The following is a 111,581-nucleotide window of genomic DNA, read 5'->3' as shown; positions in this document are numbered from 1 at the left end:
AAAAAGCCACCACCATTTTGTAAGGGATTCCCTCCAAACATGACAAGAAAAGGGAAGTATTTTAAATCCATATTCCGGAACTAACAGAGTTCCCTTAGTTCAGGTGGGAGGCGGGGTAAGAGGAACTGTTGAGTCAACATGAGGGCTTTCCTGCTCAGCTCCCTGACTCCAAAGAGGGCTACTTTCTCTTTAAATGCAAATCAACTCCAGCCAGCTTAGCTCCCACCAGCTCTGGTTCCCGGGAGGAGAGAGAAAACAGGGTGGAGGGAGATTACAAAGAAGCACCATTCCACACCCCAGACCCCAAACACCCAGGTCAGTGGCTCCCCGGAGGGACGTGGGAAGGTAGTGACAAAGGAGGGGCCGGGGTAACGCACCTGATGCTCGTTTTCTGAAGCCGGAATTCAAAACTGAGTAATTGCCGACACGGCTTCCCAGGCTGCGCACGGACAGCTGCTCAGGCCGCTGCATCCATCAGGTCACATTACTGGGTCACACTGCTGCATGGAGGGACTGGTCTCCCACCCCACCCCACCCCAGCCCCATTTACGCCACCAAGCTGACACACGGGGCCTTAAACGCTCATGTCCCTCTTTCCCCATCGTCATCCCAGAAACGAAGTACCCAGTCTGGTTAACGGTTTGGACTGAGAGGCCCTGGAGAGGACATGCCTGGGAGTCAGGCTGAGCTGTGTGGGCCACAGGTACACACATCGGTGGAGGTCTAGCCCTAGAGACTTTCTAACTGGAAACAAAAGACTAGAAGCGGTTCCGGGGAGTTTCTAGGCATCCCTGGCATGTGTAGTTGAAGTGAGGTGGAAGAGAAAAGCCAGTATGTGAGCGATGAGCCAGCCTTCCTGGTCCATGTGGCTTGCAGGGTGACACTAGGGCATTTCCAGGTGTCCCTACCATACCTTGGCTGCAGCTCACGCAGTGTTGATCAGTATCCGCCACACACGAAGTGGGGCCTAGTTAAGGCACTGCTGATCCTCAGCTGGCTCTCCCAGTCATATCCACCTGAGTGTCTTCCTTTCCTGGGCTCGTGGGCTGCAGTGACAGGAAAACAGCAACATGACCCTGGTCCACTCCAGCCCTCTCAGGCAGGCCCGTGGGGCTTTCAGGAAGAAAGGGGCTCTGAGCAGCCTTGGAGGGCCCTTCAGATGCATAGCAACAGCCCGGCATCAGGCTGGCATCTGGCCCTGCACAGACGAGGGGCAGAGCTCCTGACTGCTGGACGAGGACAAATTGGACGACAAGAAGTCAGTTCTCAGGGGTTGCTGAGTGAATGGGGTGATGTTGCCCGCTCTGTATCTTCCTTCCCAGGCCTGAGGTCCAACAAGCACCCAATGGACGACAAAAAGAAGAAGCGGAGTCCTAAGCCCTGCCTGACCCAACCAGCACAGGCCTCGGGCACACTGCGCAGAGTTCCTGTGCCCACCAGCCACAGCGGTTCCTTGGCTCTGGGACTCCCTCATCTGCCATCGCCCAAGCAACGAGCCAAGTTCAAAAGGTGAGCAGGGAAGGGGTGCCTGGCAAGAACAGAGACCCCTGGCCGAGGGCTGAGCACTGTGGAGAGGAGAGCCTTTAGGCACTAGCAGCTAAGCCGTGGCTGATGCTTCCTTCTCTGCACCGGCTCAGCATTCACCTGTGATGGAGACACAGCGCTTGCCCTCAGATGCACAGAACCCGGGGGGGGGGGGGTCACTGCTACCACACAGAGTGGGGCTGCACCTCTGAGGAGGAGGTGAATGAATGTGAGAGAGGCGGGTGCTAGACACTGGAGAGGGAAGCCTATTCGAGGCCAAAAAGCTTGCAAGCCATGAAAACAAAGATACTGACCGGAAGGCTCCAGGAGCCTAGGGAATAAACACCTGCTGGGGGAATGAGTTCTTCCTCTTTATTTCCGTTCACTTTAGCGGTGCTGGGGCTGAACCTAAGACAGTGGGCACTCTCAGCGAGTGCTCAACCGCTGGGCCACCTCCCTAGCCCATTTCAGTGCTTCCTCTGGGAATCTGTCTGGAAGTGGCAGCATGGGAATATAATCCCAGTACTTGGATGGCCGAGGCAGGATCAGAAGTTCAAAGATCATTAGCTGTGAAGAGAGTTTGAGCTAGTCTGGGCTACAAGAGACACTGCCTCAAAAAAAAAAAAAAAAAAAAAAATTTTTTTTTTCAATGTTGTTAAGAATTTTGGTGGCCAGGTATGGTGGTAAGTCCCCTTAATCCTGGCATCGGGTGGCAGAGACAGTGGATCCCTGTGAGGCCAGCTTGGTCTACACATTGAGTTCCAGGCCAGCCAAAGCTGCATAGTTAGACCCTGTCTCAAAATGACAAAACAAAAAATAATTTGGATCCTACCCTATATATCTACATTTGTTCTCATAAATACAATGTGTTCTTTTCCCTAGTGCCCTAAGTAACGCCAGTGTCCCCTATGGAACATCATAACATCTGCCTGGCAAGCATGTACCAGTATGGCCATAGTAGGCTACATCTGAAGCCTGGGGCTGCTTGAGAGTAGCAGAAGGGCACTTGGAGAGAAAGGAAGGCCGGGCTGGCCAGAGTGTTCAGATGGAATGTGTTACCCTGCTGTAGCCAGAGCCACACCTGCAAGGAGATGGAAAATTCAGAACAGTTCCTGGAACAAGGGCAGGAAGATTTGGGGAGTGGGAGGTGCTTCATTGGCAGTAAAGGAAGACATTTGCTAAAAGCCAAGGCCAAGTGACCTGGCCAGATCCACAGGGGTACATGGGCTGTCCTTGCAGGCATGGCTCTGGCTGCAACATTCCTGGAAACAGACTTCTTTCCGTCCCCTTCCTTCCTTCCTTCCTTCCTTCCTTCCTTCCTTCCTTCCTTCCTTCCTTCCTTCCTTCCTTCCTTCCTTCCTTCCTTCCTTTCACTAGCTCTTTTCCCTCTACCCATCCCACTGCTCAGGCCAGGACCTGAAAACAAACATCCAGTCCCTGTTGCTGAGTGGGTAGGGCAGATAAGTAGCACAGAAGGAGATGGCACAGCTGATCCCCCGTGTGCCTGGCTGTTCCCCACACCCAAATGGCTCTGTCCACTTCAACCAGAATAGGCAAGGAGAAATGCCGACCAGTTCTGGCTGGAGGTGGGGTCAGCTCCGCAGGCACGCCCCTGCAACATTCCTTCCTGACGGAGGTGACAGACGTCTACGAGATGGAGGGTGGACTGCTGAACCTGCTCAATGATTTTCATTCAGGCCGACTGCAAGCCTTCGGTAAGGCCAGGGACAGGGTAGTTCTGTGGGTGGGGAGAGGGGCGGGGTGGGGGTGGAGGGAGGCTGGGGCTTCCGGCATGCCGGGGCTAGGGTCCCAGGCTGGCTCCTAAACTCAGGAGTTGTCCAGGGAAGGAATGCTCCTTTGAGCAGCTGGAGCACGTGCGGGAGATGCAGGAGAAGCTGGCCAGACTGCACTTCAGCCTGGACGTGTGTGGGGAGGAGGAGGACGAGGACGAGGAAGACGATGGGGTAGCCGAGGGCTTGCCTGAGGAGCAGAAGAAGACGATGGCTGACCGCAACCTGGACCAGCTGCTTAGCAATGTGAGTTCTGGATCCTGGGGACGTCAGGGGTGGAGAGGGCACAGGCTCCCAAATCTCTCAGTGAAAAGTTGGGGGTGCATGAACCCAAGGGCCGCAGGCCCCTCAAGCTCCACTAGACTTTTGGGCATCCCCAGAGCACCCAGGTTTCTTCTGGAACCCCTGAGGTAAACCTCCTTTTCCCTCTGTTGACAGCTAGAAGATCTTAGCAATTCCATGTATCCTTCCCAAGGGGCTTGATGGGAATTCACGTGTCTCTCAGGTGAGGAAGAAACGAGGAATGGGAAATCTTCCCGCCCCACTCCGGGTGTGTTCACACGTAACAAACATTCCATCTCCTGCAGTCCTGCTGACTCAGAATTAGCCACAGACCGCCCCCACCTCAGAAGAGGAATGTGGAATTTCCCGAGTCCTAAGAGAAAAGTGCGTCAGGTGTGGTGGCCCAAAACTTTAACCCCAGTACCCAAAAGGCAGAGGCAAACAAACGGATCCGTTGCGTTTGAGGCCATCCAGATCTGCACAGTGAGTTCTAGGATAGGCAGGATTTAACCCGACGGAAACAGGGCCACAAACGGCTGGGTGGAGGAGAGAAAAGTGCTTGCGGGGAGTATGGTTTACACACTGATACAGTATCTTTTGGGGAGGGTTGTTTTGAGACAGAGTCACACAGTGTAAGCTGACACCAGCACAAGGCTTGTCTGATGTTCTCCTACCCTTTACACACACACACACTCTCTGGGGTCTGAAGAGTCACAGTCCTTGACTGGCACAGACAGAAGTTGCACTTGGCAGAGAACGCTGAGCCTGAGGAGCAGCCAGCGGCGTAGGTGTCGCCCAGACTGCTGCTCTTCTTCCCTTCAAACTGTGACTTTTTACGGATTCGGGAGGGCATCCCGCAGCCTCCCAGGTGCTATGGGGTCGGGGCGCTTGTTGAAATTAAACAAACGGAAAAGCGTCTCCTCAGTGTTCTCCTTGTTCTCACTGCGCCGTACTCAAGTTTGGGGGGAAAAAAGCTGGGTCTGGACCGGGGTGCCTGGGCAGGTCGGAAGGAAGGAGCCTGGCACGTGACACTGCAAGCGGCGGGCGGGGCCGTGCGTTTGCGCTTGCGCGGGAGCGGCGCCGCCGGAAGACTCGGAAGACTCGCCGCGCAAGCGCACGCTGTCGGGCGCCGCCCAGAACGGGGCGGTTGGTGACGAGATGGAGCCTGAGGTCTTCCTTGGACGAGTGTCTGCATTGCAGGTCAGGACGGCGGCGCTGCGAGTGCACCTGGGCTCAGGGGCCCTGACCTCCCAGCGAGGTGCAGCTGCCACGTAATGACCCTTACCCGCGCGTCCTCTGCACTGCACTGAAGAAAGCCGAGCTGGGGAGTGCTTAGAAGGACCTTAAATCTCGAATCAGGGTCCAGCCCAGCGTCTTCTCCTCACCTCCCAGAGCTCCGAAACATAGTCGCCCAACCCTTCCCCACCCCAGAACCGTGTTCCCTCCGGGATGGCCTGTCCAGGAACATCAAAGCTCGCTCTCCCTTTTGAGCTACTGCTGTGTGTTGCCCTGGGCTTGACTCTCCAGCTGCTAATAGCCACAGAATCGAACGTGCTTGCCAAGATAACCCTTTCCTAAAAATGTTCAGAGGCACCTTCCCCGTTTGTTCTCCACTTTAGGCCGGCATCCGGGGCTTTCTGGTCCGACGTCAGTTCCAGAGCCTTCGAGCTGAGTATGAGGCAATTGTACGGGAGATTGAGGGTGACCTCGGCTCGCTTCACTGGACTGGGGGCTGGATTCCCAAGCCGATATTTCTCCCAGAGGTAGTACACATCCGGGGGGGGGGGTAGCAAAACTGGTACAGGGTTCTAGGGAATGGTGGAGTCCCCCCTCTTTGAAGATTTATTTTATGTGTGTGGGTGTTTTGCCTGCTGTTTGTACACCATGTGTGTGCCTGGTGCCCCGGACTTTGGAAGGGGATGTTAGACCCTCTGCAACTAGAGTTACAGACAGCTGTGAGCCACCGTATGGGTGCTGGGAACTAAACCTCGGCCCTCTGAAAGAGCATATTTTCTTCAGTACTGAGACATGTCTCCAGCGAGCTCCAAAAGTCTTTAGAGACACACACAGCCTCACTAGATAGCCCTGGCTTGCTTGGAACTTGATACATAGCCCAAGCTGGCCTTGAACTCAACAGATTTTCCTGCCTCATCCTTCCCACATGCTGGGATTAAGGATGTGTGTGCTACCAGCCAGGCTGGAGCCTGTTCTTCCTGCCAAAAGCCTCAGTAGGCATTGAATTCACCTCCTCACAGGCTAATACTTAATCCGACCCACGTGCCCATGCCCACTAGACTATGGTTTCCAGACATGGGTGGGGGAGCTGCCATTTTCATACCTCTCTGATTTTTCACAAGGCAAAATCTCATTGCTCCTGGAAAGCAGAGAAAATACCAAACCCAGAGCAGAAAGTATGGAGCCATTTCCCATGTAAGGACTCTGAAAAAGAGGTCATCCGGGAAAAGATGGTGCTGAAGAAGTCAGAAGAGAGCCCAGCAGAACCAGAATGTCTTTGCAGAGATGACAGCCCCTGGCTTCAGGCTGAGCAGGGCAGGAAAGCCAGCCAGGGGGATACCTCCATCTCCAAGGTGGAAAACGAAGGTACTTCTCTGCCTAGATCAGGGCAAGCCTGGACCTTCTCTGGTCTGGGTCTCAGCCTCCCATCTGAAACATGAAAGAATGTGCAAGATAAGTTGCAGCCCTCCCCCACCTCCTTCCCTTAGCCTGATGAGAATACAGTGAAGGGTTGCCAGAATCTAAGGCTAGACTAGTTCCCAGTGTCTGCCCTTCAAGGCACTCTCCTTCCTTTCCTCCTCTCTTGACGTCACAGATCTAGGATTATCCCAGAGCCAACAGGAGCTCCAAGACCAGCGCAACCACTTGGCAATGGAACTGCTATGGCTACAACAGGCCATCAACAGCAGAAAGGAGGTAGGCACTGAGAGCCCTTTCTGTGTGTCAGGGGTATGGGGTGGAGGGGCCTTCTGCCATGCCTGTGCAAGCCTGCTTCTGTTTTTTCCTAACAGTACCTAATTCTCAAGCAAACACTGAGATCCTCAGAAGCAAGCCAGACTACAGACAAGCCTAGTAACATGTGCCTGAAGCCCAGGGGACAGGCCTGTGAGAAGACCTGGTTGCAATCAAGCAGCCTTCTGGAGGACCATTCCTATAGAGACAGAGCCATAGGAGAGCCACCTCGTGCAGATGACTCCTGCCACACGGGCAGATCGAAGCCCCAGAAATCCCCAGACAGTATAGCCAGGGCAGGCAAAGCCACTGCTGGGGCTAAGGGCAGGGAACTCTGCTATAGGAAGACTGGACCACAGCTGCCTGCAGCATTAGAGAACCAGGCTAGCTCTCTAGGACCTCATAGGACAGCCCTTTAATGACACCTGCCTACAGCAGTTGAAACTCCTAGAGGATCAGACCTATGGGGACCCCAAACCTAGGAGTCCTGGAAAGTCTTCGATACAACTGCCCACACTCTGTGACAAAGCCAAGCTACAAAGAGGCTGACTGCCAAAGAGCCAGGCCATACAGTTTGAGTATCTCAGAAGATTACATGATTGGGGATGGGATGCTGGCAGGGCAGGAGCGTGGTAGCCTGGGTCTCAGAAGGACTAAACCACCCAGGGCCCAAACCCCGTGCTAGCAGTTCCAGTCAGGGGACTACCAGCGAGCTTAGTCAGGAAGGACGGGAAAACCAGAGGACTCTGCTGTGGACATGAAGACCGCTGGAGAGCTGGGCTTCTGTGAGAGAGGACCAGTGGAGGGGCTGATCACACGGAACCAAGAATCTCAGGCAAGCCCGGGACATCCAGGACAGGAAGGGTTCTCAAAGGGGATGCTATGAAAAGATGATAAGGGAAGCAGGCCCTTGTCCTGCCTCTCTGGTACCTCCTATATCTCCTGCCCTTGGCCCTGGCCACTGGTGGCTGTGAGGCTAAGAGAAGCTGCAGGATTAGGCTGATACAGTAGGAGAAAAATGAAGGATGTGCCCTTTTATCCTCTGTTGGTGACTTAAGCCAGATTTCACCTTTCCTTGGGCTAAGCAGGGTAGGAGGATTGTGGAGAATAAAAGTTTCTTGGGTTCTGAACCTGTCTGCTTTTATCTCCTGCCTCTGAGCAAGGCAGGTTCTGGGCTATCTGGTTCACCCCCTCCCCCCCCCCCCCCCAACTGACATAGAGCATCATCCCCAGAGTCGGCTAGCAGCCAAGGCCAAGGAAGTTAGCCATCCCCCTTGGGGAAGAGCCCCCGGGCTGATCGCCCTCAGCCTCGGTTCTTCAGAGGAGCCAGGCCCTGGCAAAGACTGGACATCCGTGTGGGGATCTGTTTTCCTTCTCATTGAGCCCCAGGTCTTCCTTTTGTAACGTGACTAGCCAGAGCTGGAAAGCCACGCTCTATGCTAGCATTTGCCTCACACATCGGTGCCAGGGTTTGATCCCAACTCTGCAAAACAAAAGGACAAAGCCATCATAGCTATCCTGCTCTTGGGAGGCCCATCAAAGGAAGATCTGAGGCTCTGAGGCTGGCAAATGTTCCTGTCCAAGGTGCTTGAAGCATTCCTGGGCGAGAGGGCAGTACTCCACCTTTGGCACAGCTCCCAGCCTTGGCTTAGTTGCTTAGCAACAGCTCTGAGTCTGTGTGTGAGGACATACTATGGCAGCCAAGAGGGTGCTGGTATATCGAAATGGGGACCCCTTCTTCCCAGGCCACCAGCTGGTGGTGACCTCACGGCGCTACCCCACCATGGACGCTTTCCTATATGAGGTGACGTCAGCCGTGCAGGCCCCACTGGCTGTACGTACCCTCTACACACTGAGCGATGGCCACCCTGTCACTGACCTGGCTGACCTACAGAACGGAGGGCAGTACGTGGCTGCTGGCTTCGAACGCTTCCACAAGCTCCAGTGAGTGGGCTGGGGCAGGCCAAAGTGCCTGTGGAGGGTGGTGGGTCGACAGGGCCTCCAGTACTCGCCTCCAAGCCAGCAGGCTTATTTTCCCAAAGCCTGGGAGAGGGCAGGGCCACACTGACACACTACCCTAAGGTACATGAACATGCATTCTGTTACAAAGATATGTCCACCACGACCAGGACCAGCCTGTGGGGACAGTCCTGCAAGTTGAATGTTTTTCTGATGTCTGTTTTCTGTTTAGAGTTACTTTTTTTTTTTTTTTTTTTTTATTTTGAAATCGGGCATAGTGGTTCGCGCCTTTAATGGTATCATTTTTTAGGTAGAGGAAGGTGGATATATGTGAGTTGAAGGCCAGCCTGGTCTACAGAGTGAGTTCCAGGACAGACAGGGCTACACAGAGAAACCCTGTCTCGTTTAAAAGTAAATTGTTTTGAGACAGTTTTTCTGGTTGTCCTGGATCTCACTCTGTAGACTAGGCTGGCCTCCAACTCCCTGCCTCTACCTCCCAGAGTGCTGAATCAACTCACCCTCTGGAAGAGCAAGTGTTCTGAGTAGCTCTCTCTCCAGCCCTTTTAATTGTGTGTGTGTGTGTGTGTGTGTGTGTGTGTGTGCTTACATGTGTCATGGTTTGTGTGCATAGGTCAGGGGACAAATTGCCAGAGTCAGTTTTTTCCTTCCTCCATGTAGGCTCAAAAGTGGGTTGGTCGGGCTTGTCAGCAAAATGCCTCTTTGTCTCTCAAGCCCTGAGAGCTACTGGTTAAATCCCTATTGCCTCCATCCATGGCCAAACACTAAATCTGCCCACCACTCCCCCTCCTGTGCTTAAGCATCTGAAACTCCTGTCAGGCTAGGGCCGTCTCTTTCTGCAAGACGAGACTGTCTTCCAAAGTGGAAGACAAATGAGATCAGAGCTTCCAACTCAGACCTAGCTTCCAAGCCCTGCTCTGAGCAGTCAGTGGGGTAGTTTACCATGGGGGCAGGAAAGAGGTATCTGGACTTAAGTCACTTCCTGTGTGATTTTAAACAAGCCACTTCTTTGACTATCCCACAAAATGGAAAATCACCTCTGGCCAGGTGATGGCCTCCAGCAGTGTGGTTTGCCTAAAAGCTCCGGGACTGATAGCGTGACTTGGTGCTCAGGGATCTGAAGGCAGGTTCAGATACGTCCCTGGCTCAAAAAGACAGGAGAGATGAGGAGAGATGCGTGGGGTGCTGGGCAGCCATTGCTTGGTGACCTCCTCCCACAGAGGACAATGCCAGCCTAAGGGAGAGTTTGAGATGCTTAGCTACAGCAGAGGGAAAGTATGAACAGATGGGGGGTGGGCGTGGGCGTGGGCGTGGGCGTGGGAGATCAAATGAAAGCTTTTGGAGCCAGGCTGGTAACTGCTGTAGACCCATAATCCTAGCACATGGAATATGGAGTTGGAGGGTCAGAAGCTGAAAGTCGTTTTCCATTACGCCCTGAGTGGAGGCTAGCCTGGACTGTTTGAGAAATTCCGTCTTCCCATCTCCATCTCACTTTGTTCCCCTGCCTGGCCTGGATCTCACTAGGTAGATTAGGTTGACCTCTGAGTTTGGGGCCAGCCTGGTCTACAGGAGAGCCAAGGCTACAAAGAGAAACCCTGTCTCAAAAATAAATAACTAAATATAAAAGTGTACAGCACCAACACTCAGCCGGAGGAGTGCTCGAGTAGAGGCCGCCACATTCACCTCATCTCGGAGTTACCAGGGGAAAGGCCAACCTGAAGAAAGGGCTCCTCAGACCAGCCCTGGTGATGATGGAGTCTTGGCTGTGTTGGGCACAAACCTGGCTGGCTGAGGTCCAGACCTCCCAAGGTGACCTGGGACCTCCATGTCCTTTCAGCTATCTGCCTCCTGGAAGGAAACATCCAGGTGGGGAGAACAGGCAGCAACAAGTAAGTCCTGGAGGAGACAGCCTCTCAGCCCCCCCACCCCCCTTGCTGTTCCAATTTTGTGAAAAAGGGTCCTGGAAGCAGCAAGGGTTGTCAGTCTCAGGGAGCAAGTCACACGCATTCCCGAACTTGCTGCCATCCTGGGTCATGGGACTTGAGGACACTATCCCTTGCCCAGTCCCAACCTTTTATACTTAATCCCCAGGCCAGGGTCCCCAAAGGAGTGAGTAAGTTGTGAAACACCAGGGCAGAGGATGGGAGTTAAGTGACTCGGGGGATACAGATGCTCCTTTCAGAAAGCCATAACCAGGCTTGTCCCTACTCACCACTCTCCTGCTCAAGTCTGGCTCCTGCCTGCTCACGCCATGTTCTTAGAACCAACCAGGCCCAACCAAAGTCCTTAACTTCTCACTTGAGGCCCTAACTTGGTTTCAGGCGCCTCCCATGTCTCACCGCCCATGTGATGGGGCCTTTGGACAGTGGATGCCAGCACACAGCCCCTGCTACATCCAGTGAGTGCCAGCATCAGGGAGTGGGGGAACAGATCTGTGCCTCAGGGAGACCAAGACACGGGAGTGGGCCTTTTCCAGGAGCCCCTATTACAGCGAGGGAAGATTAAAAACCCAACATCTAAGTGGTTCTTGGACTACTTGGTTCTTGGGCCCCTTTTCACACGTAGGGAGTCTTGGGGATCCTTCCCCTTACCTGGCTGGTCTTTGTCTCAGTGTGTTCAGGAACGGGGACCTGCTAAGCCCCCCCTTTAGTCTGAAGCTGTCCCAAACTGCCATCCAGGACTGGGAAACAGTCCTGAAGCTGCTGACTGAGAAGGCCGAGTTACAGAGCGGGCCTGTTCACCAGTAAGTATGAGAACCAGGGAGAACGGGCACCCCTGAGGGACCCCACTGCTTCTGCCTGCTCCTGGGGCCAAGGGAAGGCAGGTTCTCTTCAGCAGGACTTCTGTGTCCCAGTGGAGGGGCTCCCTAACCTAGGCCTCCTAGTCAGGGCAGAGCCTAGGTGAACTGTTGCCCAGAGGACCAGTCAGAAGGCCCTGTGATGGAACTCAGGACAGGAAGCAGCTCTTACCCACCAGCCCTTATTACCTCTCCCCCAGACTCTGCACCCTCGAGGGGCTCCCACTGTCCACAGGGACTGCTCTGGTGAGTGGCCGTTACTATGTGGCTGTTGGAGAAGAAGAGTTCAAGGCCCTCCCCTATATGGAGCTGCTGGTGCCCAGCCCTTCTCTGTGTGGGGGCTGCTGGTATGTTTGAGGTGGAGGGTCAGAGGTCACAGCGGAGGAAGTGTCCCCTGGTCTGGGAGCTATGACGGTTCTCCTCTACCCACTACAAACCTTCCTTTTGCTGCAGGTGTCCTCCAGGCTTGAAGTATAAATCCCACAGGCAGGGGGTAGGTGACAGTGGGAATACCTGCATGGGAGGAGAGGAGTGGCAGAGGACTCCAGCCTTACCCCATCATCTGCTGAATCTGGTAAAGCTGTGATTCCTTCCCCCTTTCTTGGGGTGGGAGCTGAAGTTCACAAGGATACATTCATTCAGGGTGACAGAGAGTAGCACGGGCCATGCCAAATGCCTCACTAGGTTGGATGTTGGAACTGGCTACTTGGCATAGCAAGGTCCCTTCACTCACCATCCCATTCCAGGTGAGCCGGTGACCATGCGGCACCAGAGGAGAAAGCAGCCTGGATTCACTGGGCAGCTTTGAATGCCAGTGTCGGCTGCACTATTCCTGGAGAGATGGCCGATAGGAACAAAGGCAGGAAGGGAAGATGCAGATTAAGATGGGCACACAGCCTCTCCCAAGGCAGCAGGGCGCACTCAAGCATGATTGGGGAGCAGGAGAGGTGAGAACAGTCAACATATGGGGTTCTAACACAGTCCTTTCTGTAGGCCCAGGGCCACAGGGGCCAGGCAGCCCAGCCCTCTTCAAAGGAACCCAGGGAAACTGAGCCATCCACTTTCTATGCCAGATCACAGCAGCCCATTCAGCCAGGAAGCAAGCTCTCTACTCTCTCGTTTGCATCAGGTGAGGAGGCCCCAGGCCTGGCCCTTCTCATCCCTACCCCCTGCTTGCTTACACATGCTATGAGAGCAGGAACTCAGATCAGTTATCCTCTGATATGACAGGGTGGTCCTTGCTGCTGTTGGGGGATGTATGTCCCCTCCTCTACCTGCATCGCCCTTGCTGCTGCTTCTTTTTTAAAAGATGTATTTATTATTTATACAGTATTCTGCCTGCATATATGCCTACATGCCAGAAGAGGGCACCAGATCTCATTATATCATGGTTGGGAGCCACCATGTGTGTGCTGGGAATTGAACTCAGGACGTCTGGAAGAACAGCCAGTGCTTTTAACCTCTGAGCCATTTCCCCAGCCCTGCTCTTGCTTCTTTTACTTCCTTCCGTATTCGTTATTGTGTGTGCATGATGTATGTGCATGAGCATGTGAATGCCATGGCCCATCATGTAGCGGCCAGAGGACAGCTCTGTAGACTCAGTTGTTTCCGCCCGCCTTTGCGTGGTTTCAGAGCATTGAGCACGGGTCAGGCTCACACAGCACACATGAGCTACCCTTCTGCCCAAGTCCCTTGCTTCTTTCATAGGGACTTATCTGAAAAGTAAGCAGAAAAGGCAATGCTTAAAGCCATGAAGCCTCAGAGGTGCGAGTTTCATTTGGGAGCCACAGGCTGGCCTCTAGCTTCCCGCCACCCTCTGAGGCATTGGAGAATGTGGGACAAGGCTCAGGGGAAGGAACTGGTGTAGCCGGTGAAGGCACAGAGGCAGAAGACCCTTCAGCCTGGGCAGCCAGTGTTGCCTCCTTACTAGGAGTTAAGGGGGTGTATGGGGCGCCACACCCAAGGAAGGAGACCGCAGGCGCCCAGGAAGTGGATGAGGATGAAAACACCCGCATGGAGGAGCCTGTGGATCAGGTAAGCCCATCACGCCGGCAAGTGTTACGCTTAGATGGGCAGGTCTGACCTAAAGTCTGAGCTCCACGGCGCATCTTCCCAGTGACTTCCCAGGACACCTAAGTCTGAAAGCCTGGCTTCCTGTTTTCCTTGTGAGGTGTTCTAATTTCCAGTAGGCTCCTTTCCTGGGTGGGGGACCTCTGGCAGTCCACGCCAACAGGGCATTACACATAGCGCTGTACATCTCTACACGTCCACCAGAGGGCAGCAGAGTCGGTGGAAGAGGCCTTGTCCTTGCAACACCAGCCTGAGCCTGGAGCAGTAACCTCAGCCTCCGCCCAAGCGCCACCATCTTAAGAGCCAGGAGCTCCAGACAGAAACTGGAGACAACCACTCCAAGCCACCTCTAGCCCCAGCTCTCAGCAGCCTGGTCCTGGGAAGCCATGCCTGGTTGGGCTCACAGTTAACGTGATCCTGCCTGAGAAAGCACTGTCTACTATGTTCAGGAACAGGCCGTGGCACAATAAAACGGCTTCACTAAGCTTTGTTTGCAGCAGGTTTATTGAGAGCTGCTGCTGGCCAGGTGCTTGCTGCAGCCAGGTGCTGATCAGCATGCAGCTGTGTATTTGCTTGCATTTTTGCCCAGAGCTGGTTAGTTCACTTTTCTTCCACCTGTCGGATGTAACCCCTCTCCCTGAATTCCACCATCAGCCAGCCAAGGCACTGTAACGGAGCTTTGGAGTCTGCCAGACATTCCTGGTTCAGAGACTGCAGCCAGCCCTTTCCATGTGGCTGAGGCTCTGCAGATTCCGTAGTCTAGAGCAGGCCAGCAGGTCAGGTGATAGAGGCCAGGTAACAGCTGCCTGAGTTGGCAGCAGGAAGACAAGATGGCTGCTGGGGCAGAGGCTGTTAAGGGTGTGTGTAGTCTCCAGTGCTAGCCCCCTTTTTTCCTTTGGTTTTCCTTTGGCTACACAGGGTTTCTGTGTAGCCTTGGCTGTCCTGGAACTCACTCTATAGCCCAGGCTGGCCTTGAACTCAGAGATCCACCTGCCTCTGCCTCCCAAGTGCTGGGATTAAGGGCATGGGCCACTATGGCCAGCTAAATCTCAACAGCTGAACCCACCCAAGATTACACAACCTTCCCAGAGTTATTGCTTTGTTTGCTTGCTTGCTTGCTTTTTTGAGGCAGGGCTCTTCTGTGTAGCCTTGGTTGTCCTGAACTCTGGACAGTGCTGTTCACCCCTGAGGTAGATGTGGTCCAGGAGAGGAGACAGTTAAGCCAATGTCTCACTCTACCTGTACCTCAGTGCGCAGAGTCAGCCGAGCACGGCAGAGATGCAGGACAGGTTGGCCTGCTCAAGAGGCCGACAGTTGGCCCTGGGTCTTGGTCACCGAGCTTGTGATGCAAAGCGTGATCCCTGTGATGGTGAGCACCATGCCGGCCACTGCTTCTGAGATAAAGAAAAACGGCAAGGGGCTGGGGTCAGCAGGGCTAAGGAAAGAGTGACGGTGCCTGATCCCCACCCCAGCCTCTGTCCCCAGATTACCCAGAATCAGGTGGTGGAGGAGGGAGATAGGGGAGATTTGTCACAGAGCAAAGGGCAACCTCTCCTCTCCCACCCATGGGAGACAAGCTCACACATGCAGCCATCCCCACGTGCAGCTTACGTTTTCCACCAATATCTTCTCCGAGGATCCTCCCAACAATCATTGTGAAGACGATGGCCAGAGAGTTACAGATGGGCACAGCTAAAGTCAGATCTGGGCAGTCAGAACAAGAAAAATCCCTAGATGCAGGGACTGCTTTCTAGGGACAGAATATTTGCAACACCCCCTCCTCCCTCTTCTCTCCTCATCACCATCGGTACTTTTTTTATGTTTTTAATGTGCACTGGTATTTTGCCTGCAAGTATGTCTGTGTGGGGGTGTCAGATCTTGGAGTTACAGACAGTTGGGGGCTGCCATGTGGGTGCCAGGTCCTCTGGAGGAGTAGTCAGTGCTCTTAACCACTGAGCCATCTCCCCAGCCCCACCAACACCACATTTACAAAAGGAGCACAAGACAGTCAAGGTGACACAAGTTTTTAATTCAATCACCTTGGAAGCAGAGGCAGGCAGATCTCTGTGAGTTCAAGGCCAGCCTGGGGCTAAATAGTAAGATCCTATCTCATGAATGAATGAATGAATAAATAAATAAACAAACAAACAAACAAACAAACACCTATCACGAGGCAGACGTTGGGGAACAAACCTGTAATCCTAGTCATCAGGAGATTGAGACAGGAAGATCCCAAGTTTGAGGTCAGCCTGGGCCATATAGCAAGACTATTAAAAAGGGGAGATGGGCAGCCAGTTGGTGGTGCATGCCTTTAATTCCAGCACTCAAGAGGCAGAGGCAGGCAGATCTCTGTGAGTTTGAGGCCAGCCTGGTCTACAGAGAGAGAGTTCTAGGACAGCTAGGGCTACAGAGAAACCCTGTCTTGGAGGGGGGAGGAAGGGAGGAGGTGGGGAAATGGACACTGTGGGGAGATGCTCACTAAAACGCCTGCATGAGAGCATGGAGATCTGAGTTCAGGCTGCTCCAGCACCCATGTAAAGGCTGGGCAAGGTAGCATGTATCTGTAAGCTAAGTGTTGGGACATGGGGGTGGCAGAGGTGGGGGGAGCCCTAGGGCAGCTGGCCAGCCAGGATAGACACCAGTGGGCTCTGGGATCACTCCCAGACCCTGTCTCCAACACTAACTCGGAGTGTAATTCAGAAAGACACCCAACATCGACCTCTAGCTCCCACATGTACGTGCACAAATGAACATGCACTCAGGCACACGGCACACACACACACACACACACACACACACACACACACACACACACGATTACACAACAACAGGCCAAGTAAGCAGCATGTGCACAGTCGTACTTCCAGCACACAGGAGGCAGAGGCAGGAAGACTGCTTCAAGTTCAAGGACACCCTGGTCTACATACTGAATGCTATCCAGGCCAGCAAGGGTTACAAGGAAGGCTGCTTCCGAGAAACAACATAGAGAATGAGCTCATTTCCACAGAAGTGATTCAAGGCTCAGGGCTGAGGTCCAGATCTCCTGCCTCCAAGTTCAGTGCTTCCTCAGGCCTCTGGAATGGATATCTGACCTCTGAGAGCGACCAGCTTAGTTGCTTCTTCCTTCCTTTCAAGATTTATGTGTGTGTGAGTGTTTTTGCTTTTATGCCTGTGTTGTACATTGGGAAGTCAGAAGAGAATGTCAGAACCTTCTGGAACAGTGTGAGTCATCATGTGGTACTAGGAGTTGAACTGGGGTCCTCTGTAAGGACAAGTTCTCTTAACCACTGAGCCATCTCTCCAGCCTGGTTAGATAACATAAATGAGATCTTACTAAATGTGGTAGCTCACATTTGTATTCCCAGCTCTTAGGAGGCTAAGACAGGAAGACAAGCAGGAGTTCAAGGCCAACCTGGGTTACATCTGAATTCCAGCCTTGGCTATAGAGTGAGATCATTTAAAAAACTAAGAGCAGGCATGATGGCTCACACCTTTTTTTTTCTTTAATATTTATTTATTATGTATACAATGTTCTGCCTGCAAGCAAGAAGAGGGCACCAGATCATAGATGGTAATGAGCCACCATGTGGTTGCTGGGAACGAAACTCAGGACCTTTGGAAGAACAGACAGTGCTCTTAACCCCTGAGCCATCTCTCCAGCCCCCTATGGCTCACACCTTTAATCCCAGAAGGCAGAGCATGTGGATCTCATGAATGTGAGTCCAGCCTGGTCCACACAGCAAATTCCTGGACAGCCAAGACTGCATGGAGAAACCTCACCTTAAACAAACAAACTCAAGAATGAGGTCTTTACACTCAGAGGCAACGGAGATTTCATGGGGACAGGCAGGCACCAAAGCGTACAGCAACACAAGTCTGAGCACAGGGCTCATCTGCGGTTCGGCACTCCCTGGGTGCTCTGTGCCCTGCACGGCATTTTCACAGCCCTGCAGAAGCATTGTGATCTTTGCTGTACAGGAAACACACTAAAGCCATATACTTAAGGTTTTTCCTTTTTGAGAAAGGCTAGAGAGATGGGTGAGATGGCTCAGTGGGTAAGGATGCCTGCTACCGAGCCTAACAACCTGACTTTGACCTATAGGACCCACATGGAGAGAGCCATTTGCCAAAAGCTGTTCTATGACCTATGACCTCAACATGTGCACAGGAACACAAACGCCTACACACACATAATGAGTAAATTTTTAACAATCATAAGGGTCCAGAGAGATGGAGGGGAGGTTAAGAGCTCACCCAGCACCCACATGTCAGGTCACAGCTCTCTCTAACTCCAGTTCTACAAGACCTGAAGACCTCTTTCACCTCTGTGAGCACAAACAGGACATGGTACACACATATCTATGCATGCAAAAATACTCACATATATAAAATAGTCAAAATTTTTTTACAAATGCAATTTGCTCAGATCTTCTTTTTTCTTGAGGCAAGTTTCTCATGTAGACCAAGCTAACCTCAAACTTCCTATGTAGCTGCCACTGACTTTGAACTCCTGACCCTCATTTTTATATTTCCTAACTACTGGGATTACTTGTATGTACCACAATGCCTGGCTTTTCTAATTTTAACAAACACTCTGTATTTGAGCCCTAAAACTGAAAGCTAAAAGCTTCATAAACAAGCATGGCGACAGTGGTGCGCACCTTTAATCCCAGAGGCAGATCTCTGAGTTCCAGGACAGCCAGGGCTTCACAGAGGAACTGTGTCAGAATACCAAAAAATAAATAAAAAGTAAAAACTTCATAAATAGCCAGATGCAGCTAAGGGACAGTAAGTTCCAAAATCCTCCCCGCAGAAGCTACATTAGGCCAGAGATGTTGAGAAACACCAACCACACATGTGGAGCGCAGAGGACAGCTTGCAGGAATGGGTTCACTCCTCTGACCTTTTATGTTCCAGACATCAAAGTCTGGTCATCAGGCTTAGTGGTGGGCGCCTCTCCTGTGGAGCCCTCTCCCTCTGTTTTTGTAAGACAGGCTCTCAAGTATTCCTGGCTGCTCCTACTGAACTTGCTAGTAGCCAGGAGGACCCTAAACTTGGGATCCTCCTGGGCCCACTTCCTAAGCACTAGAACTACAGCTAATAACCACCCCGAGGGTTTATTGGGAGCTGGGGCAGAGCCCAGGGCCTCATGCATGCTGGGTTAGGACTCTACCAAATGAGCTGCACCCCAGCCCAGTAATTAAAGCCTTACGAATACTGACTCTCTCTACTTGAATCTCAAGTATGAGATCTGGAGGCCATCTTACCAGGTCCTTTCCTCCTCTTGCGGCAATTGACTCAGGGTAGACAAAACCACAGCTAGGAGACTTTTGCAGAAGTTCAAAGGCAAAAACGTGGGGGTGGGGCAGAGTTTCTTGTTGGTTTTTCGAGACAGGTTGGCTTAGAACTCACTAAACCTCTGTGAGCTTGTGGCTCTCTTCCTGCCTCAGCCTCGGGCTGCTGGGGTTACAGACATGAGCTACCATGTCCAGCATATAACCATTAATATGAAGCTTTAAATCCCTTTGCACTAACATGCTGTTGGGCTTAAGGCAAGCATGGTAAATTGTCCAGTGTTATAACTTCTCCTCAATGAAGATAAACATGCTTGTTTCAGAAGGTCATGATATAAATAAAAACGTAATCTAATGTAGTAGGAACAGTCAACAAACATTTGAAGAAAGGATATTTATATTTATTGAGCCTCTACTATATGTCACGTACTTGGCAAGATTCTTCTCATACGTTGAATTAACCTTCACAATGCTATGAAGCCCGCTATATAAAACCAAGATTCAAATAAGGCACTCACTCCAGACTGAGCAGGTAGTGTAGCATCACCCACATGGGTGTCTGGTGAACATCCATCATCCTAGCACTTGGAAGACAGAGGCACGAGAATCATGATTTGGAAGCCATCCTGAGTTAGGGCGATTGTCTCAAAAATGACAAACAAGGGGCCAGTGAGACTTCAGTGGGTAAAGGCACTTGTCATCAAGATGATCTGAGTTCAGCATCTACATGGTGACAGGAGAGAACCTACCCTGAAAACTTGTTCTCTAACCACACACACACACACACACACACACACACACACACACACACACACACAAAATAAATAAATATAATAAAAAATTAAAACTGCTGGGTAGTGGTAGTGCATACCTTTAATGCCAGCACTTAGGAGGCAGAGGCAGGTGGATCGCTATGAGTTTGAGGCCAGCCTGGTCTACAAAGGAAGTACAGGACAGCCAGGGCTACACATAGAAACCCTGCCTCAAAAAACCAACCTATCTCCCCCCAAATTTTTGCACTATCAAAGAAAAATTACCACCAAAAAAAAAAAAAAAAACCCTCCTCCCAAAATAAATAAGACAAGTCTTGACTTAACGACAGCAACATGAGCCTCCCTTGGCTGCTACAGGCCAGCCGCAGTGCCTACCACACACGCATACCTCTGTGGCTCAGAGAAGGACCAGAAACAAGCGCTCTCCCTCACTGACAGGTCCAAGTATTTCAGGTTCTCTTTGGGAAAAAATGGCCCCCCATCCCAGAGGGGGTCCAAGCCAGAGACCTACCTGCTGAGGCCAAGGTCAAGTAGTAGACAAGGGAGCCACTCTGATTGAGGAGAAAGGGCATCAGGTACTGGAAAAGGAGAGCGCTGTCAGTGACTGCCTACATATGCACTGTGCTGTGTTCTTCGAGCACAGCGGTTCTCAACCTTCCTAACGCTGCGACCCTTTTGTACAGTTCCTCATGTTGTGGTGACTCCCAACCTTAAACTTATTTTCATTGCTACTTCATAACTAATTTTGCTACTATTATGAATTGTAATGTAAAAATCTGATGTGCAGGATATCTGATATTGACCCCTTTTGGGCTCACAACTCAGTTTTGTAGTTTTGTAGTGTAGGCTTTCCCCCAGTGGGGAAGGATGGTTATAAATGCCCAGGGAACGCTAATGTATTTGAAGACCCTTTAGAGCAAAGAGTAAAACACATTCAATGTACGCTATGGGCCAAAATGTCCTATCCCTTATCGTCATGGCCAGTTTCTATCTTCCCCACAGGTAAAAGGCCTTCAGTGCCAGTGGCACCCCTTCCAAGAAGCCCACTCCAAGTCCTCCAGCTCCATCTCTCTCCTCTGAGTTCACACTGCTCTTCATCCGTATGTCCCTCCTTCCCCTTGTCTCTGAGAGGGCTGCATATCTAGCTAGCTTACATCGGCAGCCACGGGTTGCAGGCAGTTTTCGATAGCCTTAATGCTCTACCCTAGGGCAAGCTGGGCCCAAAGGAAGCTTCTGAAAAGGTTCACAACAGTTATATAATTGATAGGGTGACATTAATAACAGTCAGAGAGCCGGGCGGTGGAGGCGCACGCCCTTAGTCCTAGCATTAGGGTGGCGGATGCAAGCGGATCTCTTGAGTTCGAGGCTAGCCTGGTCTACAGAGCGAGTTCCAGGATAGCCAGGGCTACACAGAGAAACCCTACCTACAAAAAGAATTTAAATAGCAGTCATAGACTGAACATATATGCTGTACTAGGCCGAATGCTAGTGTTTTACGTATCTTACCTCAATTCTTATATCAGCACTAAACATAAGTTATCATTAAAATTTCCATTTTACCGATGATGAGCCTGAGGCTCACGGAGGATAAATGACTCTTCCGGGAGCTTCTAGTGAGTAGGAGGTGGGCTGGGAATCTGGCCAACCAGTGACCAAACGCTCAGCGGCTCCTCCAAGGGAGCGGCGGTCCAAGACGCACCTCGGTATTCAGGAAGAGAGTCTTCATCTCCTGCAACAGCTGCCGGGCCCATGTCTGCTCCTGCACCTGCTGCAGGCCGGAGGAGGCACGCTTCAGCAGCGGCTGCGTGCCACCCCACAGTGCGGCCACCAGCACCAGGGCAAGCACCTGCCCTGAAAGCAAAGGGTCAGAGGGTCACCCAGGCCCTCTCCGGCATCCTCCAGCCGGGTTGGCCGTCTCCATCTCCCTCCCGCGCCGAGCGCCCCGCTGCGATAGCCGGGAGGACCCGACCCCGAAGCCGGCGGAAGTTGAGTCCGAAGGACCAGGGTCCAGGGCTTACTAGCCCGAAGCTTCAGAGGTAGCAGGGGAGTGAGAAAATTTGCCATAGCCAAAGAAGGAGCCCTTGGAGGGGCGGGGCCAGCTACCCACCCAGGGAAGCCGCCATGGAAACGTCAGGCCCTTCTACTTCCGGGAGCGAGGGGGCGGAGTCCCTCCATCCGGAAGTCACTTCTAGTCTTCTTCCGGTCCTACTCACATTGCCTCTCTCCTCGCGTCACCACCAGGATGGTGAGTTCCAGGCGCGGGGTGCCGCGGTCTTGGGGTCCTAGTCAGCATGGGACGAGGTTCCCGGCACTGACACTCCGGTTCTGTCCCCACAGAAGCCGATCCTGCTGCAGGGCCATGAGCGGTCCATCACGCAGATCAAGTACAACCGCGAAGGAGACCTCCTCTTCACTGTGGCCAAAGACCCTGTGAGCAACCGCGCGAGGGAGGGACGGCGGGCGGGCGGGACAGCCGGAGGGGCGAGTTCGCGCCGCCGGGGTGGTGGGTGAATAAGCTTTGCCACCTGAGGGCATCTCCTCTAAAAAGCAAGGACAACCACCCAAACTGGGCTAGGTTAGCGACAGCATCCTGCCAGGGACACCTGGAAGAAGTTGGTGGTTGGAAAGAAAGAGGACCCAGGGAGAAGATAAATAAGAGACTGTGTGAAAGTGGGAGTGGGGACAAGGACAGGGCCAGCTCTAATAACTCTGAGGATGGGAAGAACCAGAACCGACAACCTAGAAGATAAAATTGGTCCATGGCAGTGAGCAGTGTCATTACGGGGGCTTGGGGTTGTAGTTCAGATTAACATGCACCCAGCCCTATGTTGGATCCCTAGCACCGTAAAGCAAAAAGGGGGAAGGAGGAAAAGGACATGGGATTTAGGCTGCCTAGCTTGGTCTTTTCAACCCCACATTGATACTTGGTGCACAGCCCCTTTGGGTGCTGCCTTTGAAGCATTTGCACCCGGAGGCAGTAAACTGATGGTTAACGGTGGGGAGTCTGAAGTCTCCTGCATCTGCTAGTGGTGTGACTTTGAACAGACATTTAGCTTTTTGTTTTTTTGGGGACAGATTTTTTTCTGCATAGCCTTGGCTCTCCTAAACTCTTTTTGTAGACCAGTTTGGCCTCGAACTCACAGAGATCCACCTGCCTCTGCCTCCCAAGTGCTGGGATTACAGGTGTGTGCCACCGCTCCCTGCTGACATTTAACTTTCTAAACTACAATTTTCCCTTTTAATAAAACGTGGACAGTTTAAGTACCTCCGTCAATAAAGTGAAGTCATTCTTGTAAATAGCTCCTCAATATACATGGCGTGAGTCACTTACATTTTAAGTTTCATAGACATTTTACTGGAGCTTCACAGCTGCCCTTTGAAGAAAGCTGTTGGTGGGGATGAGGTATATTTCCAAGCTGTCCTTCACCTCTCCATCCTCCTGCCTCAGCCTCCTGGTCCTGGGAATAGAAGTGTGTGCTACATACACACAGCTTGTCCCAGTCTTTTAAAATATATATTTTAAAATTATATGTATAGTGATCTGCCTCCATGTGTGCCTGCAGGCCAGAAGAGGGCACCGGCTCTCATTACAGATGCTACAGGTGGTTGTGAGCCATCATGTGGTTGCTGGGAACTGAACTCAGGACCCCTGAAAGAGCAGCCAGTGCTCTTAACCTCTGAGCTATCTCCCCAGCCCCCTGTCCTAGCCTTTTAAAGGGAAGAAGCGCTGTATTTAAGATCACATGGTGGGCTAGTGATGAAGCACTGGAGCCAGTACGTCTGTACTACCATCTATTCCAAATTGGACAGGATATGGAAGGTGGACCTCGGCTTAGCCTTTGTTCTTCAGAGGGATGCTGCGTCTAGACAAAAGCAGATGATGAGGACCTTCTGAAGGCCTGGCCTTGCTGCTGTTTCCTAAGGAAGGGAGAAGAACCCAGGAGCTGGTCTTTTAAATCACCTTTCCACCAATAAATGAGCAGAAGGCAGAGTTGGCTTGGCCGGAGTCTACAGAGGGCTTATAAGGGCAAAGTAAGCTATTGCTTTTTCGAGGATGTAACGCGTCCTGTCATTTCACTCTTCCAGATCGTCAATGTGTGGTACTCTGTGAATGGCGAGAGGCTAGGCACCTACATGGGCCACACTGGAGCTGTGTGGTGTGTGGACGCGGACTGTATCCTCTTTGCGGTGGGTGGGCCAACCTTGGAGATGCTGGCTTGGAGGATGGAAGTTTGACCTGCTAGAATGGTCTAGAGAATAACACTCTCTACTGCCAGTTGGATCATCTGTTGGGGAAACAGGAAAGGTCGAGTTTTGGAACACTGAGGTAAAAGGGAGAAAAGTCTTTGGTACTGAACTAGGAGATGCTTTGATGGCTTCCAAGAGGACATGGACGCAGGCGGACTTAGTCATTTTCTTTTGTATGTGTGTATTTATGGCTGGGTGATGAATCTGGTCAGCATCAGGTTGTCTTCAATCATTCTTCAACTTTTTCTTTATTTCCTAAAGATTTAGTTTTCTAGCTAGTCGGTGTTGGCACATGCTTTTAATCCTAGTGCTCAGGAGGCAGAGGTAGATAAATCTCTGAGTTTGAGGCCAGCCTGGTCTACAGAGTGAGTTCCAGGGCAGCCAGGGCTACACAGAGAAATCCTATCTCAAAGAACCAAGGGGAAAAAAAGATTTAGTTTTATGTTTGGGTGTTTTGCCTACACGTGTGTCTGTTTACCATGTGTGTTCGGTGCGAGCGGAAGGCATCCAGAACAGGAGTTACAGATGGCTGTTAGCCACCAAGTGGGTGCTGGGATTCTTCCCTGGGTCTTCTAGTAGCCAATGCTACAAACCTCTGAGCCCTCCCTGACTGCCCTGGAACTCACTGTGTAGACTTCAAACTCAGAGATTCACCTGCCTCTGAAGTACTGGGATTAAAGGTATGTGTTGCTACCGCCTGACTCCAATTTTTTGTTTGTTTGTTTGTTTGTTTTGAGATGAAAACTAAAAATAACCTTTTCTTGAGTCTGGAGCTCACTGATTAGCTAGAGTTGGCCGGTCAGTCCCTGGACTTCCTGTCTTCATCTCAGCACTGTAACTGCAGGCACACCTGAGTCTTTTGTGGGTGCTGGGGATCCCAGTTGAGGTCCTCATATTGCACTTCAAGCACTTTACCCACTGAGCTATCTCCCCAGCCCTTGTCATTTTTATTTTATTCTGTGTGTAGAATTTATTTGCCTGCATGCATGCATGTATGTGGGCCTAGTACCCTTGGATGCCATAAGAGGGCAGTGGATCCCCTGGAACTGGAGTTGTGAGCTACCACATAGGTGCTGGAATTTAACCCAGGTCCTCTACAAGAATAGCCAGTGCTCTTTTTGAAACCTTTTTTTTTTTTTAATTTTATTTATTTATTATGTATACAATAGCTGCATGTATACCTTCATATCAGAACAGGGCACCAGATCTCACTATAGATGGTTGTGAGCTATCATGTGGTTCCTGGGAATTGAACTCAGGACCTCTGGAAGAGTAGACAGTGCTCTTAAATCTGAGCCATCGCTCCACCCCCTAACCAGTGCTCTTTAGCACTGAACCATTTCTTCAACCCTAGTCATGTTTCTTAACACCTTCTTCAGGGGACACCAAACATGTCCTTACTGGTTCAGCTGACAACAGCTGTCGTCTCTGGGACTGTGAAACAGGTAAGCCTGGGTCATTTGCTTTTTCAGGAAAAAAAAAAAAAAGTTCTGTAAAACTTGAGTTTGAGCAGGGAAGAATAGTGGACTGGTGGGTTTGAACAAGATCCAAGCAGTAGAAGCTGTGACAATGAAGAGAGAGGAGGTCATTATTCTTGCTCCTGAGTGATTGCTGTGCATCTGCTTCTATGTTGGGGCATTCAGGAGAAATGGACTCTGCACAGGAGACCTGTCTTGGAACCTGCCATGCATAGGGCCACCTTAGCAGAATTCATGAAGTGCTAGAGGAAGGGGCTAGAAAGGCAGCTAGAGACCAGCAGTGGGGAGGAGAGTGGTGGCCTGAGGCCATCAGGGAAGAAACACTGTGAGACTTGATGACTGTGACGGATCTTCCCTGTGATAATATTAGACAAGAGTAACCTGGACTCTGCCCGTCTCCAGGGAAGCAGCTGGCTCTTCTCAAGACCAACTCAGCCGTCCGGACGTGTGGCTTTGACTTCGGAGGCAACATCATCATGTTCTCCACCGACAAGCAGATGGGGTACCAGTGTTTCGTGAGCTTCTTTGATCTTCGGGATCGGAGCCAGATCGGTGAGGGCAGGACCAGCGAGGGCTGAGGGGGAGGGGGAGGCTTCGGAGCCCAGGGCTTGACCTCTGCTCTGTGTACAGACACCAATGAGCCCTACATGAAGATCCCCTGCAATGATTCCAAGATCACCAGTGCCGTTTGGGGGCCCTTGGGGGAGTGCATCATCGCAGGCCATGAGAGTGGAGAGCTCAACCAGTATAGTGCCAAGGTAAGGGGCCAAGTGTTACCAGGTGATATTAGGTATTGAGAAGTGTGTCGCCTAGTACTCAGGGCATGTTATGGTAGTCACAAATAAGCATTTTCCTGCCCCTAGGGAGTAGTAGACGCTATGTGAGGTTCCTAGGCAAACAATGAGAATCAGACATCAGCTTAAAAACAGTCAGTACATGAGTCAGGCTGAGTCTATGCCACAGAAAGATTTCAGCTAAATCCGAGTGTACTCTGTCCCTGAGGAGATGCCAGGTACATGGAGTCATGGAAAATAAGTACAACTCCCAGAGGCTGGAGAAAACGGCTCAGTGATTAGCAGCACTGGCTATTCCAGCACCCACCCCCAGCAGTCCTTAACTCCTTCCAGGACTACTTCTGATACCTTCTGGCTCCTTGAACACCAGGCACATACATACACATATACACACAAACACAGACACACATACGAGTGGGAGACAGGCAAAATACTTAAACACATAAAATAAAAATGAATAAATCCTAAAAGGAAAGAGATCTTCCTGCAGGAAAGATGGGGAAAAGGAAGAGCGGAAGTGCAGATTTGGGAATGTGGCCGGGGGAAGAATGCTTGCTAGCATGTATAAGGCCAGGAGTTCCGTCCCCAATAGTAGGGAGTACGGATCTAGCCAATGAATGCAGTCCTCTGGGAAGTGCAGTGGATTAACTGTGGAAGGTCTGAGCATCGGAAGGTGAGGATCCAGTTCTCTGGGCAGCAGGCTGTTGTTCCCGCTTAGAAAGCCTCTGTAACTACAGCTTGGAGGATAGACCTGAACTGGGTGATGGAGAGTTTAGATATTCACATCCTAGCTAGACATCCAGTAGAGGAATATGCACTGTAGTCCCAGTTACTTGAGAGGCTAGTTAGCGTGAGCCCTGGATATCAAGAATCTGAGATTAGAGTTAGGGGAGAGGTGATAATGAAAAGAAGGGGAAACAGCAATGCATTTCTGGTGGGTGTGGTGGCACACCCGTAACCCACACAATAACAGGTGGGACCTGTGAAACAGGGCAACCGGAAGTTCCTTGCACAGCTTTAGTGCCGGCACCTGGGAGGCAAAGGCAGGTGGCTCTGAGTTCCAGGTCAGCCTGGTCTACATAGCCAGTTCCAGGCCAGTGAGGCATACATAGTGAAAGTCTGTCTCAAAAAAGAAAAAAAGTTCCAGGTGTGCCTAAACTAGAGTGACTTCAGGGCCAACCTTAGACAACTTAGTGGGGCAAGACCTGGCCCACAGAGACGGCTCAGAAGTTAAGAATACTTGGTGCTCTTGCAGAGGGCCTGAGTTCCATTCCTAGTACATCAGGCAATTCACAACTTCGTGTAACTCCAGTTCCGGGGGATTCCATGTTCTCCTCCCACCTGACACATATGTAATATATGTATACACAGGCACACACCATACATATACTTTTTCTTTTTAATTAAAAATATATCTGGGACTGGAGAGATGTCGCAGTGGTTTAAGAGCACTGTCTGCTCTTTCAGAGGTCCTGAGTTCAATTCCCAGAAACCACGTGGTGGCTCACAACCATCTACACTGGGATCTGATGCCCTCTTCTGGCTAGGGTTAAGAGATTAGGTTGAGGAGGTAAAGAAGGAGTAAAGTCGGAAGTCTAGCTTGTCTCAGGTTTCTGGGGAATAGTGGGACTCCGGCAAGTCTAACTCTCCCTCCTCCTCCAGTCTGGAGAGGTGTTGGTGAATGTTAAGGAACACTCCCGGCAGATCAATGACATCCAGTTGTCCAGAGATATGACCATGTTTGTCACTGCATCCAAGGACAACACAGCTAAGGTGAGCCTGGGTAAGGCGTCTGGGGGAAGCTCACTTGCCCTCCTCCCGAACCAGCCTGACCTGCCCAAAGAGGTGCCCATCCCACATTCTCCCCTCCCGTCTCTCCAGCTCTTTGACTCCACAAGCCTTGAACATCAGAAGACTTTCCGAACAGAACGACCTGTCAACTCAGCTGCCCTCTCTCCCAACTATGACCATGTAAGAAGAACCGCTCAGGCTTCCTGCTAAAGCTTCTGCAGTCTGGGTGTTTGCCTAACAGTTAGGCTGGAAATGCTGGGTGGGGGGAGTGGTTTCGGGCAGAGGGGGATCCTGCCATTGTTACAGTGCTGATTGACCGGGTAGCCCAGGGAACTGGGCAGGAGGTACTGAAGTGGCTGTCGGCCCCTCCATGAGGATCCTCTCATCTGGGTGGGAGGCGTTAAGAGCAGAGGACAAAGGCTGCACTAGACTTTCTTTCCTTAGGTGGTGCTGGGAGGTGGTCAGGAAGCCATGGACGTGACAACAACCTCCACCAGGATTGGCAAGTTTGAGGCCAGGTAAAGGGGAAGCAAGCTCTAATACTGAAACCACATGGAGGACGCCTTTCAGAATTTACACAAGCTTCCTGACCACACATAGGGAGTGTGGCAGATGGCTAAAGCAGCAGATGAGCTCATGAACTCAGCTGGACATGCAGCTGACAAACGTGCCCGCCTAGCACACCAGGCTTATGTCCCTGGCACCACCCACAGGTGGTGGCCCCAAGCCTGTGGTACAGTTTGGATCATTGTAGAGGTGGAGAACCATGACTTTAAGGTTGGCCTTAGCCAACTCCTAGCTCACCCCGGCTACGTGAGACTCTGTCCCGGGATTCTCTGCTGTTTAATGGGCAGGGATAGCGTACTCATATCAGATTAATACCAAGGTTTAGAGTCCCGCCCACATTGTAAATGCCTGGTGATCGCAAGAAGGGCGGATGTTTGTGAAGTCATGGTTTCTTTAACTTCATCCTATTTCATCCCTTTATTCTAATTTCTTTCCTTTATTAATTTTGTTACATAGAATTTTGCCTGAGCGGTCTTCATTTTGTAGAATGCTGCCTCTAATGTATTTTGGAAAGAGATGGAGAATAAATAATAATAATAATAACTAATAACTACTCGCCCTCTCCAGGTTCTTCCATTTGGCTTTTGAGGAAGAGTTTGGAAGAGTCAAGGGCCACTTTGGTCCTATCAACAGTGTTGCCTTCCATCCTGATGGCAAGAGGTATGGCCCCATTGAAGGGTCTGATCTCAGTGGCAGGGCCAGGGGGTCTCTGCCCACTTGCTGTGTGCTCTGCGCAGGCTTCCCTTCCCACAGCAGCATCTGACAGTCCCTGTCCATCTCTTTCCAGCTACAGCAGCGGCGGCGAAGACGGTTATGTCCGAATCCACTACTTCGACCCACAGTACTTTGAGTTTGAGTTTGAGGCCTAAGGAGCTGACTCTCCATGTGCACAAGGAGCCTGCTTCCAGGTGTTAGACTCTGAGAAATAAATTAGTTTGTTAAAAATAGTTCTTTGTCTGCCATTTTGTGCAGCTGTCTGGTTTTCCCTCTTCACTGACCCCCACTGGCTGACAGTAATAAGGAATACTTTTATTATTTGGGCCTTCTGTCTGCACCCAGACTCTGCATTGCTCTGGGTTGGCCTGTTGCAGGCACCTTCATGTTGTAGTAAATAAAGGGTAACAGAGGTGTTGGGCTATGTAATGTTTATTGTTATTAGCCCTGTCGTTATCACAGCGGTATTATTTAACCCGCTATCACAAATAAAAAGGCACAAACACCTGTTAGGTTTATAATTGGCTTGTTTACCTTTGGCCAGGCAGATCTTTCATTTACACTGTCTGAATATCCATCACCATCCTTCTTCCAGCCCCATCCAATGCCATCCACCTTAATCCTCAGTTGGACTACCTTTCATCCATAATCCCGTGGTACTTGCTTTTATTCTTTATCTAGGCCTTTCCATGCCATCATTGGGGTCCTTTCTCCTGTCCCATGTGGTTTTTTTCTCCTGCCATCCTCTCTGTCCTCCCAAACCTGGGAGGACATTCTGCCTACCCCATTCTGCCCTGTACAGGTGTAGGCTGTTTTATCCATCAGATATGTCTTAGGCAGGTTTACAAAACAAAGATAGGTGTAACCAGATCATAAGGGCCAGGAACAGGCACCAGGCCAACTTCCAACACCTTCATCCAAGAGGCTTTCAAGCCACTCCACATTCAAGAAGCCAGTGCTTAAGGTTTGGCTCAGGCTCTGGGCTGAGAACCTTTCCTTTTCTGTCGCTATTTGATGGCTCAGGTGGGCAGGGCCAGCACAGAAAAGGGCCTGAGGAGGAAGAAAGGTAAGGAAACCCACCAGGAGAGAATTCTGCAGGGGAACGGTTGGGGATTACCTCACCATAGGCACAGGTTCTGGGACTCCAGGGAAACACATGGCTAAGGAATTACATATACAGAACACGTGGCTCTCGGTTCCCAGCACCCATGTTGGGTAGCTCTCAACTACCTGTCACCACACAAGCCTGGTAACCTGAGGACCCGTATAGTGAAAGACAATCAACACTTAAAAACTTGCCACTGACCCTCATACAGGCCATAGCATGTGTGTGTACACACCCGTACCTCACCTGCACACTGTACACTGACCCTCGTGTACCTGTGTGCACTAAAAACACACTATAATGTATTCTGTGTTTGCCTTATGCCCATGAAGGCCAGAACAGGATATCAGATCCCCTGGAACTGAGGTTACAGGTGGGGGGGTTGCATGTAGGTGCTAGAAACTAAACCTGGATCTTCTGCATGGACAGTAAATACTCAACCACTAGGCTCTTTACAACCCCTGGGAAGAGATATCATGAACTCAGCAACACTTAGAAAATAAAGCATTTCCTTGGGGTTTGCTTATCATTTCAGAGGTTCAGTTTGTTTTCATGGTAGGGGGGAGCACGGTTGCACACAGACAGACACAGTGCTAGAAAAGGAACTGAAACAGCCGGAAAAGAAGCACTGGGCTGCAAACTGGCTTTTTGAAAGCTCAAAGCCCACCCCCAGTGACACACTTCCTCTAATAAAGCCATAATCCTTTTAAATAGTGCCAATCCCTGGAGACAAAGCATTCAAATCTGTGAGCTTTAGGGGACTGTCCTGTTTTGAACTACTCCCCAGCTCTGCAATCGTTATTGCTAAGGAAGGAGGTGCACATGTTCTTGGCTGTGAGTAGAGGATGCTGTGTCTTTCTGGGTTTGCAGAAATCAAAGAGAAGTGTGATACCAGAAGGAAGGACACTTATTCTTAGGGAAAGTAAGGAGAAAGGTGATTACATTGTGTTTGGGATGGGGGTGGGAGAAGGTCAAACAGGCATAAAACGGCTGGAAGGGGTAGCCAGTCTAGGGCCAGGGAGAAGCAGTGGGCACCAGGAAATAGGGTTTCTGGGTAGAAGGAATGGGTTAGGATTTAGTTGACCACTGATCTGGATCCACTCCACCCTCCCAACTCCTAGGGCCCAGTCATGGTCTGGCTCAAAGGACCCAGGATGAGTTCAGACAGCAAAATCACAAGCAGGGCACTGTCTGTAACTTCAACATCATGTGCCAGGATACAGGATCCGCCCCTGTGGTCCCAGGGCTTAACACTGGCAACTGGAGTCTTGCCTGCCTGGGTGGCCAGGTCAAAAATAAAGCATGCTGAGTTCTAGGATGTATATTTATAAATATGTATGTGTGGTTTCATACCAAGTCATGGTTTTCATACCAAGTCAAGGTTGAGAGCTATGCTCAGCCCTCCGTCTCCTAAGGTAGGAACCTTATCCTCTGGGCTGCCAGGCAGATGGTACTCGTGTCTCCTACACACATTCTAGCCAACTAAGACAACTTTCTGTGTGCTATGCTGTGTCTCTAGCGTACACAGCTCTCTTGGGGTGGAGTGGGGGGTGGTCATATCCTACATATCCTAGTCAAATGAGAACAGGCCATCCTTTCCATGGCTCAGGTTCTTGGTGAGCCCATCTGGGAACAGAACAAGTATTCTGTCCCAAGGATGGAGACAGCCCTCCCAGGAGCCCACCTGATGAAAAAGGATCTTCTGGTGCCTTCTGGCATGCAGGAGTACATGCAGGCAGAACATTGTATACATAATAAATAAATCTAGAAAGAAAGAAAGAAAGAAAGAAAGAAAGAAAGAAAGAAAGAAAGAAAGAAAGAAAGAAAGAAAGAAAGAGAAAGAAATCATCCCATTCCCAGGGGGGTGTGGTGCTGCAAGACTTTGATCCCAGCAATCGGGAGGCAGAGACAAGCCAGTGGTCTTCCTGGTCTACAGAGCAAGTTCCAGTCAACACTGCTACATAGACAAACCTTGTCTCAAACCCCATGCCTATTCCCATCCACCCACTCCCCCCCCCAAAAAAAAAAAGGAAAATTTTTTAAAAAAGAAGAAGAAAGCATCCCATTCCCTGGGGAACCTCTTTCAGATGGCTACAAGAAGGTGCCTTTGTGCTGTGCCTCATCTCCCTGTCACTTGGGGCCGTCCACCACAGCAGCTTCTGTGCTCACTGGTGGACAAATAAGTGAATAAAGAGAGTTTTGTGTGTTTACAGGGAAGCATTCGACTCTCCTAAAAGTACAAAAACTCCCTCAGGACTTTTTCTTGGCACCGACATGACCTGAAGGCAGGGAACAAGCACACATCTGTCCAGGCCTGGCAGTCAGAGAGGGGCGTGTGTGTGTGTGTGTGTGTGTGTGTGTGTGTGTGTGTGTGTGTAAAAGAAAGAAGATCAGTTTCAGTAGAGAGAAAAGATGTGCTTTTTCTCCAGGCAGTGTAGTGGCGTGTGCCTTTAATCCCAGCACTTGGGAGGCAGAGGCAGGTGAAACCCTGAGTTCAAAGCCAGGCTGGTCTACAGAGTGAGCTCCAGGACAGCCAGGGCTTCACAGAGAAACCTTGTCAAGAAAGAAGGAAAGGAAGGAAGGAAGGAAGGAAGGAAGGAAGGAAGGAAGGAAGGAAGGAAGGAAGGAAGGAAGGAAAGGAGGAAGGAAGGGCCTTTCCTCCCATCTCATTCATCCGCAGAGGGTCTTGCAGCAAAGAGCAGGTCTAGCAGCTTGCAGCCAGGATAGGCAGTCTTGGCCTGTACCGGCAACAATTTATTCATGCATGACTAGTGCCTTAGGCCGATCATGTTTCCCTGGTGAAGCCCTGGGCCCCCAAGGGAGCGCCGACCAGCACAGCTCTAAGCAGGCTGGCTGGAGTGTAGCAGAACCTGAGGACAGAGCCTCACCCTGCTTTCAAGGACTGGGCTCAGGGAGGCCTCAGGTTAAGTCTACACAGAGGAACCAGAGAAAGCTGGCAGGCGTGCACCGAAAAGGGTGTATGTATGGGAGGGTTGTGTGGGAATGGGAAAGGACACTGTGAGTAGGCCGAGCATCTGCCCTGGGTTGACAAAAGGACAAAATTTCAGGGGTGAGGGTCCACACCCGGGACCAGAGGGGGCGGGGCCACGGTCAGGCAGGAATTGGCCGGGCAAGGATTAAAAAAGGCCGATAACACACGGAACTGAGACTGGGGAGCCCGGTGCTGGGAGCACTACGGGGTGGGAAGTGGCCTAGGCAGCGTGGGGGTGGGGGTGGGGACAACTTTGGCGAGCCTCAGTCGCTTGACTTAGTCGAAATGCATTCAGAGAGGCAAAAGCTAGGTCGAGAGGACCCTACCCCGAGACCACTCCCACCTTTCCGAGCTACTATCCCTTATCACGTGGAAGTGCTGGGTCTCCCTGTCTCGGGCCTTTGGGATCTCCGAAGAACAGAAAGAAGATGGTGGCTGATTGCAAGGACGGGTCCTGAGAAAAGGGACGTGGGAAAGTCGCGATGGTCCCTCTGTCATTCCCTCTTCTCAGTTCCTAATGCTTCATGGACCTCAAGCCACCGCACCCCCACCCCGGGCTCCGTACTGGGTTCTGCCCCAGAATAACACCGCGTGCAGAGTCTGGAGCAGTTTGCACAGTCCCCCTTTTAAAACTCCCTTCAGTACACCAGGGGCAGCGTCCGCGCCTCAACGGCGCCCTCTGGAAACGCGGATGGAACCGCAGGGCCGGCGCGTCTTGCTCCGTCGGGGCGGGGGGGCGTTCAGCCGCAGCATCTCGGGTCCTCGCAGCGTGGAGCGGCGGTGCCTGGGACAGCCGCGACGCTGGGACGCTGGGGAGGGGCTGGTCCGGCTGCGCTGACCGGGATGTGTAGGCGGGCGCCATCTCCCACTGCTGCGGGTCCCCTCACCCTGTCTTCTCCCGGGTCCCAAGGGCGGCACGCCACTGCCTTCTCTCACCGTTTCTCGATGGAATGAGCTCTACCGCCAGCCACTACGGCAGCCACAGATTCGAATTCGACTGCCACCCCCACCCCACCCCACCCCCCTGGCGACAGCAGCAGGTGGTGGCGCGCAGCACAGAGTTTGGCTGGGGCTCAGCCTTGTGCAGATCAGCTCCTAGAATTCCATTTTGCTAGCGCGACCCCGGAACCCAGCCCCACAGATTCTGATACGGGCTGGGTAGCTGGAGACCCCGACAAAGGCCCTTCCGCAAGGGACCGCACAGTTGCACAGGCATTTTCTTCTAGTCCCAGGTTCTCAGGTTTTCTTAGGACCTCCATCTAGAGTCCATTAAGAAAATCTAAGTTTCATGATCAGTGAAATGGTGACGACAATCTTGCCTAAGGCTTACCTCTGTGATGGGTCTCCTGAGGTTCCGGATTTTTTATTTTTGTGAGTCCTGGGGTGCTGGAACCCTTGATAACATAAAGAGAAAGAAGAAAAGAAGAAGAAAAAATTGTCCCCCTGTGGGCTGGAAAGTGTGGGTGGCTTAACTGGGAACGGCCTTCTTTCTCCCACACATCAGAAGCTTGGGTTGGGGAAATCCCTTCTTCCACCCTAAGAGCAAACATCTGTGTGGCTGGTGCCCCCCCGCCCGGCCCCCCCAATCTGGAAGTCCTGCCTGTCTATCCGAACCAGAGGAACTCCAGCGCTCTGAGTCCATTCATTAAGTATGAATTGCCCACACAATGAACTGGACCATGTTTTTGGGATAGGGACCCAAAAGGACCCCATGCTCACAGGGTTTCAGTCTAGCAAGAGACATGCTTCAGCTGGTAACTACAACAGAAAACTGATTTACTAGAGGGCTCGTTCAACCACTCATGCGTGCACCTACCTCTAATTGTTTTCTTTTCAGACTTAATGTGTCTGAGTGTTTTAGCCGAATGTGTGTCTGTGCGTCACGCGTGGGTGGGCCTGATGACGACACAGGGGCATGGGATCCCCTGGAACTAAAGTTATGAGTGGTTGTGGTCCACCGTGTGGGTACTGAGAACCAAACCTGGGTTCTGAGTGTTGGCGCAGAGGCATTCCACCAGCCTGCTCTCAGGGGCCTAGCAACTGCTTACGTCATCACCGGCCAACACCAAGTCTGCTAGGTGTATGCCGCTATAAAAGAAACCACCCACCACCCCAGCTCTCACTCTGTCCCTGGGGTTCCCCCTTTCTCTCCCCCTCTGCCCTCCTCTCTCTGTTCTCATGGCTCTCTCTGTTTCCTGGCTATCTGCCTGTCTACGTATCCATTTCTGTGCTTCTATCCCTTCCCCGGGTCCTCACTCCTCTCCCTTCCCACAATAAACCTTGTATACACCAGATCTATTGAGTGGTGGGATTTCTCAGAGGCAGGCTTTCCGAGTGATGCTGACACACACCAGGGTTGGAGGAACACCGGAAAACATACAAAATGGCAAAATCCAGCCACGCTGTCAGAAATGAGAGCAGAGCTGGGGGAGCCATTCAGTCAAACCCCATCAGCATGCCCAACGCTCTGGGTTTGCACCACCAAATGGGTGGGAGAAGAAAAAAAGTAGAAGTAGTCTGTGGTGACTCATGGATGTAATCCCAGGATTTAGAGCCAGAGGCAGGAGGATCCCTGTGAATCTGAAGCCAGTCTGTGCTACAGAATAAGTTCCAGGTCATCTTAGGAGGAGACCTGCCTAAAATAATGATATTAATAATTACAATCTCAAAAATTATATACTCACACATACATACACACTCATACTCATAGTCTCACTCACTCACACACACACACACACACGTACACATATGTTCATTTGGAAACAAACAAAGCAATGTTATCCTATACAGAGAATGTGAGAAATGTCAAGCCAGGAAGTTTCCCGGTAATAAGAATTATTTGACCACGGTGCTGCTTATTGATCATGTGGAAGAATTTACCATACTACATATTTAGATGCGTATGTTTCTCTTTTTGTCTCCTTCCTCTTTCCTTCTTCCTCCCCCTCCTTCTCTTCCTCTTCTCCTTCTTGGTTCGTTTTGTTTTCAAGTCATTGTCTCATGTGTTCCAGGCTGAGTTCAGATTCACCATGTAGCCAAGAATGAGCTCCTGTAGTTACCTGCCAAGGGCTGGGATTACAGGTGTGTGTCACTATGCCTACTTTCTGTTAGGTTGTTTTTGTCCCCCTGTAAGTATACACAGGAGCCTTGGAGAGAATACAAGCTGGCATAATCATTGCTGACAGTAATACAATGGTTTAAAGAGAGCCCCTGAGAAGCATGATGGCAGCCAGATGGTGGTACCATAAACCTCTAACTCCAGCACTCGGGAGGCAGAAGAACGAGGATCTCTGTGAGTCTGAGGACAGCCTGGTCTACAGAGTGAGTTCCAGGACAGCCAGGGCTATACAGAGAAATGTGTAGGGAAATTTTAATCCAGCAACATGTCTGCTCTGGCTAGAAGACAGACAGGCCTTTAATCCCAGGAGACAGAGGCAAGCAGATCTCTGAGTTCAAGGCCAGCTGGTACAGAACAGGTTCCAGGTACAGAAAAGCTTAGGTCCAAGTGTGGTAGTACACACCTTACTCAGGAGTCAGTGAGCTGAGGGCAGTGCAGGGGAGTTGAGGTGGTGGCAGTTCAGTTCATGGAATTCAGAGGCAGTTTTTGTTGTTGTTTTAAGATTTATTTATTTATTCCATATACAGTGTTCTGCCTGTATGTACACCTGCACACCAGAACATCATTATAGATGGTTGTGAGCCACCATGTGGTTGCTGGGAATTGAACTCAGGACCTCTGGAAGAGCAGCCAGTGATCTTAACCTCTGAGCCATCTCTCCAGCCCCTCAGAGGCAGTTTTGAGCGAGACAGTTTTACAGATAGGTTGCAGAAAGAACAAGCTAGACACAGGTGAAGACAGAACAAGCCAGGAAATGAGAAGGAGCCAGAAGATTAGAACAAATTGCAAGAATTAGTTTGAGGCCAAGCAGAACAATTCAGTCAGAAGCCTAGAGAATCAAGTTTGAATGAGTCACCTTGGAGAGAATCTTGAGCCAGAACAGGGGAGTTGAACCAGCCAGTCAGATTTCAGAAAGAACTAGAAAGTATGACCTTATTCATCAGTCTCAGAGACAACAAATAAAAATTACTTTTATATCTGGTGACCAACATGGAACATTTTCTTGATTCATGATTGATGTGGGACTCAGGAATAGATGCTACCCATGGGAAGATGGCCCTGGGTCGTATAAGGAAACAAGCTGAGCCAGGCAGTGGTGGCACATGGCTTAATCGGGAGGCAGGGGTAAAAGTTACTTGTACAGAAACTCTGCCTTGAAAAAAGAAAAGAGAGATAGAGGCACCGTGGTCCATGCTTTAGTCTTAGCACTCAGCAGGCAGAGGCAAATTTCTATGAGTTGAAAGCTAGCTTGGTCTACATAGCAAGTTCTAGGCCAGGCACCATTTGAGATGAGATGAGGGAGGGAGTGGGGGGAGGGAAGAAAGCAGGAAGGGAGGGAGAAGGGAAAGGAGAGACTGAATGAACCCCTGCAAATGGCAGGAAGAGAAATGGCTACACGTCCACCTGCCGCTCTGCCCTCCCCTCCAGCTATGGGCAGCTCCGTCAGCTGTCAGAGCTTTTCAGTGATTGCCAACAGAACCTAAGACCCCTTAGAGGAAAGGATGGAGTCACTGACCTGTCACAACAGAGAAGTCAGTGAGCTACCCTAGTCCCATCAAAGCAGCACCAGAGTCCAGGGCTCCTGACTCCCAGGCTAGGCAGCTGGACACTATTCCCTTGCGGAAGAGCCGGCACCATAAAGAGGACAGGGGCGCTGGTCAGCCAGTGTCCTCTCCCTCTTGACTCCCTTGACTTGGGTCTTGGGAGGAGGGCCAAGTCCGGTGTGGATGATGCTTTTCTTATCCTGCTGCAACTTCCTTTCTGGGAACCAGGAACCTGATTCTGGGCAAAGACAATAAAATTCACCCAAAGGGCTCCTCCTGCCCCCGGCCGGATGGGCATCACGTGGCCCTCAATTAGCAGACCAGGAAAATTCCATCCCTTGCACACTTAGCCTCACATACCCATCTGCTCCCTCACCCTGGCACACTTAGCCTCCCTTACCCACTTTCTGCATTTACCCCTGCATGCTCCTGGCACACTCTTCTCCACCTCTCTCACGGCCACATAGCCAGCCTTTCCCTTCACCCCCTCACTGATCGCCACAGACATACCATGTCCCTAGGGCCACTGAAATTCCAGGCGGTGGGAGAGGAGGAGGAGGAGGAGGAGGAAGAGAGCTTAGACTCGGTGAAGGCACTGACCGCCAAGCTCCAGCTGCAGACCCGACGGCGGTCATATCTGGAGTGGACTGCCAGGCTCCAGAGCCGGGCTTGGTGCGGGGCACAAGCTAGACCGAAGGCGGGGGGACCTCGGTCCATCTGTGGCTTTGACTCCGTGGATTCTGCACTTGAGTGGCTCAGACGGGAGCTGGTGAGTCCAGAGGGTTTGACAGACCTGCACAGGGTCTTTGAGCCAGTCCTGGAGTGTGTGGGGTTGGGAGGAGGTGAGAATTGATCAATATCCACACTAGTTCCTCATGGCTGTGCCCTAGGGAAGAGGAGTCAGGAATTCACTTGTCCGTTGTTTGATTTGGGGAACAAACTCTGGAGTAAAATACCCTAGAGCAGTGGTTCTCAACCTGTGGGTCTTGACCCCCCTGGGGGTGTGGCAGGCATATTGGATATCCTGTATATCATATATTTACATTACAATTCACAACAGCAACAAAACTACAGTTATGAAGTAGCAACGAAAATGATTTTTTGGTTGGGGGGGTCTCACAACATGAGGAACTGTAGTAAAGAGTCCCATCATTAGGAAGGTTGAGAACCACCATTCTAGGGAGAAGAGACAGCCAAATAAAATGTAGTCCCTGACCGCACTGTCAGGTATAATCTGAGGAGGGAGAGTTGACCATTAGCTGTTAACCCAACGTGTGAAAATGTCCGTTCTCCCCGGGCATGGTGGCTCACGCCTGTAATCCTCACACTTGGGGAGACAGAGGCAGGCAGATCTCTGTGAGTTTGAGGCCAACCTGGTCTGCAAAGCAAGTCCAGGACATCCAGGGCCACACAGAGAAACCCTATCTGGGGAGAGGGAAGAGAATAGCCACTTTAGCTGGGTGAGTCAGTTGATTTGTGATAGTTGCTTTGTGATATGGTTCCTTGACTTGGTTTGAGAACTACCAATCGGGGGAAAAAGAATCTGAGGGATGGGGAAAGATGAGGTTAGGTGAGAAGGGGCTTTTGAGCTGGTCAATGCAAAGAATCTTCACAGACAGGGAATGATGGCTGGTCAGGCTGGAGGAAGCTAGTCTAGCGAACTCATCTCCCCTCTTGGTCACAGCAGGAGATGCGGGCGCAGGACCAGCAGCTGGCAGGGCAACTGCTGAGGCTGCGGGTCCAGCTGCACAGACTGAAAATAGACCAAGCTTGTCACCTACACCAGGAGCTTCTGGATGAGGCCGAGATGGGGCTGGAGCTGGAGTCTGGGACAGGCCCCGCTCTGGCCCCGCCACTGCGGCATCTGGGACTCACACGCATGAACATCAGTGCCAGGCGCTTCACCCTCTGCTGAGGGCGCTCCGGGGTCCCCCGGACTCTCTGGGAAGAAGGAAGTAGGAGGGGCCGCAGAGGGTTGGCGCTTGCTGGGGGAGAGGGCACGCTTGGGTTTCTGAAAGCTCAGTTCAGAGAGCTTAAAGACCTAGGGTGAGGGGAAGAGAGGGAGTTTAGGCCCCAAACTGTTTAATAAAAACACATGGTATCCCTTTCGGCGTCTTTGCAGTCCTTCACTGAGGCGGAATGGTGTTGTTGGGTGTCTACCTTGCACTGGGTTAGAGACTCCACCACAGGAGACAGGATCCTGCCTAGGGTAAGATGCACCCAGTCTCCCCAACAGCTCCGCGACCATTTCTCTGCCTTATCAAAACCAGAAGTGGGAAGAAACAATTTTGTTTGTTTACCTTGTTGATTGAGACAGGATTTCTCTGGGTAGCCCTGACCGTTCTGGAACTCTGCAAACCAGGCTGGCCCTGAATTCAGAGATCCACTCTGCCTGCTTTTGCCTCCTGAGTGTTGGGATTAAAGGTATGCACCACCACTGCCCGGTTGAAACAATTCCATTTATTTGTTTATTTATTTACCCATCTATGTATCTGTTTGTTTATTTTGGTTTTTTGAGACAAGGTTTTTCTGTGTAGCCCTGGCTGTTCTGGATTCACGTTATAGATCAGGCTGGCCTCGAACTCACATCAATCTGCCTGGCTCTGCCATAGCGCTGGGATTACAGGCATGCACCACCACGCCCAGCATCTTATGCCACTTCCATGGCAGGTGATAGAGGTACATCAAAGGCTTGGAGAATGCAGAAGCTGGTAGTTCTTTAGTCAAAATCAACTCTCCTATTTATTTCTTTTCTTTTTTTCAGAGACAGGGTCTCAGTATGTAGCTCCAACTGCCCTAAAACTCACTCTGCAGACTATACTGGCCTTGAACTCACAGAGATACACCTGCCTCTGCCTCCCAGTGCCGATCTGATCTCATTTGAGTGCAGGCACTAAAGGCATCCATCACTAAATAGGGCTTCCCCTATTTATTTCTATTAGACACTGGGCCAATCTCTGCACTAAGGAGGAAGAGAAAGGCAGATCTCTAGGAGCTTGAGGCCAGCCTGATCTACATAGTGAATTCCAGGCTAGCCACGGCTACCCTAGAAAGAGAGCCTGTGTCCAAAAATAAGTAAATAAGTAAACAAACAAACCAATAAAACCAAGCTGGCTGCTAAGTCTTGCTCCACAGGCAGCTAGAAATGCCTTACCTTAGGACACACAGAAGGCAGCCAATAAATGTAAGCGCTGCTTTGTAATACCAACCCCGGAGGCGTGCACTAAAGCTGAGGGGAGCTGTAACGTGCTAAGGTTCACAAGTGAAGGTAGCTGTACCCTGCACCGAGTCTGGGGACACATCTTCCGGCTAAGTCTCTCTGAAGGTTTTTTTTTTCCCCCCTGTGTCTCTCAAGCCTTTCTTTCTGTGTTACTCTCTTTGTCTGACTTTCCAACTCAGGCTTCCTCTCCCCCCCCCATTTCCTGCCCCCCCCCTCCTCTGCAGCTGAGGTGCACACAGCTTCAGCTCTCACCTCACAAACCCCAACAATGCTCTGCGGGCTCCCCTCCCCCACCTGCTCACTCAGCAGAGCTCAGGAGGTGACACATTTTTACTTTTCTTCCAGTGAGGTCAGGACCCATTCTTGGGCCTGATAGGGGCTCATTTGGGGTTCCTCATATCGCTGGTAGCCTGGCCTTCTGCCAGGGATGGGCGCCATCCTCACGTTTGACCTGCCTGCTGCTTTTGTTGCAAAGTTCTTAAACTCCTGCTGAGGTCAGAATGTCTGCTGACTGCCCCAGATGCCTGGGCAGTATGCTTGCTCAGTCTACCTGTGGCAAACAGCGGTGGAGGCTGTGCGCTCCATTAGGGGTGTGGCCTTGCCTTGCCTTGATTTACCATCTTCAGCCATGCTGTCCTATCCTCTGCCTGTTATTCTATCTGTTTATCTATCATCTATCTATCTATCTATCTATCTATCTATCTATCTATCTATCTATCTATCCTTCCATCTATCTGTCTAGACAGGGTCTCTTTATGTAGCCCTGGCTGTCCTGGAACTCACTGTATACACTAGTCTGTTTTAAAAATCACAGAGATCTGCAGATCTCTGCGCCCCCCCCCCCTTCCCCAATGCTGGGATTAAAGCTCTGTGCCACCATGCCCCAGCCTATCACTGCAGTCTTAAGGGCATGGGGTTTTCTTGTCTTCCTCCTGAAACAGGTTGTCAAAATTCACCTATAAGAGACCTGCCCCATGACGCTAACACAGCTGTTGTCCTGTGCCCCAAGGTGACGTGGGTCCTGCTCTGTCGCTGGCTGTGGAAGCCTTTTTACTGCCGCACACGCAACCCCGTCACTAACTATTTGGTAGAGATGCTGTCTAAGCTTCAATTCTGAGCAGAGATGCCCTTGGCTGTCAGGCTAAATTAAAGGCCAACAGTTCTTGTTCAGTGTGCCCTTCCCTGTAAGCTGAGCTTGTAGCTGCTGTCCTCTACTCCTGAGGGCAGAGGTGGCCTTTGGATCTCTTACCTAGGTGTATCTTGGAGGCCAGGAAGGGGGCTCCACCAAGCATCCTTTCTTGCCCTGTGTAATGACCCACTCCCTTAATCCCAGCACTGGGGAAGCGGAGGCATACGGCATGGTGCTCTGTGAGTTTAAGGCCGCACTGGTCTGGTCTGCAGTACAAGTTCCAGGACAGTCAGGGCTACACAGTAAGACCCTGCATTGAGAAGAAAGAAAAGTCCTCTCATTGGTTGTTATTATTATTATTGGTTTTTTGAGACAGGGACTCATGGGGTTCAGGCTGGCCTGGAACTCTGTATGTAGCCACTACTGTCTCCACCTCAAGAGTGCTGGGATGATAGACCGGTGCCATAACACATGGACCTCTCCTCAGCTTTCCCTCCTCCGAGTGCCTCCCTCAGTATGAGTAGGGGCTGGCTTAGAGATGTCTGGGACCCAGGAGGCTGAGGGTCTAGGGCTATGGCGGCAGGAAGCCTGGGGTGCTGGAGGCTTGTGGTCGGGTTGCTGGGGCCGGGTTGGCTGCGGAGTCCTCAGAAGGAGGCAGGAAGTCAGGGTGGAACGTGGGCGCGAAGAGACAGGTGTTGACTACGAAGGCGAGGGGAGCTGAGACCAGGTCCAGGCAGCCACTCCACGCCAGGAACAACATGTGAATGGGCCGGAAGGCTCCCAGGCTGGGCAGGTAAGGGGTACAGGGAAGAACAGTCGGGGGTGGGGGGCGACGGTGGAAGCCAGGCCGCAGAGGGCTGCGTCTGTGTGGAGGGACAGGCTCCCTGGGTGTACAATCGCCTTTCAGAAATGTCTGGCTGCAGGTTGGCTAGGTTGGTGGCTCTCGTCGCCTCTGCTCTTCTCTTGTCTGTCATTCCCCACCTCACGAGATGCCAGCAGCTGGGTGTGGTGGCACATGTCTTTGATCGGAGCATTCAGGGAGGCAGAAGCAGGTGGACTGATGTGAGTTTGAGGCCAGCCTAGTCTGCAATGCGAGTCCAGGTCAGACAAGGATACAGAGAGAAACGTTGTCTCGAAAAACAAAAACAAACAAACAAAAAAGGAGGGCCATCCGCAGTCACCAGTCCATCACAGGATGAGGCTTCTGTGGCCCAAAGGTGGCCATGTACCTGCTTAACCCATACCTCCTCAGGCTGGACAGCGGCAGAGCAGGACCTGGGGAGGGTGATGGCTGGAGCTGGACTCCTCCTACTCCTGTGACACATGTGGTGGGTGATGAGATGGCCAGTCCTGAGCACAGGGCCCCAAGAACCAATTCCCTGGTCCCTGGGGCAGACCCGAGTAACAAAAATTTGTGAAAGGGTAACCCATGGCATCCAGATGGACACATGAGAACTGAGTTGAGCCTTAGTGACCAGACCATGAAAGACAGAGAGGTTGCCAGGAAGCTAGGTATGAGAGGGATGCTGACCCAGAATGGCTGTGGGCTCCCAGGGGAAGTTCGTAGTGAATGAGAATGGGAGGAGAAAGGAAGAGGAAGGATATTTTTATCCCGGACGGGGTACAGCTGGCTCAGGGCAAGAACTTCTGAACTTCCATCTGGAAAGCCACCGTTCCTGTCCTGCCAAGTGTCAGGACAGGATGTCCTTTGCCCTTGTTGCCTCCTGTCTCAATTCAGCTGTGTTTGTGTGTACATGCTGGTCTTCATGATTTCATGATTCTTGCTTCAGGCCCCAAAGGGTGGAGGCCCAGAAACTGGTCATCAGTTGCCTCCCATCCCCTCTCGTTCTAAGCCTAAACTCTGGGAGACAGTCTCCGCCTCCGCTGACTTTCCAGGTTTCCCTTGCCTCGATGGAGATGTTTGCGAAACACATTTTCCGTCTTGTCAGCATATGCCAGCCTTCTCCAAGACCTCTTGCCTCCTACAGAGGCAGGAAACACACCAGCTCTTCCTGTGTCTCATATGTCCTTGAACAGGCAACTACAGCAGTCCCCTAGGCCAGCCCTGTTCTGACTGAGAGTCAGGGGCCCTAGTCCTTGGAACTCAGGACAGTGGCTCTTAAGATCAAAAGAGCCCAGAGGTCAAGGGCAGAGAATGGGTTGAGACCAGATGGGGGAGAACTTTCCTTCAGTCGGATCCGGAAGCCTCCTGAACAAGGCAGGGCTGGGAAGGGCAGAAGCTCCTTCTGGAGAGTGCTTGTGTTGTAAAGCTAAGGTCCTTATCCAATGGTGCCACTCTCTGGATACATGGAGGCAGAGACTTTGGAATAAAGTCAAAGCTGCAAGAGCCCAGGGATGTGGTACAGTGTAAAAAAACAAACTTTTCAGCATCAGAGAGGCCAAGGAGCAATTCCGGGCCCGATGTTTGCCTGGGTGAGCGGCTTCTCCACTCCAAACTTCAGCCTGCTTATAAAGACACAGTAACAAAGTTCTCCATTCCAAAGCGCCTGGCAGAATCAGAGGGATAACGAGGACAGTGCATCCTGGGTAGTCTGACACACAGTAGGTGCTTAAGGGAAGCCATGCACTTCCTTTCCCTGCAGAGTGTTTGTTCACACTCACGATTACACCTACTCAGGGCCTGGTGAACAGGCCAGTCCCTCAAGCTTGTGGTATGGCTTTGTAAATGAGCTTGTTTCCTGTATATGAGTGTGAAGACCCAGGAAGGCTAGTTTCTGACTTGAGAGAAGGGATCTGTCATAAGAGAGGGTTTCTCAGCCAGGCCCCATATTGCATTGTCTGGCACACAGTGTGCTGAGGCAGGAGCGTGGAGAGTTTGAGCCCTGTGTGGGCTACATAGCTAGGACCTTAACTTAGAAAAAAAAATGCTTACACACTCACAAACATATCTTCCTTGTTCAAAGCTTCTCCTGTGTCGTAGGAAAATAGTTGTGTGCAGGTTTGATCAGTGGTAGGATCCTACAAGGCCCTACACACCCACAGGCTGATGACTTCAAAGCCAGGTTCAGTTCGGAGGAAGGTGCTGGGGTAGGGGAAGGCAGGCCCAAGATAACATCCAATAAAAAAGGGACCTTTCTCCTCTTCCACCATTTAGTTATTTATTTGTTTGCTTTATTTGTTATTTATTTTGTTTTTTGAGACAGAGTTTCCCTATATAGCCTTGGCTGTCCTGGTCTCCATTTGTGGACCAGGCTGGCCTTGAACTTACACAGACCTACCTTCCTCTGCCTCCCTGAGCATTGCCATTAAAGGCATACACCACCACGCCCGACCCCTATCCCCCCGCCCCTCATCCAGGATCTCATGTACACGAAGTGCATTTCACTTTGCCCAGTGTCTAAAAATGTGATCTTTAATGGCTCCCCTCAGTGTGGCTCTGGAATATGTAATGCTTGTACCAGAAAAAAAAAAAAAAGTTCCATGGTGCACCTGGAAAGAAAAGGTTTTAGAGCCAACCAACATGGCCTCAGGGACAAATGTCCCATGGCTTGTTAAATCTCTACAGAGAAGAAGCCTGATTCATTTTGTCTGGTCCTAAAACTTCTAGGACAGAAAGCATTTTTTTTCCTCTCCCACCTATTCCAGCCCTGGGATGAAAGGTCAGGGGAGCTTTAGAGTGGGTATGTTCTCAAAGGATTGTCACTCACAGAGGATGGTGTCACAGTCCTGAGGAGGCAGAGGCAAGATGAGAAATGTGAGACCAGCTTGGGCTCCATAGACAGATGTTGTCTGAAAGGAGAGGGAAAGAACGGGGGAGTGTGTCTTCAATAGAGCTTTTGAGTTGGTGGTGATTTTGTTGTTTTTATTTTGCAGTTACAGAATTAGCACACGGGCTGGCTTTGTTTTGTTTTTAAAGTCAAACGGCACAGAGGCATCTAAAGATACCAGAAAGACAGCCTCCTCCATCCCGCTTCTGGGATGTGTCCCTAGGAGCCATCTGCCTGCTGATAGATTGCCCCGTGGGGCCTTGGCGGACAGGTGGAAGGTTAAAGCCCCATCTCTAGAGTGGGCAGAGCAAGGTTCAGCTGCAACTCCCTACTCGTTTGGTTTTTTAGGAGGCTTCAGGCAAATCGCTTTACCCAGTTTCAGCTCAGCTTTGCATCTGTAAAGTGGAGTTGATAATGACATTCATTTCGAAGGACTACAATGATAGTTATATGAAATTATGCAAATCACGAAAAGTGTATGAAATAATGGGCCTCTAGATACATTCAAATGCGGGTTAATTTACTGGCTACCGCATTTGCTTGGCATGAGGCGTCTTGGGAGTCTCCCCCTCTGCATACATGGGACTCTGATGTTAGCTTGGGGAGTGGGTAATAGTGATGATTTTCATGTCGCTTCCTGGAAAGTGTTGCTGTGAGAATGTGTTGTTGGGAGCTGCGACAGTCCTGATGGAACAGCAGAGAGCAGGCCTTTCAGCTTTGGGTGAAAATGAAGTGACCCACCGAGGGACACCGTCTCCGTCACGGAGGGCAGGCTATGTGATGGGGCCTGTTCTCGGTCTGTTCACCGCTGTTAATCTGCACTAGACCGGAAGGCTGGAAGGCCCGCTTCATTTTTGTCAATAGATCGGCCAGTTCAGAAAATTGCGCCATGGCCTGACACAGTGGTGCACGCCTGTAATCCCGGCACTCGGGAGGAAGAGGCAGGCGGATTTCTCTGAGTTCCAGGCCAGAGCTAGTTCCAGGACAACTAAAGCTATACACAGAGAAACCCTGTCTCCAAAAGTGAAACAAAAAAGTTGGGAGGAAAGCAATTGAGGAAAACAACTAATGTCAACCCCTCCATGCTCAAGCACACAAACACATACGCAGAGAGAGAGAGAGGAAGAGAGAAAGAAAGATTACTGCCTATGGACAGAACCTCAGCTCCAATTCTCTCTCACGCAGCTGTCTCCCACACTGTGGCGTGTAAGATGCTGACTGTGGGAGTCATTTTGGAGGCTGACGGATGAGCATGTACAAATGATAATTTACATGTTCTGTTGTGCGCTGACATGTAACTGCCTGTTACATGTCATGGTTACATGTCATGTCATGGTTAGTGGCACTGATTTTCCCTTTATGGTCGTGAAGTTTCTATTTCAGGTAAATGCCTTAAAAAGTGGAGCCAGGGAGTGATAACGCAGGCCTTGGTTCCCAGCTCTCTGGAGGCAGAGGTAGATGGATCTCTGTGAATCCGAGGCCAGCCTGACCTACAGAGCTAAAGCGGAAGTGCCCCGAATCATGAGGAAGAATGAAAATGACAGGCAGCTTCGATGTGGAAGACGCAGAATGAAACACATGTCCGCCTCAGACGATAATCATTCTCATCTGCGTAGTCTTTAATGTGACTGGGCCTGGTGGCACAGGCCAATTATGCTGACTGTTTGAGAGACAGAGACAGGAGAATTGAAGGTTTACGACCTGCCTGGCTACAGAGCAAGTTCAAGGCCAGCCTGGACAAATTAGTGAGTCAGTCCTCCCACTGAATTATACCTCCCCACCCCAACTGAAACAGTCACTGTTGTAGTATGAAGCATTTTACATTGCACGGTTTTCCATGTGTCATATACAGTGCTCATAATGGTCCAAGATGCAGGTCCATGTCTATTCTTGCTTTCCGGATACAGGAATTAGGAGAGGGTCTGAGGGTTCAGAAATCTAAGTTGGGTTTGGTGGCTCCAACCTATAACCCCAACACTTGGGAGGTTGCAACGAGAGCATTGTTTGAGGTCAGTTTGGCCTACTTAGCTTGACTCAAAGAAACGGTGTGTGTGAGTGCTTGTATGTTTGTGTTTGTTTTGTGTGTGTGTATATACTCTGTGTTTGTATGTTTGTGTGTGTGATTATATGTGTGTATTTGTATGTTTATGTGTACATTTATGTGTGTTGTGTATATGTTTATATGTTTGTGTGTGTTTCTGTGTTTCTATGTGGCTGTGTATGTGTTTATGTATTTTTTGTGTATATGTTTATGCCTGTGTATTTGTGTGTTTTTATGTGTTTGTGGGGAGGGGTAGGATTGCTCAGTGGGTAAAGCTCTTACTTCGAAGCCTGACAACCTGAATTGGCTCTCCAGGATCCATACTGTGGAGAGAGAAAACTGATTACACCAGCTGCCCCCTGACCTCCACACTAACAGCATAGGATGCCTGCCCACACACATGTACACACAAAAATAAATAGCTGTAATGGTTATTTTAAAACTCGGGTGTGTGGAGAGCAAGGTTTAGTAATCTTCCCGAAGATCTTTTGCCAGTGAGTGACCGAGAGACTGTGGAATCAAAGCTGAGTCTTTATGACAGAGACACAGTGAGCTCAGCCTCAGCAGCACTGAGCCATAAGGCTCCTTCCTCTCCATCCCATAATGCAAAGTGGACCTGGAGTTACCCAGGGCAGGAACCACCACTATGATGCCACATTCAAGAACCACGGCATAGCCCTTACTGACGACAGTGATTATCAAACAGGATCAGTTCTGTGTTTAAGGCAGTCCCTATTTGAGAGAGTACATCCGTCTCGTGGCTGAGGGCGTGGCTCACAGAAGAGTATGTTCTTAGCATGTGAAAGGCCATGGGCACAGGGCAGTAATCACAGCTGCTTGGGAGGAAAAGACAGGAGGCTCCCTGGGGCAACTAAGCGAGACCCGGTTTCAAACAAACAGAAACTTTCCAAGTACTGGGGAACCGAGGAGTGGTGGTACACACCTGGAAGCCCGCACTCGGCGGCAGGGGCAGGTGGGTTTATGCAGTCCGGGGGCAGCATGGTCTACTTAGTAATCTCCAAGGCGGGACACACGGCTCCTTTACTGGCTAGCAAACTTTATTATGCCTGCCAAGCCTAATGTTTTGGTATCATGATGAGGTTTGTGCGGCTAGGTCCTTCCTGGAACATGTGCGGCTTTGACAACATTCAAATCTTGGCTGCTAAAAAAAAAAAAAAAAAGAAAAAGAAAATGACAAGAAGCTGTTAAGTGTCTGGCAGATTCTGCTTCACAATGGCCTAACACATGTCAGCGGTCTGCCACAAAATGGTCTTCCTATATCCCTGTTTGTTTGTTTGTTTTTGTGGGTTTTGTTTGGGTTTTGCTTTTGGTTTTTCAAGACAGGGTTTCTCGTTGTAGCTCCGGCTGTCCTGGAACTCACCATGTGAGACCAGACTGGCTTTGAACTCAGTCTGCCTGCCTCTGGGATCAAAGGTGTGCATCACCCACTGCCTGGCCTGCCTATATTCTATGCAAAGCAGTGGTCCAAGACGCTCAGGCAAGAGGCTGGCCCACAGTGCAGACACAACATTCATGAATCAATAAGTCTGCTGTTGGAGAAGGAAGAGAGGTAATGGTCATGAAGCTGGGAATCATGGCCGAGTCAAGGGAATCAGAGCTCATTTTGATCTGTTTGACCCCTAAGCCATTCTGGGATCAGAAAAATCTAATCCAGGGACCCTCAAGATGGCTGAGCGGTGACCCCTCAAGGTGCCTGCTGCCAGGCCTGACATCTGAGTTCTCTCCATGGAACCCACGTAGTGAAAGGAGAGACCTGACTCCTGACCTTTGTCCTCTGACCTCCGCATTAGTGCAGTGGCATGCACACATATGGGAGCATGCGCAGGCACCCACCTTTTGTTTTGAGACAGGGTATCCTTGTGTAGCCTTGGCCGTCCTGGACTCGCTTTGTAGACCAGGCTGGCCTTGAGCTCACAGAGATCCTCCTGCCTCTGCCTCCCTGAGTGCTGGGATTTTACAGTTGTGCACCACTGAATTAGGCCAATAAATGTTTATTATTATTATTATTATTATTATTATTACTACTACTATTATTTGAGGCAGGTTGTCACCATATAGCCCTGGCTGGCCTGGCACTCAACATGGAGACTGACTAAGAACAGAGAGCCACTGGCTTTCTTCTTCTAAATGCTGAAATGAAAGGCCTGGCGATGCTTGGCAACAATAAAAATGAGAAAGAGAGAGAGAGAGAGAGAGGACTTACTTCAGGATCTTTCGACAGCCTGATTTGTTATGTGTTATATACCATGTGAACAAGGCTACTGTGTCTGGTGGCTCTGTGTTGAAGAACAACAAGTAAGGTGGGAACCAAAATTCAGCTCTGGCTCCACTAACACTGGGTTGGGGGGAGCGCTTTTACAAGAGCACACAGCGCCTAGTGGACCATACATACTGCTTTGAGTTTGACCAAGAGCAAGTCCTAGTCAGAAATGGTTTAGCATCCATACCACTCTCACTATTGAAGGAATAGTAGAAGGAAAAAAAAAAAGGCTCTTCATTCACACCAAATTTTGTCCTCCATGACTCCAGGAGCCCTGGGGACTGTCTTTCCCCCCGCCCCCCTTTCCATTTCAGACAATGAGAAGTTTACATTGTTTCAATATTTATCTCTTTATCTATTTTTTTTTAATATTTTAAAATTTTATGTGTACAAGTACCTGAATGTGTCTGTGTACCTAATGTATGTAGCGTCATGGAGGTCAGGAGGGGGTGTTGGATATCGTGGGTCTGGAATAACAGGTGGTTGTGAGCCACCATGTGAGAGCTGGGAACAGAACCCTGGTCCTCTGGGAGAGCAGCCAGTGCTATCGACCTTGTTCCTAACATGTTTAGACCACATTTGGCTACACTGCAAGCTTTGTTTTAAACTAAGATCAGAGGCAAGGTGCAAGGTGGCGCAGGCCTATGATCCCAGCACTCAGGGAGGCAGAGGCAGGAGGATCTCTGTGGGTTCAAGGCCAGCCTGGTCTACAGAGTGAGTCCAGGACAACCAAGGTTACACAGAGAAACCCTGTTTCTTAAAAAAACCACACACATAAATAAATAAATAAATAAATAAATAAATAAATAAATAAATAAATAAATAAATAAATAGAAATAAACTGAGAACAGACAGGTAAGACTCACATTTTGTATAAAAAGAAGCACCTTACAATTTTACAGATGGGCTTGGCTACAATTTAGAGACTACCCATCTGTCACACAGAGACTCAAGCAAACACCATGGTTTTGCACAAAGTAAGCAAGATACTCACTGAATTGTGTACACATTTGCACTCTCTGGTCAGGTAAAAGTAGCTCTAAGTGCATTCCAGCTGGAGAGAGAATTGTCTTGGTGAGAAAAGCCTTTGTTGACAATACAATGGTCAAGTTTGTGTGTGTGAGTGTGTATGTGTATGTGTGTGTGAGAGACACAGAGCGAGAGAGAGAATTTTGTGACAATGTATAGCTCTGACTGGCTTGTAACTCTCTACGTAGCCCAGCCTGTTTTGGAACTCACAAGACCCTCCTGCCTCTACCCCTAAGTGCGGGAATTAATAAAGGTGTGTGTCACCACAGCTGGCAATGGTCACATTTTGGGGTGAGGGATCTTCTCTTCCATTCCTGTCTTCCTGTCTAACTTCCTTCGAGATTTTTCAGGACCCCACTCTTGGGTGTAAATAGATACATACCGGGGTGACATAGTAGAAGAAAACACTTCAATAAAGGATGGAGGATTCTGGGGTCTTTTGTTTTGTTTTGTTTTTTGTTTTTCCAGACAAGGTTTCTCTGTGTAGCCTTGGCTGTCCTGGACTCACTTTGTAGACCAGGCTGGCCTCATATTCACAGAGATCCTCCTACCTCTGCCTCCCAAGTGCTGGGATTACAGGCATGGGCCACCACGCCCAGCTCCTGGGTTCTGATTTTTGTTTTGTTTAGTTTGTTTGTTTTGTTGTTGTTGTTTTTTTCTTTTTTGATTCAAGGTCTCTCTATGTGGTCCTCTTGTCACAATGGTAAAGCAATTTTCTGTGTAGGTAAAGCTGGCCTCAAACTCACAGAGATCTCTCTACCTCTTTTTCTTGAGTGCTGGGATTGAAGTGGTGGGCCCCTCCAGCCAGCTGTGGTTTGATTTCGAATTTTTGCCAGAAAATAGCAGTTTGCTGTTGGGAAGATCACTTAACTTCCCTGATCTCACAGATTCTCCATGCTTAGTGTTTATTTATTGGCTGGTGTGTATGTATTTTTTAAAGTGTGTGTGTGTGTGTGTGTGTGTGTGTGTGCGCCCGAGCATGCATTTGAGTGTGCACATGAGTGCAGGTGTCTGTCAAAGGAGGCAGAAGAGGGCATCAAATACCCTAGAGAAAGAGTTACAGGTGGTTGGGAGACAACCGTTGTGGAATTTGAGAACTGAAATTGGGTCATCTGCAAAAGCAGTACGGGTTTCTAATGGCGGAGCCATCCCTCCGACTTTGTGTATATGTGTTTGTATATCGTGTACACATATTTATGCAGATGCTTCTGCATGTGTGTGGGTGTAGAGGTCAGAGGTCAGGTGTCTTTCTTTTCTTTTATTAAAACAGGATCCCACTGTGTAGCGCTGGCTGTCCTGGGAGTCACTCCGTAGACCAGGCAGCTGGCCTCAGAGTCACAGAGATCCACCTGCCTCTGCCTCCTGCGTGCTGAGGTTAAGGACGTGTGCCACCACACCCAGAAAAAGGTTCATTCTTAGGGCACTGTCCAGGGTCACTTCAGTGGAACCTGTGGCTCTATGGTTAATGTAGCTGGTCGGTGAGCTTCAAACGTCCACGTGCCTCCATCTCCCTCGCACAGGCATTACGCCATCATGCCAAGTCTTCCACACGGGAGCTGAGAGCAGAGCTCCCAGGAAAAGCGTGGCAAGCGCTTTCCCGACTGAGGTCTCTCCCTAGCCACCCTCTGCTCCTTAAAAAATGTGTGGACAGGTGGGTGTGCACATGCCACCGTGTGTATATGGAGGCCAGAGGGCAAATTATAGGCATCAGCTCTCTTCTACCACCACGTAGGTCCCCGGGATCAAAGTCAGGACATTGGTTTTGTGGCAAGCAAGATTACCTTCTGAAGCCCCACTCAGAGGCCCACTCCTGTAATGTCAGTCCAGGACAGCCAAGGCTACACAGAGAGACCCTGTCTTGAAAAATCATAAATAAATAAATAAATAAATAAATAAATAAATAAATAAAATTTAAAAAAGGAATGACGTCAACAGATTACAACCTAGTGAATAAAATAGGAAATGGCGAGCCTGCATTAAAAAAAATTATTCTAAACTGACGGAGTCATCATTTTTCCAGCGCCCTGACCCATTGCTTAAAATTTAATCAGAAACTTAAATTTACATTGATGAAACAGTGTAATTTATCAAACTAATAATTTCCTTTTTCTAATGGTGCTGGGGGGGGTCAAACCCAAAGCTTTGTATATACGAATCAGGTGTTCTGAATGGCACTCCCAAGCCCAAACTTTTTGTTTTGTTTTTTGAGACAGAGTCTCTTTCAGTAGCCCTGGCTGTCCCGGAACTCACTCTGTAGACCAGGCTGGCCTCAACTCACAGATATCTGCCAGCATCTGCCTCCGGAGTGATGAGATTAAGGTCGAGTGCCACCACTGTCTGGTGAGATAAAGTCTTTCTAAAGTCTTTCCCTGGCTGGCCTCAAGCTTCAAGAGCCCAGCATTTGCTATCCACAGTGTCTGAGCTGGTACACATGGGTCTCAGTGCTTTTTTTTTTCTTTTCTTTTCTTCCTTCCTTTCTTTCTTTCAATGATTCATTCTTTTTATTTTTTTCAAGGCAGGGTTTCTCTGTGTAACCCTGGCTGTTCTGGAACTCACTCTGTAGACCAGGCTGGCCTCAAACTCAGAAATCTATCACTGCCTCTGCCTACCAAATTCCAGGATTAAAGGCGTGCCAAGGCCTGGTTTTATTTATTTATTTTTTCTGTTCTGAGACAGTATTTATTTATTTACTTTTATGTGTATGTGCATTTTTTTTCTGTATGTATGTCTGCACACCATATGCATTCCCCATGCCAGAGGAGGCTAGGAGAGGGTGGAGCCCCCGGAACTGGAGTTACAGATGGTTGTGAACCATTATGTAGATACTAGGAATTAAATCCCTGTCTCATGAAAATGCAACCAGTGCCCTTAACCACTCAGCCATCTCGCCAGCCCCTTTAAAAAAAAAAAAAAAAATATATATATATATATATATATATATATATATATATATATATATATTACTTTTATTATGGGGTGTGTGTGGCATGGGTATGTGAGTGCACACACCTGCGGAGGCTGGAGGGAGGGGGTCTTTCTGGAGCTGGAGTTACAGGTAGTTGTGAGCCACCCACTGTGGTGCTGGGGACTAAGCTCTCATTCTGTGCCAAAGAGCACTGCATGCTTTTTAGGCATTGAGCCATCTCCCTTGCCCCAGATAGGTTTTGTGAGGTAGCTCAGGCTAGCCTAGCCTCAAACTCTCGATCTTCCTTGGCAACCCACCTTGCAACCTTGTGCCATCAGGCCTTAGATCACTCTACTTCTTCTCTTTGTTTTTTTTAAAGTTGTTTTTGTTTTACGTGTCTGTGCACCACTTGTGGGCCCGTGCCTGTAGAGAGCAGAAGATGGGGTATTGGATGCCTTGACCTGGCGTGAGAGGGCTGTGAGCCACCATGTGGCTGCTGGGACTCAAACCCAGGACCTTTGGAGGAGCAACAAGGACTCTCAACCACTGAGCCATCTCTCCAGCCCCTGCATCGCTCTTCTTAACCCAAACTTTCCTCTTCTTTTTTCCTTTTCTTGAGACAGAGTGTATTTCTTATTATGTAGCCTTGGCTGCCCTGGAACGCACTATATAGACCAGGTTGACCTTGGCCTAGTAGATATTTGCTGCATCTGCCTCCCAGGGCTGAGAGCTGGGATTAAGGCACAAACCATCACACCCAATCTCTCCTGCCTGACAATGTCAGTCCTGAAAGGCACCCACTGCTCTAAGAGCCCAGCCCAGCTGGTGTTAGCACTGTGGGTACAGCTTAACCAGCCTATGTTTTCCCAAGGCCGTGTCAAAAACAGGATCTTACTCACCGCTCTTGCTCTGGGAGTTCCTAAGCTGTTAGCCACTTTCTGGCCATAAGATAACTGAGCTGATAAGACATGATAAGTCGGCTCTGGCAGGCAAACTTGAGTCTGCCGCTTGGCCTCTCAAAAATGGGTTGAAGGAAGAATGAATGTGTTTGTGTACTCACCTCCCTCTAGCTACTCTACTCACCTCTCTCTAGCTTCTGACACAAGGTCTCCTGTATCCCAAGCTAGCCTTGTACTCCTAATCTTCCTGCCTCTACCCAAGGACTGGAACCACAACCAGCCACCAAAATGATTTTCTTCGGTGCTGGTAATTGAAGCCTCGGGTGTGCTACCCGCTGAGCTACATCCACACCCCCTCTGAAGGCTCTTGGTTTAGCTTAATGTTCCGTGGATGTTTGTGGATGTTTTATTATTCCTCCATATAGTACACATTGTTTAAAGTCAAATACACAGGAAGATGCACATTTTGAAATCCTGTGGGAGCTAGGAGTGGCTCAGATGCAAAAAACCATGAGCCTGAAGAAGATCATTCCCCAGTCCAATTTTCCCATGCTGGTGGGTGCCTTTCCGAGCTCCAGTAAACTAAGCTAACAGTATGTAGGGTGATAAGAAAGGGTTGACAAGCCTCAATGACAGGTGAGGAAAAATGAGGCATCCAAGAATGGTTTCAACAAAGCCAGGAACACCAGTATCATCTGTTTTAGGTTCTGGGCTCTTGGTTTGTTTCTGAGAGGGGATTTCATGGAAATCTTGAACTCCCTATATAGTGAGGAATGACTTTGAACTTCTGACCCTCCCGCCTCTGTCTTCCAAGTGCCAGGATCACAGACCTGCACGCCTATGTCTAGAACTCAGCTAATAGTTGAGCAGAGGTCTTTCAGATTCCGGAGCCTATCTTCTGAATTTTGCTAACTGGAAACCTCCCTGCTCCTACATCCACTTGGACACAGCATAAATTAGCAAGTCTTGTTTTCCTCAGCTGCAAGCTTGCGGCTTCAGGCAGGCCTCCCTGGGGCTTGCTTTGATCATGTAAAGTCAGAAGTCAAAGCTATGTATGTGTGCCCAGCTACCTGAGAGGCAGAGCAGAAAGACCAACTGAGCACAAGTCCTGCCTGGGCAGTGCAGTGAGAACCTGCTAAAAAAATAAACACATAAATAAATGAAAACGGAGGTTTGGTTTGATGATTTTGAAGACCTTTGCAGGTGGGAGACTGCTTAATGCCCACATCCCGCTGGTAGGCGCTTCCAGGCAGATGATACACAGCTTCTATTCTTTTTTTCTTTTTCTTTCTAAGACAGGGTTTCTCCGTGTAGCCTAGGCTGTCCTGGACTCCCTTTGTAGACCAGGCTGGCCTTGAACTCACAGAGATCCACATGCCTCTGCTTCCCTGAGCGCTGGTATTGCAGGCGTGTGCCACCATGCCTGGCTTACAGCTTCTAGTCTTGAGGGAGCTATGTCCATCAAGGGGGAAGGACAGACGTTGGAAAGATGGTTCAAGTGTCAATAATGCCTGTTGCTCTATCACTGGACTTGAGCTCTGTTTCTAGAGGTCGAAGTCCAGTGTCTCAACCTGCTGTCACTTCAGTTCTAGGGGAACCAAAGGCCTCTCTGGGCACCTGCACACGTGAATACACACACATAGAGAGACAGACAAATAGAGATGAAGACAGAACAGTTTTTAAAGGGGGGAGAGAGAAGCATTAGTATTGACACACAGAACATAAGAATGACACTCGGTGCCTGACCCAACAATTGAGGCCCGAGCAAGCGCTGCAGGAGCCTGAGAGGCACAGAGCAAGATGTGACATTGAAGTGGAAACTTGCCTATGGAGTTAGAGCTTAGCAGACAAATAAGAGAGTCACAAACCCAGGGTAGGTAAGATGGTGCCTCTGGTGAAGGCGCTTGCTGAGTTCATCCCCAGATACACACACACACACACACACACACACACACACACACACACACACACGAAAACTAAAAAAAAAAAAGATAATATGATAAATACAAAGGTGTGGTCTAAAGAAAATAATTGTGGGTGTTCAGAAAGGCAAAGTAGGGGGTTGGGGATTTAGCTCAGTGGTAGAGCACTTGCCTAACATAACTCGAGGCCCTGGGTTCGGTCCTCAGCTCTGGAAAAAAAAAAGAAAAGGCAAAGTAGTTCGGAGTACAAGTTGTATGAATGTGTGGGTAGCTGTGTGTGTTTGTGTATGTGTTCGGTGTGTGTGTGTGGTATGTAGCACAGTAGATTAAACGACTGAGAATTGGATGACATCAAAGTGGTCCAAAAAAAAAAGATAGCATACGCCTTTATTAATGCTAGCATTCAGAGGCAGACGGATCTCTGCAGGTTTGAGGCCATCCAAAGCTACATAGTAAGAACTTACCTTTAAAATAAATCATCATCATCTTCTCATGGTAGATGGTTCTTTGACCACCAGTGCTTTGCAGGCAGTTTTGAGGGACAGTGACAGGGAAGGAGGTACATGGGGATTCCAGAGGCTTCAGAGCGAGCCCTGTGCTGCCTTGGTTAGAGCATCCCTACTTGCTGTGCCTATGAGGTTCTGCTTGATTTCATTTGACAAAAAGTTTCCACCGCTAAAACAAGTAACAGCCAACAGGGCCGCAGAAGCGTTTCTTTCTGCTGGTGAGAGGCAAAAGCGTGTTAGGAGAAACCGCCTGAAGGAGACTGTGGTGTGAGTGGGGTGGGGGCTGGGGTTGGGCAGAGGCTGGGGGTTGGTCTCTCAGCTTCGGTAGTGAGGCAGGGGAGTTGTAACTGGAAGGGACCCTCCGTGGTGGGGAGGGCGAAATGAAAACCTAGGTTTCCCCCAGGGCTTGGCAAAGTGTGTGATGTCTCCCAGGTAGTCCCCCAAAGTAGGGGGGGTAGCCAGGCTGAGGAGGCAGGAAGTGGGTAACTAGACTAACAAAGGCGCCTGTGGCGGTTTGCCCATCCCAGGTGGGAGGGTGGGGAGTAGCCCAGGGCCTGGGCCTCCTGTGAACTTAGTTGTCGCTGAAGGGCTCCGGCCTACAATTCCACATTCCAGTTCTTCATGTCTCAGGGGCCAATGGGAGTCCCTGAGCTGACAATCTCAGGTACTTTTTGTAAATTCCAGGGCAGTACTCTGGGATGTCTGATGTTGGGGGAAACTGGCTTAGGGAGAGCTCCTTCAGGCCAGGCGTCTCTACATTCCTTTAGGGATCATGGGCTGTGGCTGCAGCTCAAACCCTGAAGATGACTGGATGGAAAACATTGATGTGTGTGAAAACTGCCATTATCCCATTGTCCCACTGGACAGCAAGGCCACAGTAAGAAGATGGGATTGGGGTGGCGGTGGGGGTGGGAGATAGGATTGGTGAAGAAATGGGGGTGGGGAGAAAGAGGAGAAAAAGAATTAAGGTACCACAACCAAAGGCCCTGGAAATAACACCCATGTTCCTCAGAGTCCAGCAAGGTAGAGGCCCGGAGAGAGGGACAGACTTCCTAAGGTCATGTCTACACATAGCTGGTGAATTCAGAGAGAGGGCCGAGAGGAGGGGTGCCAGCCTCAGATCCAGTCTTTTTTCTCTGACCCTGGCCTCATTTCCTGCCCCACAGCTGCCCATCCGGAATGGCTCTGACGTTCGGGACCCACTGGTCACCTATGAGGGCTCCCTCCCACCAGCCTCCCCACTGCAAGGTGACTCCACCCAGCAGGGCGTGAAACTTAAGGCCTGTGGAGGGATGCTGTTGGTGTCTATACCCTCTCCAGCTCCCCTCCACCTTGTCTCATCCTGTGCCTCTAGCGCTCTGCCGTCCCTGCCAGCCCCAGGCTGGTTCTTTTTGACTCGTCCTGTCTTTACAGACATCCTGGTTATCGCTCTGCACAGCTATGAGCCCTCCCATGATGGAGACCTGGGCTTTGAGAAGGGTGAACAGCTCCGAATCCTGGAGCAGTGAGTATCCCCCTAATCCAGCTTGCTTGTCCTCTCTGTGTGTGTTTGTGTCCTCAGCACTCCTGAACTCCCGACAGACTCCAGCCTCAGGTTTTAGAATAAGGTGGAAAGCTCCAGAGCTCTTGAACTAGGGGAGCGAGCTGTGGCCTGGCCTAACTCGGAACTCCGAGGGGCTTCCGGGGGCTTTGCAGGACATTTTGATGGGTTTCTGTGGCACAGGAGCGGTGAGTGGTGGAAAGCTCAGTCCCTGACCACCGGCGAGGAAGGCTTCATCCCCTTCAACTTCGTGGCGAAAGCAAACAGCCTGGAGCCTGAACCGTGAGCAGGGGACCTCCGTGGGTATGGGGGAGCCCAGGGGTCTCAGAGTAGGGCATGGTCCCGGGAGTGGGGGCCGTCTGAGTGCGATGGAAGAAGAACTGCCCAAAGGTGGCTCACGCTTTAATCCCAGCACTCGGGAGCCAGGGGCGGGCATATCTCCGGATTTGGGGCCAGCCTGTTCTACAGAGCGAGTGCCAGGACAGCCCAGGCTACTTATTGGGGGAGAAAAAAAACGATTCAGCCAACAGCCTACAGTCTTGCGTTTGTCTTCCGTAGCTGGTTCTTCAAGAATCTGAGCCGTAAGGATGCAGAGCGGCAGCTTTTGGCCCCCGGGAACACCCACGGATCCTTCCTTATCCGGGAAAGTGAAAGCACGGCGGGTGAGTGACAGGGCCTGGTGGGCGGGGCCTCGGCGTGTGGGCGGGGCTGCGAGGTGAGCGTGAGCGCCTCCGGCCAAGGAGCGGGGCAGGGGGCGGCAGGGAGAGGGCGCGGTGGCCACCCGGTTTACGGGACGTGATCCCGCTCTTTTTCTTGCTCCTCTTCCACTTCTCCTCTTCACCTCCCTCTCCGCTCTCCGATCTTTCTTCAGGATCCTTCTCACTGTCGGTCAGAGACTTCGACCAGAACCAGGGAGAAGTGGTGAAACATTACAAGATCCGTAACCTAGACAACGGTGGCTTCTACATCTCCCCTCGGATCACTTTTCCCGGGCTGCACGAGCTGGTCCGCCATTACACCAGTGAGCTCCTGCAGAACACCTTCCCTTGTGAACGCTCTAGCAGCCTATTTCCCCGCCCCCTCCCCAGGCCGTCTTAGGGACCCTCCAACCATCTTTCATTCCCCTTCAGTGGATGAGGGGTATGAAGGTATAACCTTCGACCCTGCAGGCTGATGTTGGCTGATAGACCCACGACTCCACCACCTCCCCCACACGCCAGTCTGTTTCCCCCGCGTGGAAAGTGGAGAGAGGTAGTGGCTGGAGGGGGCACCCAAGGTGCTGCCTGACCCTTCTTTGTCCTTACAGACGCCTCGGATGGGCTGTGTACCAAACTGAGCCGTCCTTGCCAGAACCAGAAGCCCCAGAAGCCTTGGTGGGAGGACGAATGGGAGGTTCCCAGGGAGACACTGAAGTTGGTTGAGCGGCTGGGAGCTGGCCAGTTCGGGGAAGTGTGGATGGGTGAGTGTCGCCCTCAGGACTGACTGGAAAGAGGGGAGGACGTGTCTCCCGGCTGTGAGCCTCATGTCACACTGTCCTGCTCAGGGTAGCTACTTAGTTCATGGCCGTGGCCTCTGTAACTCCTCCTCCCGTACCCCACCTTCAGGGTACTACAACGGGCACACGAAGGTGGCAGTGAAGAGCCTGAAGCAAGGGAGCATGTCCCCCGATGCCTTCTTGGCTGAAGCTAACCTCATGAAGAGGCTGCAGCACCCGCGGCTGGTCCGGCTTTATGCAGTGGTCACCCAGGAACCCATCTACATCATCACAGAATACATGGAGAACGGTGGGTGTCCCCGATGCGTCTAGCCGCTTGAGGATGCTACTGTGGACCCACTCTAGGAATGTGCTTTTTCCTCTGGCCTGCTGCTGAGGGTTTCTGAGGACGCTTTCCTTCCAGGGGGTCCCCTGTGGGACAGGCTTTGGAAGAGCATTCATCCTCATAGTCTCTGATCTGCCGTTTCTTTTCCATTCTTCCAATACCCACATGGATCTCAGAACGCTTGAGCCACTGTGGGGTTGATGGGAATGGAACCCAGGTCCTCTGGAAGGGCAGTCAGTGCTCTTAACCACTGAGCCATGCTTCTACCCCCCCCCATATATATTATATTTATTAAGGATCAAAGAGCCTGTGTGCCTGCACAGACTTGTGGCTTTATAATTGTATATCTTTGGCCTGATCAATTCAATCAATTTCTGCCCCAGGTAGTTCTTTTTAATCTGTACATAGTGGTTTTAGGGGGTTGAAGAGGTGGCTCAGTGGTTAAGAGCATTGTCTGTTCTTCCAGAGGTCCTGAGTTCAATTCCCCGTAACCACATGATGGTTCACAACCATCTATACTGGGATCTGATGCCCTCTTCTGGCCTGCAGGGGCACATGTAGATAGAGCACTCATATACATAAAAAGTCTTTTTTTTTTAAATTTTATTCTGTGTGCATTGGTATGAAGGTGTTAGAATCCATAGGATTAGCGTTATAGACAGTTGGAAGCTGCCATAGGGGTGCTGGGAATTGAACCCAGGTCCTCTGCAAAAGCAGCCAGTGCCCTTCTTACCAGTGAGCCATCTCTCCAGCCCCTTGTTTTTTTGTTTTTGAGACAGGGTCTTGCTGTGCACTATAGGCTGGCCAAGAACTCTCTATGTAGACCAGGCTGACTTCAAACTTGCAGAGATCCTCCTGCCGCTGCTCCCTGAATTCTGGGATTAAGGGTGTGCTCTGTGTTCCATCATGCCCAGCTGAAATCTCATTTTGGTAATGGACACTGAAAAAAGCAGAGTTTGTGATTTAAGGATGTTCCCAAATACCCCAGGAGTGTGAATGGTGAAAAAAAAAAATTCTTAAATTATTTTTTTCTTTTTTTGATTTTTTTTGTCTTTCTTTCTGATCCATTTATTTATTATGTATACAATGTTCTGTCTGCATGTACACCTACACACCAGAAGAGGGCACCAGATCTCACTATAGATGGTTGTGAGCCACCATGTGGTTGCTGGCAATTGAACTCAGGACCTCTAGAAGAGCAGCCAGTGTTCTTAACCTCTGAGACATGTCTCCAGCCCTGCCTTTTTTTTTTTTTTTTTTTATTTATTTTTCAAGATGGGGTTTCTCTGTATAGCCCTGGCTGTCCTAGAACTCACTCTATAGACCAGGTTGGCCCTGACCTCATAGAGGTCTGTCTGTCCCTACCTCTCCAGGGATTAAAGGCATGTACCTCCACTGCCCAACCTCTTTTTTTGTTTGTTTGAGACAGGATTTGTCATTGTAGCCCTGGCTGTCCTGGTCTCAAACTCAGAGATCCACCTGCCTCTGCCTCTTGAGTGCTGGGATTAGAATCATGTGCCACAACTGCCTTGCTAATGGTGAAAGACTTTATGATAATTGGTAGGAAGAGTCTAGAAGAGTCCAGCTGGACTGGAAAAGAAAAGGAGAAACCTTTAGGAGACAAGAGATGAAGCAAAGATTTCTAGACTTCAAAGAGTCTAGCTGTTTATATGAATAATCCAAAACTTGTTTGTGATAGAGTGATAAAGACTGGTCTATGGGGCCTGGTGGGCCATGCCTGTAGTCCCAGCACTCTGGGAGGCAGAGGCAGGTGGATCTCTGATTTCAAGGCCAGCCTGGTCTACAAAGTCGAGGACAGCAAAGGCTACACAGAGAAACCCTGTCTCAAAAGCAAACAAACAAAACAAACAAACAAACAAAAGACAGGTCCATGGGAAGAAGGTACAAGCGCGGGATTTGCAGGGCCTTGGCTGCTGTGGAGCCTCTGGATCCTCTCTGGAAAAGACCTTCCCGTATGCTGACCATCCCACCCACATCCTTGCACACACACTCTTTTCTTCAGTCCTTATCCTTCCTGCTACTGTCAGGTAGTGCTTCCGGATCCTGGAAGAGCAGAAGGATCTTGGGGCAGTTTGGGCCAATAATTATTGCTTTTGCACACAGGGAGCCTAGTAGATTTTCTTAAGACCCCCTCGGGCATCAAGTTGAACATCAACAAACTTTTGGACATGGCAGCCCAGGTAAGGAGCCTGTCAAAGGGCTGGGTTAGGGTCGCAGGTCGGTGGGGTAAAGACTGATGACCTGTCCCTGACCCGCAGATTGCAGAGGGCATGGCATTCATCGAAGAGCAGAATTACATCCATCGTGACCTGCGGGCTGCCAACATCCTGGTGTCTGACACACTGAGCTGCAAGATTGCAGACTTCGGCCTGGCACGCCTCATCGAGGACAATGAGTACACAGCGAGGGAGGGTAGGTGTGGGGTGGAGAGGAGGTTCAGGTCCCGCCGTGGAGCAAGCGTGCCCAAGTGAGCTAGCTCTGCTTCCCTCTAGGAGCCAAATTTCCCATTAAATGGACAGCACCAGAAGCTATTAACTATGGCACCTTCACCATCAAGTCAGATGTGTGGTCTTTCGGGATCCTTCTGACAGAGATTGTCACCCATGGCCGCATCCCTTACCCAGGTAAGCCTTGAGGGAAACAACTGCCTGGACTATACGGAGGGGTAGCAAACACATCTTTTCCCTCACTTCTTCCCAGGTGCAGACTATGAAACTTCTAGGCACTTCTCTTCCATCCACTTGGGCTTGTGACTCCAACATCCCCCATTAGATGCTTCGTTTCCCAGCCGGCTTCCATCTCTGTCTCTGAGTCCCCACCTCTCAAAACCTCCAGCTCCTTGCTTAATGCTGACATGGGCCCCCTAGCATGGCAGACATCCTGGATCTCACTCCGTAAACCAGGCTGGTCTTGAACTCAGAGATACACTCGCCTCCGCCACCAAAGTGCTTGGGTTAAAAGCATGTGCCACCATCACCCAGCCCTCTGTTTCTTAAATATGAGATAAAAACAGTGCTCAGGCCATACTAAACCATTGCTAATCGTTGCGCTGGGTAAATTGTGTCATCTCTCTTAGCCTCAGTTTCCTGATATGTAAAACAAGAGACTTTGTGAAACACTCTGACCCATGCGGGCTGCTCACTACGCGATGGTCCTTTTTTACTGAAACTCCCAGAAAGGGCCCTTACCCCTCGTTCAACCAGGATGGGTGGGATTTTATTGAAAACTTATTTTTACTCATTAGGGTTGGTTTGTTTGTTGAGACAGTGTCTCAGACTGGCCTCTAACTCTCTATGAGATGCCGGGATTACAGGCATGTACGTACCTAAGTGTCCAGTCATGGAGGAACAAGGGATCAAACCCAGGCCCTGTGCATGCAAGGCAAGCATGCTGCCACTGAGGTCTACTTCTAGGCCTAGGGGTGGAATTTTTCTAGAAGGAATTTGCCAACCTCTGGGGAAAGGAAATGGCACAGAAAAGAGTAGGGAGGTTACAGAGCAGAGAGGCCAGATTGGCAGAAACTTCCCATAAGCCCAGGGCAACAGGAGCTGATATTTGATCCCAGAAATGTAAAGGCACTGAGAATCAGGTTAGACTCCTCTAACCTTTAGAGGCCTTAGAGACAGAAAGATTTCCCAGCTCTGTGCTTGTCCTATCTCAGCCCAGTTTCAACCCTGTGCCTATTCCCAAAGCTAGGGATACCACCACACTGTCCTGGCTGTGGGCTGTCATCTGTTCTGAGCCCTAACCCATCACTGCCACCAAATAAGAACAATCACAGGCATACCTTAGAAAAGTACGCCCCCTAATGAGGCACTGTATTGGTTTTTGTTTGTTTGTTTTTTGTTTGCTTGTTTTGTTTTTGAGACAGGGTTTCTTTGTGTTATAGCCATTGGCTGTCTTGGAACTCACTTTGTAAAACAGGCTAGCCTCGAACTCACTGAGATTCTCCTGCCTCTGCCTCCACCTCCTGAGTGTCAGCATTAAAGGCATGGGTCACCATGCCCAGCTGAGAACTCATTCTTAAAAGTTGTTATCTGAGGGGCAGGTGGGATGACACTGGAGCTCAGTGGCTAAGAGCACTGGCTGCTGTTCCAGAGGACCTGGGTTCAGTTCTCAGCACCCACATGGCAGATTACAGTTGTCTGTAACTATGGGTCCAAGGAACTCAGTGCCGTCTTCTGGCCATCTTGGGCACTATACACATGTGTAGTCCTGGCTGTCCTGGAACTCACTCTGTAGACCAGGCTGGCCTTGAATTTATGGAGATCCACCTGCTTCTGCCTCCTGAGTGCTGGAATTAAAGGTGTGCCACTATAACCATCTTAGACCTTTTTTTGGGGGAGGGGGCGGCGGGTTCAAGACAGGGTTTATCTTCCTAGCCTTGGCTGTCCTGGACTCGATTTGTAGATCAGGCTGACCTTGAACTCACAGAGATCTACCTGCCTCTGCCTGCCTGAGTGCTGGGATTACAGGCATGTGCCACCGTGCTCGGCTTAGACCCCACTTCTTAAAAATTCTGTCCTGGGCTGGAGAGATGGCTCAGTGGTTAAGAGCACTGTAGGTTCTTCCAAAGGACCCACGTTCAATTCCCAGCACCCACATGGCAGCTCACAACTGTCTGTACCTCCAGTTCCAGGTGATCTGACACCCTCACACCAATGCACATAAAATAAAGTTAAATAAATTAAATATTAAAAAAAAAAGTTCTGTCCTCTCCCACTAGTGCTATGAGTTGGGGACTAGGATTTCCAACTCATGGGGGTTGTGGCTCAGTGATGGAGTGCTTGTTTGACCTTTATAAGGTCCTTTATTCAATTCAAAGTACCACAAAAATAGATAGATGGAAGATAGATAGATAGATGGATGGATGGATGGATAGATAGATAGATAGATAGATAGATAGATAGATAGATGGAGCCTGGAATGGTGGTGCACTCCTAGCACTCAGAAGGCTGAGGCAAGTGGCTTTCCAAGTTTGAGGCTAGCCTGGTATATAGAGTTCCAGGACAGCGAGAGCTACATAGAGAAACCCTGTCTTGAAAAACAAACAAACAGCCGGGCATGAGGTGGTGCACACCTGTAATCCCTGCACTCGGGGAGACAGAGGCTGGCAGATTGTTGTGAGTTCAAGGCCAGCCTGGTCTACAAAGTCCAGGGCAGCCAAGGCTACACAGAGAAACCCTATCTCGAAAAACCAAAAAATAAAAACAAACAAACAAAAGCTAGATAGAGATAGATAGATGATAGGCAAATAGGAAAGAAAGAGACAAATCCAATTTAGCATCAGCTATTAGGTCTCAGAAGTGCAAAGGCTTAAGGTTCTTGCTTCCATCAACCTTCCAGGGATGACCAACCCTGAAGTGATCCAGAACCTGGAGCGAGGCTACCGAATGGTGCGACCGGACAACTGTCCGGAAGAGCTGTACAACCTCATGATGCTGTGCTGGAAGGAACGTCCGGAGGAGCGGCCCACATTCGACTACCTTCGAAGCGTCCTGGACGACTTCTTCACCGCCACGGAGGGCCAGTACCAGCCCCAGCCTTGACGCGCCTTGCGGTCCCAAGACCCTCCTCCATCCCTTTGCCCTGGCCGGGGCAGATGGAGTTCCTGTGCCATATTCGTGCGGCCTGCACACACATGGACTCGGACTCTGCACGTGAAGCCTGTGCACGTGCCACACATCATGCCAGTTTTGGTCTGGCGCACACATCTATAGTTGTGTGGGTTCTATACATGTGCCTTATACCCGTGGAACATGTGAGGCTAAGTCTTGGATACCACCTAAGGCATTTCTCCTGGACCCTTCCCTCTCCTGAAACCACAGAGGGGAGAAGACCTCTGATTGTTGCGTGTCTCTGTCTACCGCTTCTTTCCTGTGGGCCTCCAGAAGCCCCTTGTGGGCTGCCATCCAGCCTGATAGCTCTGTGTGTTCTGCCTCGGCGCCTAGCACACACCAGGAGCTCAATAAATGTCTGTTGATTAAGGACGTACAGTTTTCTACTGTGCACTTCATTTTCCTGATGGCAGACAGTGTGTGTGTGGGGTGTCAGATGATGGAAGCTGGGGTTCCGGTTGGATCGCCCACCCTTGCTTCTCCTGCTGTGAGTTGCCAGCATTCCTACAGGATATTTCACCTTTAATCTAAACGTGTCTCTCCACCGAACGTGGGAAGAGCCATGATCGTGTGAAGCGTACAGTGTGAAATGCTAGCCTTTGAGTGTCAATCTGCCTGAGAGACTAGCTCTACTAAAAACCCTCTGACTCTGGGCTGAGTGGCAGTGGCAGCAGACACCTGTAAGCCCAGCACTCCTGTCGGGAGAGGCTGTCGGATCTCTGTGAGTTTGAGACCAGTCTGGTCTACAGCGTGAGCTCCAGGACAGCCTGAGAAACATGGAGGAACCCTGTCTTGAAAAACTAAACAGAACAAGAACTTCTCTGAGTCCCCTCCAAACTTCATAGTCAGGACCCCATCTTTTCCTCTTCATCACCCCCAGTGCCACGAAAACTACCAGGTCTCAGTTTATCTTACGTTTCCTGGATAAAACCACCATCGGCCAGTGTGATGGCACACGTTTTTGTTTGTTTGTTTGTTTGTTTTTAAGACGGGTTTCTCTGTGTAGCCCTGCTTCTCCTGGAACTCATTCTGTAGAACAGGCTGGCCTCAGATCCTCCTGCCTCTGCCTCCCAGAGTCCTAGGATTACAAGCGTGTGCCACAGTACCAGGCTCGCACATGCTTTCAATCCCTGTACTCAGGAGGCAGAGACAGGAGGATCTCCTGAGTTTGAGGCCAGTTTGTCTCCAGAGTGAGTTCCAGGACAGCCAGTAATATGTAGAGGAACCCGTCTGTCTCAAATTAAAAAAAAAAAACAAAACAACGAACCAGCCATGTGGTGGTGGTGCGCACCTTTAATCCCGCACTCACAAAGCAGAGGGAGGCTGGTCTACAGAGTGAGTTCCAGAGCAGCCAGGGCTACACAGGGAAACTGTCTGAGAAACGTAAACACACAAAGAAACAAACCCAAACAGACAAACAGGAGGGGCATAGGTGGAGAAGAGGGAGGAGAAGAGGGAGGAGACGAGGGAGGGGCCGCAGCTGGGATACAAAGTTAATACATTGTAGTAAATAATTAATAAAAAAATAAAAAAATTAATTATATGACATTTTAAAAGAGTCACTAAAAGGTAACTAATATGTTTCAAAATGGAAAAGAAAACCAGACACAATTTGTGGATTGTAAAGAAGGCACTGAGATAAGATCAGCTCTCTTTGTAGATCCATTTTTATGTATATAAGTGTTTTGCCTGTAAGTATGTATGTGCACCAAGAGCTTGTACAGTGCCCTCAGAGGTCAGAAGAGGATGTAGGAAATAAAGTTAGGAATGGTTGTGAACCACCACGCGGGTTCTGGGAATGAAAGTCTGATCTTCTGCAAGAACAGCAAGTGCTCCTAACAGCTGAGCCCATTGAGGTTCAGTATTTTTCACTGCATTTTAAAGATAAACTTAGTCAATGTGTAAACCTGGGAAGATCTTATATATAAAACTCTAGATTCTGGCTGTCTCTTAACGAATGGGAGTTTTGGTTTCCTGGGACTTGCCTGTTCTCAGGAGCAAGCACTGGCTATCCAGTTAGTTGGGACATGAATTCTCTCACTGCCAGGGTCCCTTCTACATAATGCTATCCTAAGTCAAGTGTAAGCAGCCATTTGCCACCAACCTGGTGCTGCTGCTGTTCGCAGGAGAAAGAGGAAAATGAAGAAAGAAAATCAAAGTCAGAATTTTTAAAATTCTGATTTAAAAAAATTAAACCCGGAAATGGCAATATGTTTGGTAAGAGAAGGGAGGAGTCAAGATGTCAAAAGGGCCAAGCTTTAAAGTTGGCAAACAATCTCTGAGTCATGAGAGTATAAACTCATTCCTTTATACCACCCACTTTAGATGCTCTGTGTTGTAAACCTTGTTCTACATTTTGCAAAATGCTTCAGTACCCATGATCTCTTTCCATAACAGGCAGTGTGTGGCCGTGGAGCTGGTAAAAGTTGGGGTCTTCTCTCTATATTGCAAAGACAGACAAAAAAGGCATCCTAGGAAGGGTTAAGTAGGCCTACCTAAAGCCAGGAGGGAAGGAGCAACTAAGAAATGAAAGTCTGTTTCCTGGCCCTTCATTATGCTAAAACTGCCTTCTTACCTTATCACTAAAGGCCCACCCTGCCATTGTAATTCCCGAAGGAAGGAGTAAATACAAAACTAAATATAATGAGACCTAAAAAGATAAAAGGTCTGGATGTTGTAATGCAAGCCTCAATCCAGCTTTTTTTTTTTTTTTTTTTTTTTTTTGAGACTGAATCTCTTTATGTAGTACCAGTTCCCTGCACCCATTATGTGGGGCCTGGAACTCTTACAGACCCAACTGTCTTTCAAGTGATGAGACTAAAGGCATACTCTATGACACCCATCCCAGCTCTTGAGAGGATCCCTTAAATTCAAGTTTTCAAAACTGGGCTGGGTTGCGGCACATAGCTTTTTTTTTTTTTTTTTTAATATGTTTCAGTGTTTTGTTCCTATGTATGTTCTGTGTACCACGTGGGAGCTCAGTGCCTACAGAGTTGAGAAGAGGGTATCAGATCCCCTGGAACTGAGGTTAGAGATAGTTGTGAGCCACCGTGTAGGTGTTGGGACTTGAGCTTTAGAGGGACCCATGGCACTTTAATACACAGTGAGATCCTGTCTCACACAACACCAAGAAGAAAGATTTCAGGACTAAACTGGGAAACTGAGCAAGGTCCTAACTTAAAGGAAACCAAACAAAAGAAAACAAAAATATGTTCCATTGCTTGTAGGCATATAGGTGAGAAACTCATCACAATATTGGCTGAATAGTAAGCACTCAGTAAACACTGAGGGTTCTTCTTTTTTTCTTTTTCTTTTTTGGTTTTTCAAGACAGTGTTTCTCTGTGTAGCCTTGGCTGTTCTGGACTTGCTCTGTAGACCAGGCTGGCCTCAAATTCAGAGATAAGCTTGCCTCTGCCTCCTTGATTGCTGGGATTACAGGCCAGTGGCACTGCACCAAGTCTCTCTCTCTCTCCCAGGTCAGGGTTTGTGTAGCTCTGGCTGTCCTGGAACTCACTATGTAGAGCAGGCTGGCTTTGATTCACAGAGATCTAACACCCAGAGCTGGTATTAAAGGCATGTGCCACTTTATCCAGCTATTGTGTAAAAAAGGAGAGAGAGAGAGAGAGAGAGAGAGAGAGAGAGAGAAGAAAGAAAAAGAAAGAAAAGAAAGAAAAGAAAGAAAGGAAGGAAGGAAGGAAGGAAGAAAGAAGAAAGAAAGAAAGAAAGAAAGAAAGAAAGAAAAAAGAAAGAAAGAAAGGAAGGAAGGAAGGAAGGAAGGAAGAAAGAAAGAAAGAAAGAAAGAAAGAAAGAAAGAAAGAAAGAAAGAAAGAAAGAAAGAAAGAAAGACCCAGCGCAGAGCCTGGGTGGCTGCATTGGGTGGGGTGGGTTCTGAGTTTAGAAAAATTGAGTTCTGGGAATGTGAAATGGTTCAGTGCATAAGAGTGCTTGCCACCATGCCTGACGACAGAGTTCAATCCCCTGGACCTAAATTAGTGAAAGGAGAGAAGCAAAGCAACTCCTGACTGATCCCTCTGATCCCTATCTCTGGCCTTCTCCCCTCCCCCGAGCATGCCATTGCTTGCGAGCACTCCTTCCCATAAATTAAAAACAAAACACCAAATTCTGCTACTTTGTCACAGTGCTGGGTCGTATAGGGTTGTTTGTTTGTTTTCAATATGTACAATTGGAAATGGAATTTAATTTGTAGCACTAGTAGGCCACAAAGACTCGAAGTTCTTCACTTTATCTGTAAAATGGAGGCGGCGGGGTTGTTTTTTTGTTTGTTTGTTTTTGAGACAGGGTTTCACTAGGTAGAGTAGGCGGACCTCAGTTTACCGATATCCGCCTGACTCTGCCTCCTAAACGCTGGGATTAAGAGTTCGGGCAATGACGCCCAACTAAAATGGAGTTTTGACGTTTAGAAATAACCAAAAAAGTCCATCATCAGAGCTTGTGACCATGTGAAGGTCTTGCCCCGCTACAGTAGGCCTCTGGGTATTTTCTTCCTGTTCCTGGTCTTTTATTTCTCTCTGCGAGTTCTAATCCAGACCAAACCTATTCTTTTTTAGCGGAGTGACCTCACGCCAAGTCTCTCTCCCTGGGAAGCCTTCCGCGCATTCTCGGTAAAATGAGAAAGTTGGCCTCTGCTCCCTACCCAAGCTCGCAACTGTGAGCCGGGCTACGGAGTTTACGGGGCCGACTCCCTCCCCCGGGACTCGATGGTATGGCCCCCGCACTCCCCCACCCCTCCGCCCCGGACTTTGGTACAGGCCCAGGGGGCCCGCGGCGGCTTCTCTGGGCTGCCCTTGTCCCCCCGCCGAGTTCCGGGCCCGGCCCCGCGTAATCTGATTGGTTAGAGCGGGGCCCGGGCTGGGCGGCTATAGGCGAGCTAGGGAGGGGAGGGCGGGGCGACAGGTCTGGCCCCGCCCCCGGGTCGGACGCCTTAAGGAGCCGCGGGCCGGCGGGCGGACAGATTGACGGGAGGGCCTGGCGGCTAGCAAGATGGCGCAGACTCAGGGCACCAAGAGGAAAGTCTGTTACTACTACGACGGTGAGCGGCGGCCTGGTGGCGGGGCCCGGACGGTGGGGAAGGGCTGGGGGAGGAGGCTGGGAAGAGGTCGAGGCTGAGGGAGGAGCCTGGGAGGAGGTCGAGGCTGAAATGGGAGGCTGAGGAAAAGTCGAGGCTAGAGGAGGAGGCTGAGGAGAGGAAGTCGAGGCTGAAGCCGAGATGGGGGTCGTGGAGGGGATAGCTTGGGGTAACCTCGGCGGCGGAGAGTCTCAGGGAATCCGACGTGAAGTTGGAGTGGACTCCGGGAGGGAAAGCTAAGCCCGGGGCGGGGGGGGGGGGGCATAATGTGATGGGGACGGTTTGTTTGCCAGGATAGCATTTTCTGTTGAGGATACAAAGGTCTTCACTGCCCGCTTGTCCGTTTTTGGGGGAGTTTGGCAGGGCTGGCCACCCGCGTCCCCTCCCCCACCTCACTCCCCAAGTCTGTGAGGAGGGCCTGCAGTTGCTGGTTGGGAAGTGGGGCGCCCCGGGGATGCCAGGAGAGAGATGCAACTTGTTAAACAGACTCTTCATTGAACCAGCATGGGCCAGCTTATCCTGGCCGGGGCAGTGTTTCTGTTGGGGCTCCTCTAGACTTCCCTGCCTTGAGTTCCCGTCTGAAGGGGGAGCTACACAAGTCACAATTTAGGTGTAGTGCTGGGATAAGGGTCTGTTCAGCTATGGAGAACGCAGAGAAGGGGCTTCAGCCCATTCTGAGCGAGCTGATGGGTGTTAGTGCTTAGGACCCAAGAACTGGAGTTACTCACCAGGCCCAGGGAAGTCGAGCAAGGATAGCACCATTATTTGAGACAGGGTCTCGCTGTGTAGCTCAGACTGGCCTTGAATCGATCGTCTTCCTCATCTTCCTGCGTGCTGACCCTAAGCCCGCACAGTTTTGTCCATCCTTTGTTTTCATGTTTTAGGAATAACTGTTGGGTTGTTTAGGGGACATCTAGCCAGCCAGCCAATAGGCGGTTGGCTATTTAGTTCTGAAAGTTAGAAGACATACTTTTGGTAATTGTCAGTATAAAATAATTGAGATAATGCCGGTTATGGTGGTGCATACCTTTAATTTCTGCACTCGGGGAGGCAGAGGCAGGCTGATCTCTGAATTTGAGGCCGGTCTGGTCTACAGAGTAAGTTCTAGACAGCCAGGGCTATATAGAGAAACCCTGTCTCCAAACAAAAGAAAAAGGAAAAACCACTAATAATAATAATAGGAATTTTAATTAGTTTAGGAAAGGGTATGGTAACTCAAGTTGTAGAGAGTGAAGATCTACTTTTTTTTTTTTTTTAAGTTTTGGAAACGGTCTCTGTGTAGCCCTGGCTGTCCTGGAACTCACTCTGTAGACCAGGCTTTCCTCCTACTCAAGGAGATTACTCTTACTCTGCCTCCTGAGTGCTGGGATAAAAAGGCTGTGCCTCTACCCCTGGCCTGTTTTCATTCTAAAGTGCACTGAGAAGGTCCAGTAGCCATGATTGCTCATCTGCCATGCTGTCTTTCTCTTTCAACTGTTAGCTACATTGCTGTTCCAGTCTTGCCCAGTGCTGGGGGTGACAGGCCTTAGCCACCAAGTCTGGATTGTTCTTGTTTCTGTTTTTTTTTGTTTTTGTTTTGTTTTTTTTTTTTTTTTTTTGCTTTGTTTTTCTTTTTTGTTGTTTTTTGAGACAGGATTTCTCTTTAACAGCCCTGGCTGTTCTGGAACTCACTTTTGAACACCAGACTGGTCTCAAAATCCCAGAGATCCACCTGCTTCTATCTCCCACGTGCTAGGATTAAAGGTGTGGATGACCATGCTCAGCAACCTCATTTTTTTATTTATTTTTTCTTGTTTCTTATACATGGTAAGTTTCTTGGAGAACAGTCTCTGTATCCCCGGTTCCTAAAATGTTTGGTAGCTCCTAATAGACAGGGTTTCTCTGTGTCGCCCTGGCTGTCCTGGAGCTCACTCTGTAGACCAGGTTGGCCTCAAACTCAGATCTGCCTGCCTTTGAAATATTTTCGAGTTTATAATAGAATTGCAGAATTTTCCCTCCTTCTCTTTTTTCTTCCTCTTCCTTCTCTTTTTTTTTCTTGAGATAGGGTTTTTCTGTGCAGCCCTGGCTGTTCTGGAGCTACCTCTGTATACCAGGCTGGTCTTGAACTTACAGAGATCATTCTGCCTCTGCCTCCTGAGTGCTGGGATTAAAGATGTGTGTCACTTCTTCCTAGCAGAGGTTTCCCCTTTTCCTTTCAACTCAAAGGGAGACTTTCAATAAATATTTGTTGTGGCTGGGTGTGACACTCACCTATAATCCTGGCTCTGGGAGAGGCAGGTAGACCAGCCTGGTCTGCAAAGGGAGTTCAGGACAGTCAAGGGTACACAGAGAGAGAGAGAAAAAAAAAAAAGTTAGAGGTTTGTTGGTTAAATGAAGAAAGGAGGGCATAGAGAGCTGTCTCAGCAGCTGATAGTGTGTACTGCTCTTCAGAGGACTAGAGTTCAGTTTCTAGCGCCCATACTGGTTGGCTCACAATGCCTATAACTCAAACTGCGGGGTTCCAGCACCCTCTTCTGGCTTCCACAGGCACCTGCACAGCGTACATACGTAGCCCCGCATAGATAACACACCACACACATAATTAAAATATGACGTAGAGTGGCTGGATACATAGCTCAGCAGTTTAGAGCACTTCCCACTGAGGATCAATTTCTAGGACCCACATGTCAACTCACAACCATTTGTGACTCCAGTTTGAGACAATCCAGTGACTTCTTTAGGCTTCATGTGCTAGACAGGACTGTGGTGCTAGATATACATACAGGCAAGACATTAATACACACAAAATAAGTAATTGGAAGGTTTTTTTTTTTTTCTTTTTTTTCCAAGACGGGGTTTCTCTGTGTAGCCCCAGCTGTCTTAGAATTTGCTCTGTAGACCAGGCCAGCCTTGGAACTCAAAGAGATCTGCCTCCCTGCTGGGATTAAAGGCCTGTACCACCACTGCCTGGTTGAGGGATTGGGGCAGAAACTAGATTGGAATAGATTCAGAATTAGTGGAGAGGTGAAGAGGACACTTTAGCTTGAAGTTTTTAATTTATTTTTGAGACACAATCTCTATACTTTGTCAGCCTGCAACTAACAGGTCCACTTGCCTCTGCCTCCAGAGTGTTGGCTTTAAAGGTGTGCCCCTACACCCTCTAAGATAGAGTCATGGTATGTAGCCTTGAAAGAGTCTTTACAAGACAAGTTGGGTGGTGGTGGCACAACCCCTTTAATCAGAGCACTTGGAGGTGGTGGTGAGGATCTCTTGAGTTTGTGGCCAGCTTTGTGGCCAGCTTGATCTGTAGCTTGAGTTCCAGGACAGCCAGGGCTAAACAGAGTAACCCTGTCTGGGGGCGAAGGCGGGGGTAGAATCTTTACATAAAATAATCAAGAGGTTGAAGACACAGAGAAGGGGCTGGCTGCTAGTGACAGAGGAGACAGCTGAGCCAGAAGCCTAAGTCCACACAGGTGTACTAGTCCTCAGTGGGGTTTATGATGTCAGGGGACAAGGAAATTGTCAAGTGTAGGTAAGTTTGAAGGTAGAAGATTGGGAGAAAGGGCAGGGAATCCTCACGGGGAAGTAAGCATACTTTTGCGCCAGTCAGGGAGGCATATTCCTGTGTGTCTACAGTACAGACTGCTGATGTTTTCTGGGAAGCCCATGTAGGAAATATTTTGGTTTAGGCTTTGTTTTTTGTTTTTTGATATGGGGTATAGCCCTGGCTTGCTTGAAACTTTCTACGTAGACCAGGCTGGCCTTAAACTCACAGAGATCTGTCTGCTCTGCTTCCTAAGTGCTGCTACTGTTTTTGAGACAGTATCTCACCATGTACCCCAGGCTGGCTCTCTAGCCTCCTACCTCAGCCTCCTGGGTGCAAAGCTGGGGCAAAGGTTATGGATGGGTGCTGCAAATGCCTGCTTTATTTTAGGCATTATTTTGCCATATAATAGGTTGGTCTCTGCATCGGCTACTTAACTACTTAGCTCTGTGGTTGTGGTGTGAAAACAGCCACAGATGCTTTATGAATTAATGGCCAAGGCTGCTTCCAACAGAAGTTTACTTATGAAACTAGACAGCTGTGCTGGTTGGTGAGCAGCCACAGGTGAAGCTGGAAAGGCAGTGTCTTATTTATGGTGTCTGTTGCTGTGACGAAACACCAGAGAGCAAGCTGTGGAATAAAAGGTTTGTTTGGCTTATTCCTTCACATGTAGTCCATCACTGAAGGAAGCCAGGACAGGACCTCAAATGGCAAGGGCCCAGAGGCAGAAGCTGGGCCCTTAAGCAGTGTTCTTAAGGTTATGGAGGGGTGCTGCTTTCTAGCTCGTTCCTTAGCCCCCCTCAGCCTGCTTTCTCAGGGGTGACCCCACCCACAATGGGCTGGGCCCTCCCCTCCCCCATCAATAACTGATTAAGAAAATGCTCTACAAGCTGGCCCACAGAAGCCCAGGTTTATGGAGACATTATTTCAGTTGAAGTTTCCTCCACCCAAAGTATAGTTTTTGTCAAGCTGACATAAATCTAGCCAGCCCAAGGCAGATTAAACAAATCTTTACTCACAGTCTATTAAAGTCAAGGCCCATTGGCAGGAGGAGCTGTTAAATTATTATTATTATTTTTAGCAAGTGGGGGACGTTACAAGCTGTGCATTAGGAGAAATAAGTGGCAATAACATGAAAGACAGTTTGAGTCAAAGGCCAAGAACAAGTTAGAAGCAATTTCTGTCGATGAAACACACAGCAAGAAAGTTAGGTTTATCTGTAGGCTGTGGGTTATAAGGAATTCCGGAATTCCTTACAGGAGCAGTGAGATGAGTCGCCTCACTGCCTGCTCTTTCCCGGTGGATTTACCCACTGTTTTAAGGAGAAAATGGGCTAGATTCGCTCAGGAATTACTCTTATTCAAGGTGGAAAGAACTTGGAAATGAACATTAGTGTTCTGGTGGTTTGCTGGGCTCCCCTGGGAAGGTGCCTAACTGTCACTGAAGCTTCAGGGTGGGAGAGATGGCTTAGCAGTTAGGAGCACTGTCTGTCCTGAGGACTGGGGTTCAGTTCTCAGCACCCACATCAGGCAGTTAGTGTTCTGTATAGTGTCCTGTCTGCATGTGCACCTGCATACCAGAAGAGGGTGCCAGACCTCATTGTTGCTAGTTACAAGCCACCATGTGGTTGCTGGGAATTGAACTCAGGACCTTTAGGAAGAGGAGCAGTGTTCTTAACCTCTGAGCGATCTCTCTAGCCCGAAAGTAAAAAATCTAAAAAAGCCAGGTGGCAGCGCTTGGAAGACAGAGTTAGGTGAATCTCTGACTTTGAAGTCAGTTTTGTCTACAGGATAGCCAGGAGTACACAGAGAAACCCTGTCTCAAAAAACCAAAATAATAAAATAAATAACTTATTCTCTTCTTCAGGGGATGTTGGAAACTACTATTATGGACAAGGCCATCCAATGAAGCCTCACCGAATCCGCATGACTCACAATTTGCTGCTGAACTATGGTCTCTACCGAAAAATGGAAATTTATGTGAGTTACCGGAGTGTTGCCCCTGCCTAACCTCATCAGCTTTGGTTCCCTGTGGGCATTCCTTACATTCTCCACTGCTCATTCATTCAGTGGCTATTTTGGCAGGTAGTTTTAAGGATTTTGGTGTCAATACCATTTGTAAACAAGCAGGTTTTACTCTGGTATGTATATGTAGTAATTAAAGAGTGTTAATGGTAGAGAGGTGAGGAATGAAGAAAGAGGGAGCCTTGAAATGTTTCTCAGAAGGTTTAAAGATTGAATAGAAAGATAAGTGTGATCTGTAATTCTGGGTCTTTGAAGGTAGAGGTAGGATTGGGATTTCAAGGCTAGCCTCAGTGGTCGCATCAATTCAGAGCCAGCCTGGGTACAATGAGACCATAGCTCCCAACAAGAAAAAGAAAATGACTAGAAATTAGTCTAGTGTTCACAGAGAGACTGGAATCCCAGGTCAAAGGTTGAACAGAGGCGGAAAGCAGCAGTGAGGCTGACATGGTATTTTGAGAGAGTGAAAGTTCAGTGAATAAGTGCTCAGTAAGCTAAACATGGAACCACTAACTGTAATCCTGTCACTTGGGAAGTTGAGGCAGTGGATTGCTGAGAATTCAGGGCTGGCCTGGGCTATATTCTTGAATGAGTTCCAGACAGAACTCTGTCTCATAAATAACCTGAAAAAACCCAAAACAAACAACCGTGCCATGCAGTGCTTTAGTCCTAGCACCCTGGAGGCAGAGGCAGGCTGATCTTGAGCTGAGGCCAGCCTGGTTTACACATTGAGTTCCTGGTGGCTAGGATTACACAGAGAAACTCAAAAAACCAAAGAAAACAAAAAAATAACCAAAGGAGGAAAAGAAAAAAAAAGAGAAGAGTATGGACTGTTTTTCGACACCACACCTCTATCTCTCTCCGTAACTGAAGATGACCTATGAACTTTTGGTTCTCTTGGCTGCCCTTCCCAAGTGTTGGAATTACACCGTGCACCGTGTCTATTTTTATGTAGCAGCTTGAACACAGTTTTTTGTCTTCACATGCTAAACTTCCAAACTAAGCTACATCTCCAGCCTCAGTGTAAACTTGAGTCTCATTTCCAGATACAGCTCTAATTTTGTCTGAGCTTTCAATTTTAAAAGAGAAACTGGAACTTTGGATTATATAATGCCTCCTAAGTTTAAGATATTGGCTCAAGGTTATTGTCTTTGTTTTTATTTTGTTGGTGAGTGTTATACAAGGCTGTGATCCCCAGCACTGTTTTTGTCTTTTAGCATGTATGCAAGCAAAACACACCAGTATACCTGTAGGCCCGATTTGGCTCGATTCTTAGTTTGAATGAACTTTTCCAGAGTCAGTGAGGAATGAATACAGAGCTTTTTTTTTTCTTTTGGCTTATTTGAGATAGGGTTTTGTTGTCTATGTAGCCTCAACTGGCCCCAAACGTAGGCAGTCTTGTTGCCTCCCAAATTTGTTGTCATATGTCGAAGGCTGGCTTCCAACTCAGCATGCAGTAGAGGGTGACTCTGAGCTTCTGACCTGCCTCCACCTCCCAAAGCTAGCATGAGAGGCATGTACTAGTATGTCCAGTTCATACAGTGCTGGGCACTGAGCCCAGGACTTCATGCACAAAAAGCACTCTGCCCACTCCGCAGTGGCAAATACCTGTCAGTTGGGTGAGATGACGCACACCTTTAATCCTAGTGCTCTGGAGGCATAGGCAGGTGGATTTTGTGAGTTCAAGGCCAGCCAAGACAAACCTTGTCTAAGAAATAAATATAGCCTTTAATCCCAGCATTTGGGAGGTAGAGACAGGGGGATCACTGAGTTTGAGGACAGACTGCTCTATAGATTGATTTCTAGGACAGCATGGCTACAAAAAGAAACCCTGTCTTGAAAACCACACACACACAAAAGTGTGTGTGTGTGTGTGTGTGTGTGTGTGTGTGTAATTTAAAAATCAAGCAAATAGCAGAAATGTCAAGGCCAGTTATCTTTGGGGTTATCCCAGCAGAATGAGAAAGACAGGCTTAGGACTATGTTACTTATGGCATAAAGTTTGCTATTAATGGCTGTCTTCACAGCTTGAGTAACCTAGCAACAACAATATCCTCGGTGATTTAGAGATCTTCTTACCCAGATGCCTTTATCATGTTTTCAGAGCCAGTGGAGACCTGGGAAGGAGGAGGGACAAGTGACAGAGGAAGCTGGCTTTGAAGTGTTGATTCTTCCTCTCTTCTCCCAAGCACTGGGATGATAAGCATTTTTCCCTCCTTTATTAAAGAGGGAAAAAAAACAACAAAAACCCTTTCTAGAAGCTTTTTAGCAGAAATCTTTTTTTTTTTGACTTTTGGTCATTTGCTATCTTTCAGCTATCCTCTACCCTTAATGTATTTTGTGATTTGATACCTTGGGCTGGGTGTATCAACACCCAAATTGGTAGTTTCCAAGGCAAGTGCCACTGTGCCTGGCTCTGTACATTGTATTTTAGTTGTGTGGGTGTTTTTGTTTTGCCTGCATTTACCGTGTGTACCATTGCCTGCATGTACCATTAGTGTTAACCCGTGTGCAATGCCATGTAGGTCAGAAGAGAGTGTCAGATCTTCTAGAACTGGAATCATAGATGGTTGTGAGCTGTCTTGTAGGTGCTGAGAACCGAATCCTGCTCCTCTAGAAGAGCAGACAGTGCTCTTAACCTCTGAGCAGTCTCTTCATTGGGCCCATTCTCCCTGTTTCCTTGAAACAAGGTCCAGGTTACCCTAAATTCACTGTGTAACAGAGACGACCTTCAACATGATCCTCCATGTTGGCCTTTGAAGAGCTAGAATTATATACCGTGCTCCTAAGAGCATGTGTATATACATGCATCCAGAGTTTGAACCATTTAGACATTCACTGAGTGGATATGGTTTCATTAACAAATGGTAGAAGAGAAATTCTGAAAGTGAGGTTGAACCTCAGTGCTGCTAGATATGCAGCAAGAAACCATTTACTCCAACTGATTTAAACAGCTTCTAGGATTCCTGGGTAGAGCTGGCTTGTGAGTCCTCAGCTGGGCTTGGAGCTGCACACCTGTAATCCCAGCACTTGGGGAAGCAGAGGCAGGCAGAGTGCTGTGAGTTCAAGGCCAGCCTGGTCTACAGATTGAGTGCCAGGACAGCCAGTGCTACAAAGTGAGACCCTATCTCAAAACAAACAAACAAACCAACCAACCAACCTGAGTCTTAACTCAGAACACAGACCAAAAATGGGGTTAGGGTTTGTGCAGTATCTAGAAGCCAGTGCAAGACAGCTCTGCTGATATTGCCAAGAGGTAAAGGGTGTAGTTTATTAAAAATGGCTTTTGGATCTTTGATGAGATGGGTCTTTGGGGCAGGGCACTTGGTGCTGAGCCTAGGGCCTCAGTTCAGTACATGTGGTTCTGCAGGTTGTTCTCTGAACTCTGCTTGTGTACTGTGGTGCTCCCACATCTATGCACACATGCAGAAAACTCAAATATGTAAAACAAAACCCTTGGTATCTTTTGGTTTTGAGACAGGGATTCTCTGTATAGCTCTGGCTGGCCTGGACCTCTGTAGACCAGGTTGGCCTCGAATTCAGAAATCTGCCTGCCTCTGCCTCCTAAGTGCTAGAATTAAAGGCGTGGCTATCTTTGCTTTTGAGAAATGATTTTACTCAGTAGCTTCCAGTTGACCTGGAACTTGCTCTGTGACCTGATTGGCCTTGAACTTCCTGGATTGCCCCAGCCTCCTGAGTCCTGTGACTCTAGAATAGTTACTCTACCTGGCCTTAGGGTGTTTTGCTGAAACTTAATTTCATTTTATTTCTCTTTACATTAAAGATTAACTGAGGTCCAAAATAGTGCTTAGAGTCAGATATTTGGGTTTCTAGTCAAGTGTACCACAAGCATAACCTTTTCTGCTGTAATTTGCAAAATTCTGTGAATGAAAGCAACAGTACTGTCAACTTTAACACAGGACACAGAATATAAACACTCGGTAGGTGATAGTTGTGTAAATATAGTGAAGAGGGGCATCTTTCAAGGTTGCCACCTCTAAGGGTAAGGAGAAGGGAGTCTGTTCCCTGCCATACACACAGGGCTATAGCCCTGGCCGGCCTGGCACTCCTCCTTGGAGCTCAACTCTGATCTGCCTGCCCCTCGCTCCTGAGGGCTTTTGTTAGTCTTGCACCATAGGCTGGCCTTGAACTGTGGTGTGACCCGATCCACAGTCTTGCTCTACCTCCCGAGTGCTGTAGGGGAGGTCAATACCACCATGCTCAGTTGAGAAGAAAGAAGGAGAATTGGTGGTGATGAACACTAAGCTCAGCACTCAGGCTGAGGTCAGTATGTGAAACTGGGGTCAACTTGAATTACATAGTGATACAGTGGGGTTGGGTCTAGAGAGATGGCTCAGCAGTTAAGAGCCCTGGCTGTTCTTCCAGAGGACCCATGTTTGATTTCCAGCACCCACCGGCAGCTCACAACTGTCTGTGACTCCAGTTCCAGGGGATCTAATGCCCCTTGTGGCCTCCAGGGGCACTGTTTCACATGCATACAAGCAAAACATTCGTGCACCTAAAATAAAATAATAATACTGTGAGGAAATATGTTGAGATCATTAGGAAACTTGTTTTAAAAAGCTCTAGAACTTCTAGAAAGTTTTAGTAGGAAGGGCTTGATCAGGATTCTTGGTACAAAGGTTTATAAAAGAACCCGGGTGGGGGTGGCACACACCTTTAATCCCATCACTCAGGAAGACGGAACACTGACACAGGCAGATCCCTGAACTCAAGGCCATTTTGGTCTACAGGTCGAGTTCCTTAATTGCCAGGGCTTCTACACAAAGAAGCCTCCTCAAACCACTGCCACCCCTAAAAATATATGTCCTAGCCTGGTGTTTTGGTTTACATCTTCTGTCTCAGCACCAGGAGCAGAGGCAGGGAGATCTTCAGGCCAACCTGGTCTACATAGTGAGTGCCAAGCCACCCAGGACTACATAATGAGACCTCATCTCAAAAGAATAAAAGTAACAAAGGCCTGTGTATTTTAGTCAACCTTCCCTTGAACTCTTGGAGCTTTTTGGCCCATGACTACGTATTATTAATAATAATTTATAAGACCCTGTGTAGTTTTCCAAGTTAGTTTTTGTTCAGCACTTAATTGTAACTAATGGGAAAGGAACTATGCTAAGAGGTAGATAGAAGGTGCAAAGAGAAAATACAAGTGATTCAACTAGAAGAGTGAAGACTCACTGGTCAAGGCTAAATTGCCCTTTTCTTTTTGCCCTCTAGCGTCCTCATAAAGCCAATGCTGAGGAGATGACAAAATACCACAGTGATGACTACATTAAATTCTTGCGTTCCATTCGCCCAGATAACATGTCTGAGTACAGCAAGCAAATGCAGAGATGTAAGTATGTTCTTTTTTCACCCCACTCTGAAGCTGGCTGTTGGATTTCTTTCTCCATGGGGAAACCCACACTTTAGCCACATTTAGTTCACAAATGATTTGTCTTGTGCTCCAAAGGTGCCAACATATTTTCTCATCTAATCTGTTTTTTTCTTGCCTTCTGATCCTAAATAAATAATAGGGTTACAGCACTGTCCATGGCTTACTATAATGGTGAAGGGAAAGGCTAAGAAGCAGGCAGGAGACACTGGTCTCTTAACTGACTGCACAAGGCACTTTCCCTAAGATCTCTGTTCTGTAAATTGGGATGAGCTGGGTGGCTTCTGATTCCTTAGTTGCTCTAACTTTGCATTTAGAATTTAGAGGCCACAAAGGACAGACTAGATGACGTAATCTTTAAGATGAGATGATGCTACGCCTGACTGCTGGGACCCGGCATCAGGCTGCATCCCACCCGAGAAGCCACCCTTTGTAGGAATTGTGATTGCTTTAGCTGTGACAAAGCATTGGTCAAATTTGGGACTACATTGTCATTCCTGAATTCTCTCTTTTGTGGTGGAAGTGTCTACTTTCTAAATTGAGAAGATCTTGCTGACTTCCTGGAGATCAGTTCATTTCTTTCCTGCAGTTGTTTTAGGGGTTTTCACGAAACATTGACAGTGAAGATCAGGAACAAGTTCAGTTGTCAACCAAGGGCTCTCATTAGAGAAGCCTCATTAGTGTTACAGCAAGAAAATGAGCTTTCTTTTCTTTTCTTTTTTTTTTTAAGCATATTTTTTTTTGTGTGTGTGTTTGTCTCTGTGTATGCACATATGGAAGCCAGAGGGACAAGGTGAAGTTAAATCTCTCTTTCTACCAGGTTGTGCTATCTGGGGATCAAAACCAGGCCATCAGGCTTGCTGCTGTCAAACACCTTTTATTTATTTATTTATTTTTATTTTTTATTTTTTTGTCTGTTTTGTTTTCAAGACAGGGATTCTCTGTGTATTCTTGGTTGTCCTGGACTCACTTTGTAGACCAGGCTGCCCTCAAACTCAGAGATCTGCCTGCCTCTGCCTCTGCCTCCCCAGTGCTGGGATTACAGGTGTGTGCCAGTGTGCCCAGCCATGCTGAATTTTCTGGATGGTCTTGAGATTTCATGTCTGGGTTTGAATGCGCGCCTGCTTAGTTGTGTGTGGTGTGTGGCTTTGCTGAACTGGAGTTTCAAGCTTGCTGGGTAAGTGCTGGACCACTGAGCTGCTCATCTCTCCTCTTGTGCTCCCTTTTTTTTTTTTAAGGAGGGGTACTTGTAGCAATGGCCTGTGCATGAAGCTCAAAGGACAACTTTGGGGAGTGGTTCTCTCCTGTTGTGGGTTCCAGGGGCTGAACTCAAGTCGTAGGTTTTTATTGCGGGTGCTTTTACCCTTCTTTCCTGTTCAACTTTGTCTTGACCAAGTTTTTGAGACCCTTTGAGAGTGACCTTCCCGCTCTACAAGAAAGGCAGTAGTGGCTATCTTATATTTGAGGCTAGTGCATTCAATGAACAGTTGCTTTTGAGCTTACGTGATATTTGTTATTACAGATCTGTCAAGGCAGACAAAATACAAGGCCTTCAAGAATGTTCAGGTTCTATGCCAGTATTCTAGTTTCTCAGAAATTAGCATTATAAAGTTGTGTTTAAACATTAGGTTTGGGGGATGGCTGGAGAGATGGCTCTGGTTAAGAGCACTGTCTGCTCTTCCAAAGGACCTGGGTTCAATTCCCAGCACTCAAATGGCACCTCACAGTTGTAACACCAATTCCAAGGGATCTGACACCCTCACACTAATGCACATAAAATTAAAAAATAAAAATAAAAAATAAATAATTAGGTTTGTAATTTTCTCATTGAAAATAAAGGTGGACCTGGGGCTGGAGAGATGGCTCAGTGGTCAGAGCAGTGGCTGCTTTTCCAAAGGACCAAGGTTTGATTCTCAGTACCTTCATGATAGCTCATAGCCATCTGTTCAGATGATGCCCTCTTCTGGACTCTCTGGGCATTGTACGTATGTGGTGTACGTTCATACATGGAGACAAAACATCCACAAACATAAAATCAAAATAAATCTTGAAAAAAAGAAAAGGTGGACAGGATGAGGGTCTCCCCTTAATGAATCCTTACATACTTAATTCATAGTTACAGGAATCAAAGTAGCAAAGATGTCACTTAATGAAGTGCTTTCCAAAATGTCTATCACAGCAGTCAGCAAAACCTTTTGAGTTCTTTATTAATGTTTAATAAGTAAGTATCTAACCTGGGGAGTTATGTCTGAGTTACACCAACTGAGTTTGTATACACATAAAAACTTTGGGACTTTGACGGCTTTGATTAAATGTTCTGCTAATATTTATTAAATCAAAATGGGAACCTAAATAAATGTGATTTCTGGAGCAGATAATCAGAACATGAAGCTCATGGTGAAAACATGATGAGGGGAATTGAGGTGGTAGAGCAGTCAGGTAGCATTCTTGTCTGACTGTAGGCTGATCCAAGAGATAGTCACATGGTGAGATGGAGAAGAAAACTCCAGGCTCCTGATTTGGAGTGTAATTGTCAGTGTCCATACATTTTATATCTGTGGTTCTGTTGCACACTCTTTAAAAGGCATTCATAAGGGGCTGGAGAGATAGCTCAGGTTAAAAGCTCTGTCTGCTCTTCCAAAGGACCCAGATTGAACTCCCAGCACCCACATGGCAGCTCACAACTGTCTGTAACTCCAGTTCCAGATGGCCCGACACTCTCATACCAACACAAATTTAAAAAAAAATAATAAATCATAAGTTGGGTGTGGTGCCTGTAATCCCAGTACTCAGGAAGGCAGAGGCAAGGGGATCTCAGAGTTCAAGGCCAGCTTGATCTACAAAGTGAGTCCAGGACAGCCAAGTCTATACAGAGAAACCCTGTCTTGAAAAACAAAAAGTATCCCTAGCCAGGCATTGTCATCCCAGCACTTGGGAGACTAAGGAAGAAAGCTGAGTCTTCAAGGTCATCTTTGGAGATAGAGTAAGACCTTGACTCAAAGCAAAGAATGCGTTTGTACTAAGTGACCATTAGCAGGGTCTTTCCTATCATTCCTTAAGCAGTCTAGCGTAACAGGCACATTGTGTTAGGTATAATAACCATTCAAGAGATGATTTCAAATATACAAGGATTCCGGGACTACACAGTGAGATTCCGTCTTACCAAATCAAAACGATAGGCAGTGGGTTTAGTGACCCATACCTGTAATCCCACAGCCGCGCCCAGGGGAGAGGACTGCCTTCTGTTGAAGATGCCCCTGGCAACACCATGAGTGAGTGGTCTACAGGGTGAGGCTTGTCTCAAAAGCAGCTATAAATAATGAGCACCCGTGTTTCCTCACAGCCCAAGACAGAAGACCTGAGAGTACAGTTGAAGACCGGGCACAGCTTGTTTCTTTACTCTGCCGTTCTCTTGCTGTCCCCTTCCCCATTCTGTGACCCTGTTGCTGAGGTATAACTTGTATCCTAAAGTTACTGTTTAATCCTATACAGGTTTCTACAGTGCTGCGGTATGTTGTTGTTGGGTGAGACAGGGTCTAATACTGTTTAGATCTGCTTGGTTCTTGCTTTTTAAGTAGGCTAGCCTCAAACTCAGAGACCCTCCTAAGTGATGCTATTACAGCCATGACTTCCCTCCTTGCTTTGTCTCCAAAGGTGCTGCTTTTTTCAAAAGACAGTCTCATGTAGTGAAGGATGGTCTTGAACTTACTATGTAGTTAAATTGAAATCTTCATTATTCTCCTTCCACCTCCCAGGTGCTGAGCTTACAGTGTGAGCTATTGTGCTGGGCACCACAACTCCTTGAACTGAAAATCAGTGGGCAGTGTGAGCTATATGTTGAATTGGGTCCTGAAGGTTCATCTTTTTCTCGTGTCTAAAACACCCATTTCCCTTCTTTTGGGATGTCATGTTCTGCAAGGGAGTGTAAACCAACTTTTGGAAATGAGATGCCAAGGCCTGAGGGAAACAGCCAGGTCAGGGAATTATTTGCTTCTGGATAAATAGCCTGACCCCAGGGACCAAAGTTCTTATTGACATAGTCTCTTCCAGTGTTTGCCAAGAAAGTGAGGAAAAGCCACTCACTGCCCGCTCCCTATGTAATCAATTGGCAAACTTTTCAAGTTACTGTAGCACTAGAGTTTCTAACTTAAAAGTGGGAATGCAAGCATGTTACAGTATATGGGTGGAGGAGTTTTCTTCCTCCACCTTCTGTGAGTTAGAGATTCAACTCCAGCCACCAGGCTTACACAGCAAGTACCTTTGCCTGCTGAGCCAGCTCATTGGCCCACAGTTGATAATTTTGGAGGTTATTGCAGATATAGCTGTGTTTTGAGATGTCACCACAATCCAGGATGTTCCTTCCCAGCCTCTTCCTCCATGCTCTCTTTGGGAACCCCTATTGATAAAAGACTGGGCAAGAGAATAAGGCTATAGCCCTCACTCCTGCCTATGACCTCAGCAGTTTCCTTTTTTTGTGTGTGTGAGAGGAGATAGCCTGGGGTTCCTCTGCCACACCACCCTCCAGGTGTGTTTCCTGTCTGTTTTGTTTCATTTGCATTAGTGTTTGCATGTGTTTCTGCATCATGGCCTACTTTGTACTTTTACCTTATGGGCTTTAAATAACTCAGGTTGTCCCTGGGGTGTAGTAGAAAGCACTGGACTGTGGTGGGCACCACATGGAGGGCCTAGTCCGGTTCCAGTTCTGCCTGGTTACGTAGCCTTCAGCAAGACACTGTCTTCTTTGCATGTCTTCATTCTGCTGTACAGTGGTCCTGTCTTGTCCAGCTCTTGGAGTTGTGAGAATCAAGTGAGTGTATATGTGAAAGCACTTTGGAAGAGACCAGGACACATTTTCTCAGGTCTTTAGGACAGGAAGCAAATTGTGAGGCTTGAATGTAACCTCTGGTATTTATTTAGCAGCTTACCTCTCTGAGCCCATTTCCCTATTTATAGGATTGGACCAAAGTCTACCCCAGAAGATGTGTGTGAGGACAGATGTATCAGGTAGTTAAAATTCTCAGCAGCATATGGGATGAATGCTTTTGGCACTCAGCAAATAATTATGTAGGTCTCTGTTTACTTCATCTTCCTGAGTCTATTTCTTCATTTATAAGATCGGAATGAATTCCACCTCAGAAGAATGTGAGGATAAATGCATCGGGTATCTAAAATGGTTAGAAGTGATGGCATCCTGTGAACACTCACCAAATGAGAGTAGCATAGGTTTTTTTTTTTACCAGCATTTTCCAGGTTCCTAGATGCTTTCCCTATAAGATTTCTAGTGCTGTGTGTGTAATAGTCCTAGCTGAGGCAGCAGGATAGCTTAAGCCAGGAGTTGAAGACCAGCTTGAGGAACACAGTGATGGTCTCAAATGGTGGGGGAGGGTCTCTTAATTTTCTCACTGACTGGTTGAAGTAAATTCCATTATTGCTTATTATAGTTAATAGCGTAAATCTCCAAGAAGTTAACCCTGAGTAGACCCCAAGCCTTCTGAATCTAAATTGTTTTGCTTTTCTTTTCATCAGCTTATAAATATCTGAATTTAAAAAAACAAAACAAAACTGAAGGAAATTGTGGAAACTAACCTTTTGCTTCTCTCTCTCAAGTCAACGTTGGTGAGGACTGTCCAGTATTTGATGGCCTGTTTGAGTTCTGTCAGTTGTCTACTGGTGGCTCTGTAGGTAAGGAAACAAAATCTACTCCTTGGGGCTGTGCTGGACTGTTGTAGTGAGATCTGCCTTTTGGATGGGGCCCTGGTATTGCTGACCTATGACCGCTAAGAATGATACTGTGGGTTGTTACCTCAGATCTTTGATAGAGTGCTGAAAGGTGTTCTTAACTCTCTTCTCCTGCCCAGAGAGCTTATCTCCAGGATCCTGGCAGGCTTTAAGGGGTTGTTAAGACACTCTATGTAAAAGCAGTTTTCGAGTCGCAAAGTTCTATAAACATCTCTGTCTTACGAAAAAGGAAGGCCATTAACTTCCGATGTCACAAGTATTCTTCACAGGTCGTTTCCACTATAATTTCTGAGTTGCCTTAATATTACCCTAAACACTAGCAAATGTAGCCATGCATGGCTTAAGGATGGGAACACATTTTGAGAAATGTGTTGTTAAACAGTTTTGTTGTGTATTATAGTGTAGACAGATGTAGATGGTAGAGCCTCCTGCATATCTAGTCCATATATTTTACATATAGTATAGTGTATTGTTTCTCAGGACCTTGATGAATAGAATGTAATTAAATCAAATACCAGAAAAAAATACAAGGGCAAGAGCGATGGCCCAGCCTTACTGTAGTTGCTCAGGGTTTTGGTTCCCAGCCCCCATATGGCATCTAACAACTAAAACTTCTGTTCCAAGGCATCCAGTGCCCTCTTCTGACTTGGTGCACTTAACATCCATGCAGGCAAAATACTCATAAAACAGTAAACACAATATGCCAATGTACACGACATTTCTGCTTTAGTGCTTTTTGGGGTTTGTTTTTGTTTTAAGACACGGTCACTCTGTAGCCCTGGAACTCAAGTAGACCAGGCTGGCTTCAAACTCAAGAGATCCGCCCGCCTCTGCTTCCCTAGTATTGGGATTAAGTCTGTATGCTACCACATGTGGCATACAGTGAATTTTTTTGGTTGATCTTTTTTTTCTTTTTTCTTTTTTTTTTTTCCTAGACAGGATTTTTCTGTGTAGCCCTGTCTGTTTTGGCAGTTTCTCTTTAGACCAGGTTGACCTGTAACTCAGAGATCTGCACTTCCCAAGTGCTAGGATTAAAGCCATGTGCCACCATACCCAGCAGCAAGTTATTTTAAATTTTTATTTATTTTTTGATAAAGGACCTTTATGTAATTCTGATTGTTCTAAAACTTGCTATGTAGACCAGGCTGTTTTTGAACTCGCAGAGATCCTCCTGCCTCTACTTTGATTGCTACAATTAAAGGTGTTCACTTCAATGCCCGGCTTAGTGATTTTTTTTTTTTTTTTAAATAAGTGTACTCTGTAAAATAATAATGTATAAGCCAGGTGTGGTGACACATGCCTGATTCCATTACTAGTCTGAGGTAGGAAGGTTCAAGCCAGCATGTTCCTCTGATCTGTAAGTATGTGCCATAGGTATTTGTTAACATTGCCAGGTAATTAGTTACATACCATATGTGCCTGGCAGCACAGCAGATTCATTTACTCACCATTTCCACAGGAATGTGAGCTATGGCTTGACTTATACTGCTGCAGCAGCTGGGCCTGATGGCAGCACACCCTGCCACCCTCAAGGCTAAGGCGGGATTGCCACTAGTTTCAGGCTGGACTCGCCTGTCCTATGAAGCTGCCTCAGCGAAGAACGATAAGTTTACAGAAACACTATTAGATGTGTTTTTTCGTTTTTAAAACCTTGTACAGTGCTTAACCGTATTCACTTTTCTATGATTATTGTAGTTCTTCCTTTCCTCCCCCATGTAACTTTGAAAACACAGGAAAACCCAAGCCCATCTAGATTCACTCTGTAGATGACTGCTCTTTTCATTTCAGTGTTTGTGTATTCATGTCTTTATTTTTGTCTGAACACACACAATTTTTATTTTATTTTATTTTATTTTATCCCGAGACAGGGTTTCTCTGTATAGCCCTGACTATCCTGGAACTCACAGAGATCTGCCTGCCTTTAAAGTATGTTATGCTGTTATATTACATAGTTTTATGCCATTTTTAGTTTTTTGTTTGTTTAGTATTTGTGTGTTCATCTATATGTCTGTTTGTATATGTTCATGTGCCTATGGCTTAATGTGCTGCAGGCCTAAGAATAAAGCCCCTTCAGTGTCATCCATAACCACTCTGTAAAACTCCTCTTTGACATTTTGTGTCTGTATATGTGTGCAGTGATCTGCATCTAGCAGTCAGAGGACAACTTACAGAAGGCACCCATCATGTAGGATCCAGGGAATTGAACTCGGTAGTCAGGCTTGGTGGCAAGGCCTGTTTCAGCCATCTTGCCAGCCTATAAGTGTTTTAACTGAGTTATTCCACCAGCCTTCTTTTTAAATCTCATTCTGTAGCTCAGGCTGGCCTCCTGCTCTAGTCATGTGTCACCACACGAAGCTTTAAACTGCTTGTGTGTAGTGTCAGACAGTATGTGTCTGGTGATTGTATGTTATGCGCACTGCATGAGCGTGCTCCCTGTTGTTAGAGCATGCATCTTTCCTGCTTTGGGTGCTGCTGAAGTCAGCAGTGCTGCCACGATGCATAGGGTGCGTTCTTTCATCTTCTTGGAACTCTGTACTTGGAATCAGTCTGTCCTTCGTATTTTTGAGATTATTATTATTATTATTTTTTTTTTTTTTTACTGTGAACCACAATAATTAATACTTTCACAAATGCATTCAAAGATAACCCAGGTATGTATGCAACCCACACAAGTATGCACGTTTACACATTCACTGTGACACCAAAGTTGCTTATAAAGGAACAGTTAACCTGTACTGTTACTTATTTATTTTACTCTATATAGACTCTATGTGACCCACTAAATCAGTTTCAGGACATAAAGGGTTATCATCCTTGATTTGGAAACGTTAGTGGTCAGGCTGAGGTATATTCCCTATTGAAATGAGAAGTGGGTGCGTAGTGAATTTTATAATCTACACTGTATAATAAACTGTCTTTCACTGGGTTGTGGATGGAAGGGGAAAGGTTTATTGACAGGCTTGTGTCCTCTTTCCGTGCCCAGCAAGTGCTGTGAAACTTAATAAGCAGCAGACGGATATCGCTGTGAACTGGGCTGGAGGCCTGCATCATGCGAAGAAGTCTGAAGCATCTGGCTTCTGTTACGTCAATGACATCGTCTTGGCCATCCTGGAACTGCTAAAGTATGCCTGCCTGGCCTTATGTCTTGGAGGAGCACCTTAGGCCAGGTTCCCACTTCCCTGTCCCCTGGGCTTGCTTCCCTAGTTTCCTTTTCTTATGGTGTGCTGGCTAGGATGTGTTCCATGAGTGTCTCTGGCCATCCTCTCCTTGACGGGGTCTTGATTTGATCTGAGCCCACGGCAAGATCTGGGGCAGGCGCTGCTCAGGTCCTGCTCCAGAGTGTCCTTGTGTGACTGGAGTTGACCCTGGCTGTAGAGTAGGAAGATCGGACATGGTCGGCTTGGTCAGGCCTCTGGAGACACCCGGCCGCTCTTCCACCTTCCTTCAGCCAGTTTCCACGTCTCTGGTGCTTAGAGATACCTGAGGGAGGCAGCTAGCCCGGTAAGCTGGGACCTGGCGCCCTTGGCGCGTCCCATCCCCAAAGAGCCCCCAGGCCCCTGACCACCTTCTAATCCTAGGTATCACCAGAGGGTGCTGTATATTGACATTGATATTCACCATGGCGATGGCGTGGAAGAGGCCTTCTATACCACAGACCGGGTCATGACTGTGTCTTTTCATAAATACGGAGAGTACTTCCCAGGAACTGGGGACCTACGGGTGAGAACTCCCTTTAGGGACTAACCAACTCACCTTCAGCTCTAACTCTCCTATCTTATGCCACCAAAAACTACGCCTCTTCTGCCATTCAGAATACCACACTATTGTCGGGTCACCTTTACGGCCTCTTCCATTCTTTATTCTGGAAGAGGGATATTGGGACACAAGGGGTCAGAAGAATTCGGGGTTTTCTGGTTCATTGTCCCTGCCTTCTGATCACCGCTGGCCCACTTCATCCCTTAAGGTGGAATTTGGAGTGAAGGATGACTCTTGGGAGTCATTTCAAAGGTTCTTTATTTTTAGGTCACCTTCCCCGTTAGCAGTATGACTGAAAGCAATGAACTCTCCCCACAACACTACATGAAAGCCTGAGTCTCACATAGAACAATTAATAGGTGTGTGCCCCTCCTAAGGCTGCTCCATCTGTTAGCATGAATACAGTGAGATCTGTTTGCCCTGCCATTCACCCTTAGGTGAAAAAATGGTACTAATTAAGTTGTTTGATATAATGAACATTCAGATAAGCAGCTTTTATTACTTTGAAGTTAATTGGAAAAACTTTCTTCTCTGACTGTTGCCCTCTACAGCGTCCTAGAAAGGACAGAATAAACGTAGAGGAGTAGATGTGGTGGACTGTGGTGGAGTACAGTCTCTTTGGCAGTTGTGTGTTGCTTCTGTGACCGCCTGCTTGCTGGCTCTTAACTAGAGGCAGGAACCTTGCTCTGTGGGGCTGGCTGTGAAGTCTCTGCCCAGTCTTGTTCAGGAATATTGGGAGGTGTGAATTGTCCCTGTTCTGGCCTTGCTAATCTCACGGGCTCAGCTTGTCCCTCATAGAACCACTGTCTCTCTCCTTAGTCTTCCAATCCCATCTTTGAATCCCCTTCTATTTTTGTCTTTCAATTTTAATATCCTTTTTGGTTAGGATATTGGGGCTGGCAAAGGAAAGTACTATGCTGTTAACTACCCGCTGCGAGATGGGATCGATGATGAGTCCTATGAAGCCATCTTCAAGCCAGTGAGTGCCTTGGTCCACCCCTTGGGCTGCTGTTGGGATTGACTTGGGGAATTTAGCAAAACACCTGCCATAGCCCAGTGGCTGTTCCTCACAGTGGCTTGCTGGAAAGGAGGAATATTTCCAACTTTGTTGTATGGCAGTGGGAAACAAAGCATCTATGTAATTTCTTGCTGCCTTCTGTGAGTCTGGCCGTTTGCTCAGTACAAGAACATGTGAGGCACAGTCTTTGTGGGAGGTAAACTATTTACCCAACAGTCTGTGGACAGTTGTGACAAAACTTTTCCTAGAGAGCTATAACATACATGTGTATCCACCCCAGATAGGGAACCAACCCACAACAGAGCCAAGTACAGACAGCACCAGAGTCCAGCTTGGGGAACCAGTGAGTTTTATAGAAGTTACTTACCGGAATAAAATGTCTCAAAGATAGTAGCTGCATCACCAAAGCCCATCCAGACAGCTCACAGAATGCAACAGCTCACAAAAGCTGGAAACCTGAAGCACACTGCGTTGAGGCAGCAACAGGTTGGAGTGTCCTATCTAGTGTGTGAGTCAGTCTAAACCTTTTCCAGGCAGCTCAGTTGTTCACTGTTTCTTCAAATGCAGCCTTTTTTTTTTTTTACAAGAATTATTTAATATTTATGCAGCATTCTGTCTGCATGTGTGCCTGTGCACCAGAAGAGGGCACCAGATCTCATTATAAATGGTTGTGAGCCACCATGTGGTTGCTGGGAACTGAGCTCAGGACCTTTGGAAGTACAGCCAGTGCTGTACTCTTAACCTCTGAGCCATTGCTGTAGCCCTGAGAATATTTTTTTATAGCTTTTACTACTTACTCTGGAAGAGAGCAGGCCTAGTGAGTCTGTTGAATTTCAGGGACTTCCTGAAGCTATTTTGAGTACCTTCCTGCTTAAGGAGCTTCCCTGTAGGATTTCTGTAGGAATCAGAAACTGTTACATAACACTAATGTGGACTTGTTGTTATTTTTGTTCATTTAAGCAGGAGTTTACTTGGCAAAGCAGGGAATGTTCCAAAGAAAAATGAGAGCAGGCTGATCTAATTGGGTAGCCGTCCTCAGTGTTTTCTCTCTCTACATCTTTGGAGTCAGCCACTAGTATATTATTTGTTCATTATGTTCTGTCTTCCGATTTTTTTGTTTCTTGCTACCTTTTACTAATGTCTACACATTTAATGAATTGGGGTTTATTCTAGTCTTTGCAGACTGGCTTTGCCTGGAAAAGCCCCCAGCTATTTAGCCTGTCTAGAGACTCTGGAAAGACCATGTGATATGTTCTACAGGCTGGCTGGCTTTTGGAGTCCTCAGCAGGCTGATTGGAACCTGTACTTTTACAGGGGTGAACAGAGGACTGAGAGACGCCTGCTGCCCGAGTTAGGAAGGTGGTAGTAAGAGATTGCAAAGGCTCTCACCAAGGCAATGCTGGCCTCAGACATCCATCCATTTACCTGCCTCTGCCTCCTGAGTGCTGAGGCTACACTGCCGCCATGCCAGTCCTTGAGCTAGATTGTTCTTTTTTTAAATGTGGAGGTACCTATGTGAAGGAAGGAAGCTAAGACTGAAGGGATGGCTGCGCCTTTAATCCCAGCACTCAGGGAGGCAGAGGCAGGTGGACTGCTGTGAGTTTGCGCTGAACCTGGTGTATAAAGCTGGTCCAGAACAGCCAAGGCTGCACAGAGAAAACCTGTCTCAAAATCCCGTACCCAAACAACAGCAACAAAAGTCTGAAGGGATGGCATTGGACAAAAGGAATATCTGTAGCATAGAAGCAGTTAGGAGTCTGGAGTGATATATGCTGTTTTAATGTGTGGGAAGAGAATAGGAAAAAGCTGCTAGGAAGCGGATGTTAGAGTTCATGTGCTTTAAAATCATTGATGCATACATATTAGGATCTGTATTTCAAAGGGACCTCAGATGCCATGCTGAAGAATTTAATTTTTTGAAGTAATTGATGTAAGTCTTGTGGTTGGTTACTCAGACAAGTGCCTACTATGTGCTTAGCAGTAAAGATGACAGAAACTTGAGTTACAGGCTCCTGAGTAACAGTATATGCTTAGGTGTAGGAATAAAATATACGAAAATAAAGTGACTCCATGTAAGGTTTAAATCTATAGGGACACATGAGTAGAGCAGATGCAGCTAGAGGTTGGGAAGCTTCCGGAAGGAAGCAACTTGGGAGCCTGGCAGTTCAAAAAGGAAAAGAGGAGGGAGTTGAGAAGGAGGCCATTCAAAGTGCAGTTGTTCGACCTGTTAATTATCTTTACAGGTGCATTCAAATTGGAAAACTCTTGCTTACCGCACAGTATCAGAAATGAAAAGGAAGAATATGTGCCAGTCCTTTCTACCTCTGACCCTCACATGCTTTATCTTGTATTATATGTTAACCGAGGTGTGTCTTTCTAGGTCATGTCCAAAGTGATGGAGATGTTCCAGCCTAGTGCAGTGGTCTTACAGTGTGGCTCAGACTCCCTGTCTGGGGATAGGTTAGGCTGCTTCAATCTCACCATCAAAGGTGAGCCCAGGGAACACACACATGGGTAGGCGGGGTCTGCTGGTTCCCCTGTAAACCAACATCCCTTTTCCTTCCAAAGGGCACGCCAAGTGTGTGGAGTTCGTCAAGAGTTTCAACTTGCCTATGCTAATGCTGGGAGGAGGTGGCTATACCATCCGTAATGTGGCTCGGTGCTGGACTTATGAAACAGCTGTGGCCCTGGACACAGAGATCCCTAATGGTATTAGCTCCGGGCCAGGTTGGGCCTTGTGGGAGCTGGACTTCAAGTGCATTCCTTTACAACTTCTTTTCCACTTGGTCATAAGGTCTTTCATCACTGAGGCTCCTGCCTGTTTTCTGACAGGCAGACTGTAACCATCATTTTCCCCGAGTCTTGTCTTCTCTACCTGTGGACGTTATCAGTTATTGAGATGTTTGGGATTTCCACTGCCTAGTCTAGTGAGTACATGAGTGCTTAGTTGTACACCACAGGCTTGATGACACTGATGTTGATTCTAGAGAATGGTGTTACAAAGATTAAAATCCTGGCAGGGTACAGTGGCACATGCCTGTGATACCAGCACTCAGGGAGGCAAAGGCAGGTGGATCTCTGTGAGTTTGAGGCCAGCCTAGTCTACAAAGCAAGTCTAGGACAACCAAGGCTACACAAAGAAACTCTGTCTGGAAACAAACAATTAAAATTCTGATCAGGCACAGTGGGTCCTAAGTGTAAGTTAAACCCTTAAGAAGGAAGCTCAGGCCTGCCTGGCCACAGAGACCCTGTCTCAAAAAGCAGAAAAGATAAAAAACACTTAGAAGGTGTCCAGGTCTTACTGTATCTTAGAGGCATTCTTCTCTAAAAGATGGGTAAACAGATCTAGAGAAAGCTCTGTGCTTTTCTCTGGGCCCTACATTGGCTATGTCTTGACTGTCCTCTCCCATACCCCCTCAGAGCTACCATACAATGACTACTTTGAATACTTTGGACCGGATTTCAAGCTTCACATCAGCCCTTCCAATATGACTAACCAGAACACTAATGAGTACCTGGAAAAGATCAAGTGAGTGTGTGGTCAGGTTACCTCTGGATTTAACAGGCCAGGCTCTAGTTTCTCTCTAACCACAGCCCATCCATCCTCTCCTGTTACCCATAGGCAGCGACTTTTTGAGAACTTGAGAATGCTGCCCCATGCACCTGGGGTCCAGATGCAGGCCATACCTGAAGATGCCATCCCAGAGGAGAGTGGTGATGAAGATGAAGAAGACCCTGACAAACGCATCTCCAGTAAGACCTAGTCCAGGGGCCTGTGCCCTTTCAGTAGACAGCTCTAGACTCCCATCTCCAAGCTGCCCAGCTGTTAAGAAATCTTAGCATTGAGTCCCCTTGCCCCCACCTGTCTTGGTATCTTTCCCTGGTGTGTTGGATGGGAGGTGCTGGGGATGGAACCCAGGGCCTTCTCATATGCAGGCAGGCACTCTACCATCAGTCCCCTGGCATGTCTTGAAGGATACTCAGGGAGGTATTGGGCATAGACCCTGAAATGGCCCCTTGTGCTCACACCAATGTTTCTTTATCTCCTGCCTCCCAGTCTGCTCCTCTGACAAACGAATTGCCTGTGAGGAAGAATTCTCTGATTCAGATGAGGAGGGTGAAGGTGGTCGCAAGAACTCATCTAACTTCAAAAAAGCCAAAAGAGTGAAAACAGAAGATGAAAAAGAGAAAGATCCAGAAGAAAAAAAAGGTAGGTTTGGATTGGACCAGGACTTGGGTCTGTATAGGGCACAGGAAGGAGCTGACCTAGGCCCAGCCAACTCCTTTAGATCTTTAACTGTTTTTGAGCCTTTCAGTGGCTCCTAGAAATAGCAAGACCCACAAAACAATGAAACTTGGTCTCTGCTGGCTGATTGAGTCTGGCTCTCACATACCACTCAAGCCCTTTTCCCAGCACTTTGCCCTGTTTCCCAGGGGGCTGCCTCTGCCTGTGTTCTGGTTGAAACAAGCTGGGAAACCGGTCTAACCCGTTTGTTTTCAGCCAAGCTCACCAAAGGACCTGGGATACGCTTTTTCTCATTTTCCTATAACCAGTGAACTGTAGTATTGAAGAACGGGTTTCAGGATAGAAGAGTCCCCCTGTCTTTTCGGGTGAGGCCTTCAACCATACCTGTGCTCTTATGTTCTAGAAGTCACAGAAGAGGAGAAAATCAAGGAGGAGAAGCCAGAAGTCAAAGGGTGAGGAAATTGGAGCATCCCCCTTTGCATCCTACCACTGGAGGGACGGGAAGGAGCAGAGACAGCTGGTCCAGCTTACGAAGGCTCTTTCAGGGTCCAGTCTGTATGTCTCTGCCCCCGGCAGTCACCTGGGCAGCCTGGGTCCTGTGGAAGTCATTGTAGCCCATACTTGTGCTTCAGGCCTCTAGGGTCAGTTTTCTCATGTGATTCTGTTCTCTCCACAGGGTCAAAGAAGAGGTCAAGTTGGCCTGAGCAAGATCTACAGCTCTGACTTCTCCCCAGATTCCTCACTTTCCCCCAGATTTTATATTTTCTATTCTTCTGTGTATTTATATAAAATATATTAAATATAATGTCCCCAGGGACTAGATAGGAACCAGGGACCAGAGCCCAGGGCAGTGGTGCTGAGAGACTCTTACCTTGTCCCTCTGCCCCAGGTTTTAGTAGTGAACCATGTAGGGTCTGAGGGGTGGGGGATAGAAAACAACCAGAAGACATAATCCTGAACTGCCAAGTGCCTGCTTAGGAGCTGTTAAGATGCCCTTATTAAGCTTTCTAGAGGGGGTGACTGGGTCTTCTGGGACCCTTTATTCAGGCTTAGGTAATATCAGCCATTTTTAGATTGGTTCTGTTTATACCTTCCCACTCGTCTCAGGCAAGCAGAAAAACTTACCATTGCCCTGTCTTCCCCCCAATTCTGCAGGTGGAGGTTGTTAGCCTAGCTTCCTTTTTGAGATATTTTCATTTTGTGAGACTCTTTGTAATAAAACAGCACATTTCTATACCCTCCTGTACTTGTTTCCTAGTGGTGTCCCTGGTTGGTTGGTTTTAACTCCTGTCTCTTCTGGGTCATCACTTCCAGAAAACCCACTGGACTCACGTGCCTTCTTGCTGTTCCTAGTTCATGCAGGGCTTCCCACCCCATACCCCAGAAGACCACTCAGTAAAGCACCACTAAAGGGACAACATTTATTCCTTTTCCAAATGTTACAGTAAATCCAGATGGCAGAGAATGGTTTTATAGCAGTTAGAAAAAAAAAAAAAAAGTACAAATCCAGGGTTTGGCCATTAAAAGTTATTTACAACGATGGGAGGGGGAGAGAAAAAAAAAAAAAGACAACAAGAAGTTGCTTCACATTACAGACCTCCTTCCCGCCCAAAGCCTAATACTTGTTTATCAAGTCAGAGAGACATGGTTGAATCACAAGCTGGAGGTTTGAACTTGAGTAAGACATTTATAAAAACCCAGACGGGGGCAATGTCCTCCCCAGCCCAGGTGCCACTAGGCACAGCACAAGAGACTGAAAACTCAACAAGGGAAAGGCTGGACACTCAGGGTTTGGGAGTATAAGCCCCCACTCTTGGCCCAGGGGGTTGGGAAGTAGGATAAACAAAATGTACTTGGAAAAGAATTGGAAAGCCAACAATTGCCTTCTGCAGGGGTGGGGCCCAGGAAGGAGGTAGGGACAGGAACATTTCACATCACTAACCTAAGGGACCATCTTCAACTGGCCTTAAGAGTAAGACCAAATGGCTGATGGGAGAATCCACAGGAGGGAGGAAGGGAACGTGGCTGGGAGGGGGCAACAAGCCCCTTCCTTTCTGGGCATAGGAAGGCAGCCAGGGCACCAGGTCCAGGCAGTGACCTCAGAAGGGCAGCACAGTTTTTGCAGCTTAGAGATCACCCACCTGCCCCCACCCAGCTACTCATTCTGCTCAGCACTGGCAGATGCAGGGCCACTCTCGGGCCCCGAGGGAGTGGACGGCTCTGCAGCCTGGGGCCCTGCCTCCTCTTCCGTGTCTCCTCCCTTAGAGGCAGCACTAGCCTCTGCCCCCTTGGCCTGGGGCTCTTGGCTTTCGGGGGTGGCAGCAGCCTTCCCTTCTTGGGCAGTGCCCTCGTCGCTGCAGGCGCCGATTTCCCCCTGCTCCTGCTCTTCCTCTGTGGGTGAGGAGGCCGAGGAATCACCCCCACCCTCCTTCCGATTTCTCTTGAAGGACAGGCCGCTCAATTTGAAAGGCTTCTTGAAAGAGAATTTCTTCTTCTTCTTGGGGGTCTCCTTGGGGGCAACCTCCCCCTTGGCCTCAGCTTCCTGGCTAGGGGGCGCTGGCTCGATGGCATCACCAGTAGCCCCAGCTGCCTCCTCTGTTCCGTTCACGGGTGGTGACTCCCCTTCACCCTTGGGGGTTAAGTCTCCATTGCTTTTCACGTGGCCATTCTCCTGCGGGGCAGAGGACACAGCAGTCAGGGCCGGGGCCCTTCTCCCCCTCCCCCAGCCTGCTTCTGGCCCCTCGCAGGCTATAGAACTCCACTGCCGGGGTCTGCAATCAAACAAATCTGGCTTTGGCCTCGCTCCCATCCAACATAGCCCTCGCCCCTCACGGGCGCGCGGGGACGGGCGCAGCCGGCAGGAGGCGCTGGGGTACGGGCCCCCACCCCCCTCCCCCGGGGCGCGCTCTCTATTTTCCGCGCGGAACCTCACCGGGCCCTGGGCTGGCGGGCAAGCCTCGCCCGGCGCTCCTGGGCGGGAAGCAGCCCCGGGACGCTGCCTCCCTGCACCTGGACGGCCTATTTTCCCAGGCTGGCGCTTTGTGCGATCGGCCCCACACACACCCCAGGGTCTCCCCCCCCGCCCCCATCTCTGCTCCCTGCCGCTTCCAAAACCACCGCGGGCCGCCGAGGTCGGGGCTGGATTCTAGGGTCCCTGGGCGCCGAGCACAGGTCCCGCGCGGCCCCAGACGGCCCCTTGGCGCGGCCTAGCAGCGCCTTTGTTCCCGCGCGGCCTTCGGGGCGGCCTGGGGGCAGCGCCCGCGGTCCAGGCGCGAACAAAGAAGGCGACGAGCCCGGCCGGCGCCCCCTCCTGCCCCTCCCCTCGTTCGCCCGCGGGGGCTGCGGCGCCGAGAACAAAGGGACCGGGCGGGGGAGGGGGCGCCGCGTGTCCCGGGCCGGACAAAGCGCGCGGCCCCGGCCCTGGGCCCCAGAGGGGGCGAGGCGCGCGGGCAGGGGGCCGAGGCCCGCCGCGCCGAGCGCACCCACCTGTCCGTTGGCCTTTGCGGGGGAAGCGCCCGCTGCCTCCTCGGCGGTCACGTCGCCCCGGGGAGCCTTGGAGCTCTGGCTGCCCATGGTGGGGGTCTGCTGGGGGCGCCCGGAGCCGCCCCGCGCTGGCGCCGCAGGGATAGTTCGGCTGGGACGGCCCGGCGGGCAGAGGGGTGGGGCTGCGTCGAGGGGGAGGGGTACGGGGGCCAAGCGCGCTGCACCCCCGCTCCGCGGCCGACCCGCTAGCTGCGCCCGCCGCCGCCGCGCTCCGCGCCAGAATGCCGCCCGCCGCCCGCCGAGCTGCCTATATGTACGCGCCCGGAGCTCGGGGCGGGGCCGGACATTTAAATGAGCACCCAATCCGGGGCGGAGGCGGGGTCGGGCCCGGGCCCCTCTCGTGCAGTGGGCAAGCGAGCCCTCTGGTTCCCCCATCACATGGTACTGCCAGGGGCAGGTGGGGTTCAGTGTGGGAAGGAGAGGTCCCTGGTCCCGCCGGGAGATGGACTAGGAGGAGGCCGTCGATGAAGAAGCATCCCCTGCCCTCAGCGCCCCACTTTCAGCTTGACTCCTGTTCCACAGTGGCGAGGCCCGCTTTCCCTGGTTCCACACTGGCTTCTTGAACTCTTGGAAGGGCTCACAGGTCCAGACTCGTCAGACCTCGGGTGCTGAGTTATGCTCTAGAAATTTGTCCCAAACTCCCGCAGCCACCCTGCGAGGCTGAGCTTAGGCTGGGGCACTCAGATCATAACAGTGAGATCCAATAGTCCGTCTTCTCGGCCTGTTGATGGCCAGTTCCTAATCCTCACAGTGTGAATCTATTACCAAGTCCATGGCAGGGGGAAGGATGGGCTTGGTGTGTGTGTGTGTGTGTGTGTGTGTGTGTGTGTGTGTGTGTGTGTGTGTGTGTGTCCTTGACCAGAAGTCATTGCATCTTCATCCTCCTTTGTAAGCAAAAGAGCCTGGGGCTCAGAGGGGCCCCTTTAGGCCTGATTTCCCCTCCTCTTAGGTCTCTGCCCACAGGCTGAGGCTTCCCCAGTGAGACTCAACAGACTTCAAACACCAGTCCCTGAAAGTGAAGAAAGACATTTGGATTTCCTCCACAACTGTGGCACACCATTAGTGATAAAACCCCCAAACCTACCCCGTTTGAAGACCTTGGTGGGTTTCCATTTCCTCCTTAGGGCCAGGTAGACTGGTGAGAACCCCTGAGTCTCTGGGTGGGCCCACGTAGGCGTTTGGGCTTGTACAACTGCTTCTTCTTGTGTCCCCTCCCCCCAGTAGAAAAGGGATGGGGACCGGGGGAAGCCAAGTGTTTGTAAAGAAAGGCTGTGTCCTGGACAGCTCAATATGTCCCTCCCTCCTGGGGGAGGCCAGAATCTGTGAGGTGTGGGGAATCCCCAGGGCCTGAGAAATCAGGGAACTCCCCACAGATCTGACCTTAGAGTGATGATGTCAGTTCTACATTCGGTTTACTCTCCTGTCCGTTATTCCCTCCCTGACTCTTACACTTCTGGACTAGCCTCTCATTTTATCCCCGGTGCAGGACACTCCCAAAAGCATGCATCAGCTACCAGCAGCAGCAGCAGCTAAGGGTGAAAACCCCCTGAAGAAATTTCCTGTTGAGAAGCGGGGCTGTCCGATGAGGGTGAGAGGCAAGAAGAATTATTTAGGCACAGAGAAGGGCGCTGTGTCCCCACCGCAGGCCACTCGAAGTACAGTGGCTCTATCTGACCTGCTCTCTGTCACGGCTACAATAGGAGACCCACAATGCTGCCAGGCGCTGCCTGTCCTGGCTAGCAGGATTCAGTGTGTGTGTGTGTGTGTGTGTGTGTGTGTGTGTGTGTGTGTGTGTCCTGGAGGGGTTGAGGTCTTAGGAGTAGATCTCAAGGCTTCTGTTCTCCAGGCACTGCCTGGTGGTGGGGATAGAGACAAGTGTCTGAGAAGATCCCAGGAGAGAAGAACATGAGGCCTAAAAGACCCCAACTGCCTAGACCCCCCCCCCCAAAAAAAAGCTTCCTTCACAGGGGAGGCTCTGCATCTTCTCCAAACATTCCAGAAGGCTGAGGAGGGGGCGCCTGGCCTTCAGCAAATTCAGGTCCCAGCAGAATCTGATTTCTGGGAAAGGAAAGATGATGGGGCCGCAGAGGCCGCATACAACAGCCCCCATGGCCTCCTGTCCACACTGTGGCTCCTTTCTCCCCAGCTGCTGCCAACCCGGACAATGCTCCCATTGTTCCGGGACTTCCAGAGCCTGTGTGCAACTGTGTCTGTTTGCTGTGTGTGACTTCGTATGGCTTTGTGATTGTGTGCGTGTGACTTTGTGATTGTGTGTGTGTGTGAGAGAGAGAGAGACACTAGGTGGGCACATTTGTCATTGTACAAACAAATGATGAGTCTGCATCTTTGTTTGGTTCTGTATATTCAAGAGTTTAGAGAGTGTTGGTGACCGCCTGTGACTCTTTGAGACTTTCTGGGTGGATTCTTGGCCTTCCACGAGACTGTCTGTTGGTGACTGAATGGGATGTGGTCTGTAGCTGAGTTATGTGTGAGGCTGAGGAAACAGACTGAAGAGTGGTTATTTTGTGAAACTCTCCCCAGGAAGCTTGTGTGCCTCGGTGGGCCACAGAGACTGTGGCAGACTGTCCTGTCCAACGTGACACAACCTGGAGGAGACGCTTGGGTAAGGAAGAGTTGCCTAATTCAGACTGGCCTGCGGCCATGACTGTGGGCATCCGCTGAGGCCTTCTAGGGTTCCTTGATTACTAAGTGATGTGGGAGGGCCAGGCCACTGTGAGCGCTGTCACCCCTAAGCAGGTGGTCCTCGATTGTGTAAGAAGGGCAGCTGAACAGGAGCCAGGGGTCAGGCCTGCAAGCAGCATTCCTCTGTGGTTTTGCTGCAAGCCCCTGCTTGAGTTCTCGTCCTGACATCCCTCAGTGATGGGCTGTGACCTGGGGTTATAACCCAAATAAACCCTTTCCTCCTCTCAATTGCTTTTGGTCCATGTTTTGGTGTGGTGGGCGGGGATGATGAATTTCCTGGGAGCAACCTGGGACCTCTACAGACACAGAGGGCAGGACCAACCAGGAGAAAATGAAAGAAGAGGATGTTCCCTCTAATAAAGACACCAGGGCCGGGCATGGCTGTGCCCTGCCTTTAATCCCAGCACTCGGGAGACGGAGGCAGGAGGATCTCTGTGAGTGTGAGGCTAGCCTGGTCTACACAGTGAGTTCTGGGATAAGCAAGGCTGTGTAATGCAAACCTGTCTATAAACAAACAAATATGTAAATAAATGGACCTCTGGGTTAGAGAGACACCTCAGTAGTTAAGAGCACTGGTTGCTCTTCCACAGGCTCTGGTTCAATTCCCAGCACCCAAACGGCAGCTCACAACTGTCTGGGACTACCAGGTCCAGGGAATCAGATGTTCTCTTCTGGCCTCCGTAGGGATGGAGATGGTACTCAGACACGCAAGCAGGCAGAACACCCATACTCATAAGAGTAAAATTAAATTAAAAAGACACCCGCAGCTGTGGGTGGGCCCATCAACTGAGATGGGGGTGGGGAGGTGGAGGATGAGCTTTCCAGCTGTGAAAACAGCATACCTGAAGGCCTTGGGATAGGAGGAGACCTCCAAGGGGGCTTGGTCTTCCTAGAGCCTCTAGGGAGTGCTACCTGGTGTAGTCTGGATTCTGGCTGCAGGGTCTTCATCTCCTGAAACATCTTCCTGACCAGAAACCTCAGATCTGACCTGGGCCAGCATCTTGCTTGGCTCCAGAGCTGGTTTTCTCTCTTCTTTGTCCTCGGTTTCCTGGCCTGTACAGTGAGGAATGAGCTCCTAATCCATACTCATGAAGACATACTGGAATCCCTCCTCCTCACACTAAAGAGGGGTATATGTTGAGACCCAGGGTCCCAGTCACAGGGAGTCTATGTTTAGGAGAGACATGCAGTGATGTAAGGTAGAGCCAGACTGGAGGCTGGATGAAGCCTGTTGGCCTTTGTGGAGGAAAAGCTTAGATGGGGGGGGGGGGGACTGTGAGAGCAGTGAGTTTTTATGCAGGTAAGGGTGGGAGGAAGGGGCTAGGAAAGGAGGCAGGGTCTTAGGATACAAAGAATGAGTGTAGACACAATGGGGAGAGGGTGACACTTCCCCTCATTTGAATGACAGCCAGTGCAGCTTCCACTGACTAAGGCTGGGCATCAGAGAGGAGTTTGGGGAGTTGTTGAATCTTGTTTGAGGGGTCCCAGAGAGGTCCAGGAGGGCATCAGGAGGCAACCAGTACGTGACATGCTTCTGTACATAGATACACATATTTCCTGAGTCAAAGGCCAGGGCCTACAGTGTGGCTAGCAACCTGAGAGGGACAACAGGCAAGTTTTAAGACAGAGCTAACCCAGGGAAATCAGGGCCTCTGCTTTCTGCCATGTGAGGTCATCCAGGAAGTGCCCAGGCTTCAGGATCACCGACTGGGGCGAGGCAGGCAGCAAGGGAGGGCCTGTGAAGAAGCCAGCTGAGAACAGAACTCAAAGAATAGATCTTTGAGCACAGGGGAGATCTTCAGACAGAGGGCAATGCTGGTGGCTTAGGGGTTGACAGAGTACCTCATCCTAGGATCAGGGAGGTACAGCCAACATAGTTCCCATTGTCTGAGGAGGAGGCTGAAGCCCAGGGAAGGAGCTTCCATGGTGGTGCACCTCTGTAATCCCAGCACTCAGGGAGGCAGAGGCAGGCGGATCTCTGTAAGCATGAGGCCAGCCTGGTCTATACACAGGACAGCCAAGGCTACACAGAGAAAGAGAAACCCTGTCTCAGACAAAAAACAAAAACAAACAAACAAACAAACCTAGCACCAGAAATTTAAAAATAAATCAAGTTTTCTGATGCTCAGAGAGCAAAAGCACCAGGCATTGAGCTCAGCAGGAGGCGTCCAGAAAAATACTTCAGGTGGCTAGGAGTGATTAGAGCATTGGCAAAGAAAAGCCCAGCAAGGACGCGGCCAATATCATCAGACCCTGACATCTGGGCCCAGGGTTACTTTTCATGGGCCTGAGCTCTCTGGGTTCCAGCTCAGTTGTCAGCAGTATCACGTCTATAACCTCCCCGTCAATTCTAATGCATTCTGGGCCACTTCAGGAGATATCTGAAAATTCCCTTTCAGAATTTCAGGTTGTCCTGAACCCTTGTTTTTCCCTTCCCCTTCCTTTTCTTTGAAGTGTGTATGTAGGGGGTGGGGGAGGGTACTGGGTGCCAGGGCAGGGTTGATGGCACAGAAGCAGGTTGGATGGGCACATTCTCTGCCCGGTTCAGTTGTGTGGGGCTTGGTTGCCCTGATAGCACAGGCTTGTGCTCTTGGCTCAATTTCCCAAGCTTGATGAGGTCACCAGAAATTCAACCCAGTTATCTCGGCTGTGTGGAGCCCGCCCTTGCCCCAACTCCCTCCCTCTTCATGACTTTTAGTTTCTTTTCAACTCCTGGGCACCTTTGAGGAAAGACTATCCGGACAGTAAAATTGGGATTGCTTATAACTTTCCAGCCAAAATTCCCCACAAAGGGGAAGTCCCTCTAACAGGGAAACTGAAACTTCCAGTCCCTCTCAATCACCCTTTCCTCTATATCATCTCCCTGACGCCCTTTCCTCTCTCCTCAGAGTAGTGCCTGCCCCCAGGCAATCTAAGCCATGCTACCTTCCAGTTTTGTAACTGTAGGCAAGTTTCCTCCCCTGAAGTCACGCTCTCCCATCTCTGTCACATGAGGACCGTGGGAGCACTCATGTTGCCGCAAGGTGTGGTGCTCCTTCCTCATGTAGCTTTACAGTCCCCAAGCCTAAGCATCCACATCTTTAAAATGGGGGTGGGACTGTACCTACTCCCTAGGGCTAGTTGATGGTCAGCTGGATGAGCTAGGGGCATCAAGGAAAGGCCAGAAGCACTGAGCGTGCAGATCCTGGAGGCTTTCACAGATGTTCTCTTCTTCTCTCCAAGACTCAGTGAGCTTCAGTTCTACAGCTATGCATTCCCTTGGAGTGTTGAGATCCCTCCCACCTCAGGGCATTTGAACATGCCCCTTCCCTCTACAGAGAAAACCTCTGACTTTGCACATTTCTCCTTTTTATAGTGTGTGTATGTGCCTGTGTGGGTGTATGTGGGTGTGTGCTTCTATGTGTGTGTGTGTGTGTGTGTGTGTGTGTGTGTGTGTGTGTGTGTATCTCTGTATTCATGTATGTCTTTGTGCGTGTGTGTGCTTGTGTGGGTGTGTCCATGTGTGTTTCTCTGTATGTGTGTGTGCCTGTGTATCTGGGTGTGATGTATGCGTGTGGAATTCAGAGTATGAGTCCCCAGGATGGAACTCAGGTTGTCAGGCTTTGTGGAAAGCCATCTCTATGGTCCTCTACTTTTAAAAATATATATGTAATATAATATATATAATACAATATTATATATATATATATATATATATATATATTTTTTTTTTTTTTTTTTTTTTTTTTTTTTTTTTTTTTTTTTTTTTTTGGAGATAGGGTTTCACTGTGTAGCCCTGGCTGTCCTGTAACTCACTCTGTACATCAGGCTGGCCAGATCTGCCTGCCTCTGTCTCGTGAGTGCTTGGGTTAAAGGTATGAGCCACTACCACCTGGCTGGTCTTTTACTTTTAACACCCAGATCAAAGCCTTCCCCAGGAACTTTCTAGATTCACCAAGGAGAAAAAATGACTCTCCCCAGGACACACTCCATGAGTCTGGGCTTAGGGCTTTTGCTCAGCACTTTTCACAGTGAATCCCTGTTGTTCAAATAGGAAATAGGGCTGACCCAGGTCTTGGCCCAGCTCAGCTTAGCCGTGCCTTTCTTTAGCCACAGCTCTGAGGAAGATTGGCTTTCTCCTGGGCTGTGTAATCTCAATCCTCCCTCTGCCACTAGATGTGCTCCCAGGTGCTCTCCATCAGCCCCGGGGCATTTCCTAATGCAGCTTGCTCAGCTATTAATATTTCAAAGTTTGGGATGGAACCCAGTTATCTGAGCCAGCTTAAGCCCATTCTCACATAGAAAAGCAGTGCACTAGCACTGAGATACACCCCATCCACTGAGATATGACCCTGATCATTTTGGGTTTTTTGAGTCATTAAGAGACAGAATGAAAGGCTTAAAGAAATGTAAAATCAAACATGCTCCATTTAAGCTGAATGCCATAGAGCACACCTGTAGTCCCAGCACTCAGGAGGCAGAGGCAGGCGGATCTCTGTGAGTTGGAGGCCAGCCTGGTCCAGGACAGCCAAGGCTACACAGAGAAACCCTGTCTTGGGGTAGACAAAACAAAACAAACAACAATGAAACTCAAAAGCAAACAAACAAACAAACAAACAAAAACATGCTCTATTTGAGGCCGTGTCTGGTGATGTGTGTCATTAATCCCAGCACTTGGGAGGCAGAAGCAGGAGGATCTCTATAGGTCTGAGGCCAGCCTGATCTACATAGTGAGATCCAGGACAGCCAGGCCTGCATAGAGAAACCGTTTCTCAAAACAAAAATAAAAGCCAACCAACCAACAACAAAACACCTTCACTTGGCTTTTTCTGGCTCTCAGTGGTTCTCTGCTGCTCTTAGAACCCTGCACTGAGCAAGCAAGGCCTCTGCTATCTGGTCCTTGGCACAGGCTCTAGCTTCCAGTCCAGCCACATTCTCCTCTTTCTCGCACCTTTGAACCTGATTGTTTTTCCTTGCTGTCTTGAAAGGAGCACAGCTTATTGTAGTCATCCGACCCAGAGGAGGGAGAGGCACTCAGGAGAGGTAGCGTAAACCGGCATTCCTTGTTTTTCACTGCTCTCAGGGCTGGAACTAAAGGCATAACCTTGGATCTGGACTTAAAGATGCCCAGAGAAGTCCATGGAGAGAGCAGGCAGGTGGTGGGTGGATGGAGGAGCCTGAATTATAAAGTAGATAAAAGGGGCTGAGGAGATGGCTCAGTAGTTAAGAGAGAGCATTTACTGGTCTTCCTAAAGGTCCTGAGTTCAATTCCCAGCACCTACAGGGCAGCTCACAACTGTCTGATGGCTGTCTTCTGATATGCAAATGTATATGCAGACTAAAGTGTGTACACACACACACACACACACACACACCTTAAAAGATAAGAAAAAGAGATAACCTTCTTTTCTAACAATGCTACATTTGAAGCTACTGGATACGGTGGGACCCATTAGAGACAAAGTATGCCTCTAGAAGGCAGAATCAGGGACTCCAAGCATGACTCTGGACAAGGTACCTGGAGGGAGAGTCAGTGGTCAGTGGTGGGCCATCAAGGAGGGAGTGACCCTGGAGCAGGGTGTCCTCAAGGCTGAGAGAAGAAACAATTTCTGGAAAGAATGAATGATCTGTTCACTTGCCAATGACAGGCCTTGGGAGAGGACAGAGGAGGAGGAAGGCTGATGGTGGCTTGGGCCAGTGGGTAAGGGTTGCAGTGCCACACAGGGCAAGCCTAGAGAAGAGCAGGATGCTGTGGGTGGAACTGGAGAGAGAATCATCTGTCTATGAGAGGCTATGAGGTGGTGACTGAGAGAGAGGCTGGTATCCTCAGCCCAGACCTTGGTCCTGGAGTGACCTGAAAAGGGTCACTCTGGATGTCTGTAGAGAGACCTATAGGGCACAGACAAACAGGCCCAGGTAAGCAGATGGGAAGGGACAGAAAGAAGCAAGAAATCGGCTGGGCATGGTGGCACACGCCTGTAATCCCCAGCACTCTGGGAGGCAGAAGCAGGTAGATCTCTGTGGGTTCGAGGCCAGCCTGGTCTACAGAGTGAGTTCTAGGACAGCCAAGGCTACAAAGAGAAACCCTGTCTCGAAAAAACAATAACAACGAAGAAGAAGAAGCAAGGAAGCCAGAGAAAGCCTAAAGAAAAACAGGGTGGCTGGCTCTGGGCAAAGGAGGGACCAGGAAGTCTAGACCAGAGACAGCTACTGGTGACAAGTGGTCTCAGGAGATGGGCACCGCCTCTGTCATTACTTTTTTTTTTTTTTTAATTTATGACAGGGTCTTACTATGTAGCCTTGGGCAGCCTGGAACTTACCTATTTAGACTGGGTTAGCCTCAGACACACAGAGAGCTGTCTGCCTCTGCCTCCTGAGTGCTAGGATTAAAGGTGTGTGTCAACCATGCCTGGCCCCCACTGAGTGTCTCTATCAGCTCTAAGACTCCTTTCTTCTGGCCATGGGCACTTTTAGTCACACTTTGATGGGGAAGGTGTGAGTAGGGCCTTAGTGCTACATAGAACCTTCGAGAATGTGTATGAGGAAGCACAGACAGGTGCCTGAAGCCATGGACTGAACCAGCTTGCACGGACATTTTAAACCTGTTCATGGCTCTCAGTTTCCTCCTATGTCCATGTTCTCTACAGCTCTGACCCTCAGCTGACCTTAGCTGGAAGGCAGACCTAGTTGCATGTCCGGTGGCCCCTCATGGAGGTGAACCTTTCAGCTCCCAACTGCCCAGTCTCCCCTCCCTCACTTTGTCCTCAGTCTCAGAATGCTGCTGTGTTCCCCATACCCCCACCCTACCCCCAGGGGCTTCTCAGCTATCAAGAACCACAGCTCAAGGGATCCCTGGAGCTTCCTGACCCTTCAGAGGAAACAAGCTATGTCACCTTCCTGAGACCCTTCTCTGAGCTGGCCTGTGTTTCTACCTTTTTCCTGGCATAAATTCTGCCTGCCTGCATGCCTGTAATCCCAGCATTCGGGGAGGCAGATCTCTGTGAGTTCGAGGCCAGTCTGGTCTACAAGGCTGCCCAGGACAGCCAAAGCTACACAGAGAAACCCTGTCTCAAAAACAAACCAAAAAAAAGTTCTGCCTGCCCTGCTGGGTTCACAGATGAGACAGGAGAAGTGGGAGTATGGGGTCAATACATTGTATATCAATGGGAAGAACTGAGATGTCCCCCCACCCCCACAAAGTGGAGACAGCTCAAGGCAACACAAGCTATCTAACTGGGACATGAAGGGCAGAAACTCAGAGCCCCTGGGAGAGATGATCTTCATCAGAGAGAGGGGACATCAGAATGCGCAGTGTTCCCAGGCCGCCCTTGCTCATCTTTGGTTTGGTTTGGGATCATCGAGCAAACAGCCTGAAGCCTATATCCCCACATTCCTAGAAAACAGAAGCCTGTGACACTCTCCTGGAAGGGCAAGGCACAGGGAGTCTAGCTGAGCATTCCCCGTGACCTGAGCTCAAACAGCCCTGCCACAAATGTCTTTGCCCTGATGTCTCTGGCTGAGTCATTTAGTGTCTGTCGGCCTCAGGCTCCTCATCTGTGGAGGACTGATTTAGGTGTTGGTGGTTCCCCTCTACAAGCGGAGATGATGCTTAAGGAGAAAACAGGTGCGAAATGAAACTAAATCTCAGCCGTCTCTGTTGCCAACATGTCTCAGTCCTGTCTTTGTTTCCCTCTGCGGCTGCCTGCCTGAGTTTGAGTCCGTACAGTGAGGTCTTTGGACACAATGGATGCTTATATGATCAATTGTCTCTGTCCTTTGAGATTTACCTCCCAGGAGTTGCAGGCAGTTGTCACGCCTGTCATTGTCAGGTCTTCCGCCACCTTTCCATCTAGACCGACCCTGCTGCTGAGGCCAGCCCATCTCCTCCCCTTTGCCCACAAGGCAACAGGACTGGAAAGGCTGGGGGTTGCCTCAGCGGGGGCTGTGGTGAAGGACTTCCTCAGGGCTGCAGGGTGCCACCCCTCCGGAAAACAGCCAGAGTCCTGGGACCAATGCGCTTCCAGGGAAAAGCCTTGTCTGTCTGGCTAGACCGGTCCTTCTGCTGGAGTAAATCATACGGGCAGTTATCCT

General features: G+C 49.2%; 9 protein-coding genes across 11 annotated transcripts; 7 read left to right on the top strand and 2 right to left on the bottom strand.

Moving 5' to 3' along the window:
- The first annotated feature begins 201 nt into the window (after positions 1–201).
- On the top strand, positions 202–4,514 carry Ccdc28b (coiled-coil domain containing 28B). 2 transcript variants are annotated; one of them, XM_055610887.1, is made up of 6 exons: positions 202–315; positions 1,323–1,509; positions 3,073–3,239; positions 3,367–3,560; positions 3,753–3,819; positions 3,902–4,323. In XM_055610887.1, exons 2-5 carry the CDS (start codon positions 1,346–1,348, stop codon positions 3,795–3,797), a joined length of 570 nt encoding a protein of 189 aa, XP_055466862.1. In that variant the 5' UTR covers positions 202–315; positions 1,323–1,345; the 3' UTR covers positions 3,798–3,819; positions 3,902–4,323. The 2 variants fall into 2 exon arrangements, with proteins under 2 accessions (XP_055466862.1, XP_055466861.1); XM_055610886.1 differs by lacking the exon at positions 3,902–4,323 and adding an exon at positions 4,330–4,514 and having other exon boundaries at positions 203–315; positions 3,753–3,775.
- A 176-nt stretch (positions 4,515–4,690) lies between these two features.
- Positions 4,691–7,687, top strand: Iqcc (IQ motif containing C). The gene is given in 8 exon segments (XM_055611521.1): positions 4,691–4,796; positions 5,216–5,359; positions 5,954–6,197; positions 6,427–6,527; positions 6,623–6,966; positions 6,968–7,087; positions 7,089–7,235; positions 7,237–7,687. Coding segments are annotated over 8 exon segments (1,230 nt in total). The 5' UTR covers positions 4,691–4,754; the 3' UTR covers positions 7,325–7,687.
- Positions 7,688–8,247: 560 nt separating this feature from the next.
- Positions 8,248–13,707, top strand: Dcdc2b (doublecortin domain containing 2B; the record flags this gene model as incomplete). Its single annotated transcript, XM_055611129.1, has 9 exons — positions 8,248–8,507; positions 10,378–10,429; positions 10,862–10,938; positions 11,152–11,283; positions 11,538–11,684; positions 11,791–11,830; positions 12,331–12,466; positions 13,268–13,371; positions 13,612–13,707. Coding segments are annotated over 9 exons (1,044 nt in total), but the record flags the coding sequence as incomplete, so codon positions are not given.
- Positions 13,708–14,057: 350 nt separating this feature from the next.
- Positions 14,058–21,644, bottom strand: Tmem234 (transmembrane protein 234). Of its 2 annotated transcripts, none has more exons than XM_055611128.1 (5): positions 21,582–21,644; positions 21,174–21,325; positions 19,986–20,052; positions 15,019–15,111; positions 14,058–14,798 (listed from the first exon to the last, which is right to left on the bottom strand). In XM_055611128.1, the coding sequence occupies exons 1-5, from the start codon at positions 21,595–21,597 to the stop codon at positions 14,707–14,709; spliced, it is 420 nt and encodes a 139-aa protein (XP_055467103.1). In that variant the 5' UTR covers positions 21,598–21,644; the 3' UTR covers positions 14,058–14,706. The 2 variants fall into 2 exon arrangements, with proteins under 2 accessions (XP_055467103.1, XP_055467102.1); XM_055611127.1 differs by having other exon boundaries at positions 14,058–14,801; positions 21,582–21,642.
- A 17-nt stretch (positions 21,645–21,661) lies between these two features.
- On the top strand, positions 21,662–29,299 carry Eif3i (eukaryotic translation initiation factor 3 subunit I). Its single transcript, XM_055611126.1, has 11 exons — positions 21,662–21,719; positions 21,812–21,904; positions 23,561–23,648; positions 25,102–25,167; positions 25,603–25,752; positions 25,831–25,958; positions 27,657–27,767; positions 27,876–27,965; positions 28,230–28,303; positions 28,920–29,012; positions 29,140–29,299. Exons 1-11 carry the CDS (start codon positions 21,717–21,719, stop codon positions 29,219–29,221), a joined length of 978 nt encoding a protein of 325 aa, XP_055467101.1. The 5' UTR covers positions 21,662–21,716; the 3' UTR covers positions 29,222–29,299.
- An 8,789-nt stretch (positions 29,300–38,088) lies between these two features.
- Fam167b (family with sequence similarity 167 member B) lies at positions 38,089–39,933 on the top strand. The gene is made up of 2 exons (XM_055611403.1): positions 38,089–38,594; positions 39,510–39,933. Exons 1-2 carry the CDS (start codon positions 38,337–38,339, stop codon positions 39,738–39,740), a joined length of 489 nt encoding a protein of 162 aa, XP_055467378.1. The 5' UTR covers positions 38,089–38,336; the 3' UTR covers positions 39,741–39,933.
- A 2,836-nt stretch (positions 39,934–42,769) lies between these two features.
- Lck (LCK proto-oncogene, Src family tyrosine kinase) lies at positions 42,770–66,860 on the top strand. The gene is made up of 13 exons (XM_055611482.1): positions 42,770–42,967; positions 58,253–58,362; positions 58,652–58,733; positions 58,899–58,989; positions 59,209–59,307; positions 59,584–59,687; positions 59,897–60,046; positions 60,332–60,484; positions 60,630–60,809; positions 62,970–63,046; positions 63,125–63,278; positions 63,359–63,490; positions 66,213–66,860. Exons 2-13 carry the CDS (start codon positions 58,258–58,260, stop codon positions 66,413–66,415), a joined length of 1,530 nt encoding a protein of 509 aa, XP_055467457.1. The 5' UTR covers positions 42,770–42,967; positions 58,253–58,257; the 3' UTR covers positions 66,416–66,860.
- A 4,595-nt stretch (positions 66,861–71,455) lies between these two features.
- Hdac1 (histone deacetylase 1) lies at positions 71,456–98,501 on the top strand. The gene is made up of 14 exons (XM_055611131.1): positions 71,456–71,534; positions 76,960–77,072; positions 82,350–82,467; positions 88,114–88,188; positions 91,229–91,367; positions 91,824–91,965; positions 92,888–92,980; positions 95,400–95,508; positions 95,588–95,728; positions 96,440–96,548; positions 96,642–96,772; positions 97,077–97,229; positions 97,669–97,717; positions 97,942–98,501. The coding sequence occupies exons 1-14, from the start codon at positions 71,486–71,488 to the stop codon at positions 97,967–97,969; spliced, it is 1,449 nt and encodes a 482-aa protein (XP_055467106.1). The 5' UTR covers positions 71,456–71,485; the 3' UTR covers positions 97,970–98,501.
- A 171-nt stretch (positions 98,502–98,672) lies between these two features.
- Marcksl1 (MARCKS like 1) lies at positions 98,673–101,016 on the bottom strand. The gene is made up of 2 exons (XM_055611139.1): positions 100,752–101,016; positions 98,673–99,936 (listed from the first exon to the last, which is right to left on the bottom strand). The coding sequence occupies exons 1-2, from the start codon at positions 100,836–100,838 to the stop codon at positions 99,421–99,423; spliced, it is 603 nt and encodes a 200-aa protein (XP_055467114.1). The 5' UTR covers positions 100,839–101,016; the 3' UTR covers positions 98,673–99,420.
- Between the last annotated feature and the right edge of the window lie 10,565 nt (positions 101,017–111,581).

Source organism: Psammomys obesus, unplaced genomic scaffold, assembly GCF_907164565.1.
Source record: "Psammomys obesus unplaced genomic scaffold, mPsaObe1.curated_primary_1811, whole genome shotgun sequence".
Lineage (NCBI taxonomy): Eukaryota > Metazoa > Chordata > Mammalia > Rodentia > Muridae > Psammomys > Psammomys obesus.
Note: the sequence above shows the minus strand (reverse complement) of the source record. Positions and strands in the feature narration are given on the sequence as shown.

Excerpts from the sequence above, each read along its gene's own strand:
- Ccdc28b (XM_055610886.1), top strand. The coding sequence starts at position 1,346 with ATGGACGACAAAAAGAAGAAGCGGAGTCCTAAGCCCTGCCTGACCCAA. Across the intron at positions 1,510-3,072 it reads CAACGAGCCAAGTTCAAAAG|AATAGGCAAGGAGAAATGCC; the intron begins GTGAGCAGGGAA and ends CACTTCAACCAG. Across the intron at positions 3,240-3,366 it reads AGGCCGACTGCAAGCCTTCG|GGAAGGAATGCTCCTTTGAG; the intron begins GTAAGGCCAGGG and ends GGAGTTGTCCAG.
- Tmem234 (XM_055611127.1), bottom strand. Across the intron at positions 15,112-19,985 it reads CTTGACCTTGGCCTCAGCAG|ATCTGACTTTAGCTGTGCCC; the intron begins GTAGGTCTCTGG and ends CTGACTGCCCAG. Across the intron at positions 14,802-15,018 it reads AGAAGATATTGGTGGAAAAC|AAGCAGTGGCCGGCATGGTG; the intron begins GTAAGCTGCACG and ends TCTTTATCTCAG.
- Eif3i (XM_055611126.1), top strand. Across the intron at positions 23,649-25,101 it reads GTGGTGTGTGGACGCGGACT|GGGACACCAAACATGTCCTT; the intron begins GTATCCTCTTTG and ends CACCTTCTTCAG. Across the intron at positions 25,959-27,656 it reads TCAACCAGTATAGTGCCAAG|TCTGGAGAGGTGTTGGTGAA; the intron begins GTAAGGGGCCAA and ends CTCCTCCTCCAG.
- Fam167b (XM_055611403.1), top strand. The coding sequence starts at position 38,337 with ATGTCCCTAGGGCCACTGAAATTCCAGGCGGTGGGAGAGGAGGAGGAG. Across the intron at positions 38,595-39,509 it reads AGTGGCTCAGACGGGAGCTG|CAGGAGATGCGGGCGCAGGA; the intron begins GTGAGTCCAGAG and ends TCTTGGTCACAG.
- Lck (XM_055611482.1), top strand. The coding sequence starts at position 58,258 with ATGGGCTGTGGCTGCAGCTCAAACCCTGAAGATGACTGGATGGAAAAC. Across the intron at positions 58,990-59,208 it reads CAGCTCCGAATCCTGGAGCA|GAGCGGTGAGTGGTGGAAAG; the intron begins GTGAGTATCCCC and ends TCTGTGGCACAG. Across the intron at positions 59,688-59,896 it reads GGAAAGTGAAAGCACGGCGG|GATCCTTCTCACTGTCGGTC; the intron begins GTGAGTGACAGG and ends ATCTTTCTTCAG.
- Hdac1 (XM_055611131.1), top strand. The coding sequence starts at position 71,486 with ATGGCGCAGACTCAGGGCACCAAGAGGAAAGTCTGTTACTACTACGAC. Across the intron at positions 95,509-95,587 it reads CTTCAATCTCACCATCAAAG|GGCACGCCAAGTGTGTGGAG; the intron begins GTGAGCCCAGGG and ends TTCCTTCCAAAG. Across the intron at positions 95,729-96,439 it reads GGACACAGAGATCCCTAATG|AGCTACCATACAATGACTAC; the intron begins GTATTAGCTCCG and ends ATACCCCCTCAG.
- Marcksl1 (XM_055611139.1), bottom strand. The coding sequence starts at position 100,838 with ATGGGCAGCCAGAGCTCCAAGGCTCCCCGGGGCGACGTGACCGCCGAG. Across the intron at positions 99,937-100,751 it reads CCGCAAAGGCCAACGGACAG|GAGAATGGCCACGTGAAAAG; the intron begins GTGGGTGCGCTC and ends TCTGCCCCGCAG.